This window comes from Chenopodium quinoa, unplaced genomic scaffold, assembly GCF_001683475.1.
Source record: "Chenopodium quinoa cultivar QQ74 unplaced genomic scaffold, ASM168347v1, whole genome shotgun sequence".
In the NCBI taxonomy this organism is placed as follows: Eukaryota; Viridiplantae; Streptophyta; class Magnoliopsida; order Caryophyllales; family Amaranthaceae; genus Chenopodium; species Chenopodium quinoa.
The window spans coordinates 4,445,576-4,555,316 of NW_018743292.1; the positions used below are offsets into that span (position 1 = coordinate 4,445,576).

General features: G+C 33.9%; 12 protein-coding genes across 15 annotated transcripts; 7 read left to right on the forward strand and 5 right to left on the reverse strand.

Moving 5' to 3' along the window:
• The first annotated feature begins 1,506 nt into the window (after positions 1-1,506).
• LOC110736533 (galactinol synthase 2-like) lies at positions 1,507-3,612 on the forward strand. Its single transcript, XM_021916762.1, has 4 exons — positions 1,507-1,970; positions 2,126-2,449; positions 3,079-3,213; positions 3,368-3,612. The coding sequence occupies exons 1-4, from the start codon at positions 1,641-1,643 to the stop codon at positions 3,575-3,577; spliced, it is 999 nt and encodes a 332-aa protein (XP_021772454.1). The 5' UTR covers positions 1,507-1,640; the 3' UTR covers positions 3,578-3,612.
• Positions 3,613-14,378: 10,766 nt separating this feature from the next.
• Positions 14,379-16,711, forward strand: LOC110736534 (galactinol synthase 2-like). The gene is made up of 4 exons (XM_021916763.1): positions 14,379-14,824; positions 15,497-15,829; positions 15,993-16,127; positions 16,268-16,711. The coding sequence occupies exons 1-4, from the start codon at positions 14,495-14,497 to the stop codon at positions 16,466-16,468; spliced, it is 999 nt and encodes a 332-aa protein (XP_021772455.1). The 5' UTR covers positions 14,379-14,494; the 3' UTR covers positions 16,469-16,711.
• Positions 16,712-20,134: 3,423 nt separating this feature from the next.
• On the forward strand, positions 20,135-21,272 carry LOC110736019 (LOB domain-containing protein 27-like). The gene has a single exon (XM_021916178.1). The coding sequence runs from the start codon at positions 20,346-20,348 to the stop codon at positions 21,252-21,254; it is 909 nt and encodes a 302-aa protein (XP_021771870.1). The 5' UTR covers positions 20,135-20,345; the 3' UTR covers positions 21,255-21,272.
• A 2,190-nt stretch (positions 21,273-23,462) lies between these two features.
• Positions 23,463-24,005, forward strand: LOC110737241. Its single transcript, XM_021917607.1, has one exon. It carries the CDS (start codon positions 23,463-23,465, stop codon positions 24,003-24,005), a length of 543 nt encoding a protein of 180 aa, XP_021773299.1.
• Positions 24,006-24,759: 754 nt separating this feature from the next.
• Positions 24,760-28,697, reverse strand: LOC110736535 (trafficking protein particle complex subunit 4-like). Its single transcript, XM_021916764.1, has 3 exons — positions 28,329-28,697; positions 28,056-28,224; positions 24,760-25,254 (listed from the first exon to the last, which is right to left on the reverse strand). Exons 1-3 carry the CDS (start codon positions 28,386-28,388, stop codon positions 25,058-25,060), a joined length of 426 nt encoding a protein of 141 aa, XP_021772456.1. The 5' UTR covers positions 28,389-28,697; the 3' UTR covers positions 24,760-25,057.
• Positions 28,698-31,022: 2,325 nt separating this feature from the next.
• LOC110736536 (ABC transporter I family member 20-like) lies at positions 31,023-35,427 on the forward strand. The gene is made up of 7 exons (XM_021916765.1): positions 31,023-31,440; positions 31,532-31,665; positions 32,294-32,413; positions 34,284-34,379; positions 34,481-34,633; positions 34,733-34,810; positions 34,952-35,427. Exons 1-7 carry the CDS (start codon positions 31,278-31,280, stop codon positions 35,189-35,191), a joined length of 984 nt encoding a protein of 327 aa, XP_021772457.1. The 5' UTR covers positions 31,023-31,277; the 3' UTR covers positions 35,192-35,427.
• Positions 35,428-36,200: 773 nt separating this feature from the next.
• LOC110736537 (ADP-ribosylation factor-like) lies at positions 36,201-39,581 on the reverse strand. 2 transcript variants are annotated; one of them, XM_021916766.1, is made up of 7 exons: positions 39,476-39,581; positions 39,033-39,193; positions 38,185-38,255; positions 36,952-37,071; positions 36,756-36,874; positions 36,588-36,669; positions 36,201-36,499 (listed from the first exon to the last, which is right to left on the reverse strand). In XM_021916766.1, exons 2-7 carry the CDS (start codon positions 39,178-39,180, stop codon positions 36,494-36,496), a joined length of 546 nt encoding a protein of 181 aa, XP_021772458.1. In that variant the 5' UTR covers positions 39,181-39,193; positions 39,476-39,581; the 3' UTR covers positions 36,201-36,493. The 2 variants fall into 2 exon arrangements, with proteins under 2 accessions (XP_021772458.1, XP_021772459.1); XM_021916767.1 differs by lacking the exon at positions 39,476-39,581 and adding an exon at positions 39,349-39,404.
• Positions 39,582-40,599: 1,018 nt separating this feature from the next.
• On the reverse strand, positions 40,600-46,132 carry LOC110736538 (WAT1-related protein At1g09380-like). Its single transcript, XM_021916768.1, has 7 exons — positions 45,726-46,132; positions 42,566-42,628; positions 42,308-42,424; positions 41,867-42,128; positions 41,609-41,767; positions 41,354-41,505; positions 40,600-41,144 (listed from the first exon to the last, which is right to left on the reverse strand). The coding sequence occupies exons 1-7, from the start codon at positions 45,908-45,910 to the stop codon at positions 40,931-40,933; spliced, it is 1,152 nt and encodes a 383-aa protein (XP_021772460.1). The 5' UTR covers positions 45,911-46,132; the 3' UTR covers positions 40,600-40,930.
• An 8,221-nt stretch (positions 46,133-54,353) lies between these two features.
• On the forward strand, positions 54,354-70,988 carry LOC110736539 (putative ion channel POLLUX-like 2). 3 transcript variants are annotated; one of them, XM_021916771.1, is made up of 24 exons: positions 54,354-54,654; positions 56,533-56,606; positions 58,165-58,280; positions 59,846-60,135; positions 60,707-60,778; positions 60,927-61,002; positions 61,146-61,244; positions 61,370-61,524; positions 61,615-61,719; positions 63,241-63,321; positions 65,557-65,641; positions 65,767-65,914; positions 66,555-66,631; positions 66,762-66,842; positions 67,216-67,410; positions 67,513-67,626; positions 68,200-68,286; positions 68,384-68,510; positions 68,579-68,655; positions 68,907-68,954; positions 69,032-69,101; positions 69,205-69,278; positions 70,324-70,434; positions 70,511-70,988. In XM_021916771.1, exons 1-24 carry the CDS (start codon positions 54,515-54,517, stop codon positions 70,628-70,630), a joined length of 2,622 nt encoding a protein of 873 aa, XP_021772463.1. In that variant the 5' UTR covers positions 54,354-54,514; the 3' UTR covers positions 70,631-70,988. The 3 variants fall into 3 exon arrangements, with proteins under 3 accessions (XP_021772463.1, XP_021772462.1, XP_021772464.1); XM_021916770.1 differs by having other exon boundaries at positions 54,355-54,654; positions 63,235-63,321; XM_021916772.1 differs by lacking the exon at positions 54,354-54,654 and adding an exon at positions 57,060-57,111 and having other exon boundaries at positions 63,235-63,321.
• Positions 70,989-71,968: 980 nt separating this feature from the next.
• Positions 71,969-75,466, forward strand: LOC110736541 (GDSL esterase/lipase At1g09390-like). The gene is made up of 5 exons (XM_021916775.1): positions 71,969-72,519; positions 74,141-74,326; positions 74,467-74,627; positions 74,721-74,991; positions 75,087-75,466. Exons 1-5 carry the CDS (start codon positions 72,282-72,284, stop codon positions 75,317-75,319), a joined length of 1,089 nt encoding a protein of 362 aa, XP_021772467.1. The 5' UTR covers positions 71,969-72,281; the 3' UTR covers positions 75,320-75,466.
• A 107-nt stretch (positions 75,467-75,573) lies between these two features.
• Positions 75,574-78,416, reverse strand: LOC110736540 (increased DNA methylation 1-like). The gene is made up of 2 exons (XM_021916773.1): positions 78,293-78,416; positions 75,574-77,736 (listed from the first exon to the last, which is right to left on the reverse strand). Exon 2 carries the CDS (start codon positions 77,717-77,719, stop codon positions 75,710-75,712), a length of 2,010 nt encoding a protein of 669 aa, XP_021772465.1. The 5' UTR covers positions 77,720-77,736; positions 78,293-78,416; the 3' UTR covers positions 75,574-75,709.
• A 7,341-nt stretch (positions 78,417-85,757) lies between these two features.
• LOC110736542 (glucose-6-phosphate 1-dehydrogenase 4, chloroplastic-like) lies at positions 85,758-98,201 on the reverse strand. Its single transcript, XM_021916776.1, has 12 exons — positions 97,864-98,201; positions 96,318-96,561; positions 95,845-96,089; positions 95,215-95,309; positions 91,964-92,078; positions 91,621-91,826; positions 91,430-91,538; positions 91,308-91,348; positions 91,089-91,209; positions 90,806-91,008; positions 89,001-89,201; positions 85,758-88,161 (listed from the first exon to the last, which is right to left on the reverse strand). Exons 1-12 carry the CDS (start codon positions 97,942-97,944, stop codon positions 87,924-87,926), a joined length of 1,899 nt encoding a protein of 632 aa, XP_021772468.1. The 5' UTR covers positions 97,945-98,201; the 3' UTR covers positions 85,758-87,923.
• Between the last annotated feature and the right edge of the window lie 11,540 nt (positions 98,202-109,741).

The following is a 109,741-nucleotide window of genomic DNA, read 5'->3' on the forward strand; positions in this document are numbered from 1 at the left end:
AAAATGAGGGTGTGAGAAGTTTGTATTACCGTACAAATAATAATTGGACTGACGAAATATTTGATCAGTCCGCAATAATTTGTGTTTAATTTTATATGTTAGTCATCCTTCCTCTTATTCTCAAACTCTCCATTACGGACTTGATACAATGATATTCAATGGTTTAACTGTTCAATCAATGGGTGTATGGCTAGAGATGGCGACTCGTGGATGGCTTGCATGCGCAGCTAGCTAGCTTTCGCGATGCATCGTTAGATCCCCAGAATGTACTTTGGTGGATATACTTTGTAAAAGATCCAATCATTTTTCTTCTTTCTACGAGGATAGCATGATATAATCCAGCGCCAGCTAATTAAGTAAGATAACCATACAATTTTAAGATTCTAGCTTCTTCCTTTTACCAACCAATTAGCTTGAACTTAATTGAACATATGCTACAAAATTCAAACTTTTCACTAGACGAAATGACTACAATTGCTCCATTACGTAGGGTGTTCCATCCTTTCCCGACATTTTTGGTCAAATACGATTTTAAGCTAGAATGTTCTAGTATTACATTTGGATTATTTGGAAAATAATTACTTAATCTTTACTTAATTATGACTCCTTAATTACTTGGGAATTTAGTAAAGCTCTTTTATATACGTACGTAATTATATCGATTTTCAAGTTTTTATCGTTTAATTCTATATTATATAAAAAAATTGTATATACTTCGTATGTATTATAAAGAATATAATGGTTAAAATCTTAAGATATATATACTTCATATCATGTACATATACGATATCTATATAAAATAAAAAATGTACATATACAATATACTTATATAAAATTTATGATGATCTTCATTATCTTAGTAGAAATAAGTTTGAAATAAACTCCGTACATTAATTGAATGTGCGACTTTCATTACATGTAATAAAGTCCTAACTAACTTAGCTAGTATGAATGAGTATCCGTAAATACTCATCTTCCACATGAATATACATGTTTTATACGGAGTACATATGGTAAAAACTAATTAACATCTGACATCGTAATTTTTTATTTTGAAATTAATTCTTGATTATATACTCGTAACAAGTGGTATGAATAAAGTATAATACCCTGCAATGACTTAAATTAACCCTATCAAAATTGGTTGATCAAGTTGAAAATCGATATGACGAGAACATTTAATAAATATCATAAATTTGGATAACTTTATTTTATTCAGTAATTATAAGTAAAAGCTAGTAAAACACCTATCCATTTTGCAAAAAAACAAATAAAACCTTAGCTTCATGAAAAGTCATCAATCACTAGGTGACTCTAAGAAATTAAAAGGTTTTTATTTTATTTTTTTATTTTTTTATTTTTTACGGGAAGAAATTAAAATTTAAAACAATATAATAATCCTAAAATGACGGTTAAAAATAATATTAAAATATAATTAAATGACGGTTTACTTTATCTTAATCAAATTTCATGCATCATTAAGACACCCACCTTAAACTCTATATATAGCCCCTTAACCCATTTCCCTCAACCTCATTTCAATTACTTCAACTTAAGCTCTCTTGTGTTTACCAAACTAAGCATATTTCACTCAAAAATCACACATTTTTTCAACCTTTTCTCCTTATTATCAAACAAAAATGGCACCACCAAACCTCGAAACCGCGATCACAGAGCCAACTATGGCACCACTAGGGAAGCATATGAGCCGGGCCTATGTGACTTTCTTGGCGGGTAACGGAGATTACGTCAAGGGAGTTATTGGGCTGGCTAAGGGCCTAAGAAAGGCTCGATCAGCTTATCCTTTGGTGGTAGCGGTGTTACCCGACGTGCCGGAGGAGCACCGTAAAATGTTGGTTGCTCAAGGGTGTATCGTTCGAGAGATTGAACCCGTTTACCCGCCCGAAAATCAGACCCAATTTGCTATGGCTTATTATGTCATCAATTACTCCAAGCTTCGCATTTGGGAGGTAATAATATAATATACAATCTTTCTCCTTTTATTTTTTTTACACCTTAGCCATGTACTTGTCGTGATTTTAGTACATCATGTAGATGCTTGGTAAAATTAATTATTAGGCTGTCGACAATTAAGCTGATGAAATTTATTGTTACGTGTTTTCAGTTTGTGGAGTACACAAAGATGATTTATTTAGACGGAGATATACAAGTGTACGATAATATAGACCACTTGTTCGATCTTCCTAACGGCTACTTCTATGCTGTAATGGACTGTTTTTGTGAGAAAACATGGAGTCATACTCCACAATACAAGATTGGATACTGTCAACAAAGCCCAAATAGAGTTCGTTGGCCCGAAGAATTGTTGGGCCCAAAGCCTGCTCTTTACTTCAACGCTGGCATGTTTGTGTATGAGCCCAGTATCTCTACTTATCATGATCTTCTCAAGACTCTCCAAATCACCCCTCCTACTCCTTTTGCTGAACAGGTAAATTTTCAATTGATTCTAATTAAATTGCATAAATTTGTTGGTTTGGTGGTATGCTTAGTGGTTAATTAATCTTACATATTGTTGATCACTTTATCAATATATCGAGAATTGGATGATTAAATTGAATGGAGTAACTAATTGGGTTGTGGATTTGGATCGTGAGTTATATATTTGTTTCGTAATTAACACAATTTGACTTATTTCAGACAATATATATTCAAGTAAGTACATAAAAACTAATTGGCTATTGGTATAGTGGTGATTGGGGCTACACTTGGTAGGGAGGACTACGTATTCGATTCCCCGTAATAATAATTAGGAGGGAAGTGGAACTTAACCACCTAAGACTGATTCCCCAAATCCGGATTAGTCCAAGACCGAAGGGTGAACCGGCTAGAATGCCTAAAACAAAATAAAGTTACATAAATTAAAAATAGTAAATTTTAGACACGTACAAGTTTACAAAAGGAAATTGATTTAATTCTAAGTACATTAAAATAATTTCAAGTGAACACGCCCTTAATCAAGATTCAGAATTTTTATTATTATTTAATTCGAAATAGATGAATTTGTTAATTGCATTTACTTTTTGTTAATTCATTTACTTATGCTAATTACATGTGTAGGATTTCTTGAACATGTACTTCAAGGACATATACAGGCCCATCCCACCAATTTACAACCTAGTGTTGGCCATGTTATGGCGCCATCCAGAGAACATCAACTTAGAAGAAGTCAAAGTCGTTCATTATTGTGCTAATGTAAGTGAAATTTCTATCTTACCCTTAACTAATTTTTTTACATGGTGGGTATTGTTCGAGAGATTGGACCCGTTTACCCACCTAATTAAAAAACTGACCCAATTTAATTTGTCTATTATTATGTTATTAATCACCCTTAACTTTTGACATACAGGGTTCGAAACCTTGGAGGTATACAGGCAAAGAAGAGAACATGGATAGAGAAGACATAAAAATGCTAGTGAAAAATTGGTTTGACATATACAACGATGAATCGCTTGATTACAACTCGGAAGTTGAGGCTCAGAAGACATTGCAACCTTTCAGGGCGGCACTCACGGAGGCTGGTGTTCTTCATTATGTTACCGCCCCGTCTGCTGCTTAGTGTTGATGATCTAGTGCATATATTGTTAGCACAAATTTTTTTTCTTTCTTTTCGACAATAGAAGAATATGTACGTGAGATTTTGGTTTGTCTGTTATTTATGATCATGTTTTTTAAAAAAACAAAAAAAAATCATCCCTTGAATTTGGAAGTAAGGGAAGGCTATGTATAGATTTTAGCTAAGACTATTGTAATTTTGTAAAGGTTTATATATTTCTTTTATTTGTAAGCTTTGGTGTTGTACATAGTATCTAATATTAAAAAAAAAAAAAAAAAAAAAAAAAAAAAAAAAAAAAAAGAAATTTTGAAGTTTTTTAATTTTACGTGGAATTTTTTTTTCTCGATCTTGTAAGCATATTTTTTTTTAAATATTTTTGTAATTATTGTAGACACTAATAGGATTAGTTTTCATGATTTCTATAATATTTTCAAAGTAAAACTTGAACAATTTAACCTATTATTGATATCAAAGCTAGGGAAAGGCTAGGATCTAATTTCATCTTCTTCTTCTTCTTTTAACTTTAATTTTTGTAAGCATTAGGTAGTACAATTTGTATAAACGTATAATACATAAGTTGAATTGAAAGAATTTTTACATAATCAACGGATCAACAAAATAAAGAATAAGTTAAAATGGATATAAATTTCAAAAAAAATAAAAAAATTGAGGCATGCAAGATCAAGGCCAGGCCATATATTCCTTAGCTAAAATCTTGTTGCAATATATCAACTATCATTTGATCCATCAAAGACAATTTATGGTCTACTTTAACCCTTAACGAGAGACAACTAGACAGACAACCACGCTAGACAAGACTACATACATTTTGAATTTTTGATGATGAAGCTAATTACACATGCATTTTTAAACCCCAAGGACCCCGCGATTGTGAAGTTGGAAGATGACATTTCCAAACACCTATCAATCTTAAACCTAGCTAAACTAAATTATCCAAGGGAAATGGAAAATCTTAACTAGAACATCTAGAAGAAATCAAAATAATCTACATCAAAATATGAATATAATTTATTCAAATTAGATTCAAGTTTTGAAATCCACTTTTCAACACTGTAATATTTACAAGAAAGATATGCAACGTGTTTACAGGCCGGGCACACCAAATTACAGAAGAGGTTGTAGTGCATTTAATTTGCTTTAATAGTAATGTATAGTTTTTTTTTTTTTTTTTTTTTGTTTTACCCTTGGCAATATATGTATACAAGTTATAATGAGAACCAGGATTAAAATATAAGAATTAGGAACTAATCTAGGCCCTTAGATCATGTTAATCGGACGATCCACATGCTTCCTGTGTCATTAATGACATTTTCGTAATATTTCAACTTTACAGAGTGATTTCCAGTTTCAATTCATTTCTAAAAAGTAGAGAAATCAGTCATAAAATAAATGAAATTGTCTTAAAAGTTAAAAAAACTGGAAAAAAAGTTTGAAAAGATGCGAAATTACGAAAATGTCATTAATGAATGCGGGTGAAACGTGAGCCGTTAGATGGAGCGCGATTAAAGGTTGAGATTGGTTCCTAGTTCCTATTATTCCACCTAATAAGCACCTTAGAGGAGCATTTTTTTTTTTCAACATATTCAAGTAATTTAAAGTGAAAAAAAGGACAATTATGCTCTCATATTACGGCTACAATAAATCATATTTAACAATTTATCTATCTTTTTGCAATAACTAATCTTTCACAATAACATATGACATCGTTTTACTCAAATAACATTAAGCAATCTGCTATTTACCAAGCACATTTATACAATAAGACAACCCGCTATATATCAAATACGTTTATGTAAAAAGCTAAATAATCAACTATTCAAATCAGTTAACTAATCAACTAGTTAAAATCCGCGAACAAGATTTAGCTTTCAGTTTTCAGCTATTCACCAAATATGCATACACAAACTATTGGGTGCGGGCAACCGCACCCAAGTGTTCGTGCGGCTAGGACGTATTGGGAGCGGTAGCGGCAGTGGTGGAGGTCGCAACTGCTGGAAAAGTCGTCGGGAAGCTCTGTATCCATTGCAACAAAGGAGTAATCGTCGATCAAAGATCGAATCAACAAAAACTCAGATTCAAGATTATCATACCTTATCATAATCGATTGAACAAGGCCATGAAGAATCCAGAACTGATCGAATTTTTAGGGTTCTTCAATCTTCACTTCTTCAATTAACAGAGTAGTGTGCTGCGGTTTGTGGTGGGCTGCGATTTGTGGTGGTGTGGGCTGTGATTTGTGGTGGTGTTGCAATTTGTGGTGGTAGCGCGAATTGTGGCGGTGGGCTGCGATTTGTGGTGGTGTGGGCTGTGATTTGTGGTGGTGGCGCGAGTTGTGGCGGTGGGCTGTGATTTGTGGTGGGTTCAGTGAATTGGAACGGCGGCGGCACAAACGGCGAGGAGAAGCTCGGTGGCCGGACTGATTTTTCAAGGAGGAAAGGGAAGTGGGGAACGAAGGAGAAGGAGAGGGAGTGAGGGGTGGCGTGAGGTCAGTGAGGACCTGCTGACAGGAGAGAGAAAGCAAGAGAGGAAGAAGAAGAGGAAGAAAGAGGAGAGAGAAGAAATAAAAATACTTTATAATTTTAGTATATCAGCCAATAAAAGTAACATATTAGCCAATTGATGTTTGATATTAATCATTATTATGGACATATTAGACATCAATAAAAACGTATAAGCTAATAAAAGGAATATATCAGCCAACAAAAGATACATATCATCCAATAAGAGGAATATATAAGCCAACAAAAGATACTTATCAGCCAACAGAAGGAACATATTAGCCAACAAATGAAGCGTATCAACCAACAAAAGGATGAAATCAACAAACAAGAGCAACAAGTAAGCCAACAAAATAATCATATCAGCCAACAAAATAAAACATATAAGCCAACAATTAAAATATACATATCAGCTAACAAAATAAATATATCAATCAACTAAAGAAACATATAAGCCAAATGATGTTTGATATCAGCAATCAAAAGAAACCTATCAAAAATTTTTAAAAAAATATATCAGCTAACAAAAAGAATGTATTAGTCAATACAAAAATCATATAAGTCAACAAATGAAACATATCAGATAACACATGAAACATATAAGCCAACAAGTAAAACATATCAGCCAAGCCAGCCGCTAGAGCTGGGCATGGGCTGTGCCGGCCAGGGTGCGGCACGAGCTCGCCAGCGGCATGTCACGTCACGGTGTCCGAGGAGTGGGTCGTGGGCCGTGCCGTGAACACAAGTTTGAAAAATCGGCACGAGCACGGCACGAACCCGCGAGCGGTAATTTGGCTTGCAGGACAGCCCGCCAGTACGGCACGCGGCACGGCCAGGCATGCCCAGCACAGCTCGCTGCACGCCAGGCACAGTCCGGCACGGCACGGCCCGTGCAAAACGGCTATAATTCACTGCTTGAAACGGCTCTTTCCAACATAAGTAATATATAATAATAATAGAAATAACATAAATAATAATAAAGAACTATAATAATAAAATTAAGAATAATAAAAATAAAAAAGGACAATAATAATATAATAATAACAAACATAAACATAAATTAATAAAATTATTTAAATAGTAAATTCATTTTAAAAGTTGTTAAAAAAAATATATCGATTTTTTTTAAAAAAGAAAAAAGTATGGGCGGCCCGGTGTCCAGCCCGACACGACACGCCAGGCACGTGGACTGGGGTGTGCCAAATGGTGGCCCGGCACGGCACGACCCGCTAAGATTCAGGCACGGCACTAGCCACCACCAGGCACGGCCCGCGGCAGCCCGACACGACACGCTGCTCACCTCTACCAGCCGCACGAAAATTGTCTGCACGCAATAGTTTCTCATATGCATATAGCCCACTAGCACCATGCACGCCTGTCCCTCACCTTTCGAGCTCTCCGTACAATTTTTATTTATTATTTATTTATTTATTTATTACAGAGTATATTGTAAATGACAAAAGAATAGTTACGCGGTAACAAATCTAATATTGGAAAATATTTTTACATCATCACATTACTAAAACTCAATATTATCTCCAACGTCCTTACTAAAAAAGTTGGAATAATGAGTTCTTTATTATGGAGTAGTATGACGCCAATTGCATGCAAATGTTTTTTGGATTAAAAAATCCATGATTAGATCCGCTCATACAAAGTGAATCAATAACAATGGTGATTAATTTAAAACAACTGATTCATAAAAGTATCATTCTAATTGATCAATTTGTAACTTACTCTAAAAGTAGTTGGTCTACGCGTCGGTCGAACAGTTTAAACACTTTTATAATTGGAGTAGTTAACTTTTTATCATTTTTGTTTACTAATTTTATTTTTCGTAATTATTAAATTAAAGTTTTAGGATTTGATGACTTTTCATTCTTCTATTGCTATTTTAATATTTTATCAACTTCTTTTGTTTGTCATGTTTGTCGATTTTTCTAGTGTTCAATGCTTGTATATTTGATTTGAACATCAATATATTGTCAAAATATAGTTTATTAGATCAGATCATAAAGGTTCAATATTTTAAACTTACACGCTATGATAATTTTTGATAAATCACATATTAAATTTATTTAGAAAATAATAAACATAGCTTTAAGGCTAATATAAGGGGTTAAAAATGAAAAGAACAATGAAAACAAAATTAATTACACTAATTTATTCATAATTTTGTCATACATTTCTAAATTAATACCAAATCAAGAAAAATGTTAAATGCTTATTTATAACATTAAGGGTTACCTATAGCATTATCCTATTTTTTTTATTAATTTTTTGAATATTAAAAATAAGATTAACAAAAGAAATTTAAAGAGTAATTTTTATTGCACTTCATTTAATTAATACCTAATTTGACCGGTATTTGTTAAGATCTTTAACTTATTGTCATAAAATAATACAAATAATTAAATTAAATGACCCTTTGCTTGTTCCATAATTTACTTTTTGTGTTCGAAAATAACAAAATACCTACTCCATTCTAAACATTAATTAAATAAATATGGCAAACTCTTTGTCTTATATAACAATGTCGGTTGATCAATAATGTTATCCAAAAAATATACACCTAAATGGAGTCTTAGTCATTATCCCAAAATTAGGGCCAACTAACATAACTAATTAAAACTGAAAGTTACCTTCATAAGATCAGGTAACGCGGATGAGAAAATGGGCTTGGAATTGGACACGAAGGTAGCTGCTTCTTGTGGGCCCTTTTGATGATGGGCCCATATGTGAACCATTTTATCAACTGCCATAACTAACAATGAACGTTATCTATATAGTAATCTTCTGCATGGAATGAGGAAACAACTAGTGTGGGTTGGAATTTAGGTGTCTAAATAAAAATTGACTAATTAAGTAAATGGATTAAATTGCATGAAACAAGAAATTTGGACCGTCAATGGAAGAAACCGAGGTCGGCTGATAAAGATGTTTCCTAAATTAGAGGAAACAAATGTTTAGTATAAGATCAGAATTTCTAAGTAGGTTGGTTTGGAAAAAGAATGCCAAAACGACACCGTTTAAGGAAACTTCGTTTGGTTAGTTGTTAATAGGAGAGTGGGATGTGGTAGTATGTGTTCCACTTAACTATGTCAGTTGGCACAATATTATTGATAAAGATACAATTAAAAAAAAATAATGCTAAAGTGAGGGATTAAAGAATCTTGGACGAATAAAAATTGATTCTTTTGACTAATAGTAGTAGGGCACTTTGAAAAGTAATCTAATTAATTAGATTAAAAAGATACCGTATAAAATTTCGAATTTGTTTATTATAAATTCGAGCCAAATCAACATATATACAATTAAAATAAAAGTAATGATATATGTAACTGTTAGGGCTATACATGTGTATTTTATTTAAAAATGCATGATAAAATTATACATATAGGTATAATGAATAATGTTACATTTCACATATTTTTTTTCAAGTTTTAGCTTCATTCTACATGTAGTCCTAAGTATTGTGTATATCATTTTCCTTAAACTATTTTGTGGTTTTACACGAAATATCTAACTCACGAGTTATGATAATTAGGTTTTAAAATGCAACTAATACTCTTTAGGTTCAATCAAATTTCATTTATTACCCTTAAAGTCTCAAATCCCTGATTGTGTGTTGCTCTTCTATCCCTAACCCGCACACACTTCATATCTATACTATTATTTTAAAACAGGAAGTTTGAAGGACACGTGTCCACTTCCAGTTTATTCTGATTAGAAAAAATATTTAACAAAAAAAAAATTAATCTCATGACTTTACAAATACCTTACTTTTCAAACTAACTTTATACATGAAAATTAATCATGCCTTTACAAATACCTTAATTTTCAAACTAACTTTATACAAGAAAATTGATCATGCCTTTACAAAAAAAAAAAAAAAAAAAAAAAAAAAAAATCTAATGTAGATTTAAGTTTAACTGTTATTTAAAAAAACTAGTATTTAGCTCGTGCGATGCACAGGTTAATCTTGTTGGCTAAACAGAAAGTATATGTTTTTCAATTAAAGAATTTTACTATTATGTGTTTAAATTGTTCTTCGATTTTTTTAGAATCAAAACATACGAAGTATGTAAATATAAATTATATTGTATTTTTTTAGTAACATAAAATACTACGTAAATGTAATGCAATATATTCTAAGCCAAAAAAAAAATTACATCATATCATATGTAAGAAATACAAATTGCATCAAGCAAAAAAACCATCTACTAATACATACAAGTTTAATCCAAACCCAACGTACATGTGAAGGAAAACATTAGCTAGCCTACCTACATATGGATGCATTAAATGATAAATTGTTAAATACAAAATAATTTATAATAAAATCATTAAACATTAATCAAACACTAATACTTCTGATTAAGATTTTTATTATTTATGTTATTTTAGTTAATATCAAAAAACACTATTCTTTCAAAAAAGAAACAGTATGAGAGTACAGTGAAAATAAAATTATTTGTACAAAACTAATCATATGAAATTCTTATTAAATGCTTCCAATTGTCTCTTCACAAAATTGAGATATTGTAGTTTCCATCCAAATATATTGTTCCTTTGTTGAATATTGAATTTTTCACCTACAAACACATAAAATCACCAAATAAATCAAATCAATATTACTTAAAAGAAATAGAAACTGAAAATAGAAAAGAAAATCAAAATCGATTATTAAAGAGAAAATATATAGTGGAGTAGAATGTAAAATTTAGAAAAAGATTTTACAAAAAAAAAAAAAAAACTCAATATAGAGTCTAGCTTATGTGTAACCGAACATTTTGAACATTAGAGATAGGTACTCGTAATTTTATTATATAATGAAAGTACAATGTAGCATCAAGGAAATAATACAAATAACTACTCTGCCACATGAAAAACATCATGTTAGCAATAAGTGGAAATAACAATTTAAAGACGTAATTAAAATTAGATCAAATAAAAAAATTGTTTTGCAAATCTGGTTCAAATTTACAAAAACAGTACTAAAAACACAATAAACGAAAATCATGGACAAAAATGAAGTAAAAAATAAATAAATTTAAAATGAGATCTTAAAAAATGAAAAGGAAAGATATAACAAAATAAAAAATATTGAAATTAGAATTATAAAAACTCCATCTTTAAACATTGTAAAAGAAAATTAATTGTGCAAATCTTTTAAAGAAATCCAAACAAAATATTGATACACAATTGTTCTTACAAAAACGATTAAACACCAATAACCCAAAAATTCAAAAACAAATTTCAAAAAAAAAATTGAAAATAAATCCTACATAAACTTAATAAAAATCGAACTTAAAAAAAAGTGACACATGATAAAATTTAAAAATATTAAAATTCATAGAAACAATTATCTTTGAACATTGAAAAAGGAAAAAAAAATACAAAGTTTTATAAATACCTAGACAAAATTCTAAAGCGCAAGTTGTTAAAAAATGATAAATACCAAAGCAACAAAAAGTGAAAAGAAATTTGAATAAAAAAACGAATGATAAATAAAGTTGAGAAAACATACGTCTGATTGCTCCTTTAAATTCAATGCCGCTATCATTTTTGAAGTTTGCATACATCTTGGCAATAATTTTTTTAATTACTTAATATAAATTATAGATTTATGATAAAAGAGAAAAATGGTAGAGTTAGGGTAAATAGAGAAAGCGTAAAAAGTTAGATAGGGGGAAGATAAACTATTATTAATTTTTTAGTGTGATTGAAAATTTATATATATATAATGCAATTTAGTGAAACCCAAGAGACACAAATGAAAATTGATATTTTTTTTTTGAGGGGATTGAATCGTTTAGGAGTTTTTATTTTTATTTTATTCTTTTATTTTGTATATTTTTTTTTACACTTTAGTTGAAACAAAAGAGAAAATAAAAAATAAAGCAAAAATTATAAACGCAGGAAGAGGACAAGAGTCCTTTAAATTTCCCGTTTTAAAATATTAGTATATAATTGTGTGAAAAATTGTTCCCTAACTTACAAAGGTGTCACTTCAATTTGTTTTAAAAATGTAAATACAGGATGCTAAACAAAATTAGTTTTTTTTTTTTTTCTTAAATCATTTTTTATGAAAGATTAGTGTTTTTTAAGAGAAGTTAATTATTCATAGACCCATCACCCTATTGAAAATAGTAAGTTCCTTTCTACTTTTCATTCCACTATATATGTATTCATATTTTAAGTTTCATTTATGTTATTATGTATGATCAATTTGTTTTTCAAATTTAACAAAATTGTTATTTTTAATATGCACAAAGGTGATTGTGGGTTAACAGTGAAAGCAAAGATTAAAGCGGGTTGTAAATTATGTTTAGGTGAGCCTATTTCTTCAATTTGGTGTATAATGCAATTTTAATAATAACTTGAAAATTTTAATTTGTAGCCCTCTTATGTATATTGTTCCGAGGAATACATGGTTTTTTTTTTATTTTTTATTTTTTTTATTTTTTTTTTTATTTTTTTTTTTTGCATGCATGGTTGATACTGCATATATATGGCAGAAGAATGGTATAGTTAGAGGCTCAAAAGTTATCTGCCCTTATAAGTCACAATATTGCATATGGCAGAAGAAAAAGAAAGTTAAAGAAACCTTACATATATGCAATGCATATTATAGAATACTAATAATTAGAGAAAGTTAAAGAATATTAATATTGAAAAAATAAAATTTGCAAGTTCGACTAAACGGCTATAAGATGCAGTTTTTCACAGTATGACATACGGTTTTTTTTTATTTTATTTATTTTTTAGTAAAAGTTTTGATAGACTTTTAACTATGTTTTACTTTTAAAATACTTTTTTTTTATTAGTTCTTTTAAAATATGGAGTTCTTATTTAACACTACTATTAAAATATTTTTTACGGAATACTATTCTTATATGAAATTGAAATACTAAGCAAATATACAAATACAAAAACAATTATTATAAAACATTAAACATTACGGAATATTATTCTTATATGAAATTGAAATATTAAGCAAAATACAAATACAAAAACAATTATTATACAACATTAAACAATCGTGCATCGCACGCTTTTAAAACTAGTTAAATATTCAAACTTTTCCCTCCCCCAACTTTATTGTAAGAATTTGCATTGAACAAAATTGTTGGATTGATATGATAATAATTTATTGATGGTTCTACAACTAATTGAATTTGAAGTTTCACGTCCGTCAACTCGTCATTTTTAACTTTCGTATTTTTCCTTCTAAGATTAGTGGAGATTTGGGTTAGAGTTGTTAGAAAGATTAGAGTAAATGTAGTGGATTATCATGAAAACTCAAGTGTGTATGTATGGACTATGGTGCAATTTTAAGATGGAGATTTGGGTTAGAGTTGTTAGAAAGTTTTAAGAGTAAATGTAGTGGATTATCATGAAAACTCAAGTGTGTATGTATGGACTATGGTGCAATTTTAAGACCATAAAAGTATCTCAACAATCATCAAAAACGACAAGGGTAACATACACATGTAAATATATACTACCTCAACAATCATCAAAGACGACAAGGGTAACATACTGATGTGAATATATATGTATATACTTTTATGTTATACTGTTTATTGTAACATATCGAGAAACAGAAATATATTACATGTGAATTTTACTTGATGACTAATAACAATATAAAAAATATTACTTATACATGTTACGTGGTTATGTACATATGTGATTTACATGACTTTATGAGAAATTTTAATTGATAATAATTATAGATAACAACATAACATATAGTCGTTATTTCAAACAACTTGATTTTTTTTCAAAAGGGTAGGGCAGTAAGGATAAGTAAATTGTAGTGTAATGAATTTGATTTGATTTTTTAAAAAAAAACATGTTACTACGTGGATATTTGGATGACGAGTTTTAATTAATTATAATTATAAATATTGACATAATGTAACGTAATAAATATTGTCAATTTACGTGAAGGAAAAGTAGAATTTGATTAGATTTTTCTAATCTTAATAAAAACATGTTACTTATATCACGTACATGATTAATATGATAAAATTAAATTGGTCATAATGACAGATAACGATATAAAATAGTGATTATCTTCAACAATAAACATAATATTTATATTCAATTCGCGTAGAGGGATAAGTAAACAAATTTCAGTGTATTGAATTTGTGTATTTGACTATTTGAGTGTGAATCTAAACAAAATAAAATAGATAAGGACACGTGGAAAGTTAATGTAGAGTGAACTTACATTTCCACCCCTTCAAATTTCTATATAAACTAGTCCTTTTTTCTGTTCTTAACCATGCAAAAACATTACACAATATATTCAAAACACATATCTTTCCAAAGAACAACACAAATAAACACATATTTAAACCACAAATCATTCTTAAATTCTTCAAAGTAAATGGGTTCCAAATTGATGAATAACCTCGAAACCATGATGATGATGAACGGTGAAGATAACACCCAAATGAGAGCTTTTGTGACATTTTTAGCCGGTAACGGTGACTATGTCAAGGGAGTTGTAGGGCTTGCCAAGGGCTTAAGGAAAGCCAAGAGTCGTTATCCCTTGGTGGTGGCGGTTTTGCCCGACGTTCCGGAGGAACACCGTAACATATTGGTGTCTCAAGGTTGCATAGTTCGTGAAATTGAGCCAGTTTGTCCTCCTGAAAACCAGACTCAGTTTGCTATGGCTTACTATGTCATCAACTACTCCAAGCTCAGAATTTGGGAGGTATATTATGTTACTTTAATTGCCTATTTTTTAATTTATATTTAAATTAGTTTTTTTTTTCCACAATTGCCCTTCTTGCTTAATTATTTTTTCCATACGTACATACATGTCTCTTTTGGTCAAGTATGCTATTTGCATAAATGATTATAAAATTACTACTTTGTATATGCGTGAAAACTATTAATAACCTACATTGGTAATTGGTAATCTTGGTATTATTAAATTAAGCTACAAAGAAAGATTGAGATGGTTAAAAAAAATGTAGTTGCACAACATATATACAACTTTTACGATTATTAGGATCAATTTTAAATTAATTCCTTAACTGGAATTTTTTCTATCGGAATCTATCATTTATTCTCAATTAAAAACTTTATTTTTTGAAATATATTAAAGAACAAATTCGTAAATTGAGTTGTGGCTCCTACATCTATGAAAGAGTAAAAAAAAGTCATTTCATCATGATATATATAAAAAGGTATATATTTATAAGCTTATTACGGACAAAAAATTATACGATTCTATTATTTTCCTTCCAAAAAAAGCATACGCAGTTTAATCCTTTTGACTTTAAAATAGTATATATTTAAAAATATTATAATTCCGATGTTTTTGCCATCTTTAAAAGACACGATATCATTTTAATTTGTATTTTTCTTTTAAAAATGACAGTTTGTGGAGTTTAGCAAGATGATCTACTTGGATGGTGATATCCAAGTGTTTGATAACATTGACCATCTCTTTGACTTACCCGATGGCAATTTTTACGCTGTGATGGACTGCTTTTGTGAAAAGACTTGGAGCCACACTCCTCAATATAAGATTGGGTATTGCCAACAATGCCCAAATAAGGTCCAATGGGCCGAAGATAAGTTGGGCCCAAAGCCCGCTGGCCCCGCTCTATACTTCAATGCTGGCATGTTTGTTTTTGAGCCCAAAATGTCCATTTACCATGATCTCCTCAACAAACTCAAGGTCACCCAGCCTACTCCCTTTGCTGAACAGGTAAATGAATTATTCTCATTAGTCATTACATTTATTATTTAGAGGTTAAAATAATATTACTCGTATCGATCTATCATGTTCACATTATTACCTTTTTTTTTTTTTTTTTTTTTTTAGTTAAACCAAACTTTGGTTGATATGTGAAATTGTGATACAAATGCAGGACTTTTTGAACATGTACTTTAAGGACGTCTACCAGCCTATCCCACCAATTTACAACCTTGTTTTAGCCATGTTATGGCGTCATCCCGAAAACATTGAGCTTGAGGAAGCGAAAGTGGTTCACTATTGTGCTGCAGTAAGTATATATAACATTTATTCATTTTGTTCGGAATTACTTTTCACATGTAATATTGTTACATACATTAACTAATAACGTGACCATTTATTTATTATCATGTATGTTTCAATTGTCTCACCGGAATACCTAAATTTTAGGGATCAAAACCTTGGAGGTACACCGGAGAGGAAGCGAACATGGACAGAGAAGACATTAAGATGCTCGTTAGCAAGTGGTGGGAGATTTACGACGATGAATCGCTTGATTACAAGCCAGAGGAAGCAAGGCTTCAATTGCTGAAGGCAGCATTATCTGAGTTTAGTAATGCTTATTATATGTTGGCACCATCGGCGGCTTAAAGTGATTATTCACTCCATTTATGTACTAATATGAAACTAATGTATCATATAATTTTTATTGGAGTGTTATGCTTTATGTTTTTTCTTGTACAATCAAGTGGTCTTATCTGAAATATTATACCAGATAGACCTGATTAATATAGATTCAGTGTGTAATACTACAAAATTTGGACAGGCATAGAATTTTATTTATGCCTTGTTCAATTATCATGAATTAATGGAGTAATTATGCTTACAGAGTAAGGTATTGTTTGTCTGCCTTTCTTATGATTTTAAGTGAGCAATCCATAATCTTAGAAACAGAAATACAATTTGGTGTTTATATTTAACATTTATTTTTTCAAGTTATTGAAGTATTTGATACATGAAACTTGTTAAATTTTGAATTGAGATTGATCAATTTATATATATTAAAATTTAATGAATATAAAAGTGGCCGTGACTAAATATATTACTTGATCGAGCTACTTTATATGTTTATAAGCTTTATTTATTTTTTGTAAAGAAAATTTATATTTTATATAAAATAAAAAGAAAAATATACTCCATTTGTCCCATAATATAATTCTTATTTTTCTATTTTGAAGAGCCAAAATGTTGTTCCTGTTTCTATTTTTGGATAATATGTAAAGCCCATTATACCCTCACTTTTTAACTTTATTCATTGTACTTTCTACATTACCCTTAAATTTTGCACCTGTCTTGTACTTTTTTCACTTTTTCTCTCTAACTTTTGTCTATAATTGTACTTTTTACTTTTATTAATGTATTTCATCCACTTTTTCCTCCTATTTCTTAAATACCGTGAAAAAACACAAACATGAACCATATTATGGGACGGAGGGAGTACAATAAAGTATAAATCTTGACAATGAAGTGACGTAGGGTGATTAGTTGCACAATTCGACAAAGAATTTCAGCGTCTGAAGGTTTGAATTGATTTCTACCGGTCATGATTTCTATTAGTCGGGCCCCGGAATCAAAATACTTAATAAAATATATTTTCGGAAAAGGAAACGGGTCAACGAGTCCAACACACAGCACTATGACAGTATGACTGACATGTTTTTTAAGCCATTTGAGTTTGTTTAGGGCCCGAAACAACGTTTTAATATTTTTCGAATTTTATTTTTGCCTAATATTCGTATTAGCCTTTTGTTTGGACTATTTAAATGTTTTAGCCGTCATTAGAAGACAATTTTTCAATTATTATAATAATAATAATAATTTGGAAAAATTCATGGGAATAATCCCACCTTTAGGCCATTCTTTTTTAATAATCCCACCTTTCAGATATTATTTAATAATCCGACCTTTACCCCCCATTCTTTTTTACTACAGGTTACATGACACGTGGCGGCCTGTCCAAAAAAAAAAGTTAAAATAATCAATTAAAAAAACCTTTAAAAAAAAAATCCAACCACACCATTCAACCCCAGCAACCCATGAAACCACCCAAAACCCCTAAACTCGACCACCCCATTCAACCCCAGCCACCAACAAAACCACCTAAACCCGACCATCGTAGCCACCCACAAAACTCCCCAAATCCGACCACTCCGCCCCCTTCCTTTCCCAAATCAAACCACCCTACCCCCTTTCCCTGTTAAATCCGACCACCCCACCTTCTTACCCTCTGAAATCCGACCACCCACCCCCTTTCCCTCCCAAATCAGACAACCCTAGCCCTTCCCCTTTGAAATCCGACCACCCCACCCCTTTTCCCTCTGAAATCCGAGCAATCCACCCCATCCCTTTTCGATTTCCCCTTCGACCTTCGTCCTTGATGGTTTCATCGGAAATGGCGGTTCGTGGTGGCTGGGAATTTGCAAAGAGATAAGAAGAGAGAGAATGAAGGAGAAGGGGGCTGGGGGTTCGTGGTGGCTGGGTTCGGGGTGGGGGGTTTAGGGTGGTGGTTATGGTGGGGATAGGGCTGGGTTTCGGATGGGGGTTTGGGTGGTGGTAATGGTAGGGGTGGCTGGGTTCTGGGTGGGGGGTTTATTTTTTTGTTTTTTTTTACCAATTATGTAATGATACGTGTCAATTAATCCTTAAAAAAAAAAAATTTACATACTTAACCGATTTCAGGTAAAATGGGACCAATAAAAAAGAATGAGGGGTAAAGGTCGGATTATTAAATAATATCTCAAAGATGGGATTATTAATAAAGAATGGCCCAAAGGTGAGATTATTCCCATGAATTTTTCCTAATAATTTTGAGAGTGTAACTCTTTTCTGATGGATTTTTTTTTATTTTTTATTTTTATACAAATTTATCGCTTGTAAATCTATTTATTCGTATTAGAAATCGCCCTTGCTTTTCCTCCATTAATTCCGACCACGTCATGAAGTGATCAAAATTAAAGTAGAAATAACAGAAGTTCCTTGATCACAAATTGTAGAATGGAAAAAAGACGTAATACACGTATGAATTATGAAGAAAGCACATTGTAATTCTCATGTAGGAAGACGAACATTAAGTACTATTGTAAAGTTTAGATTAAGGGATTAAAGCTTACCCTGATTCTCATTAATCCATACCATTGTTTATATCATTATATGACTCACTATTATTGATTCACTTATGTGAGAGTACGAAGGTTTGGCAGCCACTTTCAATGACGGTTGCTCTAAAGCACTTATGAGACTTCAGGTTGGGCACATCATGGGCATATTTTAAAATGTTACATCCTCTATTCTTTTTTACTTGATCCGCTTTGACTTTTACACTATTTATCACATTTCCTTTAAATGTCTTTTGCAAATTATATACTTCATATATGTAATAACATATTCATGTGGGGTTTTATTAGATTCGTCTCAATAAGTACTATCATAATATATATTTAGTATAAGTTTTACTTGTGGGGAATTAAAGTTATTAATCATTAAAGTAAAAAAGAACGGAAGAAGTATATAATATGGCAAGGCTTACACAGTCACACCATATCTTTAGCTATATCATGTGTTGTGGTCTTGTGGACTGTCCTTAGAGTTCGAGATTCGCTAACTCAAGAGAATTAGAAGCTCAGGACCTATCCACTCCTAGGAATTGTAAGTTGTTGGCTCACTCCATTAAGCGTTTGATTCAATAATATCGATGTACATTAAGTGTTTCTGTCTCTTCTTTCGCCTTGTTTTAATCTATATTTCCACCAATATTAACATTATATTGCAAGCGGAATGCAATTCATTACTTTGTAGTTTGTTTTTGCATCATGAATATAATAATTATATTGTAATATGTTGTAAAAAGTATATAATATGCATATACTATGTACAATAATGTCTATAACTAAAGATTATGAACTAAGGAGAAAAACTAAAGATTAACTATTCTATAAATTTTATAGTAACAGAAAACTTTATAGTAACAGAAACATTAAGACGTGGTTACTTTTTATGAGTTTCCTCCTATAAGTTTGCTTATTTGTTTAAGGATGTTTCTAGAGAATTTCTTACCCTTAAGCTTATTTCAAGTTTTTATTTAAGAAGAATATTCGCATAGAACAACCCCACAAATTGTGACTACGTGACATTATTAAATATAACCCAAATTGTTTGTTAGACGTCAGTAAATTATGCAAGTATCCAACTTGGAGGATTTTATGCACGTACTCCTTAAGACTAGGATGTGAGCTTTTAATTTGAATTTTTACTAGGTTTTATTTTTGTTATTATCATCTTGATTATTCCTCTATTTCAAATAAAAATAAAATAAAAAAATAATATCTTGATTTTTTTTTTTTTTTTTTTTTTGGAAACAATATCTTGATTGTTCCTCTCTATATATTAATTAACTCCTGGATTAATTATTGTCATTATCTCTGTTTTAAATTTTTGATAATTCCAACGTAACACTATCAATTTTTAATCTATGCCTCCTTTCCAAATTAAGCATCTACTACTATATTTGGTTATTGTTGGTCTCTTGATGACAATTAAGGGAGGTACAAGCCAAGCGTGTGCAGCTTGCAAGTACCAACGTCGAAAATGTGCCCCAGATTGTCCCTTAGCCCCTTATTTCCCCGCCGATAAGCCTAAGATGTTCCAATGTGCACATCGATTGTACGGTGTGTGTAACATCACCAAAATACTTAAGAAATTAGATAGCAAAGACCGAAAGGATGAGGCTATGAAATCTATTATATTTGAGTCTGAAATGCGTCAAAAGTATCCTGTTTTTGGTTGTTGTTATGCTATTTGGCAACTTAATGAGCAATTGAGTCAACTTCAAGAGGAGCTTTATTACGTTCAATCGTGGCTAGCTATATTGAAAAATAAAGAACATAGTCATGGCAATATTACGGTTGACCCTACCCAACCATCCACTATCCAACCTTCTCAACTTCAGCTAGATTCGGCCCCAAGTACTAGTTATAACCCGCATCATCAGTCTAACGTTGATATGTACTTTGCCCCGAACAAATTTTTTGTAGGTGACCAGGATTTTGCGTTTGCTGAACCAAATGTAGGCGTGAAGCCTTCGTTGTTGTTGCAACAACAATATGGTGCCAATAATAACTATTGTGTTAATAGTTTAAGTAATGAGATGAAACAATTTATCATTTCACAAAGACTGCCTCTACAACAAGAACTTGATGAGGTTTCTCAAGATCATTATGATGATTTGCCTTTCGATACTATTGCTGATGATCAACAATCTTACATTGAATCCAAGGGTGTTTGTGAATCAAGGTATTCATCTTTTGTAATTGTGTGTGTTTTGTCCAACTCATTTCAATGGATTACAATTTTTTTTATGGTTATTCGATTGTTTATTTGAATTTGAGGTCATGTTCTCTTAACCTTATTTAAAACATTTATATATATTTTTTTTCTTCGCTTTACAATACTTGCAATTGAGCTATTCGACACTCAATATAAGATGGTTTCTAATATGTAAAGTAATTATAATTAACTTAACCATTAAACTTCTTTAATCTCTATACGAAGTATTAATTAAGTGCGTGTTAAAGAGCTTGATTGCAAGTGTTATTAAAGGGTAAGTACTTTGTTCTTCATGTACAAGTATAACAATCAAGAAAGTTTTTTTTTTATTTTTTTATTTTTAATTTCCCTCATTTTGTATTAAATTTACAATTATTTATGTATGTTTTCAATTATCTCATAGTATATTATTTATGTATTCCACTATCCCAAAGTATATTAATGTATTGAATTCTTTTCGAGTTCATTTTTATTATGATATGGGAAACTTGCCCTTCTTTAATATTTTCATTGGTTTCTCCTCTGATTGCTAATAGGAAGACCAAAAGATAAAGAAGGGAGACATATTAGTAACAACAGTTCATTTCAAATACGTAATATAAGTTCAACATAAGATGTAAAGTCAGCAAAAATAAGTAAAAGGAAGCGTGTCACTTGACATTATTTTATAATTCTCCTAAAATCTTGTGCAAAAGGTAGCGTGTCACTTGTAAAACAGAAGGGGTACTCCTTATCATTTTTACTCATTAAAAATTATATGAGTTGACTGATTAAACATATTTTGTTGAATTGTACTAAATTAATCTTATTTTTTCCTAAAATTAATTTTTTTTAATGAATATTATATTTTTACAATGAAGAGATAATACTAGAAGCATATATTTTTCTAAAATTATATTTTTCACAATTATGATAATTATCTGATTTATTTATAGCCAGTTGTACGGTTGTACCCGCTTGTACCTTAGGTACAACAACAAATTACAAGTGGATTTTCTCATAATAAAATAAAATAATTTATCGATAATAATCAAATTTTTATGTTGTGCAGTGCTGAGTCAACAATGAGGGACACCATACAATCAATGGAAACATTTTCTCAAAATCATGAACTTAAAACTGCTGCTGCATGCTTCAGTCTTACCAGCGTTAATTGATGGATAAAAGTACAGGATTAGCAAATAGAGTTTTTTTTGTTAAACCGAGATTTTTATTACACCTTACTAATTTTTATTTTATTTTATTTTATTTTATTTTAATAGAAACAGGAAATTTTGATTCGGCTATTCTTTATTTTTTATTCTAATTTTGGTTTAGGATTTTTTTTATTTTTTTTATTAAACTTTATACATTCTTATATGTTTTCCCACATTCAATAATGTAGTACACTTGTACATACAATTCGTAATTTTATACCCCATATTAATTAAATAAATTATTAGGTGCAAATTTTTATTATCAAGTGATGTAATGTTGCTCGATCATAATCTAAATTATGGAAAGTTTAATTTTATTATTTTCTTTTATTACAATCTAAATCCAAATGGATAGATTAATTATTGTATTCTCTTTTGAAAAAAAAAAATGTCAAATAATTGCATATCATTAAGAGTTTATAGTATGAATCAACATCGATTGATTGAACCGTACATGTAACGTATAAAATGATATTGGAGATCGATCAAGATACGTAAATTATTTTTGATTTACAAGGATCTCAAATGAAACGATGCTAGTATGATTCGATCCTAAATCATGTACGTACTCACGGCTATCATTTTTTGATACTTAATCTTATTTGATTTTAAAAAATAAATACAAAACCAAATAAAATCCGAACTAGCTAGATAATTTTAAGACAGCCTGGTATCTTTAAGATAACAATAATTAACCTTCGTTTCTCTACCAAATTTAGTATGAGATTATCAATTTATGGGAAAAAAAATTACCAGATTTCGACATATATTTTGCAATTTGCATGCATCATTGAATCATGTAAATTGCACCTGGTCATCTCAACATTATTGTCACAAATAACATACCTTATAGTAAAATATTTGATCATAAACATTCAAAGGGTAAAATCTTAGATTACCTTGAATGGCAAAAACTTGGTATCTTTATATTTTCATACTCAACAACTCTCGTATATAAATACTCCCTTCGTTCTCATTTCAATAAAACGCAGCATTTTCCCTTTTAGTGCCTTTGTATACTTTCAAACAATAAACTTACCAGAGCATACAAAACACCAAAATCGAAAATGCTGAAAGTTTTCAGTCTTTTTGCTCCCTTTGCAACCACATTACTAATACTATTTAACTCCATTGTGAATTCCAGAGTAAGCCCTGAAACCCAAAACAGAATTGACTCCATTTGTAGGTCTAATGAAGACTATGGATTTTGTAACAAGGTCTTCCATGCCGATATCCCAAAACCGGACATGGACTACGTGGGCTTGACGAAGATCACAATCATGGAGGCTCGAAGGAACGCCTCGAACACATTGGACTACATAAGGGCTCAAATCCCAGGGGCAAAGGATCAAGAGCTAGACTACTATAAGGTGTGTGAAGATGCATACTCGACTCTTAAACAAAGTTTTGATCTAGCTTTTGATGATTTTAATAAGGGTAATTATGAACAGATGATTGCTTATGAATGGGATACGCCTAGGACTCAGGCTAAGTGTGTTACTATCTTTACAGTTCCTTCCCCTGCTCTTGAAATTCTTAATGAGAGGAATAGAGAGATGAGGATTCTAATTACTATGGCTGTTATAACAGCTACTTACATTGTTACATGATTATTATCTATCTCAAAAATTTTAGGCCGGAAAATCTATCATCAAGAATAAATTCGTTCACAATTTAATTCATCGGTCATGTGATGCTCTTCTTATAAGTATTGTGTTTCAATAGATTCGTTCACAATTTAATTCATCTGTCATGTGATGCTCTTCTTATAAGTATCGTGTTTCAATTATTTAATACCATGCATCAAGAAAAATAATAAGCGTACTTTCTCTTCTTTTTTGGTTCTTCCATTTTTACTTTTGCACACTATTCATTGCCTCATATAAAAACAAATGTTAACACGTAATATTTTATTGATTCAGTCTCAATATGTTTTTTAAATATCAATTTTCAAGATTTTACTAATATGTAATTCAAGATGTTAATGGTAAAGTTATGCATTAACAATTTTAAAAGTAATTAAGGTAAAACTTGGAAAAAAGAAAGAGGATGTAATATGAAGTAGTAGTACAAAGGAAATGTTTAAAACAAATGGTCATTACTCTTCACAATTACTGTTAACTTTTATAATTAAGGTCATAATTATTGACAAGTTGGAGTATTATTCTTCAAGTCCTCTATTAATTGATCAATTACATGCAAAGATTAAATGATAAGTAGACATATATGGCAATGTTGCATTGAAGAAATAATTTGTAGGTTGGTTAGTGCATAGATTTCTCTTGTTTGAATTTTATAATAAAACGTTTTATGATGGGAAAAAATAATTTTTTTTAAAAAAAAAAAGAAAAAGAAACCCCTTATACTAACCGAGATACAAATCATTTATAGGTCATTTAGAATGATAACACAATCATTTCAAAGTTCCAATATACCCAAGTACTGGAAAGACAAATTAATTATACTCTGATACCCCATGTATCTGCAGTTAACATACCAGATAACCTGATTCCAGAAAGAGGCCATCCTCTTACAACTACTCATCAGCAAGACAAACTCAAAACGCGCAGCAGACTGCAATCTCATGAAACATAATGAGAGAAAAGTTTTAAAAGAAGCAATTTACAAAAATGGTAGTTTTGTCTTGAGTGATTATGATCAATCATCGGCCTAGCAAGGCAACACGATCCTTCTGCACTGCTTGAGTGAGGTTGATGTCAAAGAGCTCACAGCGTATAGGCATCTCCATTTCATAAAAAGGATTCTTTAGCACATAATCTGTGTATAGCTCATAAATGTGCTTCAAGAGAAGCTCCATATGTTGTGTTCCGGGTTCACATACCACAAAGAACTTTGTTCCTGCAAGAAACATCAAAACGACGGACGTGAATGGTTATTGTCATGCCCTCTTTAATGGTAATAGATCATTCCCTTCTCAACTGAAAGATAGCAAATTTACGAGGACAAGATTAGACGTCATCAACAAGGAACTTCAATAAATTCTTGGATCACGCCAAGCAACATGTTTATATAAGGCATATATGACACGCGGAAACAGGACAATAGTTAATATTAATGCCTGCAATTTTTAAAAATAGGTCAAATATCATAAATCATATGTAGATTACAGTAACATTGCTTCAAACAGTACCTACCGATGCCCCTAGCCACACCCTCACAGACCTAATTTGTCCACCATTACCACCCCAACCTCACTCACTAAATTGGCAATTAAGTAGAGTAAAATAGAGGGCTGGCAGCTCTCTTGAGATTGGCTAAATGTCACGAAAAAAAATACTAATATATACTTTCAAATGTTTTTCTGAAAGCCATGCAACATTGCAAACTTTACCACAAGCTATAAGATTCAACACCCTATCAATCTATCATGAACCTGTGCACTTCTCCAAGTTTCAGAAACTAAACACTACAATATTTGCCAAATCCAATTTCCCACAAACACATGAGTGAAATTCCGCTTAAGTAGTTGCTACTCTCAATAACTACAAGTTCCATCACTTCCATGCTTTCAAGAACAACTCCATCCAATCTGAAGTCCTGGAAATGGTGAGTGCAGGAAAAAGTATAAGCCCTATCTAGCAACCTATTAAATCTTTTGAGATTAGACCCCTGGTGTTAGTTTAATCAGAGATAATACAAAAACTGCAGTGCCATAAGATTAAGGTTAATCTAATAATCTTTATCATTGTACTTAGTTGGCCTCATGGTGAATTTAGGCGAATACATCCAGGCTCAATTTGGTCAATGTCTCGCTCAACACTCCGTAGCTCCCCCTCCCCCAAAGGCCCATAAATCATTATGCCCTTTTCAAATTCATGAATAATGCCGCTCATTCCTACAGATAACAGAAACTAAACATCTACCAACCAATCTACATGAGCATCACATGTTCCTACTATGCAATTCTTGATGCATCATACATTTCATGCTATGAATCACGCATTCACACTACAAAGCACACACTTACCCTCTCACTATATGAACACAGTTAAGTTTTAGTAGGGTAAAAATGATAAGACTGAATATTGGTGAGATCGAAAGTAGTGTATATTAGTATATGTTGTGTTCTGGGTTCACATAAAACACAGAACTTTTTTCCCGCAAGAAACATGAAAACAATACGTTTTGGACGTCAAAGGTAAATAAATCATGCCCTTGTCAATGGTAACAAATTCAAAAGGACATGTTTGGACATCATCAACAAGAATGTTCAATAGATTCTTGGATCACTCCAAGAAACACGTTTATATAAGGCATATACGACACTAAGAAACAAGATGGTAATTAACATTTAATGCCAGCTATTTTTGGAATTATCAGCAATCGATCGTAGATTACATTTCCATTGCTTTAAACAATACCTACCGATGCTCTCAACCACACCCTCACAGACCTAACCTGTCCACCATTACCTCCCCAACCCCACTCTCTAAATTGGCAATTAAGTAGAGTGTATATAGAAGGCAGGCAGCTATCCCAAAAACAACAATTCTGAAATCAAATACTCAAATAGCATGAAGAAATTCGATACATATTTTTAAATGTTATTCTGAAAGCCATGCAAAGTTGCAAACTTTCCTATGTAATAACTACCACTACAAGCTTCAATGCCCCTATCATGAATCTGTGCACTTCTCCAAGCTTCAGTAAACTAAACACTACAGTAGTTTCTATATCCCAGTTCCCAGCTAAACACACAAGCGAAATCCTGCTTGACTAGTTGACACTCTCAGTAATTACAGGATTCTAGCCTTCTAGGACCGTAATTGACAGTAAAACCACTATATTATTAGCCAGGGGACGTTCCATGCTTTCAAGAACAGCTCCATCCAATCTAAATTCCTGGAAATGACGAGTGCAGGAAAACATAAGCCCTATCTAGCAACCTCTAAGGCTCTAACATTAGATCTTTTGTGATTAGACCTCTAATGCTAGTTTAATCAGAGATAATACAAAAACGGTGGTGCAATAAGTTTAAGGTTAATCTGTTAATCTTTATCGTTGTACAGAGTAGGTGTCATGATGATCTTAGGCAAATACAATCAGGTTCAATTTGGTGATGTTTTCCTCAACACTCCCCCCTCCACCTAAACACCCTTAAATCACTATGCCCTATTCATTTTCCTGGATGATGCCACTCATTGCTATAGATTACAAAACCCCAGAGATAACAGAAACTATCCATCTGCAATTAAAAGAAAAAACAATGCTCCTCTTAACTTCCCTAACATCTAAGCCACAGAAATAAACATATCAAACAAACAAAAGCTTTGTACTCTACCCCTAATGAATCACAAACGAATACTTTCACGTTCAATCTTATAGCAAGACAAATGATAGGTTTTCCATACAACTCTAAAGCAAGTGCATTGCAAGATTTCCACTACAAAATCTAAAACTAATTCCAACCCACCCCACGAAAAGATCGAATTGACACTAAATTCTAGTCCTTTTTTTATGTCATTCATAACCAACACTGTCAATAACGAGCCACTATCACAATCACTCCATATTCACATCTCCAATCTGTACTCACAAACCCCTTAAAACAAAAGATCAACACAATTGACAGCATCAATTTTCATCAAAAACATGAAATTGAATATTCCATACAAAAAGAACAGGAGAAAAGATTTTACCAGTGAGAGATTGGAAGCAATGAAGATCAAAGGTATCGGCTTCGAGAAGTTCAACCCCAAAACAACCCGAAACAGGCGATAATTGCTGAGAAATTGCGTGCATTGAATGCCATAAACTCGCTAATCTCAATGTATCATTTGTATCCATTCTACCAGCTGATCCATAATCCTAAACAATATTCCCACAACAGAAAATTCAATAAAGTTTCAGTTTTTTTAAGAAAAAAACTACTAACGTGTATAATTACGAAGATAGATGGAAATTATGAATACCTTGTAGTAAATGAGACCTCCAGATTTGTTGATTATGTATAAACTATAAATGGCCGCCATTTATGAATTCCAATTGATCCGGAAAATTCAGAGAAGAACCCTAATTGCCGAGATCTCAATTCAACCCCAATTTTTCTGGGGTTATGTGAGATTTTAAGAGATATTAATGGATTCCTTTAATTTCAGTAGTGAATTGGAGATGTTTGAAATAAGGAGCGAAATGATGAAATTACAAGGAAATTAATGTGGAGGTCAAGCTTTGAGTTGCTGTTAGAACCCAGCACGGTGTGTTGGAAAGAGAGTGATGATACTTCTTCCGTTTCATTCATACTCCGTAATTCATTACCGTTGTTATTGCATAATTTTAGTTACTACTCGTATGTGTATAAATTTCTTTAATTATGTATAGGTAATAACAGAAAATTTTGGTACGAGGTTAAAAATTTAGACTATTGACATAACAATAATGTGAATAGTGTTTAAAATTTATGTGTCCTCAACGATGATACGATCTTAAGTTATGTTGGATTCCTTATTGACATGTTTGGTATGTGAGAATTGAAGGTGAAATAAGAATTTTTATCCCAATTGTAACAAAATCTCATGTTTGTTATAGAGTGTGTAGGATTGAGATGATAAGAACGAAAAAAATAGGTACAAGTAACAAAATGTCATTAATCTCGTGTAAATATGTTAACATTGCCACTAATGAACCGAAAGGTTTAATGTTAATAAGTGTATCTTTGTAATCTCTTTGTAACTATTATACCTTACAAGTTCTATCCACTCCATATCATTTAAGTTAAGTATAAAATAAGGGACTCAATTCTTGCAAAATGTGGAGAAATAAAGGGGACTCTATTCATTTTACAACGGGAAAAGGAACTAGATTAGAATGAGCTTGGATTGATAGTGGGTTTTTATTAAATAAGGGAAAGAATTGAGTCCTCTTGATTAAACAATTGAGTCCCTTTGGTCAACTAAGTAAAAGAAGAAAAAAAAGAAAAAAAGTATATTTTTGTTTATTTTGTAAATATTTTAATTTACAAAAAATAAAGTCCCTTGCTCTTTTTGGGAACAATAGCAGAGCATATTCACTTTCATCACTCACGTTTCGTCCTCAAATTGCAACGAATTTTGCGGCAAAGAGCATCAAGAGGTACGTAATTCCTTTTAATTAATTGTTTTTGTTTGGATTTACATATATAATTGAGGTATATTTTTAGGTTGTTAGTTTGCTTGCATAAGTGTTAGGTTTGTGTACTTAGTGAAATTCATGCCTTATTACTATTTAAAACTCTGATTATGTCTTAAATGGGGATGAATTATGATTTTGTTTTGTAATATAATTCTTGTTATGTACGCTTTGGTTATCTTTTGTTTGTTTAGGGGTGATAATGTTTGGGTTATTAATAGATATGAAAATCATACATCGATACCCATGCATAGCCGATGGGGATTCGGGGTCTACTCTTACCCTGATGGCTATCAAAGACAAGCAGTGGTATGTACATTTCAAAAATTAAATTGAGTACTGCAATTATATAATATTAAACTAAGCCCTTTTATTCATAATATTTCTCAGCAAACCAACACAAGAGGAAATCAATCATCAGCATCATCACTGGTTACAGTAGAAACCTCTACTCAGGTACATCACTCAAACACAATTAGAAATAATAAGGCATAAAATTACAATACTTTAAGCTAAATCTACTTTCTTCATCATCTTCATTACATCCTTTGCCAACTCTACATTTTTCTTCAAAGACTTGACTAGCTCATAAGCTAAATCTGACTCATATGGACTGTCAACCCACCTAAAATAGTCACACTCATCTACTTGTTTATAGTTTGGACATATTAGAAATCTCATAAAAGGATGCCGGTCTATCTTAGAAACTCTCCTTAATGGCCTTTTGTTGCAATGACACCATACACAGGACATATCCATAATCAATTTTTTTTCTTTATTTTAGGGCTCTGCAAGCCTTCGTTGAAACTGCTGATGTGTGCTTCTGCTACAAATGCAAGACAAATAAGCTACAAACTATGAAGATGAAGAACATGCTTTCTTTTTTTTTTTTTTTTTTTTTTTTTTTTTTTTTAAGTATTATTATTATTGAAAGAATTATTTTTTTGGATAACAAACATTTTAAAAATTTCAAGAACAAAGCTTTTGTATTGCTGTTGCACTTTCTTAATTTCAAACGGCTATATTTTTGAAACAAATCAGCAGGAATGATTAATGAAGGGATTGAATTCATTTGGTTTAATCAAAGCACTAATGAGGGAACTCAATTCTTTATAAGGGACTTAAATTCTTCTTGGGTTAAAGGTGAGTTAAGGCACCTGAATATACCCCCTCCCATCGGAAATTTAACCCCAGTCTCCTTTTCCTCTATAAAATAAATAAAGTTCCATTTCCCCACATTTTGCAAGAATTAAGTCCTCTGTTTTATACTCAACTCCATTCAATTAAGATTTGACATTTGGTATTTTCAACAACAAATTCGCAAATCCAAATACTATAACTCTTATTCCAACATACCAAACACAAAATATAAATTACAAACTTACAATATCAATACGTGTGTCTCGTATATTTATCAGAAGGCTAATAAGCAAGCAGTTACTCATTTAAGATATGGTGTTCCGTGATCATAATACATATGGTCGACCAAAACAATACTCGTAATTACATAAACAATCTCTGAATCTATGTCCAAACCTAACACAATAATAAATTAACAATAGCATCTCTCTCAAATTTCCATTGAGGGGCCTTAACAGAGCCACGCCTTAAACTTCAACAATTCCTTCTCCATTTCACCCTTTTTCCTTCCCTTTATATTTTGGCGCTCACATTATACTTTACTCGACGACCCACCCAACTACCTTCCCTCTCCTCTCTTCACCAACACTCATTTCCACCGTTTTCCGACAACAATGGCAGACCCACAATCTCCAATGGTCGAAATCAACGGCTTAGAATTCACTTACCCTGGAATCGACGGTCATCCTCCTCCTGGCTCCACCCCTTTAATCCAGGATTTCTCTCTTTCCCTCTTTCCCGGTGATCGTTGTCTTCTCGTCGGTGCTAATGGCGCGGGTTTCATCTCTTTCTCTCTCCTCCATTGATTTTTCCTTCATTTCATTTTTATATTTTGTGGGTTTTTTAAATTTTTGATTTTTTTTAATAGGGAAGACAACAATTCTGAAGATATTAGGAGGGAAGCATATGGTTGAGCCTCATATGGTTCGGGTTCTTGGGCGATCCGCTTTTCACGATACTAATTTGACTTCTTCTGGTGATTTGTGTTATCTTGGTGGAGAGGTTTGATTTTACTGCCTTTTAATTCGATTTTCCGGGTAATTGGTTATTGGGCTGATTTTTTACTGCTTAATTTTTGTTGGGTGTTTGTTTTTTTTGCTGTTTGATTCTGTTTTTTAATTGTTGATTTTGAATGCGAAATCAATTAATGCATTTTCAATATTGTATGCTCGTGATTGTTGTAACTTGTGAGTTGTGATCCTATAGTTCTATCTAGGGGAATTATTGTGAATTTGGTTATAAAAAGTTATCAATTTGATTTTGTATGGACTAATATGAATTAGCATTAATCTTACATCATAATTCTTATAGCATTAGCATTTTGAGTAGTCGTGTATATTGATAGATTGTAGTATGATTGGATCAGGAAAGAAATTTGTTATTGTTTGTGATTAATGATCATGAAATTTGTTGTCTTTGGGCATTGTATATGTAGCTGCCTTTAATGTTTATAGCTAAATTGTATGGTAAACCGCGCTAGTTCAGGCACTTAAGTCGCTCCAAATTCACTTCAGTTATCAGTTATGATGGCAACTTAGATGCCTTATGCCTATAACCCTTTTGAATGCATTTTGACATACTTGAAATAGCTATATGCTGTTAATTTACAGGGTTATTATTTTCTGTGCAGTGGAAGCGTGACGTTGCTTTTGCTGGATTCGAGGTTTCTATACAGATAGATGTTTCTGCTGAGAAAATGATATTTGGAGTTGGGGGTGTAGATCCTGCAAGAAGGGCTGAACTAATAAAGGTATGTTGAGAAAAATATACTTCATATTATGTTGGAAAATGTTTGATATGTTAGTGATGCTGCATGTTTGTTAGTTAATACTTAGTACCAATGGGAAGAGTGTTGAGGTAACACATACAATAATTAGTATTAGCATCTTCAATGTCTCGCAGAAAAATCATCAGTGAGAACTATAAAATCTCCATAAAAAGGGAGGTCATAAAAAAATGATCTTAGTTGGATGATGAGATTTACATCTTAAACTGTTTAGTTTGAAGGTCATAATTTCCCGGTTGTTAATTGCACTGCACCTCCTTATACTAGAACCAGAGCAACAGATCATCACCGACCTTGCAACTCGCATAGATGATTGAAAACTCTTTTTCATTGCAAAACATTCTTGAAACAATGAGCTAGATATAGATCTAAGCAACAAACGTCTTGCTTGTTGGCAGTTGTTGCCCTCCACATCTAGCAACCTCATTATCGTTCTGAAGTTCTTTTCATTCCTTTTCTTGGGATTCAAGGAAGAGAGGATGATTTAACTCTTGAGGAACTTAATTTATCTATGCATCTGTAAAACTAGCTTGCTCCACCAATTGTTGATTTCCCGTAGCTTTTGATCTTCTTTTTTCTCGCCTTTATCATTACAATTCTTCTGGTTGCTTTGCGAATTTAAGAGTCTTTTAACAAATGCTTGTTGTATGAATTGCGAATTCTTCTTGTATGTGTGGCTTTTGATGCTCTTGATTTCATCACTGTATGACTCCCAAATTTGGGGTGATTTTCTTCATTGTAATGTTAAAGAGTGAATAGTACATGTCCAATGATATGATTAGGGAAGAAGAAATCTTCCAATGTTCAGATCTGGGGTCTAGTAACCATGTCACTTTGTCCTAAAGACATTAGATTTTCTTTTGGGTTTGACAGAGGAGGTATTCCATATTCTTCTGCTCTCTCATAATGTGCTCAAAAGCCAAACTAATTTTGCTGGGTCAAGCATAAGATCATCCTTTTCAGGTTCATGTCTAACGCATATCAAATAAAGCATTCCTATGATTGTCCACATAATTCCTTAAAATGCCAGCATGCCTCCAATGCCAAACGTCTACTTTTTCAGAAGCTCTTACTTGGTGTTGGCTGCACTTTACCAGATTGCCTCCTGTTCAGCTATTAATCTTCTGGTCTTTCAGTTTAGATCTATAGATTTCCCAAACAATCATGGTAAACTTAATTTATTCTTAGGGTGAGAATGGGATATAATGTTCAATTAGGATAAAGCAAGAAGCCCGGATCAGAATTGGAATTTGGTGAAAAGAAATAAACTGACCTGAGGGTGGGTCTTTTAGAAAAGGTCTTTCTCCTAGTGACCAATACCTCCTCTCTTAGAGCAAGCATATAGGTAACCAATGGACTTGGTCGCCTTTCTTTTGTCCCTTTGGTGGATTACTGAGTAGACAAGATAAATGAATAAAGAGAAGTGCGACCCAAGAGAGAAATTGGCCAGCATCCTCTCATATTTTCCCTAAAACAATTGGCGACTAAGCCTCTTGATCAAGATGGATATTTGCTGATGGGTATCCAACTTTATATTTAAATTGAAGCTTCTCATCTTCTACAAACCAGTCAATTCAGAATTTTTAGATCAAGCATTTGGAGTTAGACGTGTGATCAGTTAGCCAGAAAAAATTGTTTTTGGGTTGGATCCTTCTTTTTCCTGGCTTACTGCTTCCCTTGACTTCAATTTACTAAAGCTAGAAGAGGGTTGGTTCAGTATTCCTGTATTTTAATAATGTCTATTTAATCTGTTCCCTTTGCCTTTGTAAATAAGAAATTAAAAACATAATAAATGGAATGGCTGTGACATGTTTTACTGTTTTCTTGTCATTAGGTGCTGGACATTGATCTGTCTTGGAGGATGCACAAAGTATCTGATGGTCAGAGAAGACGAGTTCAAATCTGTATGGGTCTTCTCAAGCCATTTAAGGTATATGTCGCAGGCTTGCAGTTGCTCGAGTTCAGATTTTTTTAAAAGGTGATACCTGGATATTATGCTTTGTTGAGCTAAACCTTGTCCTGTTTATCCAGGTTCTTCTTCTTGATGAGATCACAGTTGACCTTGATGTGCTAGGAAGAGCTGACCTTCTTAGGTTTCTCATCAAGGAATGTGAAGAGAGGGGTGCTATAATCATCTATGCGACACATATATTTGATGGGCTCGAGAACTGGCCAACACATATTGTGGGTTAAGTTAATATCTGATATATTTTGTGATTAATCCATGTTTTAATTGATTTCTGTAATCCAATGAGGTAGTGACTGGACTAAACTTATTTTCAGGTGTATGTGGCTCGCGGAAAGTTACAGTTATCATTGCCCATGGAAAAAGTTAAGGAGATGTCAAATTTGTCATTAATGGTAAGTCTCCCATCCCCACCCCCTCCACCCTAAAGTTTGAGTAAAATACTAGCCTACTAGGCTTGTAAGCTCCTTGTAACATTCTGGTCAGCTCCTTGTAAGCTGTATGAAGTGACACTCCATATTCTGGTCTGCTTGCAGAGGACAGTGGAGAGTTGGCTGAGGAAAGAACGAGATGAGGAAAGAAAAAGAAGGAAAGAAAGAAAAGCAAATGGCCTTCCAGAATTTGAGAAGCGTGTTGAAGGCACTCGTGTTGTTGGTGATCCTGCCCATGCTGCTGCTCGTGTAACGAACAATGGATGGGCTGCAGGACGGCTGCATTCCACCCTTGCTGGTGAAGACAACTTCACCTTCAGCTCGAACAGAGTCCTAAGACAATAGTTTTTAATATTCAAGCTATTAAACTTATCAGGTTTGAAGTTGTACTATAATTATTCATCAAACAATTTACAGGCTATAGCTAGCATTCGAGTTTTGACTGAATACGTTTAGCATTCAGGAGTTTTTATACTATTACTGTTGTATCAACTTGTACGCATAAACTTGCACATTTTGGGGGCAAATCTTATTTTTGTATTGGAAAGCGTTATAATGAAAGAGTCCCACTTTACTTCCAATTTGCTGTTTGTGTGAGAATGTTAACATTTTACACTTTCCAAACCATAGCCAAGCTCCTATAGTGGAATACTGTTGTTTATAATATATACGGCCTCTATTAATTTCTTTGCTTTCTAAATTTGTTTCCAGAACTTCTCTTTCCTTGGGTTGATTTCTATTAAAAGGGCAAACTTATCCGTCAATATAAATAAGTGTAATCCACACATAAAAGTAGAGCATATACAAGTATTACATCAAGGAGAAAATTCTCACTTTAGTTCTAATACATCACATTCAGGCAAAAAATCAAATCATATATCTAGTCTAGTAACCTGTTATTAATATATGGAGTAAGAAATCAAGGCAATTTTTTATAACCTTAGGATCTTCCATTGCTACTGATTAAGGGCAAGTTTTGCTGCTAACAAACTAATTTGTTGTACTTCATTGCCACAAGGCCATTACTACTTCATGTCTACAATTTTTGATCTCACTTCAGAACGACAGTCAAAACAGTCGGCAGTAATTAAAATTTTTGACATGAAATGACCTTAGATTTAGCTGCTACAAGAAAGCAACCGGCCAAGCACCTCCAACACAAAGCCAACTGATTACTAGTTGGTATGCTTGTTAATAAGGTGAGATACTAACAAATAATGGTTGAAATGAGAGCAGTCCCTTTATAAGCACAATTGGAAGATAGATCTGATTAATTAAGGGTGTAATCTTAAAAAGCTGGTTGAAATGAGCATCACGTCCCTACATAAGCACGATTGGAAGATGGAACAGGGAATGATTGTTCCAAAGAATATCATGGTCACAGTATATATCAACATGAAACAAACTCTTTCCTGAGATACATTTTAGTTATTCTGAATCTACAAAAGTATTGATATCATATAGCAATTTCTATGATCATAACAAAACCTTCATAAGCATAATCACATTAACACAACCACTGTTGTGATCTTTTTAACATAGCAAACAAAAAGCAAAGGCCAAAAGCTCAATATTATCTCCCACATAAACAGGTGCTTCAAAATCCACCATATAATCATCCTAAGCTCAGCCAGGCAGATCCTTCATCTAAGCCTGTGACAAGAACAATAAGAAAAATTCAGTTAAGAAAAATGCAACGATAGTATTTGAAGAAGGTATCTCTTGAAATATAAAAAACCACCTTGCTGGCAATGTTGTTGGACAGCCAGTCCAATCCCTCGTAAAGACCTTCACCAGAAGTGGCGCATGTGCTCTGGATATACCTGTACAGACAAATTAAGAATTTAGAAACTCTTCACGTTTAATCACAGTAGGTTATTGTACAGCAAAACAATAAGAATACACTAACCAGTGACGCTGACGAAGGGAATGGAGACCAAGCTTATCAGTAATCTCCGCAGCAGTCATTGCATTTGGAAGATCTTGCTTGTTGGCAAAGACCAAAAGGACGGCATCCCTCAACTCATCCTGCACAGGAACAAAATTGATATCATCATCATGAAAAATACATCCATCTCAATTCAAATTCCACTATGAATGCTCACCTCATTCAACATCCTATGCAGCTCATCCCTTGCCTCAACCACACGATCACGATCATTGCTATCCACCACAAAGATGAGTCCTTGGGTGTTTTGGAAATAATGTCTCCACAAAGGTCGAATCTGGATTTTACAAAGAATTACAAATTATACAACAATTTAACCCAATTTGACCCAGTTGACTACTTGTTTTAAGTAACACAATGAAGTTGAATTTAAGTATAAACATATAAAACAATGTGTAATGTGAGCAGAATCATGAGGTCCACAAACATAGGGAAAAGCAAGGGAACTCAAAACGAAGCCCGTGTTTATCTAGCTTATGAAGACGTAGAGCGCCAATTGAAGGACATACAATCAGCACTGGACCATAAATAAGCATTCTTGCATTGCAATAATTTAAAAAAAAATACAACAGATTATGGGGCCTTCATGGCATCCTTCCATTATAATCAGAAAGAAAACTCAAAACATGTAAGTGCAACCCATTTTTATCTAGCTTATGAAGACGTAGAGTGCCAATTCAAGGACATACAATCAGCACTGGACCATAAATAAGCATTCTTGCATTACAATAATCATATAGAAAATAAAACAGATTATTGAGGCCTTCATGGCATCTTTCCATCGTATAACCAGAAGAAAACTCAAAACATGTATGTGAAACCATAGATAGCTCATTATTATGTCAAGTACAGACAAGCAAAAGTCAGAACAAGACCATCAAATGAGCAAATGCATTCTACGAAAATCCCTTTCAGCATTTTACAATATAAAAAGGTGAATGGGGTTTTACAGAGATTAGTGAATGGTGTCAGCCACAGCATGGATAGCCTTCCCTTATAGCAATAAGGAAAAACTGAAAGACGAGGCGGCATCAGTTGATGTTGCTTATGGTTATGTTAGGTGCTGAAGGAAGACAAAGCAATCAGCACAATACAGTCAATAAGCGTGCAAATCAATTATGATTACGCCTTAATGGAACATAAGTGGTCAGATCGGCAACTACAGTTTGTTATCTTTAATTTATTTTTCTTGCTTTTGAACAAGGACTGGGTAATGATATAAGCCACAGGCATGGACACTCTTCCCTCTTACGAAGGAAAAGACAAAAGAAAAGGTGGCACAATCAGTATAGCTTATAGTTTTGTTGAAAGCACTGTGTAAGAGTCTACTTCAAACTGAAAAGCATGCATATCTCAAAAGACACAAATAAAAGATGGATGACTACAATACCTTGTCCTGACCTCCAACATCCCACACTGTAAAGCTAATGTTTTTGTATTCCACGGTCTCGACATTGAATCCTAATCAAAAAGCAAAAGAACACAATTGTTAATCCTTGCTAGCTGCGTAATGCAGAAATTGAGTACAACTTAAGAAAGTATACAGGTGGTAGGAAATAGAAAATTAATAACTAGCAGCAATCTGCAGATCATCTATAACTTAGAATGATCATTTAAGAAGCATTTACAGAAAACACAGAACAAAACTGAAATTACACAGCAACAACAATGGCTAACCAACCGAACAAAACACAATCTATGACAAGAAACCCATCAATAATCTTCGGAATATCGGGGTCAATTCATTTTCTCTGTCATCACTCATCAAGGTTCTCTTTTTAACACCCATGGCCCAATATTCAAAAATCCTCATATCGAGATATTTTATCAATTCTTTCCATAAATTAATACAAATGAGTCTTCAAACATAATGAACACACTCCCTCAGATCCCAAAACAGTTTTTACAAATTGAAATCAATAAATTAATGCAACAGTAATTGCCACTCAATCATATCCTTATCAGATATATTGTAAACCAAAAAACTACCAATATTTACTTACAAAACAAATCACCAATCAATTATTAACGTGACAATGGCTTAAATGACTATTATTTTGGATCAAACAAACATAAAATCATACATAACCTTCAAACCATGATCCACCCCAACATCTGCTTATTATCATCGAATGCCATTAAAATATCATCAAAATACTTGGCATAACATAAACAAATAATAAAAAAATAAAAATAAAATTGAAGTACAGAAATCAGAATATTCTTGAAAATTCTTACCAATGGTAGGAATGGTGGTAACAATCTCACCCAGCTTGAGCTTATACAAAATGGTGGTCTTACCAGCCGCATCGAGACCCACCATCAATATTCTCATCTCTTTCTTCGCAAATAACCTACTGAACAGCTTTGTGAATGAAAGCCCCATTTTTCCTTCAAATCTACATCACAATCAACAAAAAAAAAAACATAAATTAATAATTAATCAACAATAACATGTAAATCAAATTGAATTTCGAAATTAATTAACATTTGAACACAAATCACAGCAATTCAAATCAGAAAACCCTAAATCGATAGATCGATTTTTGCTAACCTGATTCAAATCGGTAAATTACTAGATTTATCAAAACTTTACCGTTGGATCTGATGATGATTATAGAAATGAGCGAAGAAATTGAGGAGAGAGTAAGAGAAGAATTGTAGAGAGAGAAAGAACTTACAAAGTAGAGAGAGAAAATTGAGCTAGGGCTTGAACAAGGGACAGCGGGCAGATCTTGATTAAGCTGCCCGTTTATCAATTTTTTTTTAAATCAACGGTCCGTCAATTATTTCTGGATCAGTGTTTGGGTATTTATAGATGGGCCTTGAATGGGCTGTGGGCCCAAAGACAGACGTTATAACGGTGTAAGAATTTGCCGTTAGATGATCACTCCGTTTAATTATTTGCAAAGTGAACGTATTTTATGTCCGGCTGGTCACTTCATGTGACCACTTATTATATAAGTAAATTTTGTAACATTAACTGAATAATCGATATCACAATCAAAATAATTCCTATAATGCTGATCGAGTATCCCCTACAACATTAACGAAGTAACTGAGTATGACCCGCCACATATAAAAATTTGTGAAATTGCAAACATTACAATTAAAAAGAAAAATCATATTTATTCTGTGTGGCGCGGTGCACCAATGATTACACATGGTTGGAATGGATCAGTCACGTGATGGGTTTTTATTTATGCTTTAAGGCCGTAGATCGTACGCTAATAGTAGCGTGCTATGGGGTTGGGCTAATGAATTATGGGCCATACATGCTGATTCTGTCGGCCTGCTTCCTCACATTACCTCAACTTAACCATTATTAGGGTGGAAAGTTTTTTGTGTTTGTTTCTTATTCTTTTTTAAAGGCTTACCATATACTTAATTAATTAATAAGATTCTTAATTAATTAGGTTCGATAATTCGATTCGAACCCATTACGATGTTAGTGTATTTGGGTCAAGATTTTGACTCGTATAAGTATTTTCACAGGAATAATTAGAGTAATTGTTTAGATACTCATTTGTAAGCCTTACACAAATAATTTATTGTATATAGAAATACTTTGTTTTTAGACAAGTGCCAAATGATCGATCTCGGTATTTCCTAAATTCACTTTGTATGCTCAAAAATAGTTTTGAAGTGTTTGTTTCTAATGAAAGCAATCTTCTAGTTAATTACGGAGTACTTTGTTTAGTTGACGCTTTTGTTTAGTTGAAATACGTTCATGTGTGCCTTTAAAAAGAAAGAAAAAAAAAAAAAAAAAAAAACCTTGGATAATATTTTAAGAAACTTGGGCCATTCATTTAGGAAAAATTGAAAAGTTGTGTTTCAATATCAAAATTGAGCAATATACTCCATACATCATAATCCAAATGTTTCTTTCACCCCAAGCAATGACCTATTCAACATATAAATCCATTTGGAAGAACAAACCAACCACAACCTACATATAGGAAGATATAGCTAACTTGACAATTTTAAATTTACGAAAATTTGAAGGGACATTTTTTTTAATTGAGATGGAGACCTTAAATTTGACATGCCCTTCAAGACCCTTTTTTGAGCAAAAAAACTAGCTTGCATGTAACATAACATCATATTCAATGACAATCATCTCTAACAAATCTTCATCATATTATCAACTCCAAATGATCACCAAATTTGCCCTTTATTATCACCAATTGTTGCTGCTTTTCCACATCTTCCTTCTCTGCTTGATCATCTTTGTCGTCTTCATATATGATACTAGCAATGTCCGTTTCGTTACTAGCATTGAGAATTTCCTTGTTCTTTCCCCATAATACGGCGTATAAGCCCAATACTATCAACCCCGATCCTATAGCCCTGTAAATCAAACCACAGCACGAAAAATTGTTAACATGATGATCACTTAATAATGCACATACTAAATACGGTACCAACAAGTCTTAAGTAAGCCGGACTCTGAACAATTTTACTGCGGGACAAAAATACTCTCTAAGTCTAACAAAATCATTGTTTGAAAGCCCATACTAAATATGATATATGCCTATATTGTGTAGATTGGTACTTACGTTCCAATATAGAGTTTCTCCATATTCAAGGCCCAACTAAGCAAAGCCACAATCACCAACAACAAGGGACTGAACACAGAAACATACAAAGGGCCTTTTACTTGTATCGTCCATGCCATTAGGCAAACCGCAACTCCAGAGCCAACAACACCCTATAAAATCAAGGCATAATATTGACCATTAATAATCCGAAATATTTTAAAATAATATGGAGTATTGAATTATCTGAGTATTGGATGAAAAATATATTCTTACCGCGTAAAGACCAGCAACCAATCTAATAGGAGAGCTCAAAGACCAATCAGAAAGTTGATGGTTCGTGCAAGCCGCTACAATGATGCATTGGATACTACCCATCAAACCCATTAAGGCCGAGCTTGTGTAAGGAGCCGAAAAATCCTCACTCATTTTTGCCTACAAGAATTGTACAAGTTTACATTAATAACTAATTAAGGACTCATAATACGTTAAAGAGAGTATGTAACATGATATGTAAAGTTTGTACGGACTTACTTGGATGACGAACCAAATAGCCATAGCAAGGTTGCTGGCAATGAGAAGAATAGGTCCTAGCAACGCGCTTAGGTGACTACTTGGACCATTTTTGTTCGTGTTCGCGGAACCATTACCAGCAAAATGCCAGTGAAAATCGGGTTGATGGATGTCGATGAGATGACCATGGTAGAATGAAAGTAGCATAGCTCCACCAATGCACACTATTGTTCCTATTATTTTGGCTTGTCCTCCCATCGTCTTGATTCCAACTGCTTCTAACCTATAATTCACCAATATTTTGTGTTAGGACATAATCGGATAAAATAGAATACTCCTTTTGTCTCCAAATAATTGTCTTGTTATTGATCTCAATTTTAGATCCGAAGTCATTAGAGATATATCATATTATAAAATAGGTGTGACAACGACGTATGAGACTGATCGAGAGAAATGGCATACCCCAAAGGAATGGCAAGGAGGAAGGTCATTGCTGGGAGCATGTTATTCAATGCACAAGCAATAGTTGCAGTGGTTGCTTTCAGTCCCACGAAATAAAATATCTGATTTAAGGTTGCCCTGTATTTTACAAAATCAAAATAATTAGGCCATTGTTCATATTTTTTCTTAATGATGATTGAATAATTATTCTATTAATAGAATTAATCATCCATTCGCCATATATATACTATAGTCCATACTCAGCTCCATACTACTTACCCAAAAAGGGAACAAAGGAATATTTGAAAGAGAATTTTCTTGGTGATCTTGGGCCTTTTTTCTCTACACAAAAAGAGAGAAATTTTCTACATTGATTAGTATCACATATAATTATATTGTAAGAAACAAATAAAGAACCAGCGAGTAGTTAAAATATAATGACTAGCTAGTTAACAGTCTAAATATAAAGTATTGCTCTAAGTTTAAGGTGTAATTAGTTCAAGCAAAGCTAAGCTGTTAAGAGAATGAAATACTTTTATACCATTTTTGTTTATACAATATACATATACTTACATACATTAATGTTATTTCGCGTTTTTAAGTAAAAGATTTTTTATTTCAGAGGTTTTTAATCAGAGAAATCACAATGGCTTCCTAACTTATAGCATTAAACTTTTCAAAGTTAAATTTTGAAGAAGTATGATTTGTTCAATGCTTGCAACAAGCCTATAGTGTAATAAAAACAATAAAAAAAAAATGTATAAGTAGCCTATAATCTAACTATATAAAAAAAAAAAAAAAAAATTAAAAAAAATTAAAAAAAAAAAAGTATAAGTATTCATACCTTGCATAGTCTAAGTACTTTATATATACTTATTGATAGACCCTTATGGCCAATTTTAAGTCCCAAAATAATAGTCACATTTGCTTTTTTCAAGTACCATTAATATTAATTTTTTACCAAAATTCCCTTCAATTTGCAATAATATTTGTGCAAATTTAACTTTTCCATGTAAATTTTGCTTTTCCATACAGTTTTATTACTTTATCTCTCTACTTTTTTGCATACCCAATGTAAATTTACCTTTCCAATGTACTTTTACTACTTATTTATATTTATTAATTTTCGTGAAAATTGCCCATAAAAAACTATCATTAAGGGACGGAGGCAGTACTTTGTTCTTTGGGTATAATTACATGCATTTATACAGGTATATATTTTTAACTAAAAAATCTAAAGATTCAAATTAAAACTTTTAACAATTACGGAGTAATAACGACTAGTGTACCTTATAGTACCACTATAGTACAACCGTACTATGAAAATAGAGGGAAAAAAACAAGAAATTAAAGTAAACGTTCATTCATTCAAAGCCACGTAATAACGACTTGGACTATTGTAAGTTTGTTGTAACTTAGGAAAGTGTAAAATAACGTGGGGAAGGAACGAAATAAGACTCATGCATGCAAAAAAGCAATACATAAACGTTCATTCATTCAAAGCAAAACCAAGTTAATTGGTGCATGTTTGTTTTATTTACATGCATTCACCCAATTAACACCTTACCAAATAGTTGGGCTTATTTATTGGAACCTGATCACCAGTTTTATACAGCTGTTCTCATTTATATCATGTTAATAATTTACTATTAATGTATGTATTGCTTTTTTATTGATCAATATATATATATATTATTGCTTTTAGATTTTCTATATCGTTGGCATTACTTTTGAGTTACTAATTGTGTTTTGGAGTAGTTTTGGACTACCCTTTGCTTCAAGGTTAGCATGTCTAGCTTCAAGTTGCTTCAACAAGTACTATTACTTGAATTGCCTCTTTAATCATTAGCTGGACAACCATTTTCAATCCTTTGTATGTTATTGTGTCCGTTATATATCTATTCTTTTACGGTATGGTATGTCTTCGAAGTCTGGAAACTAAGGGCATGCATGATATCAAATAGGATAACTAGCCGATATTCACTAGTTAGTCCTGACCAAATAATGTGTTGTATGAAAGCTTCGCAATTAAGCTCTTTACCGAACTTTTATATTAAATCAAAGTAATAACTTATTTAACACTCCATTAGTGCTTTTAATTGATTGTATAGGCGAGTTTCTTCAAAATGATACTATTACTCGATCTATCACTACGAAAGCATTGTTTTATTACTATATATAGATCGAGATACTTCAGGAAACTCTCGTGAATTATATATTCAAAAATGATTAATAATTTGTTTGTAATTGTAATTAACTGTAAACTAGTTTAGTTTAATATATTATAACAAAGGTACAAAGCCTTGATGTATCGCGTGTATCACTTTATTAGGAGTTTAATTATGTTATATGATTGCAATATTGCATATAAATGTGAGGACATTTTAAACCCATGATAAAAGGTGTGGAAAAGGTTGTACGATGTTTTTAATGTGATAGCTAAGGAATGTTCATATGACATATGCACATATACGTACCTTAACGATGGTAATTGGTTAGTATAAACAACCTAAAAATGAGAAAAGTATTTCAAAAGTTATTTAGTTACATAATACATCATTGGATCAAAGTAAAGGAACAAATTAAGTATGTGGCAGCCCGAGATTGATAGGATATGATTGATCAACTAGGTTGCTTTGAATGCATGCAATTAACAACTATCGCATCGTTAGTTATTTAATTCGTTGCGATTCTAAATAGTAGTTATAAAGTAAACTTATGCATTCACCATTTATTCTAATTATGTTGTTAGTTTAATGTTAAATTAGAAGAAAATAAATTAGATTGATATGGATCACTGGTAGCAAATACTACCGTATTTTATTTTATTTTTTAGTTTTAGAGAAATAATTTTTCTTAGCATGCTAGGTTATAATCAAGAATATAATCATACATAATTGTATTTGTATAAGCTTAAAATATTAATAGCATGATAATGTTCATATACATATCATGCATGAAGTTTTAGCAAAATTTATGTATTATTCTTATTCCGCAGTTAGTAATATATAACATTTATGTTTATATACATATATTTATCGTACATGTATACCTACCTTGAATTTATTTTCTTAAATGAAACGTGAAAAATTGCTTTGAATAATTATACATATTTTATTCACATTGGTGTTTTAATTTTAATGAGTGCTTATATATTAAGCATTTGGTGTTCATTTCTTTGGAACTTGGTTTGTGTTAGTTTACATGTTTTGTGTGTTGGGAAGTTATTAGTTTTGTTGCGTGATGAGTATTCTTATTAAAAAGCTAAGTTCAAACCAAATGTTTTGTTAGATATTTATCTCCTTTCGATCTAGTCAGTTAAAGGCAAATTTCAAAGGTACAAATTATTATTCCTATCGTACGTTCTCTAGCATTTTTTTCAAAATCAGTATCACGTATATTAACAATTAACTATATAAAATATGTACGAAAAATATACCTTTCGAAGAAATAAGCAAAAGGGGCGATAGCAAGGGTGGCAAAAACTTGACGATAAACAACAAGAACTAGAGGTGCCATGCCGGATTCCAAAGCCACCTTGGAGGTTATATTCATCCCAGCATACGCTATTTGAACTATCACCATTGCTAAAAATGGTAACAACTCATTTCTCGACGACACCATATTTTCCCTCTCTTCAAAATTCTCCTCAAAGTTTATGTAAAATGAGGAGAGAAAGAGAGAGAGAGAGAGGGAAATAGGTAATTGAGAAGGAGAAGAATGAAGAAAGTGTGTGTTGTTGTAAGTAGTATAAAAAACAATGAATGAAGAGTGTTTGTTATGTGTTAGTGTATATATAGGAGGGTTTTAGGGGATGATTTGAGGCTTTTAAGTAACAACTACTCTAATAATATGATGATGAGAGCATAAAGCCAAGAAAAAGAAGAAAGCTTAACCGTAAAAGAGGGAGAGATTTTCTTACATCTGGAGTATTGCATGGGATATGAATATGATGATGATGATGGAGGGGAAGAATGTGTATAACATAACTATATTTGGAATAATTTTTGGTCCATGAAATTAAGTCTTTTTCTAGTTCCTTATTCATGTAATATTGTCATTCTTGTTGTATATCAACTATGAAATCTAATGCGTACTAGACTACGTCGAGTAGTGTATATCCCATCCTCAAAACTAACTAGCAGTCGTGTTCATAAAGTACGGTTTGGTAAAAGTAATTTAAGTTCGGTAAAACTAAGTTAATTTTAGTAAAAATAAGTGAAGTTTGACAAAAATAAGCTAAAGCCCATTAAAACTAAATATATATTACTCCGTACATCAAAACTTTAACTTCAAAGAATATTTATAATATATATTTTTTTTTTAAAAAAGTTTTAATCAGTAAAAATAATCTAAGTTTAGCAAATGTATTTAGTAAAACTAATTTAGTTTGTCAAAGTAAGCAAATATATATCAACAAGTGGAGAGAACAACTTGGTATTTTCTAAAAATAACAACATTGTAGATTATCTCTTTAAATTAAATATATATCTTTAACAATTTACGTTTTTTTTTTAACACCAACACATTGGAATATGGGGTTAGACGGTTAGATAGCTAGATATAAATCAAACGACTCTACTAGTCAGAGACGGAGGAAGTATTACAAAGTTTACAATATATACTTTGTTACACTGTATATAATTATCAGTTATTTTCAAAGTGGATGAGTATTTATCTTGTTAATTGAGTTGATTGTACTGTTGTGGCTTTTATACTTCTTGAACCAATTTGATGAGCTAGTTTTGGGTGACAATCTCACAACACTTTTTCGTGAAATGCCAAATTTATTCCTTGTTACTCTCTTTGTTTCATGTTGTTCTATCTTTCTATTTTGACCAATTTTTATCTTACAAAATTCTAAATAGAAAGAAGACTATGAAATAGGAGGAGTAGTGAATATAGTTTATTCGTATAATTAATCATGACAATCATTATTACTCCACAATGTAGTAATCATTCTATACAAATTTGCCTAATTTTAGTAGATTATACATGCAACTCTTATTTTCGGGTTATATTGCCTATATCAAATCAAGTTCATCCCCAAGCCCTAAGCTAATGTCACGATATATATTCGTTCAACTTGGTTAACTCCATACGCATGAAGTCTGCTCGTGTTCTCTAGGTACAACCGCACAACTAAAAATTCAAATTATTTGCAACCGTACCCATCCTTGTTAGCACTTTTTGCATATAAATGTGGCTGTCTTTATTTCGATTGAGCCTTATTGGAGTTATTGTTGAAAATCTAGGCATAATTGGAGCTTTTTCCCTTTTTCTGTTTTTTTCTTTTTGGAACTACAACATTTTTTTGGCTTTTGTATGATGTATGTATCTTGCACTAATTTGCCAGTTTTTGATCCCTAGTGACTCTGGTTGAAGGTTTACTCCTAAATGGTCCAAATTGTTGCCATAATTTGTTATTCAAAAGGAAGGCTACACGCATATACCACTTGGCTTCTGTTTTAAATTAGAGATAAGCAGATAACTAATCAAATCCTCACCATAATTTTCAGTTTTTCGTGGAAGTTTTGAAAATATCCCTCCATTTATGCTATGGTTAATTATTTATCCTACACGTTTTATACTGGGCAAAAATTTAAATACGTAAAGAATATTTACCATCATATTGTTAAAGTTATACAAAGACAAATAATATTCTAGCAAATACCTAAGGTGATGAGTTGAGGGTAGACAATGTGAATCCTTAAAAATCCATTTGTTGTGTAAAATTGCATGTTGAGAATATTGAAAACTCATTTTTCATTCTTTAATTTGTTCCAAAAGAACATACTCCATAGGTAAAAATAAGACAATGTTGTCAAAATAAAATTAATAACGATTTACTGTACAGTACGGAATACACAAGCTAAGTTTAACGCCTAAAAGCAATACGACATACATCAGCACAAATAAGAATTAAAAACTAGGTGGCTAGCTGATAGCTTAGATTAAGGTTTTGTGTGAACCAAACAAGAAAGCAAGCACCTAGTATCAAAGCTTAATTTTGTCTTCGACACACTGTAACAGTAATGTAATGTTGACAAGTTATGTTGATCAGCTTAATTTAGGTGGCTAGCTGATAGCTTAGATTAAGGTTTTGTGTGAACCAAACAAGAAAGCAAACACCTAGTAACAACAGCTTAATTTTGTCTTCGACACGTTGCAACAGTAATGTAATGTTGACAGGTTATGTTGATCGAATCTAGGCTTAGGGTAAGTTTATCCCAAGACCTACACTCACACATCAGACTCTGCCACATCAACTTTTCACTAACTTTAAATTATTTTTTATTATTTAGACTCATACTAAACTTTCTCCAATTTAACACATTATCCCAAGACCCAATTCAGACTCATACCCTCCTAAAAGATATTAACACTCATTATTAAAATATCAATAACTATTTTGAGCTGATGAGTTGGCAGCTCATCATTAGCCAACAAAAAAAAATCATAATTCTTTTTTACTTTGTAGAGTCTTAAGATGAGTTTTGGATTTCAAAACTCATCTCAAGACTACATATAGTCTTACACCACATTATTGCAAAAAACACAAGTCATATATGTAAATATTGAGTCAAGACTCCATTTAAGACTCACCAATAAGCTTACCCTTAGCTGTGGCTAGTTGTTCCAGATAATCTCCATCATTCCTATTCTAATTGACGAATTAATTAATTAATTAATCTACAAGTTATACGTTTTTCCTTGTGTTGCAAAATTAAGTATCAATTATTTTACTTCGTATTATTATTCAATGACTTTGTAACACACGTTACTGGCTACACCCTCGCAAGGTGAGGTTTTACGTGTTGGTTTTTTTTATTTTTTTAATTTTTTTTTTATGTTTTTCCACGTTGTAATTTGCTGGATGGATATCACCATCCAAATTATCCCTATCGAAATAAGAACAACGGTTTAAGGCACTTTCCATTACGTAGTATTTATATATACACTGGGTACCGTATGATATATACTACCTCCAAATTTAAAAGTTCGATTCTTACTATTCATATGATCAAAATAAAATAACTTTGACCATAATTTATGATTTATACAATAGAAATAAATTCACATATGAGATCTTATTAGATTTCTTTTATTATAAAATTTTCAAATATTAACTTTTGTTGAATTATAAACTTCCCAAACAACACATGTAAGTAATCTACATTAAAAAAAGAAGAGAGAGTTATATAGGGTCTACTCCTATTGTCATATGATTTTGGGATGAAATCTCCTTTAGTCTTGTGAAGTGAACTCTCTCTCTTGGTTGCGGGTGCGGCCCAGTCATTGAAAATCACGCAAATGCAAAGTGAGTCAGACTTTCGAAAACAAAGGGAGTATATCGATTTATTACTTATTTGATTATGTGAGAATGAAAAAAAAAGTATGCATGTATGTGCGGTACTATTCGTGTTCACTAAAAATCCTCCGTAACTTTTATTTTTATAGGTAATACATAGAAATTCACATAACAAAATATATTGGTGGATCAGTATAATTAATCATAATTAGTGTTGTTTGGTAAAAAAAATCAATTGCAACTTAAGAAAAGTTAGTTTTAAGTAAGAAAACCTAATTAAAATATGCTTCGTGTAACTTTAGTTCATTAAACATTGGCTAAATTGAACAAAGTCTTAAACCTAATGCAAGTATATGAGTATTAACAAGTAAAAACTAATCTCATAATAATAAATCTCTAAGATTATGATTATAATTTTTTTTTTTTTTTATCACGTGCATTTTTTTTTTCATGAGTTGTAATACTTTCCAATTATTTCTTTGATTTTCATGAAAAGTGAAATATAATAACTAATCTAAGATTTAGGACTTATTCTCTTCACCTGAAATAAGTAGATCTGACATGTATTTTTTAGGTCTGATCTGAATTTTTATTATCTGGTTTGATCTGATCCGATTTAACAATTTGACTAAATTTTGACCACATTTTAATACTAATCGTTATAGAAAAACATTATCAAAATAGATCTTATTAGATTCGTCTCATTATAAACTTTTCAAATATGTAATTTTTATAATTTTTTTTTACACAAACTAGACAGCCAACAAATCATCCTGCTATTTCTTCTTCACCTTCCTCTCATTCTAAAACCTAAATATCTGTTCTTCAATCTCCTTAAACCCATCAATTACATTCATCATAAGATTATTACCCACGTTCCAATGCGAATCCCAAAATCGTCGGCATTGGACAATGGTTGATTATCACATCTCTAATCTCAACTATTGAATCGAAATGGTGGTGGCGTGGGTGCGATTTACGATTTCCGATTGTTTGCAAATTGGTAAAGGGGTGGTGGCCGGAATTTGCTGTGGTGAGGAGCAGGGGAGTTGCGGTTTGGTGGTGGGCGTGAGCAGGGCTGCCGTAAATTGGAGATTAATTGGGATTAATTGATTGTTGTTGAGTGTAAATTGCAGGGGCTGATGTTGTGGTGGCTAAATTTGGAGGTGATTGGTGGTGGAGTTGCGGTGCAGGTGAGCTGCGGCTGGTGTTTGAATTGGAGCAGGGGAGCAGTGAAGGATGTAGGGAGCTGGTGCGTGGCGGATTGAGTTGGGGCTGCAAGTGGCTGGTGGAGTGTGTTGTGGCTGCGACGGTGGTTATGGTGGTGGCGTGAAGATTTTTTTTTGTTGTTAATGAGAATGGATTCTCACTTGGAACAGAGAGAAAGAAATAGAGGAAGAGGGGGGAAAGAAGAGCGAAAGAAATAAAAATATATTGTATGAATATTAGCCAACAAATGATGCATATCAGTCATTAAATTAAATATAATAAGTCATTTGATATTTGATATCAGTCAATACTAGGGACATATCAGACATTAATAAGAACGTAGCAGTCAACACAAGGAACATATCAGCCACAAAAGGAACATATCATTAAACAAAAGATACATATCAACCAACAAAAGGATGAAATCAGCAAACAAAATCAACAGATAAGCCAACAAAATAAACACATCAGCCAACAAAATGAAACATATAAGCCAATAATTAAAATATACTTGTATATCAACTAACAAAATAAATATATCAGCCAACTAAAGAAACATATAAGCCAAATGGTGTCTGATATCAGCCAACAAAAGGAATCTATCAAAAAAAATTTAAAAAAAATATATCAGCCAACAAAAATAATATATTAGCCAACGCAAAAATCATATCAGCCAACAAATGAAACATATCAGCCAACACATGAAACATATTAGCCAACAAGTAAAGCATATTAGCCAAGCCAGCCACACGGAAATTTGTGTGCAGACATTCGCACACAATAGCTTCTCTTTTTATTAATACACAATTAACAATATTTAACGATAAGTAAATGATAATCAAAAGTTTTGATTTGGTCTGATCTGATCTGAATTTATTAAGGAATAAGTAATAAGTATCTGAAATAAGTTGAAGAGAACAAGTCCTCATTTTACCTAGCTAACTCATTAAATTCATCTATTTGTGATTTTATCGGTTTAAATTTCAACTCACTTTTTAAGTTATTTATATTGTACTGTTCATATCTCATGTGATGTAGGTCTCTCCACTAATTACAAAGTATTTTTCTTTCGATTAAAATTGCATGATCTGGAAGAGCCTAAATTACTTTAATATATATGCCTACACTTAATATTTGTGTACAATAATTATAGTAGTAGGTGGTGGGATTGTTAAGATTTTTCCAAGTGACATTTCCATTGTTGCTTTGGTGGATTGGTGGTACAGTAGCAACACTAACCCGCTCTTAGCCAAAGACAAGGTTCACTATACGGAGTATTATTGCATAATTGCATTACCACAATTTTGGAATATCTGCACTTGTCTGGTTGCATACTTGCATTGCATCATAAATTTTAATATCTTAATGAAAGAGAATATGTATGGTTCGTCAAAAAATAGATTATCACTTGAATTTGAAAAATATCTTAACACGAATAGCTTTTCCCTTTAGATTCTATGGTGTACATAGATTGTTCCGTCTACCAAACAAAGCTTGCCTAGTGGTAATTGGTAAGGTTTGTCGTTTGGGATCAAACTCCACTAGAAACACTTTGGGGTGTAATTTCCTCCCTATTCTCCCCTACCCTTAAAAGACCTACTCGATAACTCGGGCCGGGTTGATTAGTGAGAGGTTCCGATCCGATAGAGCCTTCTCCTTACCTTAAACTAAATAAATATAGATTGTTCCTTTTAGGTACTCCTCAAAGATTATTATGTATAATTTCCTTCTTAACTTGCCTTTTAAATTTTAACTTGTATATTTATGATAAACCATTACCTTTACTCATACATACAATATTGTACTTTTAATCTCACCGACATTCTCAATCACAAACTAAACTATGCTTGTATAGTTGTATATAGTGAGGAAGTGTGTGCGGCTTTAATTCATAGTGCACTAGCGTGAATGTATGATGCATCAAAGAGTACATTGTACTCCTCAATTATATGAACAAATGTGATCGATGAACAAGTATAAAGTATGAACGTATGATGCATAACAAATTGCATAGTAGGAACATGTGATTCTCATGTAGTGATGTAGATAGGTTGGCAGATGATTATTTTCATTGAAAAGTAAATTAAGCTTTATAATTTAAATTGATAGAATTAGTTAAAGGAATTGAACCCTCAAAGACTTGTTAACCATTACTCTCTATAAATGAGCGACTTTCATAAAATTATAAAACCAACTCACATACTCATGTTATCTATCAACTGAAATAGTCTTTAACACACAACACACATAATAGGCATGGGGCAAACCAAGGCTCGAGTAAGTCCTCTCTTGGATATACCCTATATTGTTTTGAACCTTAATCAATAGATTTGTTCATTGATAGGCCTATTTGTTTCAAAAATCCACATATGTATATGCACATATACTATATGTACTCATGTTGCTATATAAATTTCTTAATAAGTGCTTAATTTTCAAACCAAAGTAAATGTATGTAATCAAGTTACACATACTAAGCTCCACATCAAATCCATAATTGTCGTAAATTATGAGCTAAATCATCATTTATGTTGTGTAAAGTCACAACCAACATATATAAAGAAAAAGTTGGTTATCTATAATACCATAAACAACTTTTTGGGTATGGTAAGCATGTTGTTAGATTGGCATCATCAACGCACGCCACACATATGGAGTCTAGATCAGATTTCATTGTTTATAAGATTTATTGAGATTCATCGCTAAGTGTATCGATTGGGCTTTGGCTTGCAACAGCATATAAGCTCCCACTCCAACTAGAGTTGTAGACAAAATGCTAACAAATTTACAAATTGAATGAGTTCTGATTAAACTTACACTGTGCTTGCTCAAGCTTTATAAGATCATAACTTATTTCATGAATATATCATTTCATTGACAAGCTTATACAAAAATTATAATGACTACAAAGAATTAATTAAAATGTTGAACAAACGAGGGAAATTATTATCTTGTAAGATATCTTTCCAACATGATGAAGGCAATTATTTTTCATTCAAGAGGTTTTTAACATAATTATAAATAAATTACCGATCTTGTTCAAGATCGATTTTTTTTTTCTTCAGAATTTTATACCGGTCTAAACTGGTTACTTTTGATTTTCAATATCTTGATTTAGTCCGATATTTTAACACCCCTATATACATTATAAATAGAGCAATACTTCCAAAAATAGAAACAAAGCTGCATCCATTGACACATCACACCTTACATGTTAGTATGTAAGTATGTAACACATGTTAAAAGCATATTGCCTTTTGGTGATTATGGACCTAGATTTCAAATCTTGTACCACAAACACATGGGTCCTGTCCAGAAGACCATCACCAAAAACAACTCAACAAGGATACTCGTACAAACTTTATACTATAATTGCACACACTTACAAAAAATTAATTTTATGGACCACGCCAATATTAAAATTTTCCTGACTTTTAGTACTTTTTTTTTGGACATGTACAACTTTATTTAATGTACTACGTAACAATGTATGATCTTCTTCTCTTCTTTAATACAGTGCTAGTATAAAAGACGTTGACATGAATGGAATCTCACATATTAGCCCTTTTTTTTCCGATCAAACTCCAAATATTTCAATGTCACTTTTCCTAGAAAAATCAAACGTTGACACTGTTTAATTGCCTTCGTTGAATATTCTACACTTCACCTTATCACTTCCTACTCCATTCTTCTCAGTGATTATTAAAATGGGGCATCCTACGACGTCGTTTCTCCCGGTTCCGGCTATTTTACCGGCGAAGAATCGGTTTTCTTCTCGTCGGCTCACCGTTGATTCTCGGTGGAGCTCCGGTTCGTTTCGCCGGCGTTTTTTGCGCGCCTCTTTTAGGTTAATCTTACTCTTTTCTGTTATTATTAATGTTGAAGTTGTTGTGATTTAATTGTTTGTCAATTTAAACTTTTAAAGTTAGTACATTATAGAAATATTGATTAATGTTGTTTGAGATGGTTGTTTTATTGGATTTTTTTTTTGGAGTACATGGTTTTTGGATTATTAATGTGATTTGAGATTATTTTTATTGGAATATTTTGGAGTACATGGTTTTTGGATTGTTATACATGCTTTGAGATTGTATTTTTATTGGAAAATTTGGTTTTGGATTACTTATGTGCTTTGAGATTGTATTTTTGTTGGAAATTTTTGGAGTATCTGATGTTTGGAGTATTAATGTAGTTTGAGATTGTAGTTTTATTGGAAAATTTTGGAGTATTTGAATTTTAGATTGTTTTTGTGCTTTGAGATTGTAGATTTGGGGTAATGTTGGTATTGATGGAGCTTCTTTAGTCTTCTTGTAGTTGTGGTTGTAGAGTTTTGCTATTGAGTTTTTATTATTGAAGGCTAATTCGCGGTGGCCGGATATTTTTTTTTTAATTGAAGATGAGAAAGCTTATTATGGATTGGATATTTAGTTTTTAAGTGAGAAAATTATGATATTTGAATTTATAGAATAATCAAGAAGAGCTAATTAGCAAGAATTAAGTAAGTAGTCTGTGATTAGAAAAGGAGGAAAGGTTTTGGAACATGAAAGGACTTCGAATTCTTCATTTAGATATGTGAGCAGAAAGAATGATGAAATGTATACGTGTGCCAATCACACATTCAGTGACAGGGAGATTGATCTCACGAAGGGTCCGAAAACATGTCTATAAAGGGAGGTGATTGAAAAATTGAAACTGAGATGTCAAGCGGAATGAATGAGTGAAATAGTGAATAGTTATTTATTTATCTATTTATTTCCTGAATGATTAAATCCATGTTTTTTTAAATTTAAGAAGGCAGAAGGATTTTACATTCCTTTGACATTGCCGAAGGACCAAGCTCATCTACTCCATCTCTCCTACTACAAAAAATGTGATTAGAAGGTAGCAAAACCTTGCCTTGAAGATTTGATGAATTTGAGCTGACTAAAAGTGAAGGGCGGCACTTTGTTTGATTCCTTTGGGTGGAAGATTATAAGATATACTACCTCCGCTTTTATTTGATCTTAACATTTACTATTTGACTAATATTAAAAAACTAGGCAAGTGTGTTAGAAAAAGGTGGTTTAAGTAAAATAGAGAGTGTAAAAAAGTGGGCGAGTGTAAGAAAAAAGTGGATAAAGTAAGGGAGAGTGAGTGGAAATGTGTAAATATTAATATATTGTAGGGTAAGAGGGGTAAGGTAATAAAAGGGGATTGCCAAAAAAAGAATGAAGTAAAAATGTTAAAGAACTTTTAGAAAGAGACCAATACGGAAAGTGTAAAGACCATTCAGAAACAAAGGTAGTATAATCCAGGAACAAGAATTGGTGAATGTGGTTGTCTTCTTGGTGATGATAATTTCACTTTCATTGTCTTTCTATTTGTTAACTTTTGGATGTAATATTATTGTGAGTCATTTAAGTAAGGTATCCTGTAATTATGATATTGATCATGCATGTTGGAGTAAATATCAGTATATCACTGTTGCAATGACAAAAGAATATAACTGTCTATTTGATCGAGTGCATTTGGGTTCAGATGATACAATGCTGTAGTATTGCTCCCACTGTCTTTTATAAAAGGCTAAACAGGCAAAGAAAAACTTTGTGGATATGAAAAATTTCAAGAACCTCATACAGGAAGTTCAAGTTGGGACTTTTAAAATTTGCTCTACCCTGTCTCTTATGTCCTTGAATTCTTGCCCTAGGTTGTGGTTTCAAAAAATAACTTTAATGATACTCTGCAGGTGTACACTTTGTATTCCGGATATTTGGTTGGAAGATTCATCTTTAATATCAAATAACAAAATGCATCATAGAGGTGAGTTGTATTTTAAGTTGGTTTAATTGCTAGATTTCTTATATAACATCTGATTTATAGCATCCAATTTAATATTCCATAATCCATAATCCATAATCCATACCATGCCATGATATTGATATGGCTAGCAATTTTACTTGCCGTTAGTGAAGCAAAGCCTTATATATCAATTTATTTTTTGTTTACATTTTTAATTACTACTATAGAACTATAGAAATATCTTCATAATTCCGGGAGGTAAACATGAGTAGAAGACTAAGAGTCTTCAAATGGGAAAATAGGATTGTGCTAATCATGTTGTATACCACAGAAATCAAATTCAAGATTGCCTCTGCCACATGACACCAAAAAGTGGCACTGTATTGATCATGAATATAAGAATCTTTCAACATCTATTTAATTTATATATAAATTTCCATTTAAAGTATTAATAGTTTGAATGTGTTTGATTAGGCAAATTCAAGAATTCAAGAGTATTACTAAATACTAACAAAGGAAAAAAGAAGTAAGTTTATACGTTAGAAACTCAAATCACTGATTGATACATTGATTTCTTATGCTTTTTTTATTTTTTTTTATTTTTTTTAAATAATTTTTATCTCCCTCCTATTTTTTGGTTCTACTCTATTTTACATCGTGGTCAAACTTAATGAATTGACTACAATATCAACTAATAGTAAATTTTACTAATACGGTACCATGCATTTGTACAACACTAAAATGATTTGGGATCGACTAACATGAATCGTTTTAAGGAACATATGATATAGAGAAAGATATAACAAGATAATCAGTTGAAAGAGTTTGCAAAAGGTGAGTAAAGTGAGAAAAAGAAAGAGCATCCAAGGAAAATTAAGGGAGTTTTAAAGGAAAATCAAAATAAAATTCAAGAAAGTTTTAAGAAGAGGTAAAAACGTGTGAGTAAAAAAACATAAAGGTTTGAGAAAATTTAGCAAAGGAAATCAATACAGTTCATAAAACCTAAATTGGGTAAAATAATAAAAGTAAATACTAAGATAAAGTTAACAAAAGTATATACATATATAATCATGACACGTTGTTAATGTGAATTTTAATGTGAGAGTCTAGGAGTGTAGAACAGAATAAATAGGTAGAGGGAGTAATAAGTTTTGCTGTTGTTGACTTGTTGTAGCAAAGAATTATCTTTGATGTTTTTACTTCTAAAGGTTCTTGTGATATAAAGAGAAAGAATAATTGCTTGTAGATATCTTTGTAGAGTTGAGTTGTCTTTCCTCTGCAACATTCATTGTTTTAGTTTTGGAAACGCTAGTGTAGAGTGACAAAGCTCATGCTGGTAAAGTGAGCCATGAGGTTCAGACATATGTTATTGTAAGTTTTAGGTGATAACCTGCAGAACCAGGGAACTGATTGGTCTGTGAGAAATCAATGATCTATATTTGATACATATCTGAATGCTGCCACCTTGCTCTAAATTTCATTTTTTCCCATTTATTTTTACTGCTAGCTATCTTAAAATTATGAGTTTCAGACTTTCAGTCCTTTCATTATATTTTATTATGATCATTTTCTATTTTAGGGAAGTGGATTACATATGCTATGAGGAAAGATACCAAGAAATTAGTTTCTTGTTCAGACTTCATGGACGAAGAGGAAGTTACATGCTCGAGATTAGAACTCAAAGGTTATCTAAAGGTAAGAATTATTGAATTTTCCCTGGGAATTTCATGTCAAAAGATGCAGACATATGAATGAACGTTATTTTCTTTTCAAGATTAGAAGCTCATTTGAATATATGGCTAAAATTGTGTGATTTATTGACTTCTTTTACCCAATTTGGTAATTTATTGCCTTTTCTTTATAGTGAGACATGTTTTGATGGTGATTGAAATGACTTTCTGCGGACCTAATGGGCATTTGTTAATAAAGGAATATTGGTAAAATATCCTTGGATTAGACCTAATTTGGTTGAGTGTTCATGGGGCTTAAGCTTCACATTTATTAGCAAGCCCTCTCAGCTACGAATGAAGCAGTTCCCGAGAGGGGGCGGTGGTGGAGAGGATCTTCAGCTGGGGCTGGGGATAGGCCCACCTTCATGTTGGATCCTGGTATCACATTGCATATAAATTTATGCTGTGTGAGGTCAAGGCTCCACCTCGTGTTGGATTAAGGGCATAGTTGTCCCAATTTCTATACTTGTTGTCCAGGGCTTTGCTTGGCATTATGCATTTTTTTTGGTTATTTTTTTTTAAGAGCAGTATAATGTGACTATACTAATCTACAACTTAGACTTAGCATAGTTAACTTGATTATGAGGAGGGTTGTACTGGACATCTGGGTTCTCTGGAAGTGTAAAAACTTGAGGATATGATGCTGTATCTCTCGAGTATGTGAGTTACCTTAAAGAATCTTCTTAATATGTTTGGACCAGAAGGGAAGAGATGCATCATAGGTTGGTGTTGTGTCTGAAGAGTGCCTTGCCCTTCTTCTAGCTTGTTTCTCTACTTCCTTGGAGCCAAAGATTTGTTTGCATGTTGCACTATTGAGTTCTCAAAGTGTTGATGCTTATTGATTCAAATATACAAACTAAATATGTGGGCCTGAGTAACAAAGACTGAACCTAATGACTTTTTTTATTTAGTTGGACAATTACTGTTTTACACCAATTTTCAACAGTATCTCTCTTAAACTAGTGTCCATTTATGATTTTACCCCAAACTGTCAATTTTACCTCTTTCCAAATGAGACAATAATTTAATAAATCTGAAAAAGGCACAGGGGATATTTTGACATCGGATTTGCTCTTTCATGTTTACGAAACAATTAATAATGGATGAAAGTGGGCTGACGGTATTTATTAGATAATAGCTACTATAAGAAAAGCATGAAGCCTTGATTGCAGAACCTCAATAATTAAATATCATTTCAGAGTTTGATTATTTGAGCATAAGCACATGAGTTTTTCTACCTATGGTTCAAAAATGTTAATATTGTCAACGTATATCAGATACTGTTTGAATCATAGAATTGTTCTGTTTGTTTTCCTTGCTTGGTTTTTTTCTTTTTTCTTTTTTAATTTATTGATTTTCACAGGAGGGGAAAAAAACTACAGGCATTTGCAACTTCTAGTTCCCTGCATTTCTTCTGCATGTTTTTATTAGTTGAATATTCTTCTTTTAACGAATACTTAATATGTAGGTTTTGTTCTATTTGAAAGGGATTAGTTTGATAGTGTTTGTTATTCTAATTATTGTGTGCAGGGTCACCTGGCTATGATTATTCACTCCTTATCAATATCATCCTTTGTCTTCCTTAGATGGAGTCATTTGAATTTGGCCAGCATGTTGCTAAAATCGCTCAAGTGCTTGCATGGCTTTTCAATGCAAGCTTTTGGGTCTACAAATCTACTTTTTGCTTCCCTGTCTAGTTCACAAAACAAGCCTACACCTCTCAACTTGGATGTCTCTTTACCTTCAATTGGGGATCTCCAGTGGAGTTTTGCACGAATGATATATCTATTCAACATGCAAGTAGAAAGAAATGTAGCAACGTAAGTGAAAGCAGCCAACTAATTGAATATTTTAAAATGTGTTTTTCTGCTATTTTCTGCTCACTAAAGCTTTTCTCTTGCTTTGAATTGAATCAAAATACCAATCTTCCTTTTTTGATATTTATAAAAGCTTATAAAATTGTATTTCCCTCCTGTTTGTTTTTATTGGCTTCTAACTTTTTTTGTAAACTGTTTTGTTCTGATCTTTATGCTTCTTGTATCATAGTACATGAGTGTCTTAACTAGGTTTGTATGAAAATAGTTGAATTGTGATCTTAGTTCTGGTCATGGTGATTTCTACTCAAGGAATTCTAAGGCATATGTCTCAAGTAGAATAAAAACAATGTATTGAAAGTGGTAAGCCATTAACAGATGTGCATAATTTCAATGCGACCTTGATCTTCTTATGGAACTCTTACATGGAGCAAGTTATGACAACTCTTTCGTTTCGAACAGAGGAAGTAAATGGCTTAGCAGTTTCTGTTCTTTAGTTATATTGGTTGATTTTGTTTAAGTATCTTCTTATATATATATTGCCATGACTCAGACTGCTGTAGTGGACAATATGCAGGTTTTTATTGGTACTAATTGTGGCGTGCTTCTCGTTCGTTGTCATGGGTGGTTTCCTCTTCTTTAGGTTCAGGTATGCTGTGATATCCTTTTTACTTATGATACTTTTGATTAGGTTGTGAATGTAGGTGTGCTACACTGGCTGTCTGTCAGCTCTTTGAATAGTAAAGGACATATCTTCTGTTCTACTGAGCTGATGTTTTCCTTGTTTGATAATATAGGGGTCAAACACAGTCTCTGGAGGATTGCTTCTGGGAGGCCTGGTCTTGTCTTTGTTCCTCATCAACCCATTTAAGAGTGTGAAAATGATGCCCTTGTGAACTTTCTGGCTCTGTTTCTTCTGATATTCATGTGATCCTGCTTGTCTTATCTAGATCAATGAGCATTGATAATTATTGCAATTGATGCATCTAATGTAATTTTTTCATGAAAAACTGCAGTTGAGAACACGTTTTGAACGAGTTGTTGGCTTTATACTTGCTATTTGGGGCATATTATTCTACTCACGCTTGTTGAGCACGATGACAGAGCAGCTCAGAGTAAGTTTAGGGAGCACAAGTCCTCATAGGGATCCTGTTATTCTATGTAATTGACTATTGATCTATTACCTTCTTAAGTTTCTGACCATTACCACTGTCGCATCATACATCTACTGTGTCACCAGAATAACATGCAAAAGATCAGGGAGGGTGCACAAATGCAAGTTTTGGAGACTGATCATATAATCATTTGTGGAGTGAATAGTCATCTGAACTTCATACTTAAGCAGATAAATAAGTATCATGAGTTTTCCATCCGCCTAGGCACTGCTCATGATAGGTACAGAAATTTTTTGGTTTACTCGTGTGAATCGTCAATGTACATTATTTCTTCTGGCTGGCAACTTTTTGTTTGCAATTTAATTTTCAGGAGGCAGAGAATTCTCCTTCTTTCTGATCTTCCAAGGAAGCATATGGAAAGGATTGCTGAAAATATAGCTAAAGATCTTAGCCATATTGATATTCTTACAAAAAGGTATAATTCTCAATATACAAGCCACAGTTTGTATCGTAGAAGTGAACTCGTATCTCTATCTTATGAAACTCAGTCCTCAGGTTTACCTCCCCTCTTCTATAGAAAGAGAAAAAAGGCCTTAGATTTTACCTGATTGTTCCAACCCTCTGCTTCCACTACTTCAGAAAATGCTGATCTTTTGTGCAAGAGCTCTCCTGTTTATGGTTTTCTTAGTTCAGTATAAAAAAACCACCCATACTTTATCACAACCTTTTATCTCAGTGTGGTACTGTCTATGGCACACTGTTTTCCCTTTTTTTTAAGGATCTTTTGGGGGCGGGGGGAGCAGAGGGGTGGAGGTTATTAATTCAGACCTCAGAGAGACTATGCTAGGTGCGTGAACATGGGTAAAGTTTGGAAATTCACCTTGTGGTGTGTCAGTAATTCCATCAACCCCTTTCTGGGTATGAGATTATGTATATGCGGTATGCCGGTATTCAGTTAATCATGACAGAATTGATTATAGAGAGGGAGAGTGATATCAGCAATCTGGCAGTGATATTTATGAGAATTTTTGTACTGCTAATTTTTATTTATCTTTTTATATTTAGGGTTGTACTAGTGATTTCATTGAATTAACTCAATTCTGCCTCTGGTTCTCTAATCTTTACTACTTTCAGTTTATTTCCTTTTTTATCTTTATTTTCATCAACCACCAGTATAGGACTCTGGCTTTCTGTTTAGTGCTGTCAAGCCTAATTATTATTGCGGTGACTCTTATGTTTCTTGTATAATCAAACACATGAATATTATCTATATTTTTCAAAACACCCAAGCCAAACCTGGATGTATATGTTTTTGCTTGAACGCCTTGAAGTCACGCATAGCGTGCTTCCATAGTGAAGTCGATTAATTTGTGCTATTTTAAGGGGAACCCATATCTTTTCAATTTGAAAGTTGATAAGAATGGTTTGAAACCAAACATAACACCTTGATGCGTGAAATAACTGTTTCCAAACTGAACTTGCTGGGCATAGTTTTGAACACAAAATATATATATATATATATATATATATATATATATAGCTCTAGTTTGAAGGTTTCAACTGCATGCAGTTGTCTTTCTGAGAAAAAAGCCAATCAAAAAAGGAAAGGTAATAGTCTTGATGACATACATTCAGTGGTCAAATAGGTATCCATGCTTTTCAGTTTTGTTCCAAAGCTACAATTATGTGTTGGATATCCATATTTCTGGCCTTTTGCAGTTAAAAACTGAATGAACAAAGACTGACTGACTGAAAAAGTAAAGTAAGGAGCATCAATCATCCGATCAGAATGTTGTCCTATATTTTATTTCTAGGTTAAGAGCTCTCTCTTTCTGCTGTAGAAATACTTTTTGCTTGAATCACACCCCAGCTAAAGCTAATTAATTTAATTTCTCTCATATAGCTGGTCAATGTCTGCGTTATGGTTTAAAGAATTTGTAATTGGGTGAATGTTTGTGGGAATTTACCTTGGCTCCTTGTATTGATACAGCTGCAGCCTCAACTTGACGAAATCTTTCGAAAGAGCTGCAGCAAATAAGGCCCGTGCTGTAATTATTTTGCCTACAAAAGGCGATAGGTAAGGCATCTCTCAATTCATCATGTAATACTTTTGCAAGACTACTTGCAAGCATCATGCAAACTTTCCTAGTTTGCTGAAAGTGCAAAATTTGAAACTAAAAGTGTCCTTGAGGTGATGTGAGTGTGCTTGTGCTGTTCCTTCAAGTATTCAATACTTTACTGGTGGTCGAAAATTCTATTTGAGGTTAATAAAGTGGCTAGAATCTCCGTGCAGGACACTTCTAAAATTATAGCTATAGTGTTAATACTTCAGGAAGGTAACCTATTGTCTTTCATTGTGTTGATTTCCCTTGTAGTTAAACTTTTAACATTTATTAACTACCCTACCATGGAACACTGAGGGAGAACTCTTGAAGAGTCTTTTAGATATTTCTATTCTTTCCGTAAGCTCATATGGAAGTAAAAAGGCATCAGATATGTAAATGCCCTAACCACTAATAACATTTTTATGCAACCAGCCCAACTCTTTGATCTAACTGCATATCATTATCTATATCACAAATGACTATCTTGGTACAACAATCCTGCCAGACCTTGAGCTCTATCAAGTGCACCAAATCACAGATTTATGTAGCACGAAACTGATTATATCAAGATCTCTAGTAAGACATTGACAATAAGGAAGTTTTGTTTCAGCAATATGTTTCTATCTTTTTGAATGGAGACTAAAGATGCAGGTTGTGAATTTGTGATTGAGAAGGGATCTCTAGTGGAACATTAGTTTTTTGAAAAAAACTATGCAATTAGGATAGGTAAATGTTATGATGTTGGAAGGTGGAAGGTTGCATTAGTTTTTCAAATTTCCCCAATTAATATAAACTTTCTGGACGATTGGTCATTGATGAGACATTCTTGTTTTTCCAGTTAGGTTACGTATTGTGCTGATAGAAGAAATCATACTGAACAAGAGAAAGGAAGGTTGGAAGAATAAGATTAGATTAGATGAAGATGTGGTCAAAGGAAAAATTAAGTTAAAGTCCATGGATTTCTCTGTATCTCAAAGGGATTTACCTTTATATTCCCTATACCATTAGCAAAGAGATAGGTTGAGTATCCCAATAACAAATGAAAGGTAGCATTTATCTCATGATATCAGAACATTACTCGCCAAAAAGGCAATATATTACATATGAGGATATTATTGGGAAGATTTTTACCAATGAAGTAATCCTTTCCAATTTCCTATCATGGTGGTATGCAGCTTACGCTCAAATTTGGCATTCATAGGATTAGTCCCTACGTCCTTCTCATAAAATGCAGAAAAAAAGTGGAATGAATGACTGTAAGATTAAATAGATGAGAAAACCTGATCATAAAAGGAAATTCATATCATCTCTATGAATGGCCAAGCTACACGATCTTGGTTTCTGAGGTTCCCCCTTATATTAATTGTTTATTTGTTCTAGATAGCATTTATATACCCCTATAAAGCAAGATCAATGGCTTTCACATGAATGTTTGTTATTTTCTTCTACATTCTTGTGTTCATGTTTGACACTAGAGCTTTCTTTGATTCTTTATATAATATATATATATATATATATATATATATATATATATATATATATATATATATATATATAACAAATTCATGCACTCACTTGTACTCAAGTTTTCAGATTTTATTCTACCCAAAAAAAAAAAAAAAAAAAAAAAAGAAGCATTATGTAGTAAGGAAATTGTTGGTCAAAATTTGACTTATAAAGCTGGTGATACAAATATATATTAGGATTATCAGTTTGTAAACCATAATAGAAACACTATTATTGTTTAATCTTTACCTAGAATTTGATTGGTTTCTAAGATCATGGTTCTTTGTCTTCGCTAGTTGGTCACGGCTCAGGTTGGGCTTTTTGTTAAGTTTTTGGAGTTATTGGAATCTTTTGCCTGTTACAACTTTTTATAAAATATAATCACATGGCTTTTTATTTCTTGTTAAGTGAATAAGTGTCAATTATTAAACTCATCTTCTTCCTATGTCAGCATGGCGAACCTTACAAGTGATCTGATATAAGTAATTTTTAATTCTTTGATATGGAAAAGTGAGCTTAATGCCTATGATCCAATGTATGGCCTGGATAACTTATCTGTTATTTTTATATTTTACTAAACGTCTGTTGATAACTTGATACCATAATTCTCCGAATAACAGTATAGTCTCACAACTTATGTTTTAAGACTTTCTCTAGATTAAAATTAAAATTTGTGTTTGACAGTTTTCTCCATCAACCAGGTATGAAGTTGATACAGATGCATTTCTATCTGTGCTGGCATTACAACCACTTGCAGAAATATCAACTGTACCTACCATAGTTGAGGTCTATCTTATAAAACTAAGTCCAAGTCTTTAAATTTTGATTGTTACATGTGTGTTTATATGGAATTGTCTGAATTTAGAGCAAGGTTTTAAGCTTGTATTCATATTCAATCTTTCTAATTGCAGGTTTCTAATCCCAGTACATGCGAGTTGCTGAAGTCAATATCAGGACTCAAAGTTGCACCAGTAGAAAATGTGTCTTCCAAATTGTTTGTTCAGTGCTCCCGGCAGAAAGGGCTTCTTGACATTTATCAACAGTTGCTTAATTACAAAAGTATTGTATATGTTTATTAAGTTGTGACACTTTTTGATGTTGTCTTGTGGATCAACAGTACTTTTGATGTTGTCTTGTGGATTAACAGTGCATATTATAGTGTATTCTTCATCAGAAGTCGAGTGGCTTTAGTTGCTTCAAGTTAAAATTTTGTGTGTATACAGTTATAATGCATCTTGATTTCTGTTTGGTGTTAGAGACTTTTTTAGCTAGTACCCTTTTTGTATTGACCTAGTGAGGTGAAATTTTTTATAAAACCTTTCCATGCATGTACATAGAGATGTTCTTTTGATCCCTTGTAGTAGCTAACCGACAATGCTGTGCACTACTAGCTGTTTACCCATTTTCCTTGGTTTGATTTGCCTAGTAAGGAGTGGTTGCTGCAACCAGATCTTACTCTTGTATCGTCCAGACCTAAATGCTACTGTCATTGATGGCTTAGCCATTGAGCTAATTTCTGTCAGCTCAGATATCGGTCCAAAGTCCAAAATTGAATTGTTGGCTGTTGCTTGTTTAAGTTCTTAATATTTGTTAATCTCTTCTTTAATGTCATACTATGATGTTATTAAATCAAAACCCAGATGTTTTGAGTCTTCTCTCACGTTAGTTACTAACCTTCTTTATTTGTCTCCCATTGCAGAAAATGTATTTAATCTTTGTGATTTCCCAGACCTTGCTGGAATGAAGTATTGGCAAGTTAGACGTGGACTACAAGAGGTAAACTTCAGTCAGATGAAACTTTAAGTTAAGGCTATTTGCTAGTTACGGCCTACAGTTTCCCAAACATCGCTCAGGTATTGTGATTGATGATTATTGGCTAATTTTTTTTATCTACTGTCCTTTTCAGGTGATTGTTTGTGGTCTTTACCGAAATGGGGAAGTGATCTTTCATCCAAATGATGAGGATGTCTTGAATGAAACTGACAAAGTACGTTATTGGTAGACTTTTATGCTAGTTTTTAGATCCATGAGATATTGACTTAACAGAAATCTATAGTTATCCCTTTATTTCCAGTGCTCTATGTGCTATCAAACATTTTTCGCTATTTTAGGCTTTGAGCTGCATACAACTTTAGAAAGTGTCTATAAAATGGATGATAAAAAAAAAAAGAAGAAATGGCTGTGAAATGAAAATCAGAATACAAATAAACACATGAGAATGAAACCCTACTTGTGTCCCTTGTAGATAGAGGAAGAGCCACTGTTCTCAGTTATATCATAAATCGTTAAAGTGGAAATGGTCACTTTGCTTCTAGCTGTTGACTTTCATTCTTTGTGACATTCGTACTTGTGCGATTTAGGTTTTATTCATTGCTCCTCTTTATGGTACAAGAAAGCCGCAAATTTCCTGCACAAATGTTATAGAGGCAGTAAATAAGGAGATCCACAACTTTGAGTACCTGGGAATTAATGTTGACTCTGTCAAAGATATGTCAACATTTGAGAAAGTGCGTCGTGAAAATACACAAAAGCGTCCCTTCAAACGACAATCTAAGGTATGCTGTAATATAAACGTAATTAAATATTTTCATATAACAATAAAAGGGGAAAAGGAACTAGAAGAAGACTCACTGCTGCGTTTTTTTGCCTTTGTACAGGCATCAGACTACACTATAGGGCCAAAAGAAAGCATACTGTTGATAGGTTGGCGCCCAAATATAGCGGAAATGATTAAAGAATATGACAATTATCTTGGACCTGGAAGTTCGCTGGTATGCTAAAATTCTCAAATCGGATATTCGTATTGAATACCTCTGCTGTGATGGTACTCATGGTGTGGGTAAAAAAACTCAAAAATGTTCCTGAAAGTGGCTGTATTTCCTTGTCCTTTCTGTGGCACCTTTGCCCAAATATATTTTACTATTGTGTCTTATCCCCTTTATGTCATTCTTTAACAAACGTGCAAGGTTGACAATTATCTAGGGACAGAGAGAGTTCATGTGTTTTGAATTGTGATTTTTAGACTTCTGTTTTGATCAGATTTTTATATAGATGCACCAAAAGACTTGGTTTTGTGGTTCCAGTATTGTGTTTGTGTTGGCGTATGAAAGTGAAAAAAGTAATAACCATCAATGCAAGCAGTGATGGTGGCTTAAAATGTAAATTTACGTAGTTAAGTCTCAGAGTTTGCTTGAAGTTGTTCATCTGCTCACATATAAGCTGCATAGTAGATTACAGGTCCATAAACATGAACTTAGCTGATGGAGGAAACTAAGTATGAATTCTGTTCTGATGAGAAGGATCTTTGTACCTGATATCCTCTCAAATTATCTTCTCAAATTCAGGAAATATTGTCTGATGTACCATTAGAAGAGAGGAAAAGCAGACTTATTGGTCTAGGGAAACTTGAACACATACAAGTGTCCCATATGGTAACCCTTTGAGCCTCAATAGCATAGTCAATTAGCAGTAAATACTACCTGCATTTGTTTTCTTACCAACTTGTACACTGCACTACTTTCTTTACAGGTTGGGAACCCTATGGATTATGATACCTTAAAGGAGGCAGTATTGAGAACCCAAACTTCTATTAAAAAGGATGAAGAGATTCCATTTTCAATTGTTGTAATCTCCGATAAAGAATTGATACTCGGAGGTGAGAATCTTGTCACTAGTGATTGAGTAAGGTCTGCTTTGTGTTTGCATTTATCGTTTTTGTTTCAGATCCATCCAGGGCTGACAAGCATTCTGTATTTGCTCTTCTCTTGGCTGAAAATGTTTGCAGTAATCTTGGAGTAAAGGTGAGATAGCTTTGTTTCTCTCAAATTCTTTCTGAGGACCCTTTTTCATCTTATCTTATCATGATGTGTTGTCTTGACATTGAAAAATCTTTCGTACTAGTCTTTCTCTGGTCTGATTTCGAGTCCTTCAACTTTGAAGGCTTCAATTTGCGGTTGCCTTGTACATGCATGCCCAATTTTATTTTTTTATTTTTTTATTTTTTTTATTTTTTAAATAATGAAGTCAATATTCATATTTGTAATGCTTACAGGCGCAAAATCTTGTTGCTGAAATAGTTGACTCAAAACTTGGCAAACAAGTAAGTCTTCATGTAGCAGAACTTAGTTATCTAACATGAGTCTGTAGTTACAAACTTATCTGTTCAAGCATCTCCAGGTAACAAAAATAAAGCCATCACTAACTTTTATTGCCGCTGAGGAACTCATGAGTCTCGTAACTGCTCACGGTTTGCTACTTGTTCTCATTAAATGCTTTTGTACTGTATTTGCTGTGTTTGATTCATTTATTGGCCTTCTATATTAATTCAAGAGAAATTATTCTGTGCTCAGTTGCAGAGAATAGTGAACTCAATGGAGTATGGAAAGACATTTTGGATGCTGATGGTGATGAAATATATGTTAAGGTACATGCTGCTAATCCTGAGAGGCTGAGAATGCTATCCCTCTGTTTCTGTTAATCCCTCCATTACTGCTTTACCGAATGTACCGCTGTGTTTAATACGGGCATTGAGCCAATTGTCTGACTTCCGAACCTCTTACAATGAGACGCTATATTAGTGCTGTGCTCACTTACAAATTTGCTTACACGTGCAACGTAGCTAGATAGAGAAAAAAAAAAAAAAAAAAAAAACACTTTTAGGATCCAAAAGGAAAAGAAAAAAATCGGAAGTATAACTATGACCAAATGCTACTCTTGCCTGACAAGTTTCTGAGTTAATCTTAAATGGCTATTGGCATTTACACTTAAAAAATACATCTCCAGTGATATAGTTGGCTTCCATTTTGGCAATTTGTGTCTAATAGTTTGGGATTTCTAAGATGGAAGGTTAGAGAAGAAGAAAATGTGAGCTCTTGAGAATAGATTGGAGAACAGATCTAATTGTAAGATGTTTATGATAAAGTGAAATAATAACTGAAAGTTTTAGTGCTGCTATTAAAATGTACATTATATGGCATTGAGTGGGTGGAAATATCCTTTCCTTTGTTTATCTTAACCCTCACTGATCTTCTCTATAGACAATATGCTTCCTTTTCCTCGCTTCCTACTCTAACTACTTCTCAACTTATTAGCTATTTCATAATAGAATTATATTGCAATACCAATCCCCTTAGGCTAGTCTGTTGCAGGTTCCGTTTTCAGGAAATCATCATATTTTCTTAGACCTAGTTATCTTGATATAATTTAAAGAGTCCTACTTTAGGATCATGTTTAGGAATGCATGTTAGAAGTGGATTTGGACTTCAGGAAAACCTAAGGGTTATGAAAGAACCTTTACTTTGCGATGGCCACTGCCTTTGTTTTTAGCTCATTCTCCTTGACTTACCATAGTTATTTAGTACTCTGACGAGAAGTACTCTGTATCCTTTATTATACTACATAGTCCATTTCCTAAGTCAAGTTGATTTATCTAACTCAGGCTTCAACTTTCATTCTCGTTAACTTTGCAGGATATTGCCTTGTACATGAAAGAGGGGGAAACTCCATCTTTCAATGAGCTATCTGAAAGGGCATGTTTGAGGCGAGAAGTTGCCATTGGCTACGTAAAAAATGATAAAACGGTATTTCAACATCTGAATTACAGTACTAGATAATCTTGGCTAAATGAATTCTTAATCATAAATCATTTTACTGCAGGTTATAAATCCAAATCCCAAATCACAACCTCTCAACCTCGATATGACTGACTCACTGATTGTAATTTCCGAGTTTGAAGGAGAACAACCTATAGTCGAGGATACCTCCCTTATTATTTAACAATTGGCCCATTCATTTCATTTTACTGCTGTACAGCCATGAGCATCAGGTGTTACAAATCTAGCTGAAATTTTTGCAATTGCTAGATTGGCATGATCTTGTTTTAGTCAAATCTCTTGGATTAGTTGTTACTCTAAGGTACGTTATATAAAGTCCCCGTTACAAAGCTGAAGACAAATCCTCCCACCCTGCCATCGCGGTTCTGATGAATGATAAAATCAAGCTCTTGGAGAATGTACATGACACCGGCAAGAGATATTGTGAACAAGAGCTGCCTTCATTGTTAGGTGATGGATATTATTTTCAAATTGTATTAATAATTGTCCGTGGGTTTAAGCCAAAGGCCAAACTTGATCAATGGATAGTTGATCCAAGGTAACTTTTGAATTAATGCGGTATAAATCAAGGATATTAATCATTTAGCACTAAGCATTGATTAAAGCTCATTTAATACGAAGTATAAAAAATTAGTGCTAAACAAATGTATTAAACCGGTATCTGTAGCGACTGTAGGTGGGCAATTACAGAGTACATCTTAAGATAATCCTGAAGAAACATTAAGGATGGAGAAGGCTGGACCTTTAGATTACAGCAAATAGGCCACAATTAATTCTTCCATTCTAAACAGTCTTAATTCCTAAATTTTCCCACATGAACTTAAACACTCTTGCTTCATATTATTGTACAAAGTTTGTTATTATTGCCATTAATATTGTTAGAACTGTCGGTACACTATATTAATTGACTAATGAGTAGTTTTTATTATTATTATTACTCGTATTATATATACTAGTACTCCGTAATTGCCTTCAAAAAAAAAAAAAAGTACTCCGTAATTTTTATTTAGCAAGATGGTAAGACAAGATCTGTTACTGGTATTTTAGAAATATTTGTAACAATAATCCACATACTGTCGGGTTACATACTCTCTATTATGATTTTTAAGTAAGGAAAAATATAAATTATGGTGTCATTAAATTTTTCTTAATGTATGTATATTTTCTTAATATCAACTTTTAAATTAATACTTTGAAAATGTGTTACTCCGTATATTATACAAAGTATGAGTATATTTTAATTGTTCCAGTTATTAAAAAACGGATGAAGTAATTTTTTTGTCTTTTTTGGTGTTCCATCCGGTTCACCCTTTGGGCTAATCCGAATTCGAGTATCAGTTCTGGGTGGTTAGGTTCCAGTTCCCTCCCAATTGTTGTTACAGGGATCGAACATACAATTCTCCCTACCAAGTATAGCCCAAATCACCGTTACACCAGCATCCAATTGGTACGGAGCAGCCTAAATTGTTAAACAAGTTTTAGTTTTTACAGTACCACAGCAACAGGTACCTCTGTAGTCCAGTTCATAACCACATCATCCGTCCTTCCTATCTTCTCTCTCTATCCATTTACATAATTTAATCATTCCAAGTTTCAGTAAGATTATCCCAATTTCCAAAATCTCAATCCTAAAATTGCCGACGTTTCTGTAGGACCTACTCACAATCATAAAATTACTACCATTAACGACATTACAATCTATCATTTTATCACTCCTATAAAAACCAGAGTATCTCTTCAACTGTTCCCTCTTTAAATTTAGGAAATCAATCAACCTTTTAAATTATAAAGGGTACTTACTATTTTTAGTAAAGATGAAGTGTGTTTTACTGTCATTAATGGTAGCATTTATAGTAATGGGGTGTCATTTTGGTACTGCAATTGGTGGGTGTCTAAGACCTCCGGTGATCTTTAGCTTTGGGGATTCTAACTCCGATACGGGTGGACTCGTTGCCGGGCTCGGCTACTCGGTGAGTTCTCCTTATGGCCGCACCTATTTTGGTCGATCCACTGGCCGCCTCTCCGACGGCCGGCTCATCCTCGATTTTCTTTGTAAGTTGGCCTTTTTCTATTATTTACTTTTTCCGTCCTTAAATAATCTAGCTCCGAAATTATGTACTTCGTATTTGTTTTAACTTAAAAAGTTTGATAGTACGACTCAGAAAATAAAATTTTGATACGGATTAATTTTTAGTTTTTTATGATGATATGATCCGTTTTTTAAGTGCTAACAAACTTTTTCGGTGTGGTTACGTAAATCCAAAAACTTTATGTCCCCGCTAAGAATATAGTAGTACTCTTATGTTTTATGTTATTGGTAAAGTATTGAAATTAATATTTTAAGGATGAAATTAAACCATTTTTTGACACATAGTCACATAATTTAAACTATCTTAGTGACTAATAGCTTCACGTTTGTACATAATGTACGTGGTTAGCTGGTTAGGTGCGCCTTAATTACCTCACAAGCTAGTTCTTTGACTCGTAGTTTACTACCCTAATTTGTAACAATGTATATTGAGTACTTGTAGTAAAATTACGAGATTGTCACAACGGTAGCCCAAATAATAATATATTATTTGTTTACTCGTTGATAGTTCTTTAGAACGAGAAACTCCTAGTTGATCCCTGATATTAGAGCATAAAAAATAACCCGTAAAACAATAGAGAGTAATTAATTACGAACTTATAGGCGTATCCAACCTACGCCCAATCAAGGAGTAAAAATTTTGGCATACATTTTATAGGTAGATTTGGCATTTATGCAAGTTGCTCAAATTTTGAATGAGAGAAGTTGCGCCCTTTCCCAGTATTGATGTCCCTGGAGGCCTGGACCCCAGTCCCCATCAATCTGTCTTTTATAAATTCCGACCGTTACCTAAGATCTGAACTTGGACATCTCATGTTCTAGTGCTTTAACCTGTTATTTGTGGTTTTGAAGATCCCAAGTTATTAATTTTCCTGCCCTCAAAATTTTGTACCAAAGATCTGAATAATGCAGGTAATATTATGTCATTATGTGTATGTCACTCTATAATAAAATAAGGGTAGCTTGTATTTTGTCCATTTATAAGGGCTTTTGTAGCATTTAGAGACTTGTGATCTTGGAAACAATTAAACAATGACCTGTTTTAGACCAATTTTGGAATAAGGTTTCTCGAATATGTTACTTGGAACGTAACTAAACTCATTCGTTTCATTTCCCAAAATAACTCCCCCAGTCCCTGTGAGTCTGTGACCCCCTTTGAACTCTTTTCTGCTCACAAAGAGTTTAATCCCGAGGAAAGTTTACAGACCAGTATATTTTGGAGACACAGATTTCTGAAATTAAGGACAAAGCTTGGCAGATTCCATAATATCATAATTAGGAGTTTTGGATTATGACAATATATTTTTTGGGTGTAAATGACCAAGGACAAGACGTGATAGCAACTTCATGTTTTTAAACTGTTGTTACTCTGATATTTTTGCTGAAGGTGGATCTACTGCCACAAAGAAATAATCAATTGATTGTCCCTTAGATCTGCTATACTATGTATGTCGGTTCATACGTCTCATTAAAAAAAAAAAAAAACAAAAAAGAGGTGCCAAAACTTATTTGGCCTGTGAACATCAGCTTCAAAAAGTATCTATCAGTAATAGTTAATTCTAACCATATGGCTGATTTATGCAGGCCAAAGTTTGAATACCAAATTTTTGAGGCCGTACCTGGATCCAATGGGGTCGAGTTTCCAAAATGGGGCAAATTTTGCAGTGGTAGGGTCCAAAACACTCCCGGAGTTTAAGCCATTTGCGTTGAACGTTCAGGTTATGCAATTTCTTCACTTCAAAAGCCGATCCCTTGAACTTGCTGCTTCAGGTAGTTAACTGCAGCTGTCTAATTCATTTAGCGTACTATTGACAACTCCATACTATGCAATGAAACAATAATGTCACTTTCTGTTCTGTAAGCAATAACGTGTAAGTAGCATAACGTTTTCATGTAATGACATATAACAGGGGTGAAAAGATACGTCAATGAAGAAGGATTCCGTAATGCACTCTACATGATAGACATTGGACAAAATGACCTTGCTGACTTATTCTCCAAAAATCTTACATATGCAAAAGTTATTAAAAGAATTCCTCTGGTTATCGAGGAAATTAAGAAAGCTGTGAAGGTGAATCTGATTTACACTAAACCAAGGATGATATAGTCTTCCTACATTCTTTAACTCTTTTCTCAATTTTCTGTTGTTTTAATGTTTGCACAGGGATTGTATGATCAAGGTGGAAGAAAATTTTGGATTCAGAACACTGGGCCGCTAGGTTGTTTACCTCAAAAACTCTGGTTAGTTCAACACAAGGCAGGCGATCTTGATGCCTCCGGATGCATCTCAAGTTACAACTCTGCTGCAAAACTGTTTAATGCAGCACTCTTTCATTTGTGCCAACAGATGAAATCTGAGTTAGTAGGTGCTACGATTGTCCATGTTGACATATACTCCATCAAATATGACTTAATAAGCCAGGGCATGAAATACGGTTAGTTATACAAGAAGCTAGGGTAGTGGTGGGTATATGATTTGATGCTGATGTGAATGTTGTAATTAACAAGTGATATACGTGTGATTTTGCAGGATTCAAAAGTCCTTTAATGGCTTGTTGCGGAGCTGGGGGGGCTCCATATAATTATAACATACAGATGACTTGTGGTAATTATGGTTCTCAGGCCTGTAGCAATGGATCTCAGTTCGTAAGTTGGGATGGAATTCATTATACAGAAGTAGCTAACGCGATCATAGCCAAAAGATTACTTTCTATGGAGTATTTAACGCCTAGGGTGCCATTCGATTTCTTTTGTCAGAAATGAGTAAAATTAGCATGGAATTGGCACATGTTTTGCAGTATGACACTGAAATTAAAGATGGGTAAGTTTATCAACTAAGAATTTTGTACTTTATACTAATGATTGAAGAAGCAATATGAAATGTATCTCAATGGAGGACTCGTTTTGAAATTGGAATGAGCAAATAAGACCTCAAACTTTCTACCTTCCAAATTCTAAATCTAATTACAGCTAGTCCAGAGGCGAAATGCGTAGCAAGTCACCCCCTCATTCCCTCAAAAAATAAAATAAACAATGAACAAACCAAAAACACAAACAAATTTTGTGCTAACCATATACAATTATCAGACATCTCTGAACCAATTAACAATTGAACTAAGTAGCTAGCTACTTCGAAATGTCGGGCAAGGATGGTTATACATGTTCTAGCTGTAAGTTGTAATGACTCCTGGCATCAGAAAAAGGTTCCAAATAATCTATCTGCTGCTCCAGTTGTTTCTCCAGCATAACTGTTCCATTAAATTGTGTCAACTGGTACATTTTTGTGCACACAGACAAGTTTTCCTTGCTCATATCACTGAAACCTAATCTGTTTATCCACATATGTTTAGCGTGATCTGCTGCTGGAAGCACTAATTTCTTCACCTTCAAAGAACATAGCAGCTCCTCAATACGCGAGTATAAAGCTAGAAAGTACCCTTTTCCTTGACACTTCTTTCTTGTGGCCACAATCGGAAGCTCAGCTATTTCATTACCCAGTATTCTAAGAAGACCAACTGAAACAACAGTTGCTTTAACAGTTAAAAACACACAGTACATTCCTCCGAAATCCTGGCCAGGAATATTTCTGCCATGGACCATCAAAGTAATAAGATCACGTCCATTCGGTGTAGTTATAGGACTAAAACAATCTCGAATTAGATAAACTGCCTTAGAGAGCAAAGGCTGATGTTCAGGAGGGCAAGATTTCCCACCCAGTAAACGCCATCGTACTTCATTATCAGCACCCTCATGAGAGTGTTTATTCACAACTTTCCTATTAATTTTGCTTGTCTCGGAGGATAGAATCACTTGTGAGCCTCTGGCAACACATTCACTCAGAGCAACAGAAATTCTGTCACAGTCATGACAGCAGAACCACTTGTCCTTAGGAATTTCTTTCAGATCACAACGCCCATCCCCTCTCAAGCAACCAACGTGATATTCCTTTTCACATTGGTCACAGATTATAACAGTTCTGTCATCAAATATGTTGACACTATAATCATGTTTGGAGCATAGAGCACAGTTACTGCTATAATCGATTTCAGATTTCTTAACAGTTCGTTGCAGTCTGATGACAGATGGCTTCTTAGGCTTACTCGAAGGATCAACATAATCGACTTCAGAATTATCAGCTCGTATCAGTCTGCTGTCATCATTGTTCTTCCAATTGGTTTGATCTAGTCCCTCAGCTAGGGATACCGCCAAGTCATGGAGTGTAATCCCATTGGCATCATAAATATGTTGATAGGGTTTTTTTCGAATAGCCATACCTGCATGAGCTTCAAACTGAGAAGGGCTAATCACACTGCTGCAATGACTGCAGAGAATACCATTACCCTGCTTGTATCCCTTAAGCATTATCAGTCCTTTAACACGGTAAGACAAATAAGCGCCATCTGCAAGTCCAATAGGCATGAATAGCACTTTGTGCAAACTGTCATTCCTCTTTCCACCACCTCCTTCCCTTTTGCTCTTTGATCCTGTAACGTGTGAGGTAGTAGCTTGATTCGCTCTCTTCCCTACACGTTCTGTAGGCAATGCCTCCCTTTTCCTCTTCGATCCTGTAATGCATGAGGTAGTATCTTGATTCGCGCTCTTCCCTACACATTCTGTAGGCAATGCACCTCGTTCAATATCCCTTTGCTCATCAACATTATGTTTATCTGCTAGGGTCAGATTAGTCGAGCTAATGCCATCATGAGTCCCATTCAGGAAAACTTGAGCTTCAGAGGCCGATGTATTACTCCTGCATTCCTCTGATTTCTTATGAATCTTAAATCTAATCTTTAAACTCCCTGTAATGCTAGCATGTTCAGAAATTTCTCTAGTAATCTCAGAAGTACAAACTCCACCATCTGTACATGAATTTGCTGAACTTTCTGACGTTATTTCACCAGAATTAACTTTATTATCACAACCACTTAAATCATCAGTATTACATATGTTATTAGCTTCCATGCAATTTGATGCATTTTCATTGTGTACGCCAATTAAGTCTGAAACACCTGAACATATATCATCCATATGATCATTTGAAGGTTCTCTTGCAATTGGTGACACGCTGAATTTTCTCTTCAACTCAGTATTTCTAGTAGATTTTCGATTTTCGACATGTTCATAAGCTGGTAAGCCTAGCACATAAAGTCTCTCTTCTCCCATATTAACTAATAATATACCTGTTAAAGTAAAATTATGTTACAACAACTTTAAAAAGTTAAAAAATAGTTTTAAAATGACCGACAAAAATTTACAATATGATACAAAGCCACAACAGACGTAACCCCATACTACAAATATAACAACACACGTAACCCCATACTACAATTATAAATTTAGAGTTACAAATCGCCGTAAAACCCTGAATTTATACCTTTATAATAGAAAAAATAAAATTATAGAGTTATGATACAAAATCCTAAAGTTCTTTACAATAGAAAAAAATATAAAATAAAAAAAAAAAAAAAAAACAAATTATAGAGCTATGACACAAAACCCTAAAGTTTAGACCTTTAAACAAAATTGAGTCCAAAGTACAAATTTTTCTAAACAAGTTAAGAAATTTCAACAAATTTCCCCACAATTACACTTCAATAAAGTAATTCAACAATCAATTTTGTTAAATAACAACAACAATTGGGCTAAAAAAAGATCAAAGAACACGTACAAAATTATGAACAGTTGAAAGAAATAAAAAGTAAAATTGATTGAAGTACGTAATAAATTGACTGTTACCTTATTCTTTGACGAATAAAAAAGAATTGGTTTTTTCTTGCTTAAACAAAAAAATCCCCTTTATTCAAACTCCATTGAATTTTAGTAGACCCTTTAATTTTCTCTCTCTTCTTGTATGCTAAGTAAAGATCCGTATTTTACAGTATGAATATAAATAAAATTGTGCGTATGTCGGTTAAAGAAATTCTTTAAGTCGGTGAGAATTTATGTATATGGTAATTTTTATTTTTCTTTGGAAAAACGCGCTGACAGTAAATTATAATTATTGATAAGAAATTAAAAATATCCACGTGATAAATTATAAATAAATAAAGGTCGATGAAAAAGAAAAGATATGGATGTATTATATCTGTTAATATCCGGTGTTGTTGAATTGATATGGACCAGATAATTGAATAAAAGAGCTCTTTTAAGGTAGATACCAAGTATTATCTTTGTTTCACGCTATCTTACAAACAAAGTAATATACACCCTCACCCCTTGCCCACTTGTTTTGATGATATACTCGTGCTAATGTATGAGACATTATTATTAGTATAACAAGAATTGATGAGATGTTAATTTAATTTTCTGAATATATATAATTAAATATGAATAGATGCAATGTATGAGACGTTATTCGAAGTACAGATGGAGTGTTTAGAATTGGATGAGATTTTGATTTTGTTTGGATGATGTCACGAGTACAAAGTATTTTCTATGTGGCAAATGTCAACTATCTTAGTTGTTAAAGAAAAAAAAAATAAGGATTATATATTGTCAAGGTTTCAATTCCATTATTGGTCTAGATTGGGTGGACCCTAATAGGTGCATAAGCAAAATTGAGAACGGTCTAAAACGTTGTTGATATTCCCTCTTTGTCAGAAGTACACAGGGCTCGGCCATGTCTGGCAATCCCTGTGACTATTACTGTCAAAACGGTTTGACAGTTCGGTTTCGGTTCGGTTTGAAATCGGGTCGGTTTGAAATCGGTTCAAATGTCTTACGGGTCGGTTTTAGTTCGGTTTAAATAATTATCGGTTCGATTCGGTTTCGGTTTATTCTTGAACGGTTTAAATTCGGTTCGGGTAGTAAATGGTTCGGTGCAAACGGGTTGCGGTTTGTTAACAGTTCGGTGTAAACGATTTTTATCCCGGTTTAAATTCGGTTCGGGTTGTAAACGGTTCGGGTTGTAAACTGTCCGGGTAGTAAACGGTTCGGTGCAGACGGGTTGCGATTTGTTAATGGTTTTTATCCCGGTTAGAAACGGTTCGGTTCTTTTTTAGTTCAGTTTTATTTTAGTTCGATTTATAACTGGTTCGGTTTGTTAACGAGTTCGATTCTTCTACGATTTAACATTTTGGATCAGTTTTATTTTAGGTTTACTAAATTACGGTTCGGGTCTGTTTTTGATTTAAAAAAATCGGATTTTTATCGAGTCGTTCAAAATACTCCTAGTAGGAAGTGGTTTGTAAACGATTCGAATTATATGCGATTCGGTTCATAAACGGTTTGGTTTATAAGTGGTTTGGTCTATAATCATTTCGGTTTATAAATGGTTCGGTGTTAACGGGTTGCAGTTTGTTAACGGTTCGGTGTAAACGGTTTTTATGCCAGTTTAAACGGTTTCGGGTTAGAAACGGTTCGGTTTAGATTTTGTTCGGTTCTTAAACGGTTTAACGTTTACTCGGATCGGTTCGGTTTCGGTTTTACTAACATGCGGTTCGGGTCGGTTTTCGGTTTCATAAAATCGGTTTTTAATCGGTTCGGTTCTCATTCGGATCGGTTGAAACGGTTCGGTTTCACCAGTTCGGTTCGGTTTTTGACAGTGCTACCTGTGACTACTTGTTGCTTGTTGGGACCTAATTCTTCTGTCCATTACTTTTATGACTTTTGATTGCACTTTTGAACGATTATAATTCTCTATTTACACGGTGCAACCAAACGTGTTTTCTGATGTCCTAGCACGGGTATTTCACTTGAAACTTGATACACGCTCTTGGCTCTTCGTAACTAGAGGTGTCAATTTAGATGGTCGGATCAGGTTTGATGAGGCTGGGTCGGGTTGGGTCAAATTTAAAAGTTGAGTCATGCTAAATTATTAAATTCACAAGAGTCCAAATGTAAATTGAATATTTTTTGGGTCGGTTTCGAATCGAGTCGGTTGTGATTTTGACACCTCTATCCGTAACCATATACTTCTACTTTACTTTACTCGAAATATTAGCGCGTTATATTCACTATACTCTCCCTCCATCTAACAGGAATCGCCCTATTTGATTATTTTTTTGTGATAATTTTTTGGTTTTATATGAGGCAATTTTAGTAGAATTGAGACAACATTCAACCTAAACCCTTGATGCTCAAAATTCAATCAATTGTGTCGTATCCATTATTGGGTATTTAGCATCCACTTATTTTTATTTTTTTGTACACGATTAACTTTATTATACAGTGCATGAAGCTGACTAAAAAATTAAAGTTTCAAATTTCCATTATATTGGAGAAGAAAACAATATTTAAATTACTGATCACTTTATGTGTCACAATACTTGGCCATAATTTTCAAGTTTGTAATTAATTTCTTAACCCAATAATTACAATATACATTGACTGTCAATAGATATACTGTATATACAATTTCTGCAAATGGGTGTTACTGTACTAAGTCGTCCAATATCAATGATATTTGTAAGTCTCATCGTGAAGTTTTTCTACACTAATAAGCAGCCAGGATTTCTTAGGCTGCTTCAACTTTCTACCCTTCAAAGCTAAATTTCTCGGTGTGGTGTGACGGTAACTCGACCGAGTGATGCATGCATGATTGTGCATGTTCGTTGCTTCTGCTTTTAGATTGCTAATGTGATATATGCACACGTGTATCCTACTTGCCTGCAATGACTTTTCAATCAACATGTACACAAGTGTAATAAATCTAATACGAGTAATTAGTACGAGTAGTGATGTTAAAATTGGCAGCAGATTTAAGAGTCGGAACCGAGCCTAGATAGGCTTGGCTTGAGCTCGAAATTGGTGAGCTCAATCTCGACTCGAGGCTCGATCAAGCTTGGCTCGTAGCTCAAATAATTGATTTGGTGCTCGAGGCCCAAATCCAATGTTTTCTGAACTAAGGCTCAAATGCAACTAACTAGTGTAATCTTTAAAATAAAATTATGAACTTATACAAATAGTAAAATACACACTAACCTATTCACGAGATTTCTTGTTTCACCAAAAAAAATCAAGATTTTGCTTCTTTTCATTATTCACATCTCTTTACCATTGGCTTAAAATAAGGTGGTTGGCATTTAGTATTTGGTTGTCATTAAATTATTGATGACTTAAAACAGGACATTAGCTTATATGATTAAATAACGAGAAAATGCTGTTTTTTCAAAAAAAAAAAAAACTAAGGCGGTTGGCACTTAGTATTTGGTTGTCATTAAATTATTGATGACTAAAAAAAGGACATTAGCTTATATGATTAAAAAACGAGAAAATGCTGTTTTTTCAAAAAAAAAAAAAATAAAAAAAAAATAAAAAAAAATAACGAGAAAATGCTAGTATATCATTTTGCTTCAGCTAACTTGTAAATAATAAATAGCCTAAATTTGTATGGTTTATAGGTAAAATCGCTAATAACTGCTAAATCATTAGCAATTTTACCTTAAAATATAACAATATTGTCCTTTGATAAACATAAATCGGGACTCCCTTTAAATAACTTACTTTTTAATTATCTGCCATGCAGAAATTTCTTTTTAATTTTTGTGCAACGAATCTTACCTTAATTAATGAAATGGCAACTTCGTAGCTAAGGGAATTACCAATTACGTATAAGAAGATAGCATTACTTGAAAGCATATCAAACATCACTAATCGAGTAATCAATTCAATCTCGATTCAACTTCTCATTTACACTTGGGTGTACCAAATTTCAAACAAATTTCTTTTGTCATACAAAAAATACAATGAATTTCTAATTTTCTATATACAACTGTCTAACAAATTATCCCTTTTGTTTTCTTTCTGATTTCAAAAATCTTCAAAATCACAAAAGACCATGAATTTCAGAACCGACAATAAATGCAAGTTCCAAAAAATCTACCATCAAAATCCAGATGTAATGGACTCGTCAAACATGTGGCTATAACCAAATTGAGCTGCTGATATTTCTGATAGCCAAATTAACAGGTTTTCAATATGAACCTAATGCTAATTAAAGTTTCAATTTTTTATTTAATTTTTCTAATTAGATTAAAATTATTACTTCAATCTCCCAAATTAACAGGGATGGGCTAATTTTACTTATTTAGGAAATCAAAAATGAAGAAAAGAATTACTACTATTAGAAAGATACATACCCAAAAATCTAATGTTTACATCCTAAGAAATATTACATCATTAAAGGGAAAGATTAAGATCCAACATAATTCTACCCCCTTTATAATTATTACTCTGATCTGCTGTTTTTTTGCTCTTTTCTTCTGGTGATGATCTGCTATTCCTAACAGCAGAACCTGCAGCACTACCAGCCGCAGCTGCTGCTGCTGCTGCTTTCGTATTAGCAGCAGCAGCGTGCTGGTTGGTGTACATAACATCAGATTTATTAGAAACAGCAGCAGCAGCAGCCGAGACGGCTGCTGCAGTTTCTGCTGCAAAACTCTTTACAATATTATTCCGACGAATTCTTACACCCTCGGCCTTCTTTTCCGTAGCGACCACCTTTTTTGCTCGAGCTTTCGATGATCCATCAGGATCAAGAAGCTGATCACGGATGTCCTTTGCACTCCTAATAAGTGCATAGAACTTCTCTATCTTAATATCTTCATCTTCGTCATCATCGTCCTCGATTATCTTCCTCTTCTTCGTTTCCCCTTCCATAAATTGTCTCATGGGAAAAAAAAGGGTGTATTTTTGGGGGGGGAAGAAAAAGGTAGAAATGTAGAATGAAGAAGAGAAGAATAAAGAGTTGTTCAATGGCTTACTACACCATGAAAAAAAGGGTTATGGAATAGAAGAAGAGAGAAAGGTGTGTTAATTGATTGGATAGATTGCCAAGAAATGTTTACTTTATATAAGATGAACTAATTAATTTTACAGAGGAGAGATAATAAAAATAAAAAAAATAAAAAATTAATAATTAAGTTTGACTATTATAACATAATGACTCGCAGACTCCGTCAATGTTACAGTCTTTCTTTTTTCTAGGTTAAACTTCGTTGAAATGAATTTTTTTATAGAAAAAAAGTTTACGAATAGATAAAAGTTGTTATATACATCCGAATGCACGGCATACTTAAGATATTTTTTTATTTTTTATTTTAATAATTACATTATTATTGCTCATTAATCATTAAATTGAAAAAAAAAAAAAAAAACATCGGTACATCTCGCACACACGGATTTATATAAAAATTGTCAGCAAGCAGCTTATGGTCCTAGTCTTCTACGTAAAGTCGTAAACATGTATGACTTTTTTTTTTTATTATTCCAAATTGCAAAATCACAGAAAATGGATAGAAATAACTACAATTTTAAATTTTTAATAGCGATAGGTTAAAGATTATTTGCCTTGTACTAGTACAAGTAGCTTTATTGTATCGTTTTCATTGAATCAGAGAAGCAATAGTGAAAATTTAGTTTTACAAAAATCTATTAACTATTACTAAAACAAAACACTGTTAATGTCGTCACTGTCCATATGTCACTCTCATAATAAAAACTTTCCCGCCTAAATACAAAGATGACATTTTTTTTTTTTTTTTTTTGGAGTTATCATATTTAACAATTTTGAAATTTGAATATTATTACAACTACAATCTATTAACTTATCCTAAGAAATGAAACAATTGTAAATAGCACACTAATAAATGGACTCCTACATTGAAATATGTATTAGGCGACGTTGAACATGTATTATATCATAATTTTGATGAAAATCTAAAATTTTAAAATTACAAATATTTTTGTACAAGGTAAATAATTTTTATTTATATTTATCCACTTTTTTTAAATATACAAATTATAAAAATAGATTTTATACAAATCAGCATCGTAAGAGTTCTAACCTAGTAAAACAAATAAATTAAGGTAAGGAGAAAGACAACATAAATACTACGTAATACATAATGATTAGTTTCATCACAATTAAAAAGAAATGAAGTTAATAATTAAAAAAAACGTACAGTAGTAGTACTACTACCTAAACAAAAATAAAGCAATTGACTATATTTCTTATGGTCGCTGATTAAATTTAATAAATTAAGCAAAGTATATTAGTAGGGCCAACAATTGATTGTAAATGTCTAAATGACGAATATAGCCATCTTGACTAGAAAATTCTAAGGGTCAAAAAAGTAAAGAAACAGATACTCCATATAATCATATATCAAAAAAGTAAAGTAGAGCTACCAAGTAATACTAAAGATAGTTGTCGTTCGTGCCAGACCAACGAGCTTTGGGGTTGGTTAGGCCCTGCCCATGGCTCAGTCCACGACTTTCGTGTCATGCAGTGTCGGGCCGAAGTTTTCAAAAGGTTGGCCCATGCACGGCTCAACGTGCCATCGTGTCGGGCTTGCGTGCCTAAGCAAAATTGCGTTGATTTTAGCATGCATTGTCATGTCGGGTCCGATCGTGCCGTACCTTATCATGCTTCTCCCAAATAAAGTCGGCCCACAATCCACACGCATAATACCATGTCCTTTCCCGTGCTGTGCCGGGCTTGGAGCGGCCCGGCCCAGTGCCATCTTTAAGTAATACTTACTTAGTTTAACTGTAATTATATCTCACAATATTAGAATTATAAAGTCAATTTTAATTTAGTTGAAGAAGCTTTGATAGCTTACCTTGTGTGAAGTGTCAGTTCGATAAAACGCTTTTTACTTATCTATCAAAACAAATACGAAGTATACTCCGTATTGTGTATAAATAATCGAGGTGGTGGGGTCGTGAAGGTGGTGGTGATGACAATGAGGTTACCTAATGGTAGTTAGGAGAGGGAAAGGTAGGTTAGAGGAAGCATCATGGATTGCATCATCGTCCATAACGTAATGTTGGCCACTAGTTTGAAGATTTAATCTGATGTCATGTAGATGATGCCCAGTTGCCGTGTTATGCCACAAATACTATGTGGCGTCATGTTTCCTTTTAATTACGTTGATTATTTATTATTACTACTCCCTCACTATAAGTATTTTATAGAAGAAAAGTATATATTTTTTTGAAAAAGAAAAAGTATTATTGCTAGGAAAAAAATATTACTTCTTTATTTCATAAATATTGCAATAAGGATGAAATTATGTATTTTAAAACACATTTTATATGCTAAATATCTATAATTATATAAGAGTAAAAATTATAAAAAGTTGATATTATGAAAGTATTTTGCGAGACAAATCTAACAAGACCCTCACATGACTATATTTTACTTTACGTATAAATCATAATATGTGGTCAAACAAGCGTAATGAATAGTGTAAAAGTCCAATTATTGCAATATTATTAGAACGGAGTAAGTATAAATTTGCAGGTTTTTCCCATGTACTTTTGATTAATTGATTGGCAAGTGACCCCACTATCACTAATTTCGTCGTGTTTCATAAATCATAATCAATACAATACTCTAATCATCATATACGAAGTAATAAACACCGAATAAAATTAAAGAGTGAAAGAGTATACGTATAAATTATAATATATGGTCAAACAAGCGTGATAAATAACGTAAAAGTCCAATTATTGCAATATTAGCAGAACGGAGGAAGTATTTGCAAGTTTTTTCCATTTACTTTTGACTAATTGATTGGCAAGTGACCCTACTATCACTAATTTCGTCGTGTTTCATAAATTATAATCAATACAATACTCTAATCATCATATATGAAGTAATAAACACCGAATAAATTTAAAGAGAGAGAGTGTACACATAAAGTTTTATAAGGAAGATAAGGTTGTAAAATGAATTTGTCAAAAAAATGAAAAAAAAAAAAAAAAAAAAAAAATCCAATTTACTATGGAGTACGAGTACTAAGTAGAAAAACCTCTAAATTATTGTCCGACCCCATCAAATATAAGATACATGACACATGCCAACGTGTTTAATTCTTTAATACGTAGTATGAGAGAACTCTATGAACCCATTTTGCTCCAATTAAGGATCTATGAAAAATTGAAAGACTGGATATTTTCCTAATCATATAATTAAGGAACATAGTCGACTTAATTACAGGCCTTCATCGTCAAGAATTTTTTTTAAAAAAATCAATCTTTGACGTTGCGAAGAGAAAATCTATGAGCACTAATTTTGCGTATTAAAAATATTTAATTAAAAAATACTTCGAAGTCTTAGGTCTATCAAATTGTGAGTAGAATAATTTTCGGTCCCTTAACCTAGAATAAGTCTATCAAATTGTTATTTTAATTTTTGGTAGCTTAATCTTTTAATTCATAACAAAAATCAACTTGAAATTTATAAGTCAATTCCAAACACCCATGTATACGGGGTTCTTCTGCACATTTTGACTAAAGACTTAACTCCATCAGAAGAATCATTAGTACGAATATATAATCCTTAATTAAATAAAATGATTAAAGAACCTCATATTCTTGTGAATTGATTAACACAAAAACATGTTATAAAAATAAGGGCAAATTCAACTCAAAAACATTTACTCCAATATTTGTAATTTCCCCAATCAAAATCTGAATCACCCATATTTTTAATTCACAAATAATTATTAAAAAAAACCACAAAAATGTAAAAAATAAAAAAAATAAAAATTGAATAGAGCAGATGGGAAATTTATTTTTGTTCTGACTTTCCAAGTTTCATGTTTTTCATGATTTAATAATATTAAATGGATTTTCATTCAAAAAAGTATAAAAAATTAATTAAATAATGCCTCAACTGTCAGTAATTCAATTCATTTCAGTAGTACTCCATATTGTGCATTTTTCATCGATCTGAGTTTTTAAATAAAGCAAAAGAAGAGGCATTGCTGGAAAGATATTAAAGTGTGATAAAAAAAATAAAAAAAAAATTGACAGGCAAAAAAGAAGTTTTGTAAATGGAGCTTTGGAATTAGATTCTATAAGTCTAAAAAATGCAAAATCAGCTCCTTTCATGAACCATATAATGAGACGGAAAAGTGTGAGATAGACATCAAAAGAACATGGAAGATTTTTGCAATACAATATTTATTGTTCTCGAGTGGAATATCTTTAGAATATCTTCACCAATAAGATATTTGTACTCCGTATGTTATTCCACACGTTAGAAATTAAATCTCACATATTATTCCAACTTCTTATACTCTGTAATCAAAGGTTTATGGAGTACGTGACACAGTAATCTTCCATTAAAGAAAAAATTTCCTAATGAAAAAAGAAACTAAGAAAAAGATGGTTTACATTATTTTTAGATCAGGGTTGGGTTACTGTCGTCAATAAAGACCATATGCAGTATCAACAAGTTGTCGATATTGCTCTATGTTAGGCAGTACTATCACTGGTTACCAACCCATCAGCAATGTCATCAACAATTCTATAAAACTACAACAGCAACACAGAGACTTCAAAAACATGTACTTGATGCTGATAATATGAAAGAACTGGTTAAAAAGGACAGTTAGGGAGCAAGAAGAAAGCGTACTCAGTCTTCCACCCATCGAACTCCATGTTTTGCCCAGAGATAGTATGCTCCCTCTGGACCTCTTCCCCCTAAGTCATACATTTCTGGACTAATGTTTTTCTTGCCGATCTCTTGGAGGACAGGATTAAGAATATTCCATGCAGCAGCAAGCTCATCACTTCTCATGAATAGATGGTTATCTCCATCTATAACATCGAGAATAAGGTGTTCATATGAATCAGGCACCTCAGCACTGTACCTAAAGATGATGCAATCAGGAAAGAGTGAGCATATTCCAGAGAAAATAAGTCAAATACATGACGCTCGGACTCTCCTGGGAGTGTGACGTTAGTTAACCAAAAACAGGAAGATCAACACTTTCCTACACCCATGTACTCAATATACTCCATACTTAATACATAATATTGCAAATTATCACTTCCAAAAACATTAAAGCAGTACGATTAAGGATTCGCATGTGGTTTGTTGGTAAAGATTGTGTTAAAAGTAGTTATGCTTTATATTCCCATCATACAATTCCTAGATGTACCCCTTATCCTATGTTGATATGATGATATCATAACTTTGGAGTTTGGACTCTCAGGCTCGATTCTATTTGTTTTATAATTATCTAAACTTAGTTTATCTAATCTCATTTCGACTTTGACGTAACTTATTTGTTAGTGTGTTACTGTAGCAGAATTTTAATTTTTCCAACTTATCTAAACTTATTTTGTTTGGATTTATCTGAACGTAATAAGTTTGGAGGGGGACCAATATTGAACTAAGGTAAGTTGGGCATGAATTAACATATTTTTGCACTCTATGAAAATCCTACGCCCAGTGATCTCTCTTTTATCTAATATGATAGTCTGTCATATTTTTCAAGTACCTCTTCAACTAGGCCGGATATGCAAGGCGCACCGCCTAAGTTACAAGAGGCATTGCATTCTCAGTAATAAATTGAATACGTTGAACAGGGACTTAAATCCATAACTAAACCAGACACTTGATTACTTGAAATTTGAATCCAAGACTGATTATCATACATCCAGTCAAAGCATAAGATTAACAAGAGATTTTAAAACATAAGCTTACTTGTCTTTGTAAAGCAAGTTCAGTTCTGAAGCATCCAGATGCAAACTTAAGCCAGGAACCTTATTATTGACTCTGATCAGAATGGCTTCATCAGGAACATCTTGCAATATCAATTCATTAGTGGCAAGGTCAATATTATGCCCCATACGCCTTCTGTAAATGTTTCCTGGAACATGATCAAACTGTATACGTATTTCCATCCTACAAATACAAATACCCTAAGTTCAGGAATCAAATATCAAGCCACTTGGGAGATCTAATAAGTGTTCCACAATCAATGCATCAACAGTATCACCATACGCGATTAGTTATTTCTAGTACAGTTGAACTTGGCTTATGCATCGATTCTCCATATATAATTAATTAATCAAACCTTTCTTTCCTTTCAAAATTTCAACAAAATTGCATTAAAATCCTTATTAAAAACCGGGCCTATTAAGTTTCTCTTCCATGCTATACCTACTAGTATCAATCCTAATGCTTACTAAATTCTGTTTTCTTGTAGCTCACTGTCCATCCACTTTCCAATCTAATAAACTTGGTGGTTCCAGCAGAGGTGAACGTATTATATGCTGAAATCAGTGATATAGACACGAGGAAGAAGAGAATTAAGGGGGAATTTTGTTAAATAGTTGCATAAGCACTGCAATTAAATCATCACCAAGGAGAGTTCCTAAGCCAGGCTTTTAACTGGATGGATGCCTCCATTAACAAGCTAAAACAAATACGAAGTAGTGAAATTCACTCAATTTTTTTTCTAACTGAAATTGCACATGTACAACATTTTCTGACTTCCGCATCTCCAATTAACTTCATACCTTCTTCCCCTAGCTAATGTGAACTGCCTAAATTGCAATACCAAATGTGCCACTTCCCCTTACCTAGTACGTCCAACCAATCACAGAGTTGAAGCTTCATTTGCCACACATAAATTTTGTCATAATTGATGGTTGGGGATAGACCTGGTTATTGGGCGAGTCAGGTCATGACCACATTTTATTGGGCCAACGTGAGTCGCGGGTCAACAGAAGGTCAATAAACAAGCAAGAAAAAAGAATGGAAGATAGAGACAAAAGTAAGCATTTGTAAATACATATTTATACATGTAAGTTTTATTTCATCTATTTTCTTATCCACGAAATTGGGCTAGCATTTTGGCCATGTACTAAGCTTGTCCGTTAAAGGACCCTGCCAATAAACCCTTTAACCTTGATCCAAACCCTATAACCAAGTCTAGTTGGGAAGGCTTTGACACAGTGACACTTATCAATCATCAACAAAAACATAGTACATATCAACCCAAAGATAATTTTGTGAGGATGGCATTTCAAAGTAGTAGGCCAAACTTTGACTGTTCATAAGCTACAAGAAATGTGTTCATATGATAATTACAAGTGAAGGCACAGCTTTATGAACAATCATCCAATAGTGATTACTTGAGAGTTCATTATAATTGTGTAAATTTCAAAGTGGTGGGCCTGTCTTTGTCTGTCTCTATAAGCAAACAAGAAGCATGAGTTCAACAACAATTGGAAGTAAAGGCACAACTTCATCTACTGAAGATTGATAGATTCTCCGTCTCTGAGTGCTTGGACAACATCATTCTTTATACACAACATTCAAATTCTTTCTTAAAGGAGGGGCAAGGATAGGACAGCAATTCAAAAAAAATTAGAAATTTACTGATCAAAATTCATTTTCCATAGAGCATTTAGTGCAATAAAGATAAGTACATAGGGGCAGTAGCAAATTACTAGAAGACATTCACTCAAATGTTTCTCAGCAATGCTTCGGTAGTCACATACCTGTGTGAGACGAGTCCTGTCCCAGCTCTGATCAGAAATGGCACACCATCCCATCGTGCATTATTGATGTACAAAGCTGCTGCAAAGAATGATGGGGTCATTGATGTCACAGAGACGTCAATTTTGTCTTTGGACATAGCCTTGTATTGTCCAAGAATGACATCTTTAGGTTCCAGTTTACCAATTGACCTCAGAACCTTGACCTGCAATTATGCTTGTCTGTAAGTAACATGCTTGCATGTTATGACACTAAGGTCTACATAAGACTTTAAGAGTAGCACACCTTCTCATTTCGGATATCCTCACCATCAAGACTTATAGGAGTTTCCATGGCAAGAAGTGCTACCATTTGGAGTATATGACTATGCACCATCTCTCGGATGACTCCATAATCACCAGAATACCTGCACAGGAAGGAAATTTCAAAAGTTATGATTAGGACTATGGGGGAAGACACATACTGAATTCGAATTAGAAAATTTGAATTGTGGATCTATATTGCCTTGATTGACTCTCTAAAATCAGTTCCTCAGATAGAATAATCTGCACATAATTGCATTAAAAGTCATTTTGTTTATTTCCAGATTATGAAATAAGCCTACATAAAGAGAGGAAGATATATACCTGCACATTACGTATAAATTTACGACTCCATAATGGCTCAAAAACTAGATTAGAGAATCTTAAAACAGTAAGGTTTTCTATAAGATTTCTTCCCAGAAGATGGTCCATCCTGCAAAAATCCATTTTATCAGGCATGTAGAAATACTATAGGACAATCACATACAGCAAGAATACAGGATATTAATAAACACCTGTATATTTGCTTCTCCTCAAATTTCAAAAGAAGAGAGTTCGTCAACATATTAGAAGACAAAGCATCTAAGCCGAAGGCCTTTTCAGTTATTATACGGTTCCATCCTATTTTTGTTTGAGATTTATCAGCGATACAGGATGCAACATTTAACATAGCTTCTTGTGGCACTGACAGGTAAAAGATCCGATTTGCTCCACGGTCTCCCTGAGAATAGACAGCTTACATATTTAAACTTCAAATAATTCCATCATAGACCTCCTATAGTTGTAAAAGAGACTTTATTCATCTCATATTTATCCGTTTATCACAATTCTGAAACAAGAGCGTCAATCAAAATCCACCTCAATTTGCCCCATCCTTGCATTGAGCTTCAAGATTCCTTCTTGGCTGTCATAATCTCCGGCAACATAGTATGTCTTGCTAAGAAATGAGTCTATTTTGCTCCCACAGTTCTGCCTGCACAACGAACGAATGAGGAACATGGCGATGCATGCATCTACATGGAATTAATTGACCATCAGAAAAGATACGAGAAAAGACAAATGGAATAATTCACCATGCTCCAAACCAAGGGCGAAGGGACGGGGGGGCTGGGGGAGGCCCGGCCTCCCCGGCCCAAATTTGCGGCCCATGTATTATATCTTATGGCCCCCCTTAAAATTAGTAATATAGTATTCAAGACACATATATGACAATAAATATACCTTGTCATTTTGGTTGGGTAATGTTTTATTTTCCCAAAGGGGGCTGGGTTCGATCCCATCTCTCACATATTTTTTAATTAAAACTTCTTTTTATTTTTATTTTTTTGAAAGCTTTCAACTAAAACTTCTTATTCAAGGTGGGTTTGGGTTTTGATAATAAAGCCCAAATCTCCCAATAACTTAATAACGTGAAATTAATATGTTTGGAGGGCAATCATATTTTGAGTTTCAACTCATCAATTACTATTGTTCAGTAGCAAATCAACCCCATAATTTGAAATTCTTCTTTTTGATTAATTTCTTTAATTATGTAATTTCATTCAATTAATAAATTTCTTTATGCTATTTACATGATTGTGATTAATTGATTACTTGCTTAATATGTTTATTATTTAATAATTTTGGCTAATTTTTAATTTATTGAATGGACCTTTAGGATAAATTTTAGGGTTATATGCTACTTAATTTGAGAATTGTTGTTTTTGTATTGATATAGGTTAAATCATGAAATCAAAAACACTAGATTTTTTTAGAGATGTTTTGGTTTTAACTAATTTTTTTTGTGAAAATAAAATATTAGTACATTTTAATTTTTTTCCATCAACCTGTTGTCTAATAAGTCTGGCCCCTAGGACTTGAAAATCCTGGCTTCACCCCTGCTCCAAACCTCAAATCACCCTCCCCTTTCCCCAAACAAATTACAACAACAACAACATCAAAGCCTTAATCCAAAATGATTTGGGTTTCCCCAAACAAATTAAATAAAATAAAAAAATTGAAATATGTAAACACAAAATAGAAAGAAGAGGAGTAAGGTAAGGGACTTCAAAGCAACAGAACATAACATGGAGAATTTTTTTCTCACAAAAGATGTTTCACTAAAGTCGTTCTTGAGCGAGCACACTAAGACATAAAAATCCTGCAAACTACATGGTGACTTAGATTCCTAATTATTTTCTTCTTTGTTGAGAAAAGTAGACAAGATAAATTTTTTCCTATTAATATGAAATATATTGATTACTTTGTGAAATAACTCTCATTTTCACTTTCACCTCTGTAGGCTCGGTAATGTTATTTCCTTGATTATTGCCTTGATCATGCAAGGACAAGAGCAGAATTAATAGTTTCAATCTCCTATGATCAGGCTACATTCATTGTATTTGTGATATCAGTAAGATTTCCTTCAATTTTTTTGTAATGCATCAGCATAAGCCTTTCCTATTAAGCTGATGTACCCCAAAAGCAAGCATGGGGGTAGTATGGGGAATGCAACCTGATGGTCAGCAATTCAGTTAAAAGATGCCTTAGGTGTGAAGTCGGTAGAAATTCAATGGATGGGTGGAAATGAGTGTAGAGAAATAACCATTCAGACATTTTGAGATAATTTTCTCTTTCTTCATGAATTTCCAGCCACTCTGAGGTCTGGGTTATATGTTGTATTGCTCTATTGGTGATTTCATTACTTCCGTATTACAACAATCATCAGTTTCACAAATTTTCTTCTTAATTTCTTAATTAAATTCATAATACATTAGCACTGTTCAATAACATTATTCTGCCACTTGGTCAAGGAAGTTAAGCAATTTTGTTCTTGTAGCTGTGAATCCTGATCTGAAATTTGCACTATGTCACATAAATATACCCTCTCTAGGTCTTGCCTTGCGAAACTAATATTAACTATTACACCTCAAACTCTTAAGCATACTGCCATGAAGGCCTATTTCAGAGCCTTTGACCTACTCCACAAGGCCAGGCTACATGGAAATTGAAAGCCCCTCCCAGCCTACACTCCTTTTTATATTGTTTACGCTGAACTGATACACTTAAAAACTTAAAAGATCTGGCCCTAACTTGCTATATTCCCTCAATATATACTACCTTGAAAGGTCAATAATAAATAAAACTCAGGCTTAAAGAACCCCACCGCACAATTTGACCACAAATTCCTGTTATCTCCTTGTCTCTTATTATCTCTGAATATGCTCAACCTAGGCTCTGAGGTTCAAAAAAACCATACAGTTGCACAATATCAATTACACCTCAAGTCTCAAACCAATGTGGGTATCATATTGTGTTGGCAAGAATGCCAGTTTCTGGCTAGAACCATAAGCTGCTTTGAAATAGTACAGGATAACACCCCACCAACCCACCCCATCCCCCCCCCCCGCCCCCACCCCCCCTCTCTTTATTATATGTCAATCTATGCTACTTCAACTCTTCGAACCTGTGGCAGACACTCGACACTGCAACAAGGGTATGGAATCCTTACCCGACACTTCAGTTATCTTGAACCACATAATTGTAAGAGAAACTGTAAATATAGGGGAAAGGAAAAGAGGAGTATGTCGGATATCTGCTCACAAAAAGCTTGAGATATGTTTTCAACAAGTCTTAACAATCATGATATGTTCCCCCACCTGACATTCATAACCATGTCTGAGTAACATAATGTCACAGTACATGAGTTGGGAGTGAACCACTGCATCACATGAACAAAAACGGAAACCCTTGTATGCTTCCAGCCCACCTATATCTGATCATCCTTGTCAAACTCAAGATTAGCTACAACATTCATCTTGTTTACTTCCAATCTTAAGCTAATTATGTTTAATTGCTTACGAGGCTCAATGAAACCACTAACATCTCATGCATCAGGATGAGCGGAGAACTAATTTCACTTGCTCTATCCAGGCCTAGGATCTTACCCCTCATCAATGCTGTAGGCATCAGTAGCTCTTCTTCCAGTGCAATTCCATATCTTTCAGTTAATGGACCACTTTATGAAGCAAAAGCAATGTTTCGTAGTATGTGCATATAAAGTTGTTTATAATTGGGAACAAACATTTTAATAGACCATAAGCCAAACCAATCAAGGTAAGAGGCCATACTGATGATCAACACGACATGTCAAAGTTGAAGCTACTAGGGATCTCAGGTCTCCATCTGTCAGAATTTCTCTGGAATACCCAAATATTCGAACATTCTGCAATCAATTAAATCATAACTTAGAGATGGCAATGTCAAATTTGGTCAGATATAGTACACAGGAGTTCCAAAGCTATCATGGTGATTAATACATACAAGAAGCCAAACCAGTGGACTCTTTTTTTACCAAAAAAAAAAGCAAAAAAAAAGTCAAGAACAGCTTCTCAAATTATTATCCCTCTTGTCCCCATTCCCCTATTTTCATCCTCGTTCCGCCTCTAAACTTCTTACTCATGCTAAGTTTCATTAGTTATAATTGCTACTTGCTGGCAATCCTGGGCACTCTATCGTCTTAAATGTGATCAAAATTTACTTTGACAAAAGAAATGAAGCACTCATTCACTAACATCTGCATATCCAGCTTCTATTTGCTGATTCAATAGGGTAATGATCAACCAATGAGGTAAATCAATACCAAGTTCATGAATTGACTTCAGGTTCTGATGACAGATTTGACACAGCAATATAATATGATAAAGATATGGTAATAACAACAACCAAGTAAGCCAAAATGAACATAGAAGGGGTCCCACCTCAGGGAGGAAGCCGCTGTAATATAGAGCAAATAATGCTGGAAATATTTTCTTCCTGGAAGGGTCACCTGTTGCTCCTATAACTGCAATACTAAGAGACACTGCCTCAGCCTCCATAAGAGAGAAACCAAAGGAATTTGTTTGCATAACATTTGAAGATCCATATAATAAAGACACTTTTGGAGACGAGTTGCGAATTGAGCTTCCCTCAGGAATTGAAACATTTCTTGTTTCATCAAGTGAGTCTGCAAGTTACATTTACAAATTGTCAATTCCTTGAAATGTCAAACTAAAATGAAGAGACAATTGATTTCCCAAAGCACAAGAGAGAAGGGAGAACCCTAATTTGAAACCACTTAAATTTCATAAGAACTTTATTGTTGTTATCTCCTCTCTTAATCTAGTAACTTGTTATATGAAAGCTGATAAAATATGCTAGGCAAGATAGTAGACTCTCAGCAGGTCTTTACCACCTGTTTCATCTCGAACCTGATTCACGGATGAAGAAACTATCCTCAAAGAATCAGCCAAAAAATTGCGGTCAAGAACTTTTGATGTTTTAAGTTTGATTTCTTGTCCATATTTTCTGTTGCACAATTTTATGTTCAGATTTTTTTGAATCCAAAGCTTCAAGCCACGGAACTTGTGGCAAAAATTGCTAGCATGCCCACATAAAACAAGATTAGCTGTTGGGGAAGCCTGGTAATCTCCTGCCACCTGAAAATTATACCAAACAGAACATAGAGTCTCCGGTCATCTTACAAAATTGCTAACTCAAGGCATAACATGTTACCAGGATTAGAAGCAAATATATAATCAAATGTAGGTACACTGAGCCTTCTATTTGTTATATAGATGGTCCTCTTGTGTCGGGCAAAAAACAATATAACATCTAGACAGGAACATTTGCACTCTGAAAATGAGCAAAAGTTTCACCAAAATCAATTGAACGACATTGGTCACTTTACTTTCTCCCACCACCAAAAGTAGTCATCAAAAGTACAAGTTCGAAACGATGAGGAAGTATATGCTCAACAGCACATCTTTTGCTTCTCTTTTTTCAGGATAAGTATGCCTAAGAACACGTCTTTATGTCACTACTAGGAACAATTTGTAAAACATAAGGTGGCGAGTCCAACATAATGTTAAAGGTCAGCAGATTATAGAGTTATCCTAATTAATTAGACCATAAACAGCAATTAAGTCATCCAGATCCATAATTCCATACTCTAGAATATTGTTAGTATACCACTATATCCTGCCTTAATCTACAGATTGTTCCCAAATAAGACGTATTACACCCGGCTATATCAAGTTCCAACCTACAATAATTTCTCAATCCCCAACGCGTCAACTGTGACAGACTGACAGGCTTAGTTCACGAACTTCCCAGTTCCCACCACATGTTGAAGACAGTTCATATTAAGACTTACATTCAGGCCAACCAAATCAGAAATAATTGTTCAAAGAAAAATACCTTTTTTAGAAAAAACACAAGAAGCTAAACTTGTCAAAATTCATGGGACATCAGTTGAGAAACAAACTTTGTCAACTATATATAATAGTCTACTTGGACCACCTCCTTTCCACCCCAACTTATCCCCACTAAATTCCTTCACCTTGAGACTTTCAAATCCTAAATTTACTTCCTTTTTCATCCAAATAAATCAAATTTAACCAAATGATTTAGGCTTTCTAGCAAAATGTTCCGTTCTTATTTCCCAACATTTCAATTTAAATTCACAAACATATATCAATCAAATATAAACATGACACTAATTAAATTGTTATAACATAATTAGACAATCACATAATCAATGAAACATATGAACATGATACTAATTAAATCATTGTTAAAACATAATTAGACAACCACTAAGCAAAAAATTAAAGCTTAATATTAAGAAAGAGAAGATTTCAGCAAAACCCCACATCAAAAAATTGAAAATTTTAAGTAATCAATGCAAAAATCTAACCAAAAAGCAAATAAAATCACAACCCCATTATTAAAAGACTAACCAGAGAGCTTTGACGTGGGATTAAAGGTTGTCTTAACAAAATTTGGGTGTGAATTGATGAAGAAAGGGTTGAAAGCGACATCTTGGTTTGTCTGCTTTCAAGATTTATTGCATTTAAGTTTAGGAAATTTAGAAACTTTGATGAATTGATGATAAAATTCAGAATTAAGAAGTGGGAAGATTCCGGCGAACAGTGAACTTTGTTGCCCAGTTTATGAAACAATGAAAGTTTAGTCCAAAAGATGCTCAAATGCAATGAATAGTGTAGTGTTACAACACTTAACGGAGTACAAATGTAAGTTAAACCCAAAACGGCAAAACCCTTTCTTGGTGAGTCTTCATACCAACACGTATCATTGGGTTTTGGCCTTTTGGTGAAAGGTTGAACACTCGAACTAAAGAGTCAAGAAAATGAACAATCGAGCCGAGTTTTAGTTTCTTTGATACTCGTATTAAGATGTATTGTATTTACTTGATTTTTTATTTTGAATAACTTATTACAAATACAAATATGAAGTGTTACGAAGCATTATATTCACTTGATTTTTATTAATATTAGTAATTTTTCTAATTGAATTATACCATTTTTTGTAGTAACTTATCAAACGGATTTCTAATACCCACTATTTTTTGGCGTTGATTGCCAAATCATTTTTGTCAAAATAGGGATCAAGGTCTAGCAAAATAATAAGTGTGACCATTAGTATTCATCCACATATATATACATATATATATATATATGTCTCATTGTGCAATATAAAAGTATTATTAAATTATGCAAATAATTAAACACATTATTAATAAAAGATGTGCACATAATGCTATAAAAAATAAAAATAAAAATTCCATTAAGTCACAAAGCAAGGGAATAGGACTATGCAAAACTAAATTATATGCTCTCAATTTATGATTTAGATCATATTAGGTATTTGATGTTCTGATCAAACTTCTAGAGTTCCAGGTATCGAAACATTTAAACATTCAAACCTTTTGGATCATTAGTTGCAGGGTATTGATTTATATGTGATTTGCATATGAGAGTGAAGTATAGCTCAAGTGGTTAGTGCTTCTCTCCTGATTTCAGAAGATCTGATCTCGGGGTCAATTCTCATCACCCGCCCTTGTGCCTCTCTAAACATCAAAAAAAAAAATGTGATTTGCATGTTGGTTACTGTTAGGTTTTACAGTAATTCAAACAACAAAGAATTACTTAAAATTGTGTGGGAACAAAACCTAAATTGTGTATAATAACAATCAATTATACAACAAACCAAATACTATTAAAGGTATTACAATCAAGCACCAAAAATACAATGTATTTCAGAAAATTACAAATGAAAACACTAATGTAAAGAATACAAACTTGCCTCAACTCCAATCCTTGATGATGATGAACATGAACATGAGAAAAACGATGACCACTTGAGTCTCAAACCTTGATACATTGTCAAAGACGTGTATACACTTTCCTAAAGTGGTTTATTTCCCCCACACGGTGCTTGGGTTAAACCGGAAATCCTCTTTGAGATACAATTGATAGTAAACTTCGTTCTTAGCACTCGAATCGAAGAACAATGAATAATTCACAAAAATTGGCTAAATTTCAAGAGTTTTCTCACAATAGTTTGCAAGAAAATTGAGAGAAAATGTGGAGAATACTTTTTGGGAAAGAAAACAAAGGAAATGTTCTGTCTCTATTTTCGTTGTTCACGAAAATTCTCTTTTATAAGAGAAATAACCATCAGCAAAAAACCGTAGAACTGGGAAGTAGCACGGGCGCGCAACAAACAAGTGTGGGCGCACCACAACAGGCGCGGGCGCGCCTCTTTTTGGAGCGGGAGCTCCTCCCAGAAAGTCTGCAAATGAAACTAGAAGACAGTGAGGGGCGCGGTTTGAGCGCGGTCTGCAGCGCGGGCGCGCCTTCCACTTTCATCCAACATGCTGATTTCCAGAGAGGTGCGCGATTTAGACGCGCTTTTATCGCGGCCGCGCCTACCTAACGCGGGCGTGCTTAACATGGGCGCGGGCGCACACTATACGACACTCTAAATCATCAACAGTTACTTAGTTCGATATAGGAATTGTTTCAAATATTGGACCCATAAACAACCCTACTTTGATACTTGTAGAATATAAAGATTTCACTTAGAGGTGACCATTGGGCGCGCTAGGCCGAGCCTAAGGAAAAAAAAAAAAATTGGACCGTATGTCGGACCGGGCCAAACTTCTGGCCAAAAAGTTTGTGCCCAAACTCGCCCAAAATGCCGGGTCGTGCAAGCTTTTTGGGCCGTGCAAGCTTTTTCGGGCCGGGCAAAATAGCAACTAATTCTGCATAAAAACATCTTTCCAAGCCCGTCCAAAATTTTTGAAAAAAACGGGCCAAGGCGAGCCCAACCTAATTTCGGGCTGGAAAAAGCTGCCCAAAACCCGCCCAAATTCGGGCGAGGCCACCATGATCAGCTCTAATTTCACTTTAGTCCTTTGCCAGTTAAGCTCCAATTTAGGTTATATTTAGTTCACTTTATTTTTGCTTACCTTATTTGATATATATTAACTTTATTTTTATTTCTTATTGATCTGATTTGACCAAATTTTGACCTATATACAATATGTACGTTAATTTATAAGAAAAAAATGTATCAAATAGGGTCTTATTAGATTTGTATTAATGTGTACTTTATTTATTAATGTGTGATTTATGATAAAGTATGACATGTACTTATAAAGGGTACTGGTGAAGTTAATAGAGTATTAGTGACTCTCGTTGATTTGTAAGTTGATTTTTTTGTCTATGGAGAAATTAAATTCTGTCTTCAATTTGTTAGAGTAGTCTTCATAATAGGTTTTGTGAATGATGGGAAATTAGTCCCACATTGGTAGAATAGAAATTGGTTATATAGGTTAGTCTATATAGCTAAATGTTGGATGGAAGTCCCACATTAGTAGAATAGAAGAAGTTAACTTGTTTAATTCTATTTAACTTGTTGTTGGAAAAAGCTCCCACATTGGTTGAATAGAAGATATTAGCTTACTCTATTCTATTTAACTTGATGTTGGGAAGAAACTCCCACATTGGTTAAATAGAAAAGTTTAGCTTGAAGCTAGTCTATAAGTTACTCTACACTATTAACTTGATGTTGGGAAGAAGCTCCCACATTGGTTAAATGGAAAAATTTAGCTTGGAGCTAGTCTATAAGTTTAGTATTTGGAGCATAACAAAATTTTAGTGGATTGCTAAACATCGCCCGCAAATTACCATATAAAGCCCACAAATATGACTTGGTGTGACAATTATGCCCTTTTTCTAAAATTGAACAAATCTCGATTTAAATACCGTGGAGCCGTGCTAAGTTGCTGCGGGATTCCATTTTCTAAAATTGAACAAATCTCGAATTAAAAAAAGTGGAGCCGTACTAACTCGCCGGGGGATTTCATTTTCTAAAATTGAACAAATCTCGATTTAAAAAATGTGGAGCCGTACTAACTCGCCGGGGGAGACCGGAGGGCAGGCCGGAGTTGTGGGGGACGCCGGAGGTACGTCGTCGTCGTCGGAAAACGAGGTAAGTCACCGTTAAAATTCCCGGTTTACCGTAGGGTGGCTCCGGCGCCTAGGGTGGACGGCCAAACCGTGGCACGGACGTCCAAGCCAGACGCCAGAACCACCGGACCGGCGTCCAGCCAAGACGCCTCAACCACCAGGCTGGCGCCTGGCCAGGACGCCAGTCTGCTGGCTGCGGCGGCCTTGCCAGGCGCCAGTCCAGTGGCTGTGGCGGCCCTGGCAGACGCCACCCTTATTTTTTTTTTTTTCCTTTTTTTTTTTTTTTCCTTCTTTGATTTTGTTGTTGGGCCTAATTTTTATTTTTTTTAAAAAAAAAAATAGAAAATGAGTTTTTTAAAAATTTCAAAATGGCTTTTTTTAAAATTAATTTTGAAAATTCGAAAATTCGAAAATTAATTATGTTTTGTTTTTTGTGTTAATTATGTGTAAATATAGAAATTAAATGTATTATGCGTTAAATGTATTTATTATAATATATAATTCATGCAGAATTATGGTGGAGACGGAAATGATTACAGTGGGATATTTGGACATGATGGTCCATTCGAAGAAGCTCAACAAGCGGTTGATTGGGCAAAACAAGTTGCAATTGCAGCTGGATTTTGCTTGGTAGTAGTAACTCACAAATCTCAACGGGATGGTAGAATGGATCGCATTTTGAGATGTGACCGTTATCGCAAAAGAGAAGAAAGAGATTTTCGTACAGCCACTCGGTTTGATACAAAGCGGAAAGGCTGTGGGTGTGAGTTCAGAGTAAAGGTGCGACAACTACGGAGTCGTGACGGTTGGGAAGTGATTGGTTACTCTAAATGGGGGTATCACAACCATGAGATGATAGTATATGAAGAGGGTCATCGACAGCTGAGCGGCTTAAGTCCTTCTGCGAAACTGGTTGTGAAAGAAATGAGTGATGCTCAAGTCAAGCCTGCTAAAATATTAGCATCTGTGTTAGAGAAATTTCCAGAAGACCATCCAAACCGAAGACACATCTACAACGTCAGACAGCAACTCAGGTTTGAACGGTCAGAGGGTAGGAACCCTATACAGCAGCTGCTACACCAGGCACAATCACGTGGTTACCTGTTCTGGTTTGATTCTGATGAAGATACAGCGGAGGTGACTCATCTTTTCCTTGTGCATCCTGATTGTGCTGATATGATCAAGTCTTGGCCATTTGTGATTTTGATCGACTCAACGTACAAGACAAACAAGTACAAGTTCCCACTGGTTGAGATCATGGGGATGACTCCAACGAACCAGAACTTTCTGATTGGTCATGCAATCATCAAGGATGAGACGGCTCCAAGTTATTATTGGGTCTTGGAGAAGCTGAGAAACTACATCGGGCCTAATGTTCATCCAGCAGCCATCGTCAGCGACTGTGAGGGAGGTCTCTTTGCCCCCATAGCAGAGCTGTTTCCAGAATCGAATCACTTATTGTGCACATGGCACATCAACAACTGCGTGAAAGTGAAAGCCTACAACCTTTTCAACAAGAATTTGGAAATGGCAGAGAGATTGGTGAACGGTAAGTGGCGGAAGATCCTACAGGCTACCACAGAGGAAGCGTACGAGCGAGAATTGGCTAACTTCAGGGATTCGTACCAGTGGTGTCCGGCACTGGTGGACTATGTGATGCAGCAATGGGTCCCTCACAGGGAAAAGTTTGTCAAATATTGGACAAACCAGGTACTTCATTACGGGAACACTACAACATGTAGAGTTGAGAGCGCTCATAGAGCTACCAAGGACTGGATTGATTCATCGACCGCTGCTTTGGATACACTGTTCGATAGACTTAACAAGTCAATTGAAACTCAGAAGAACGGCATCAGGAACTCTCTAGAGGACTCCAGACGACAACATGGAACGATGTTTAGCCATTTCATATTTAAGATTCTCCATGGTCGTGTGTCGCACTACTGCTTGGGGTTGATTCTCGCTGAGCTGAACAGGATGAGGGACTTGGCTGACGAAGTGTATGCTCGGTGCGGGTGTGCTATTTCAGCAACTCATGGATTACCTTGCGCATGCACCATTCACCGCGTTATTACAGAAGAAAGGGCGTCGTTACATGTTGATCAGGTTCATTCATTCTGGCGGACGCTCGTTATTGGTGAGCATGCAGATACTCGGGTGGCCGACCGTGAACAGGAGGAGTTGGAGCAGTTTCGGGCGATGTACGACCGAGTGTCCTCCAGCCATCCTTCTATTATTTGTGACGCTACTCACGTACTTCATGACATGTTCCACACGTCTACCATAGATTTTGAGGAACCCGAAGGAGTTGACCGTCCTCGAGGTCGGCAACGGCGGAACAGGAGTGCGTTTGAGTATATTCGTGGTCTTGGTCGTGGTCGTGGTCGTGGTCGGACATTGTCATCTGGTCGTACTGAATCACACTCGTCTGTGAATATGCCCCTGAGGACTGGTACGTTTTGGTTTTTTTACATTGCACATTGTTTATACGGTTACTCCTGCCTTCTTAACTGTGTCTAATTATATGGTGAATAGGAAGAAACGACGTTGATCAGTTTCCGTACAAGGACAGGATACCTGCGATCATCATGCCGTACTTAGAAGGGTGGAATGATGTAGTCGGAGATGGTAACTGTGGATTCCGGGTCGTGGCTGATGTTTTTCAAATGGGCGAAGACAACTACGGTTTGGTGCGTCAGTTGATGTACAGCGAAATTGCCTCTAACCGAAACGTTTATCGTCAAGTGTACCAGGATGACTTGGATGGCGCTCTGCGGCGTATCCGGTGGGGAGGTGGACCTTGCGGTCAAAATCATTATTTTGACGCGCCCCTAGATCTGTTTGCCGTTGCAAACATTTACAAGTGCGCAGTCATGCATTTCGGGCTGGGATTGCATAGTCAAGCTTATTATCCTTGTACCACGGTTCTCCCTTGGCGTTCGCGTGAGACTGTCACCAGACCGGTCAGAGAGGTAGCTATTGCGTTTCTTGGGTCGTCATACAGACATTTCATCCGACTAGACATATCATCCGATTTTCCAGTTCCACCGATTATACCTCGGTGGTACACCATTCGCACAGCGAGTGTTGAGGGTTGGGATGCGCTATATCATGACCGGATCCACGAATGGAACACCCTAGCTGCATTTTAGTTTTTCATGTTTACATTATTCCTATGTAACCTTATTTGTACATTGCTCTTTTAATGAGAACATTAATTTAATATATTGTATTGCTTACTGCATTCTATATGTTGCATGGGTAAGTTGTGCGGATCCACGAACGGTAAAAACTAAAATGATAATATGTCAAAGTTGAAAAACAGCAATGATAAGATGTCAAAGTTGAAACATAATGTTCAATTTAATAAATTAAAACGTTACAAACTTAAAACATAATGTTCAATTTAATAAATTAAAACGTTACAAACTTAAAACATAATGTTCAATTTAATAAATTAAAACGATCAAAACCATCAGTAATCCCTCCTCGACGCCGACTCCCAATGCGCAAGGGTCTGCTCCAGACTATCAACAGTAGCTCTCACTGTTGCACTCATGCTGTCCTTCTCCAGAGAGAGTTTCTGTACGTCCTGCATTATCTTTCCCATCCACTGCATACAACAAAAAATAAAAGATGAAATACAATAACAACATATAAAACTTAATTAAAAAAGAACGATAAATATTTTACGAGACATACAGCTTCCGTGGCAGTAGGCGGTGGCAAACAATCATCATCGCTGTGGTCGAGATCTGCGATCAATCTCGGGTGCGAATACCGGTTGAACCATTCCATGTAGTACTGGTCACACATGGGAGGAAGCCCAGACGGCGCCCGCTGCAACTCCGCAGTCCATAAGCAGGCCACCATCGGAAACTGGTCCCACGTCGCAGTCATGATATCTGGCCACCGCACGACGTAGTCCCTCGACGACGCAGGTCGGACCGCCTTCATCGGCCATGCCGGGGGAGGAGGGACAACTTGGACAAATCCAAGCTGGCGAAGACAACGCTGGGGCATGTACGCCTCGACGATCTCACGGTACTGAATGAGTCCCGTGTACAGGGTCCTGGGTACCCTAACACTAGGGTGCGGGCCGAAAGGCATCCAGTTCACCTGCACATAGTTTTAAAATTTAATAACATGAATGTAATATGTGCAAATAATAAAATGTAGAAACAATTGATAGACGTTACCTCTAAGGGGGACAGCCTGTCAAGCAATAACCGTATCGATCGGAGGCGGTCAACGGACTTCTTCTCCGAGCGCGGACTCCATGCACATGCACGCGGCATCCCCTCATCAATTGGAACCGGGTCACGATGTGGTCGCAATGCAGGAAAGTACTCGTATATCCATGTCTGCAATAGAGTCAGACACCCAGTGACACCTGCCGCGTCCGCCCGACTCGCAAATCCTAGTTGGCGATACAAATACGCCAACGTAGCCGATCCCCAGGAAAACTGGCCTACACTGTCGGGGTCAGACGCCTCTACTATGTCGCGTGGCCTGAGCTTGTTTCCGCCGCTCTTATCCGGAAACAAGGTACATCCGAGGAGTAGAAAAACATAAGCACTAAGCTGTGCGTCGTGCGTCCTACGTGCGCTGGGGTACAAACACCGCTGCAACACGGATACGATCTTCACACCGCCGTGTTCCCAAACACCCAGCGCCTCGGTGTACAGTGCAGCCCTGTCCACCGCCAACAACTCCGCCAGCAAATCTGCCTGATCCGCATCAGCCACAGCACCAAGTCGTTTACCCTCAACACGAATCCCCAGAATGGCCTCGACGTCATGTAACATGATCGTCATCTCACCGAACGGAAGGTGGAAAGAGTTTGTATCCGGCTGCCATCGCTCAACGAAAGCCGTGATCAGCGTACTGTCAATCTTATCGTGCATGATGGCAGGAACGTGATTCACCCCAGTGCCCTCCAGTCGCTCGAACATCTCGCTCTCCGCCGGCCAAGCCTCAGCCCATGTACGCAAAAAGCTACAAGTCTTTTCCCGGGTATGACATTTCAACAACCCCGTAACTGAAGGCCTCTCCTGGTCCTCCCAAATACGGGCAGCTATGTGTCCTAGAAAGCTAGGAATCACACTCCCGTCAACAGGCCCACCGGGCAATTCACTCCTAACAACCCAAGAATCATTAACGGCCCTCGACCGTTTCCTACTTGCCCCAGATACAGTGGACGTAGATGAGGTGCCAGATCTACTAACAAACCTGCCACCCCTACCCTTACGCACCTCCACCATATGTGCCTCGTACATGTCATCAACCCTCTGACTGAATGGACCGTAATCATCATATGGTCCACTCCCATCGTCCACATCCTCATCCTCATATGCGCCCTCCTCCTGCTCCTCCTCCTGGTCACCCTCCTCAGCATCATCATCATCATCGTCATCGTCATCCTCATCCCGCCGGTGGATCCGTTCTCTACGAGCCGAGGCCGAAATACCTCGGGATCTAACATGTCTATGCCCCGACCTCTCCACTGAATAGGTTCTACTAAGAAGCTCTACATTCTTCCCCGCACCATGACGACCCAGTGAATTCTACAAAAAATTTAACAAATTATTTCAACTAATTAGGACACAAAACAAAAATTTCAACTAACTAAACACAGAAAAATATTATACGGCATACACAAATACACACATAATAACTAACCATAAAAAATAAAAATAAAAATTATTTCAAATAACTAACCATAAAAAATAAAAAACAAATATATTACACATACACAAATACACATATAATACCCTAATGTATTACACATTTTAAATAAAAAAAACAATTACACATTAACACAAACAATTACCACATACTACATCAATTACCACATACTACATCAATTACCACATACTACCCTAAACCCTAAACCCTAAACATCAAACATAAAAAAAAAAAAATTTAACCACAAAAAAAAAAAAAACTGATTTTATAAAAAAAAAGTATACACGATTTATTAAAAAAAACCAAATTTCTGATTTTGCAAAACCAAATTCCTAATTTTGCAAAACTAAAAAAAAATACACGATTTATTAAAAATTAAACATAAAACTAAATTTCTGATTTTGCAAAATAAAAAAAAAACCAAAAAAAAATCAGAAAAAACAAAAACAAAAAAAAAAACAAAAACAAAAAAAAAATAAAAATAAAAATAAATTAAAGGGGGGTTGGGCGCCTGGCCAGGACGCCCACCCACTGGCGGTGGCGCCAGCTCCGGCAGCCATAGCCAGTGGGCAGGCGTCCAAACCAGAAGCCCACCCACTGGCACAGGCGCCAGATCTGGACGCCACAGCCAATGGGCTGGCTTCTGGTTTGGACGCCTGCGCCGGTGGCTGGGCTTCCAAGCCAGACGCCACCCCACCGGCTTTGGTGGCCGGAGCTGACGCCACCGCATGCCGCCACCGTCTTTTTTTTTTTTTTTTTTTTAAAAAAAAAAAATAATAAAAAAATTACCTTGCCACCAGGTCGCCGCCTTTCCTCCGCCGTCGCCGCCGCCACCTCTTTCCCTTGCCGCCGCGACATTGTCGTAATTAATTTTTTTAAGAGAGGTAGATTTTCTGATTTTTTTTAGAGAGAAGTAGAGAGTGTTTTTTTTTTTTTAGAATGAAAAGGGCAAGAGAGTCAAAACAAGTTATATTTGTGGGCTTTATATAGTAATTTGCGGGCGATGTTTAACAAATCCCAAATTTTAACGTGTGGTATGGTTTATGACCACGGGCTGAATCGAGCGGGCTTTGCCTAGTCGGGCGCGAACATATACTTAGAAATATAATATTTGCTCGCCCGATAGGGCTAAGTTAGCCCGGTCGGGCGCGAGAGCAATTTATTTTCTGAAGTATGATGCCTCGATCGGGAGCGAGCCTAGTTAAAAGATATGCCTGTTTATTTGCCCGACCGGGCAGGCTTGGCCCGATCGGTCGAGTGTAAGCGTTAAATTGATTAGGATAATAGTGACTATTCATTAAAAGTTAGATTATCTTAATTAATTATTTTTTAAAAATAGTGACTCTGGGATTAAAAAGGTTGTTCATTATATTTTAATGGCTCCAAAATTATAACTTAGTTTTCACTTTTTATCTTCTTCTTCCTTTTCTATTCTAATTGTTCTTTGAGTGTTGTTAGGGAGTTCAATTACATTGCTTTAATTGATCTCGAACTTAGGGAAAACCCTGAAAGTATATTAACAGGTAACCCACAACAATCATAATGGGGATTAAAATTGTTTTAAGAACAGTGTAAACACGTCCCTAATTCTTCATCCCCAATATTATTTTCTAACACAATTCAATAAGCAAATTTGATCTCCTACGATACGCAGTTTTTCTCAATAAATCATTGTCAATTTTACATATACATGTAGATGATATGTGTACTTTTGACCATTTGACCGGGTTATACTCGTAACATTTATCCTGTTTGGACAAGTAATTTTATATTTTTTTCATTTTTATATTTGAAAAATAAAAATTAAGCCTTTAATCAAATATTCAAATTTCAAAGGTGTTTGTGATTTTGTGAGGTAAACATACCCCAATCATTTTAAAAGAGTGACACGTGAGCATGCATTGAAATTCATTGCTTCCAGATGGAATCATGAATCCTAGCTGTTTTGCAAATCATTCACCAAAAAAAATCAGTGCCTACTTAATATGTTGTATGGCCAAAATTACGTGGAAATTAAGCTAGGGTGGTATACTATTCAATTATGCGTTCTAGGTTTATATATCTGACCTACAAATCGATTTATAATGTTGACAAATTGATATTGAAAGAGACTTAGATATATAATTGGTAGAGCCCTACTTTTATGAAAAATACAGGTGAGACCACCTCATATTTACGTTAGACTATGTTATTAATTTGACTTGACAATTAATGATATAGATTTTACATAAAACATTAAATCATCTTTCGTTAAGACATAACAACATTTTAAAAGCATACAAATAGATTAGAATCATTAGATAAAGCATAAAAAATAGAGGACGGTGTCCAATACATTCTAGATGCAAATAATTTTACACTTGAAATGGACAACTTCAATTATTTTGAATAACCTTTAATTAGTACCATAATGATTCATGTTGGTAAAGGTAACAATGGTGATGATAGATTGACGATACATGCATGAATATATATAAAATAATTAGTAGTGGGGCATAAATTAATGGCTACTATATATGAGTGCATGTAACTTGCCCCTACCTTATATAGGTGATGTTATATACTTACTACTCATTCCGTTTCAATATAGCTACACTTTTGGAGCTTTTTTTTTTTTTTTTTTTTTTTTTTTTTTTTTTATATATATAATATT

Bases quoted from the DNA above. Each gene is read 5' to 3' on its own strand.
- LOC110736540 (XM_021916773.1), bottom strand. From the start codon at position 77,719: ATGGGAGAAGAGAGACTTTATGTGCTAGGCTTACCAGCTTATGAACAT.
- LOC110736536 (XM_021916765.1), top strand. From the start codon at position 31,278: ATGGCAGACCCACAATCTCCAATGGTCGAAATCAACGGCTTAGAATTC. The intron at 34,634-34,732 runs GTGGGTTAAGTT...ACTTATTTTCAG, and splicing joins AGAACTGGCCAACACATATT to GTGTATGTGGCTCGCGGAAA. The intron at 34,811-34,951 runs GTAAGTCTCCCA...GTCTGCTTGCAG, and splicing joins TGTCAAATTTGTCATTAATG to AGGACAGTGGAGAGTTGGCT.
- LOC110736534 (XM_021916763.1), top strand. From the start codon at position 14,495: ATGGGTTCCAAATTGATGAATAACCTCGAAACCATGATGATGATGAAC. The intron at 14,825-15,496 runs GTATATTATGTT...TAAAAATGACAG, and splicing joins CCAAGCTCAGAATTTGGGAG to TTTGTGGAGTTTAGCAAGAT. The intron at 16,128-16,267 runs GTAAGTATATAT...CCTAAATTTTAG, and splicing joins TGGTTCACTATTGTGCTGCA to GGATCAAAACCTTGGAGGTA.
- LOC110736538 (XM_021916768.1), bottom strand. From the start codon at position 45,910: ATGGTGTCGTCGAGAAATGAGTTGTTACCATTTTTAGCAATGGTGATA. The intron at 42,629-45,725 runs GTATATTTTTCG...CTTTTTGTGTAG, and splicing joins TTTGCTTATTTCTTCGAAAG to AGAAAAAAGGCCCAAGATCA. The intron at 41,145-41,353 runs GTAAGTACCAAT...TTTGATTTACAG, and splicing joins GAGAAACTCTATATTGGAAC to GGCTATAGGATCGGGGTTGA.
- LOC110736019 (XM_021916178.1), top strand. From the start codon at position 20,346: ATGCCTCCTTTCCAAATTAAGCATCTACTACTATATTTGGTTATTGTT.
- LOC110737241 (XM_021917607.1), top strand. From the start codon at position 23,463: ATGCTGAAAGTTTTCAGTCTTTTTGCTCCCTTTGCAACCACATTACTA.
- LOC110736537 (XM_021916766.1), bottom strand. From the start codon at position 39,180: ATGGGGCTTTCATTCACAAAGCTGTTCAGTAGGTTATTTGCGAAGAAA. The intron at 38,256-39,032 runs GTAAGAATTTTC...CTTTTTGATTAG, and splicing joins TACCACCATTCCTACCATTG to GATTCAATGTCGAGACCGTG. The intron at 36,875-36,951 runs GTGAGCATTCAT...GTTCCTGTGCAG, and splicing joins TGCATAGGATGTTGAATGAG to GATGAGTTGAGGGATGCCGT.
- LOC110736541 (XM_021916775.1), top strand. From the start codon at position 72,282: ATGAAGTGTGTTTTACTGTCATTAATGGTAGCATTTATAGTAATGGGG. The intron at 74,628-74,720 runs GTGAATCTGATT...ATGTTTGCACAG, and splicing joins AAATTAAGAAAGCTGTGAAG to GGATTGTATGATCAAGGTGG. The intron at 74,992-75,086 runs GTTAGTTATACA...GTGATTTTGCAG, and splicing joins AAGCCAGGGCATGAAATACG to GATTCAAAAGTCCTTTAATG.
- LOC110736533 (XM_021916762.1), top strand. From the start codon at position 1,641: ATGGCACCACCAAACCTCGAAACCGCGATCACAGAGCCAACTATGGCA. The intron at 1,971-2,125 runs GTAATAATATAA...ACGTGTTTTCAG, and splicing joins CCAAGCTTCGCATTTGGGAG to TTTGTGGAGTACACAAAGAT. The intron at 2,450-3,078 runs GTAAATTTTCAA...TTACATGTGTAG, and splicing joins CTACTCCTTTTGCTGAACAG to GATTTCTTGAACATGTACTT.
- LOC110736542 (XM_021916776.1), bottom strand. From the start codon at position 97,944: ATGTCGCTTTCAACCCTTTCTTCATCAATTCACACCCAAATTTTGTTA. The intron at 91,827-91,963 runs GTGGATTTTGAT...GTCTATTCTCAG, and splicing joins CAAGGATGGGGCAAATTGAG to GGAGACCGTGGAGCAAATCG. The intron at 91,539-91,620 runs GTGTTTATTAAT...GGATTTTTGCAG, and splicing joins GAGGAGAAGCAAATATACAG to GATGGACCATCTTCTGGGAA.
- LOC110736539 (XM_021916770.1), top strand. From the start codon at position 54,515: ATGGGGCATCCTACGACGTCGTTTCTCCCGGTTCCGGCTATTTTACCG. The intron at 60,779-60,926 runs GTATGCTGTGAT...TTGATAATATAG, and splicing joins TTCCTCTTCTTTAGGTTCAG to GGGTCAAACACAGTCTCTGG. The intron at 63,322-65,556 runs GTAAGGCATCTC...TCCATCAACCAG, and splicing joins TTGCCTACAAAAGGCGATAG to GTATGAAGTTGATACAGATG.
- LOC110736535 (XM_021916764.1), bottom strand. From the start codon at position 28,388: ATGGCGGCCATTTATAGTTTATACATAATCAACAAATCTGGAGGTCTC. The intron at 28,225-28,328 runs GTATTCATAATT...AATATTGTTTAG, and splicing joins GAGGTCTCATTTACTACAAG to GATTATGGATCAGCTGGTAG. The intron at 25,255-28,055 runs GTAAAATCTTTT...TGTTTCTTGCAG, and splicing joins TTGCTTCCAATCTCTCACTG to GAACAAAGTTCTTTGTGGTA.